Source organism: Manduca sexta, chromosome 17, assembly GCF_014839805.1.
Source record: "Manduca sexta isolate Smith_Timp_Sample1 chromosome 17, JHU_Msex_v1.0, whole genome shotgun sequence".
Taxonomy (NCBI): domain Eukaryota; kingdom Metazoa; phylum Arthropoda; class Insecta; order Lepidoptera; family Sphingidae; genus Manduca; species Manduca sexta.
The window spans coordinates 6,692,678-6,814,573 of record NC_051131.1 but is presented as its reverse complement, the minus strand read 5'-3'; the positions used below and the strand labels follow the sequence as shown (position 1 = coordinate 6,814,573).

Sequence of the window (121,896 nt, the reverse complement as noted above, 5' to 3'; positions counted from 1 at the left end):
AAACGCCCTTTATTTGACCATCACGCAATTCCTAACACGTTACCTGTAACCAGTCCACCTAGTCCAGAATTATAAATGATACATAACTGATATAAGTACAAAACAAGTATGATAAACTAGTCCAGAATCATAAATGATACATAACTGATATACAAAATAAGTATGATACATTAATAGTTATATTTGCTATAATGCAATAACTCGTTCATGTTGTAATTGGTTATTAATTTAAATAAAAAATAATATTTAAATATATTTTTTAGCGTTTACATATCCTAACATTTTATATATGATAGTATCGAGTATACCCTACCTATGTTATTGTAAGACACGTTCTATCTGTTTCCCAAATTTCTACCAAGTTCATTCAACTGTTCTGCATTATTTTATAATTTTAATAAGACATAAGGTAGTATCGTACGAAGTAAGATACCATAAAATCTTTAAAAAATTAGAATGAGGCAGGCTGCAGGTAAATTTTTGTAAAATTCCAACGAGATTACCGTTACTTAAGTTTTGTTGCCAAAATAGTAATGCACAGCGGCGTCCAGACCGCGGGCTGCTCACGGCCGCAGCCGCGCGCCGCGCCGCTCGGGCCGCGCCAGTGGCAGTGACCTCGCGGCGCACCCTGCCACTGCACCGCGCTCCCTCCTTCCCCCAAACCGCCTTGCGAGTCGCGCTTCGCATTATCAACTACTGCCGAATCCACCCCAACACCCTATTAGGCTTTACACTACTATGTATACACTATGTTACGCTTTGTTTAAATATCTCGCCATATATTTTTAATTTCATTAGTTTAAGAAATCTATCGGTTTTAAATAATTTAACGAATTATTTTAATTTCATGCAAGTTCATTGAGTTTACCATCATAGAGCAGAACATTAATTGTTATCTTATGTAGAACTACAGAGCTTTGTACTTCTAATCATGCACGTCATGTAGGTGATAAAAAAATCGTGTATTATCTTATTGCGATAAAATTCAGCTCACTTTTAGGCATAAAGCAGTTTTATTCTTGTCCAGTTGGCGTGCTATCTCGTAGATGTTTATCAGTCATTATCACCGAGCGTGCCCCAACGTGCACACGTCCGTGGCAAATCGATCGAGTTTCCATATTATCTTCCCATGCCTTCGCGGAAGTGATAACGAAATTGTTAATTTGTCTACGTGCTTTAATACTGACCCGAATTAGAAAAAAAAATACTTCAAAAAATATTCCAAGGAAAAACAACATTGGCGCCACTCAAAATCATGCAATCTTTGCTTTATGTTTAGGTTTGACATTGCAAAAAATATAGTAGGTACTGTTTACTTTTATTTAATAATATTATCACTGAATTTGTGATGAATCTGATGAAGATGGTTAAATTGGCTAAATATATCACAGATATACATGATTCTATAGATATTAATGGACAACGGAGATCACTTATCAGTTAAAAATAGGTCGCCTATCTGCCCCATTGCCGCTATATGTATGTTAATACAGCTACAATCGGGATAAATGTGTATGTAGAAATATAAAAACAGACAGCATTTATTTGTGGATGTCGTTTCGCCATCTTACACCATAGGATGTCAGGACAAACCCCAATTACGTAATACATATCTCTATGTCCTAGGGAATACATGGGTGAAGTTATATATAAATAGGTTACACAGCACATTGGTAAAGTAAAATATCAATAATGAGTATACAATGTGGAGATGTAATAATGGCATTGCACGTGTTTCATTTTTCCGAAGGTTATCAGCACTGTTTTGCAATAATATTGCTATTGATTACGCGTTTGATTATAAGTGATAGCTTTATATGCATACAGGTAACATACCATAATCTAATAATATTGTCTTATTTTTATCGCTTCAATGGATAAACAGAGGTGAAACAAGTAGTACCATGGAGATTTTGCACTTTTACGGTTATAAATGCACTTTTATACCTATTGCATGAGCATTATAGTGTTTTGTTATGTAAAAAAAATCATTTAACGTTATTGTATGTTGAATATTTTAAATGATCAAAGATAGGATTGCTCAGACTTTTTTGTTGTTGTAGTGCTTATAGATAGGCAAATGAGTAGAACGGTGCATGATGTTTCCTATTTAAAATAAAAAAAAATAATAATTATGATGTTTTTTAAGGTTTTTTGTTTAATAGCGTTTAAAAATATTAATAGGTATATATTACTTACGCATTGTGTCGAGTAAAGAAATGAGATACATACTTACTGAAATTATAATTAGGCATTATATTATAAAGGTAGTAAATCGTGAGTGCAGTGCACTCAAGTAAAGGTCACAGTTAAGGTTAAAGTTGATGTCGGATGGGCGTTGCATCGGCAGCGCCGGTGGTGGCGGCGGCGGCGCTGGGCGGGCGGTGCAGGGCACCTGAGGGCGGAGAGGGCGAGGGGCGCACGCTGCAGATTCACTTTCGTCCGGCTACAGCCGCCGCCACGCCAGTGAGAGAAAGTTGGCCGCGGCGAGCGAACGAGTCCCGCGAGTCGAGCGCCGCGCCGCGCACGCACCACACGCGCCACGCAGTACGAGCACATATTACGCGCGCTCCGCCGCGACGCCCTGTAGTGCACTGCGCATCCGAACATAAACAATGCACTCATATGCCCATACAGGAAGATTTCCGCATTATATGTGAAATTTTATTAACGTTATGAGTGGAATGTTTGTATAGTTTTTTTTCCTGTAATAAAATTTGTACGTTTTACGAGACTACTGCTGTTATCAGTATTGCAAGGAACGATGCAGTGTTATCCGAAGTTGTCGCCCAAGCGTGAACCCTCGGACACGGGCTATGAGGCCGAGATGCTGCCGGGCATGAGGCGGCTGGAGCTGCCTGCGCCACCGCCGAAGGAGTTTCGCGCGCCCGTGCTCCTGGCGGCCCCGACCCTGGCCCCGACGCACTCGGTGATCCAGTGCATGCGACCGCCGCCTCCGCCGCCGCCACCGCCTGCGCCGCGCCTGCACAAACCTCCATCCTTCGAGGAACCATCCAGCTCCATTCCAGATCTAGGTAAGATTTCTTTTTGTTTATATTATTAGTATATAAATAAACATTATAATTAAGGTCAAAGTGCCTTCTTACATTTATTTCTGGTATTCATTTGCAATTTAGATTGATCTTTGCTTCACTGGTCTAACAGCTACTTGGTTAACGTATAAACTCGTGGGGTCTTACTTTCAATCAAAACGTACAGCAATGAAATTTTTGTTTATCCAAAAAGATACGTGTAAAATGCATGAAATGGACCTGTATTTTCGAAATGGCATTGTCTTGCCTTCTAATCATATAATGGAGCGGAAATAAAATCAGTGAAGGGTACACACTACACTTCTACTAGACTAGGACTAGTTGCATTTCTGTATACTAGTTCAGCTTGATTTGACGTTTATTAAAATTGACTGGGGCGAATGTAAGGCGCGTATTACCGATGGACAATCTTATATGTATATAAGTATATACATATAATTAAACATATTCGCTTTGTTTATTTTAAAAAAGGGAAAATAACTACCTATTTCAAAGAACAATAGGTGGACCTATGGTGATTCCTTTACTTGATCTACTGGCGCGTTTAGCCAAGTTTTAAAGGTTAAAGCATAACCACGCACGTAATGCTAGCTAATACTTAATGAAAAATAATTTGAAGCAAAATGATTGTGAATAATCATTTTGCTTTGCCTTGGCCGCTAGATTTATACTTCCTGCTTTGGAAAATTGTAACAGCGCGTTTACAGCTATACAATGATTTCCGGGTGATGACGGAGTGATGAAGGTCGTGCTTATTAAACGAACGACACGTTACGCTAACTTGCAAACTAATCGCTAATCATAACAATGTGGGCCAATTATTATACTTGAGGTTGCCTTCATTTTGCAGGTGTCGGGGAAGTATGTATTTATTGGCTTGTCTGGTAATAATCAATAGAGCTCGAATATAAAACATGAACTTGCAAATAAAATTTGAATTATGGTTTTCTTTTATGTTTTAAATTAGAAAGTATTTTTTTATTTTGTTTGAAACTCTAAACAATAAGAACGCTATTGCAACATAAGTCAACATTCAAAATTTAAAGATAAGAAGCAATGTAATAAGGTGTAATATTTTTTTTTTGTTATATAATTTACTTACAAGCTAAACTTTTACATAAATATGGGTATTAATGAACGTGTAACAACAATATTAATACATCATCAAATATTTACACCCAAATTATTGAGTACTGCCCGGTTTTGTGATGTATCATGCAACTCAATGACAGTTGACATTTTTTTGCTTAGGTAGCCCATGCAGCAGCTAAGTTTCGGCATTTAAAGATTTTTGATAATAAAAGAAATTATTTATGATATTATCATTTTTTTTTTAAAGTTTAGTTTTATAATAGTTCCAATAATCTTCAAGGACCTGATGAACGGACCATTGAAGCCATTGACGCTACTAATCCTTATGATAAGAGAGTTCCACCTTTATGTGGAATATTAAAAGAATAAGGATATTATTCTTTTATATTTTTTTCAAAACAATTTTTAATTTAACTTTCTTTATCTACCATGCTATGACTCTCGATAAATGGGTTTTTATCTTCCACAATTCTAATATATTTTGTACATTTACGTTCGAGGCATGTAATATCCGTAATATGATAACACCTATGCACTATAATTAAAATGTAAGACATGCTATATAACATATTAAGCAAATTAATCAACTATTTAAATTATATGAGTAATAAAAAATAAATGCGTTTTTTTATTTTGCATTTCTTTGCATCGGTACTAATCTTTTTATTCAAAAGTTGCTACCGCTTGTGTTGGGTGCCAGGTACAATTGACAAAGTCTGTGCGGTGCTTTAGGCCAGGCAGTGCATGATACTTCTAGAACTGAAAGAGTTTGAGGGCGATGGAGAGAAATAAAATTTTGGTGAAAGATATTTATTGACTATATATCATATTATTATGACTGTCATAAAAATACTGCTCGCTTCGGTAAAGTAGTTGTATTACGGTACAACTGCAGTACTGAGCACTCGGTGATAGGCCCGCAACCCATCACATCATGGCACGAAATATGCACGGCAAGAAGTTGGTGCAACAGTTGCGTCTCTAACTACATCTTCAATGGTAAAAGGCGTGAGTGTGTGTGTGGTATTATAAAAAAAAAATTTCAAAGAAAAAAATTCAAGATTATTACATCATGTTGTGTAAATACCTGTGTAATTAGTATTTCAGACAACTCATTAGCTCATACTTGCATCTCTCATCAAAAGAATATAATGAGTTGTACCTACTTGTTCATATCATTGATCTATTGGTATTTTATAAATTATTGGTATTCTTTAGTTACAAGTTAAAAATGTTAACATCTAACTTACTGTATTGTCTATAATGAGAAACACCTGGTATTAATATATTTGGTTGTTCTATTCCTTTTTCGATGAAAAATCGTTAAGTTTCAATTAAATCCGGATGTAAAACATGAATATTAAATCTAAAATGAACACAGCACTCTTGTCATAATATATAGAAATTTAGTTAGTAAGTTTAATTCATTATTTATTACCTTTTATAATAAATATGAGCTAAGTTTGATTTAAACAATATGTACCTTAATAAAAAATGTTCTGTATACATATTTCGCGAAAAGATTAGATAAATATCGCAAGGTCAGTGTGACGAATGCGGGGTGTCGCGTCATTCGGTGTCATTAAGGTCACTGTGACTTTGGGCCGATAGCAGTGACAAAATAATAGCCGTATCTTATCTGGCAATGTCAACGTCGCGGGCGCAGCAGGTGCGCGTGACCCCTGCACCCTGTTTGCGAATCCTCTCACTGGCATATTAATTGACTTTATAATATATGTGCACAATAATGAGTCATCATGCAGGACAGATTCATCAAAACGTATTGTCTGTAGATATCAAATGATAATCACAAACTGACGTGAGAAAATTACAAAAATAAATATTGATTCTAATTTTTTTCACAGTATTATATAATATAAATGTCTCAGGCAAGTTTTCGAGAAAATTAAATGATATTTTACATAAATTATAAATTTGATTTATAAGAATATTAGATTTACGAGTTTTTTAGATTATGATGAACACATTTGTATCTTATTGTTGGAGACTCCCCTATTCTGAAACACCCTGTATAAGACCATACTCTTGATAAATCAAAAGGTTAGCATTCACTCGGGTGAAAAAATTATGAATGTTTAACCCAAATTGACGTAAATATAGTGTAAAAGCATGGATATTGCACAAAAATTATGCAAGCCCAAACATATTCCTTTTTTTAAAGACAATATTAAAAAATAAAGTTTACATAGATAGTGATCGTACTGTGACCAAAAAATCCACTGCATAATCAAGTATTTATACCTTTGGATACAGTGAAAATCAATTAATAACTCATTCATCAGACCAAGGCTCACAGATATTATAGAGAGTCATGCGCAATGTAAAAAAGCAAAGCAAATTCTTAGGGCGTATGCACATGAATGTTTAATACACGACGGATGACGTTTGACTCATCTTTTCCGCGCGTTATTAGCGCGTCTATAACAAATTCTATGCGATAGTAATGATATTAATCTAAATGTAACAATACAAACGCGCGTGCACAGCGCTCCTTGTCGCGTTTGACGCGCATCGTCAGCGCATTCAAAGAACATCATGAGTGTAGTTACTTAAGATTCGTCTATAGAAGTCATTATAAGAATTAAGATTTTTTTACTATAACTTGTTTAGGAAAAAGGTAAAAATGTATTTTTTATTCACATTTAGTGTCTAATGTTTTAAAACAGTATCTCTCACATATGTATAATAAATGATGTACACTTATTATATTTTCCATAAAAATACTATATCGAAAAACCTTCAAATTGCTAATTATACTCTTGATTAACTATATAAGATTTATGTGTTTACCAGATTTAATAGTTTTTGTAGTTCAGGGTTTATTTTATGTTCAAATGCAAAAGGTTTTATTTAAAAACTTGTTGATTTCCTCTATTGGTATTGTGACGTCATAATACCAAGAGTTAGTCGCTGTTCAAGAGGCGTTATCACCATAACCTTCTATTTAGCAAATTACTTCCTAGTGATATTCACATGCGATAATATCTGCTTATCACTTTGGTTTTTTTGCATGCCCTTGAATAAAAATATATAATTATATTGCGAGCGTACAGTCATCTTCATAAGTTGTTTGAAATTATATTGAGTCACCATTTAATATATACTACTTAAAATTAATTCAGTACTAAAATAATAATTTTGCAACGGAAAAAAATCTTTTGCACTGCCATTTTCAACGTCACCAAGTCTGTAATGTTATACGAATTTGTTCTCATCTTGCAAGCACCGTTGGCTTGATTCTAATTTAGCCTATTTATTGGTAGTTATTCTAATGAATAGGTCCATATTATAGGCCGGTGAACAAGAACCATAGAACGTCACCTGAAATTGTTATGTGGACTCTATCATCTGTAAACACAAGTCGAGGCATGCATGCGTCGCGCCCTTAAAGGATAGGATTAGGAGTTAAAGAAGGGAGGAGGGTATTTGAGCCACAGGAAATCACATTCTGAGAGGGATACCTGATCCCTCTCAGTAGTAGAGGAGGCCCGTTCTCAGCAGTGGGCAAGTATATAATACAGGGCTGATATTATTATTATTATTATTATAAATCACATTTCCCACAGTAAATACGACAGCAAACTGTTACGACACGATGATATTATAAAAGATATTGATTTTACCCTCGTGAAGCCGGCCCATTCATTCTGTAGGCAAATGTTATATATATAACATGGCTTTACACTTTTTAAATACTTACTAATATCATGTGCATAATACAAGTAACATTAGTAATTCTCAGAAACAACAAACAATGCATGTACCATGATTAAAAAGTTTGATTGTAGTGTGTACGTTGGTATTTCTTTGCAAAGGTCGCAATTTTCATGCAGTACACGGCATCGACGTAAAAACTCGGTATGTAAACAAATACGTTAGAAAAAAAATTGGTGCGCGATTGAAGCTTTCAAGTCCACGACCTTGCCCCGCAAGGTGAATGCTGGCACAAAAACTATTAAACACGTACGTTATAAAAACATCATCTCTAATACAAAATATTCCGGAAATAATACTTGTGCGATCTGATTACATCGTATTTATTATAAAACGCACATGTGTGTCATATATATGTGCCGAGTAGATTTATGTAAGCATGTACGTTATAAACGGCTGAGTACACAGGGAAGTGTTGGCTCACAACCTTGGCCGAGGTCGCGGAGCGTCACTCGCAACACTTATAAATGGTTTCATAATAACAACTCGTTTACCTAATTGCTTTGAGGAGATGCTCCCTTAGCGGGCGGCATGGAAATTTTAACTGGATTCGGAGTTTTGGTCGGATTCGTGAGTTGGATTCCTCCGCCTAATCATTTCCTCGCTGCGGTCGTCCTTCGGCGAGCTCGGGCCCGCGCGCCCGCCGCCTTCCCTGCTGTGACCGGGGAAGGGTCACGGTCATACATATTTTTAAAGCAAGTGCCCCATTAATTTTCCATTACAAGGTTATTATAACCTTGCTGAAGATCCCATTTTGGATATTTTTTAATTTAATTTCTTGGTAATATTTTAGTAAGCATTATACTATCTGTTTTCGATCGAGCTTAAATGAGTACTTTAATACATAATTATAACTTAATATCCCAACGCTATCTTATTTGTCTATAATTTATTTTATGCGATGCAAGTTTAAAGAACCTATTATATGCGCTGGGACTCTACATCCATGATTTCTTTATTTATTTATTTTATTTAATAAACGTCATCACATTATTAGTTATTACAGATGTGCAGTAAACTAAAAACATTGAGAATGGTTTAAGTATAACGTCAACATATGTTTTATCGCCTAAAATATCGTAGAGAGTATAATAGGATGAAATAGGTACGTTAGTATGCTTTGTGTATGATTGTGCAAGTCCAAGAGTTGTATGAAGGTCATTGATAAGAAATCAGCAATTACAGACGTTGTTTTAGGTGCCTTATGCTTTAAGACGTAATAAAAACGTAATACAATCAATACGACGGACTATTCGATAATTTATATTTATTCGAATCGCGTGACCTTCCAATGTATTTACTTAATCGCCATTAAAGTTTTAATACTAAGCGTTGATTGCGATACATTTTCACGCAATGACTTTAGATATGGTATTAGAAATAACACAAGGATTAACTCAAATTTGAGTATTTTTGTTAAAAGAAACTTATTTTCGCATCGCACTCAAACATCTACATATAACGTATCATTTTCCTCTTAATATTGCGCTGAAAGATGAACAGTTACGTAAACATTGTATTGTTCAGTGCATTGTTAAAATAGTCGGATAGAACGGGTGCGGCTAGTCTGCGCCCCTGACCCACGCACTTCACTCCACGTTGCCATGGTCACGGCCGATCGATGCGAGCGCGGGGATGCACCCGGAACTCGATATAGTTCCTTGTTCAAGGTTTCCAATAGAAGTTTCCAGTTATACTTGTTTTTGTTCAAAATCTTTTATAGATTTTTTATTTAATCTCTAAATACTGTTGATATTAGGTATAATGTGTAGTATGACTACCCTTTCTGCGTGAGCGTTTGTGTACAGTATAAGCTTATAGAAAGAAACAAAATTTTCTAAATATACACTAGTATAGCATTTATTTTACATTGTCTAGTCATAACATGACATTAATATGTCTAGTCATAATATGTCGCACATCTAAAATAATAAAATCATAGTTTGATAAACCTAACTTTACAAAAGCCGTAAAAACGATTGCGTTTAAAATTTCTCATTGTATAATTACTTTTGCTCTTAAGTCCGCTCGAAAAAAAGGTTTCACACAGTTTAAAATTGTGTTTACTAACATTGAAGTTGGATAGCCCTGTTGACTATATGTAAAGTAACAATATACCACTAAGAACATAATAGAAAATATAATATTTTTTCAATATACTTACATCCATATTCGGGTATTCGTTATTCTCCTATCCTCACACGTTTGAAAATTATGACAAGCACAAGTTATTAATTTATTAATGTACTATATAAGGCAATGCTGCCTTTTTACTATGTTTCTGAGACAGCTGTTTATGGTCTTTAGATAATAAAAAGGTATACTATACTAGCTTTTGCTCACGGCGCCGTCCGCGTAAACAAGTATTCTGGGATAAAGTTTTTCGGGATAGTAAGTAGCCTATGTCCTTCTCAAGGTCTCAAACTGTACCCATACAAAATTTCATAGAAATCCGTTGGGAACTTTGAAGTTTCACGCGTTCAGACAAATGGGGCGGGGGACTTTGTTTATAATATATTTTTAGAACTTTTTAAGAGGAACAATTCCGTCGTGCCTTAATGTTGCGTAACTTTTGCCGTTTACACAGCGCACGCCACGGAAGATCTTAAAAGAAAGAAATTTTCCCCGTTTTTGCAACATTTTTCATTAAAGCTCCGCTCCTATCAGACATAGCGCGATGTTAAAAAGCTTGTATATAGCTATCCAGGAAAAATGGGCTATCCAACACTAAAATAATTATTTTGGGTTGTAAAGCCCATTTTCAATTCGAATCAGTAGTTCCTGAAATTAACGTTAGAACAAACAAATAAACTGTTCAACTTTATATAATGGTATAAATAGATGAATGATACCTGAAGCAAAAATTTTGTATACCTTTTTACAAAAATTACGCAGACGGATAAAATTTGGCACAATTAAAGTTATATGGAGAAGCCTACATGCATTAGAAATACATTAAAACAATTTAAAAAATATTACACACATAAATATTTGACATATACGAATACTCTTTTGTTTATGGTTAAATATTAATTGTCTTTAATGTCCATAGGTTTACTGAATGCCAAACACAATCATTATGTTTCAGTAGTATTATAAATTCCTTTAGCATAATGTAAAATATTTATAATATATTAATATGTGTAGAAAAAAACGTTGTTTTTAAGCACATTTTGCGCACGAAGGAGATGAGATTTGGCATAAATAAAGTTCATATAGAGAAGGAATGCAGAAAAATAAAATGTATGTATAAATTGTGTTACAAATGTATTAAATACTTCGGTCGTATTTCTACCACTGGACAAAAACTAGTATTTTTAAATCTGTGAACTTATAGATATATTAAACCCATGCATCGTTAATCAATAAATAATATTTAACGATTATTCATGCACCCGATGCTCCTTTAGTTCACATTATATGTGGATATATTATATAGGTTGAAAATTATAAATTCTGCACTCTAACAAGACTTTAAGTGTCACTCTTAAAATAATATTTTATCTCTTACACGTTTCATGTTTCTGAATGTATCACACATATAATTGGTTAGGTCAACGAACGCCCGGGTAAAAATAAAGTGCTTCCCAAATGAAGTGAGTGTGGACCGAGCTGAAAGCCGCCGGTGAGCCGCCCCCCGTGCTCTGTTGCTATTAACAACACGTGATTTGAACTGTGACGTCCTTGCTTTACACGTCACAATTATTGTAATTTTATAGTCAGACGCGGCGTGCAGTGTCCGGGCGGGCAAGGCTTCGGTTTATTTTGAACAGTGACTGACTATACAACATCAAAACTCTGGTGAAGGACGAGTGATCTCATATATAACATGTAAACCAGTATATTTTTAATAATCGTCTTATTGATTGACGTTTGATTTGTAAGGCAGGTCGGGAAGTCAATTTCCTTAATGGAAATCACTTGGGTTTACCCGAGATATATATGTGTGTGTTACAGTCATATTTACTTTTTTTTAAATATTATAAGCAATCTTTATATTGGTTCTGATTACTCGGTATCGGCTCGGCGCTGCGAGGCGGAACGTGACCAAATATTCTAGTTGATTTCAGACCCCACTATAATAAGTTTACCATTTTACTGTATTGAATATGCCGTTACGTTATGAACGTCAAATGTATACATTTAAATGTGTGCGTTTGAACATTACTTAGTAATTATAAATATAATTAACTCAAGAGCATGATATTTCTAATATTATCATATTCAAGATGTTGAAGGCTAATAAGGTAGTGTGATCGAAAAACCCGGTTCCCAACAAGGCCCGCCACCCATGTAGGTATTTGTTATTTTTTTGTGTTATAGTGTAAAAACATCCTACGATTTTTGACAGTTTTTTAATTACAAAATTTTATAATATATTGTGATCTGTTGCAAATTTAATGAAATGTTTTCTATATATTTTTTCATGAAACGATTTTATTAAGATTTTATAATTAGAGTTCCTTTACCTTTAGATAAAAGTAATGGTAAAAATATGTTTGTACAACTAAGAAATGGGATATTTCAGGAGGTCAACGAGTTAATTATTTTGTCTTGTTACGAGTAAAGAACTCGTCTCTTTTCAGCGACATCAACAACTGACAACGATTGACACGCCGTTATATTCTTTAAATACCTAGATGAAAATAGAAGAGAAAACATTTTTGCCTTCATTACTTACTGGTTAAGATTGGTGACGTATACTTTATTTTTACAAGGTTTTATTTTACTTGCAATATTTGTATGTATGTTCGGATCAAATATTGCAAATAAATTTTAAAACTGTTGGCCAACAATCGATTAAAAATAAATTCTGTACAAACGTTTAGTGTGGTTGACAGGGCATGGTTAGCTAAGTGCCGTCATTCTGAATCCAATATACCGGACGGTTCAAGATGATGGACTAGTAATTTTTATGCACTTCATCATATCAATTAAATACAAATATAAATTAAAGGATTTGGTGAGAAAAAATAATCAAGATTTAAAAGATATTATATTTACATAGTATAAAACAAAGATAGATTTAATTTAATGTTTCTTTTTTCTTTTTAGAACATTTAAAAAAGTTTGTTGTTAAAAATTATTTTGTAATATTAATTTTAAATAATATATAGGTTAAACATTATTGCGTTATAGCGCATGGCGCCGTCTGCTCCCGTGAAGGGGACTTGGTTTGCTTAAATATTATCAATAATTATTGATGCCAGCAAATGTAATACGCATCAGTAATACTGAAGAATCATAAACCCTAGATGATAAAAACCAATATATGTTTAGGTACTTATATTTTATGTAAATCTGGGTGTGGCGCGTAGCTGCGGCCATGTATAACTTGATTAGACTGAAAGCGTAAGTGCGTTAATTAGTTCGCCCGGATATAGAATTTTATTAAAATATCATTAACGTTTCACCTTCATCCCCAATTTTGTTTCATGAAGGTAGATTTTTCAAAAAAAGCTTTATTATTTAGTGAAAAATAAATAAAAATATTTGTTTGATCCTGATTTATAAATATCAAACAAGTGTGTATAAATAACGTGTTTAATATGTGTATAATAAATTAAAAATGTAAATTATATAAGCTTTATCCTATAATTAAACATAATAATAGATAACGTTCCTATGTATAAGTTGCTAAGAAAGTTAAATACTTCGCCTACCAACAATCTTTGTTTCAGTTTTTACAATAAAACGTAAGCGTAATGCGATTTCGAAACAAGTTTCCAAACAAAAACGTTTATTATAAACAACACTTGTCCTTTTCAGCTTTAGGACCAAGGGTTGTGTCGAAAGTGAACCTTTGGTACTAAGAGCGCATAAATACACAGGCGGTGGAACGATTGCGCGACGCCCTTGCGTTGCGTCACGCAACGTACTCAATTGCACTAGGTTATTGTACAAGTTCAGAATCAGCCAATTACTAAAAATATCCACATAAAACAAATAAATTATAGCCAAATACAGAAATATAATAATATGAAGACCGCAATGCCCAGACTTGAGAATTAAGGCCATGCTGACAAATTACGTTTTAACAATCAATTTTAATTGTAACGAAGCAACTAGTAATAATTTAGCAATGAAAGTGGACACTTTGTTGAGTTCTTTAAGCCTATAGTCTTCTTTGTCAAACATTCTTAAACACTAACATGTGCTGTCGACTGCATATCAGTAGGTGTGTCAAAAATATTTACGATTATAACTGTTGATGAAGCGATCTATCTTATAAAGTGTTTCATATTCAAATTTAGATACCATTGTTATCTGAAATGATGTTTATTTAGATTAAGTTTCGTATGGTTTTTTAAAAAAAATAAACTTATTAATGTCAAAATGGTCATATAGTGTTTCTAAATTAAATATAACCATGTATTTAATGGAGAGAGTTCAATTTATTCACAAAAAAATTGGTTATCAGCAATGAACTTATTGTTTATTTGATGAATGTAAATTAAACTCATTTTATGTATTTTATTTGGAATTTTTTTGGATTAAGTATTAAAATATTAATGAATATGCACAATATTGTCAATTTAAAAATAAGATATAAGCCATTGTGGGGTTGCTGATAGATTTAGTCGTGTTAAAAAAATCATTATTTTGTAATAAGACGTTACTTTACATGTGGTTGACGTCAATGTTGCGGTAGTTAACACATGCACATAAAACTACTATCCTTGTCGCACTTATGGCGCCAAATAACTTCGTCCAAGTGCATACAAAATACTAATGCACAGCGCCTGTTCGCAGTTCTGTTCTTAGCCCGCACGATCTCTTCGTTTCTTCAGCTAACCTGGTATAATACAATCAACTACGCAACGACTGTTTGACTTTACGTGCCCATTACTTATTTAAAAATAGTATTTATTATTTTAAAAATCCACCGAAATAAATTTGATCTTTTTTTATTTACAACATTTTAATTTTTGATCCTACTGTTTTCTAAAATTGTACTTTGAATTAATGTCGCCTTATTCAATAGAGGCCTAGGTGCATTGCACAAGTATGGATAAAATTAAGAAAGTGATTTTATCCATAGTGATACAGGAAACGGAGACAACACCTAACCCAATGCCAATAAATGTGCGGTTTTAATTCTTGGTGCAGTTTAGTGCAACAAAGTACTAGGGCGTCATGATATACAAGAGTATGAATGCACTTTTACTACATCCATAAATGCATTCACCGCACACGGCACGTCAGTACGTCACACGCGCACACAAGCGCGTGCTACACATGTAATCATCACCGTTAAATATAAGTAGGTAATACTGGATTTTAATCGGCAAATCATTTCAATATTATTTCTCATAGTGGTAGAACTCTATCAACTCTATACTGACAAAGAAATGCTTGACTTTGTCCTAATATGAAACTGTAAAAACTAAGAAATTATTCAAAATAAAGGCAATGTAACTTCATATAAACATAAAAACATAAATTGAAGGGATTACATTGCTTGTGTTTTTATCATTACCTTTTACCCTTTATAGAGTTCAATATTTTTTGGGTTTGTTGTGGTTTTAGAGCCGCTTTTTTGTTGATTTTTTTTTTTATAAAATACATCTAATTGACCTCAATACAAAAAGAATCATTCGCATCTTATTTTATTTAGTTTCCTGCTGCCTCTACAAACTCCAAGGTGCTATGACAATGCAATTAAAATTGACATATTTGGAGATGATATTCAAAAACGCAAAAAGAACCAATAAAATCAAATCGTGAAGTATAAAAATATCTATGAACAAACATAAAAATAAATACAAAGAATAGATAAACCTCTTTTGGAGTCATTTAAAAATTACGTCATTGCCGGGTGGAATCAGTCCTATCATTATACAACACTGAAGTTTCTTACTTAACCAGAAATTCCACACAAGGTTTTTTTTTCCACCAGAAATGATTGCTTACAATTGAAGGTAATTCGCTGTTCTGCGAATCTACTTCAAGCATCCCACACACCTCATCTTTGCCATCAAAGTCATGTCAGCGCGCCGACTCTCCAAATCGTTATGAGAGAATATAGTCATTTTTTAAATACTATCGTGCATGAACACATTACCTAGCGTACATTTGACTTGTTTGTTATAAATCTACTAGAATTTACTCGCGGTCCGTCCGCACGTAAAAAATTTCGCTATATATTTTCCCGGGATAAAAGTAATAGATGTTCTTCCAGGTTATTACACTATCTCCATATCAAATTTCTTCAAAATCAGCTGATTTCGGTTATGGTTCAGTGGATTAGCTGTAAAAGCGTAACAGACAAACAGACAGATGTTATGTTCGCATGTAGTATACACGTATGGAAGTATGTAATAAGTTAACCACATACCCTACAAGACATCTCACAGCAAATTCAACGTATTAGTGACATGTTTTAAAAAACAGTACTGACATTTGTCATCGTCATCTGTGGCTCTGTCCAAAACAACCCAATTTGCTTGTGAAATCAAAACAATGTTATGTAAATATTTTCATTTATTGTTATCGGGCCGCTCAACATAATGGTTATTAAGATTATTATTTGTATGAGAAAGCGTGTGAACGAAGACTGTTGTCTTCACTAAATAGTAACTTCAGATTATAAATATCCTGTATTTTTAGTTCAGTAGCGCAGTAATGCCACTCACCGCACGCCCACTGATATTGAAAACTTGAATTATAATTAACATATTAGGACAACTATTTGTGGAAAATGATAATGTTATTAATTAAACTTAATCTAACCAGAAATATATAAAAAGTAAAACTCTAAAAGAAACGTAAATACAGCAAATGCGATGGAAACGTGATCCTACATAGGTTACGAAACTGGTCTCGGAAAAGTCCAGTGCTCTCGCTTTTACCCGTGGTGGTGGCGGTGGGGAGGCTCGCCAGTGGCGCGGACGGAGTGGCGCGGCTCGCCAGCGACGCGGTCCTCTTAACTCGCAGCGAGCGTTAGACGTAATAGGTGTTGCTTTCTAAGCAGTGAAGGTGAGGTGCACGGCCGGTGCATTGCTCGCAGTTCAAGTTTAGAGTTGCGCGGGCGCAGCGATAATTGCAGAGATCGTTGCACTTCTAACGCCCTGCGGCAGGGCAACGAACGCGCGCAGCTGCCCGGGAAATATATCCCGTCCAGACTATTTCAGAGCACGCTTGCTCAGCTAGATACCAGTCAGCCGCCGGCTGCTTCTTTTTCTGGCTTTTAACTGCCGCCTTGCCTGTAACGTGAGAAGTACACGTAAAAATTATGCACCTAACACCTACAATTACTAATTAGCTTCCTCTGATTTTCTGTAATAAAATACCGTTTTAAAAGCTGGCGGATTCTTTTACAGGTGTTAACTATAACTTAACATAATTTATGTACTTAAAAAATAAAATGTGTAATAGCAAATAATCGTCGCTATATATAATGAACAGTGAGACCACTTGCACTCTATTTGTTCTGTTCAAGTGCGTGAGACCGTTGGTGGCGCGCATAAATGATGGTATAATTTTAATTCGCATTAATTATATTTACGACGAGATTGTCGTGCGCTATATTTCTATATAGTGTAGTTGATACTACATAGTAGTGGCTGCACGGCCCACTTAGTAGCGCGAAGTTCAAGGGGCCGTTGCACTTTCGATGCGAATTCACTGCTCAGTGGTGCAGCGCTCGTGCCGCGTGCTCGCGGGGCCGCGCTGCGCTCCTCCGCGAAAGTGATTCATAATGCGCTTCGTGCAAACTGCACTATTGCTGACACACATTCTTGTGCCATAACTTTTATTCAATTATTTTACAAACAATTATTTTTATTTCTTATTACTTTCATTCCACACGTAGAGTTTGTGCAAGTAAGACAAATCAAAGTATAGTAAGTAATTTGGTTCCGAATGAGAGAACTTACGTATATTCACACGAATTAAAATAATTAGATATTTTTTATTATCCTAATATTTCGAATAAAATATTTGTTTTATAAAAAAAAAAACAGAAAAAATCTTGAAAGGAATTTTAACCAAAATACTAGAAGTTCTTGATCTGATTGAGAAATTCTTGACGACGCGTGACGTATGCGCACATACATTCGTACATTAACACTACATAGAACGAACCATTTTTTTTAGATAATAAGTTGACAATTTGATATATTTGTCGTTTAAGTCGCACTTATGAACATTACATTGGCATGTAATGCAAAAAGCTCGATAATATGTTAAAAATTCTGTCGAAGAATTGAGCTTGAACCTTATTTTAATTTATAATGTCCCTTTAAATGAAATCATCATTTACATTTAGATTTTAAATGCTTAAAAGTCTATAAAATTCGCTCTACATTGTACTGACACGATGTCAATGACACGAGAATTCATAGTTATGAAAACAAAAGGGCAACCTGGCAATGTTTGTTATTCTTCACTTAGAATCATTTATCGACCGCAGTAAAATTACATACATAAATTATGTATAAAAGTGCTTTGAGCCCAACTCGCTGGGAATGTGAGTAATAGAAAAAAGCTGCAGCGTTAGAAGTATCTAAGCAAGTCGGGTGCAGTGGCCGCTCAGTGCCACTGACCTGCAAGCAGCCGCAGTGTAATGCACTAGACCGCTCGTAGCGCTATGCTACGACATTGCTACGAACTTATTAACCCCGCCCGCTAACTTTGTGTTTCACATTTAATGTGATCATTTTATTTCTTATTAAATGCGTTTATAATTGTTTAGAAAGTATGAAAATCAATTGTTTCATTCGAGAGAGAAAATTATGTTATAATATTGAATCCCGGGAAGACACTAAGCCAAGAAAAGATCCCGTGTGTGAAGTATAGATATAGCCCTAATAAAATATTAATAATAACCATGAACTTGTGTGATGTTTAAATATGAATATGCTGTCCTACTACTAATCATAGATAGATTAAGAAACTTTGTGCTGACTATGCTGTTAGTCAAAGAGGAGTTGATAAAATTCACAAATTCGAAATTTTCACAGAAAACTCTGGAGTAGTGGCGTAGGGTCCATATAACCCTATTCCAGCCGTCGTCCATTTCGCGATTTATATAAAATCTAATTATCATTACAACTATCTGTAGACCGAATCTATGCATATAAGAACTTATATGTCGTGTCGAGTTCCCTTTCAGAAAATTTCACGTTTCGCTAGTATGGAAGATACAATATTTGAATATTTCCTTCCGTCTTGAAAGCGAGTGAAAGTCATTAAGGAATGTACACTGGACTAAAAAAAGTTACGTGCCCTAGCGGGTTCGAACTAGGGATCTCCACCCCATCTCTTCACTTCCGCCCTATGAATTCTATATTTAATTTAATATTCAAACTGAATAATTATTTGAAAGAAAGAGTAGTACGTATTTATTTGAATACGAGTATGAAAATGGTAAATGGAACCAGTAAAGTATTACACATAACAAGCCAATTAACTGAGTCACAGCTAGAAAATGGAAATAGTATCGGGAAATCTAATAACAGTACGCGGAAACAAGCGTATCATGGTATTCGTCTCCCAGCCCATGACGTGTCCTGATCAATACTGGTGCAAATGGAAATCCCTAGCGTCCCTGTACCCATTGTAGTGAGTCATCCTGCGGCGTTCCTTATGCTATGTGGGCTACTTTGGCGCGAACTTCTGAATCATTTTAACCACGTGCTTAAATCTTCATAAACTTTCATGTGTTTTGAGGGATGGAAGTTTATGTGTCATTTATTATACTTCTTCTTATTAAACAAAATGAGAAATCATTACTTTGTTTTTTTTTGTCATATTTATTAGCCATTGTGCAAGAACCGGCACTATTTACGTGCTTTTCAGTATGTGACTCCATATGTTAGCTCTTAAACATTGACTCATTCGGAATTCGAATACATGAATATTTTACGTACACTCTAATTACTCCGCATATTCAAACTTATTCAAGCATCTTTACAAGTTAGTATCCCGAACCTATATAAAGGTTTATGAATTCTGCTTATTCAGTAGATTGATTCAGATTAATTTGCGATGCAGTGACCGGGGCCATTGAGACTTTGAGACCGCTGTGACGCATGGAATATGTCGTGTACTTTAATTATACGTGCATACTGCGTATCATCATAAATATGTTTGTAAGGGGCCGGCAGAAACGTTTGTTTATTAGGTTAGATAAGAATGATAAATATTATCTAAATGTGTTTATGGAAATACACATGTTATTATGCACGGGAGGAGTTATACATTTTGCTTTGAAAAAGAGAAAATTGGAATCAGCAGGTTCAAAACAAAAGTGACCGTAATGTTCATTTTAAGGTAATAAAATGACTTTACAAACTTGTAAATTGACCAAGTTTTTTCGACTACAACTTAATTCAAATAATATACAAAACAGTTTGTAATAGAAGGGTGGAGTAAAGTAGAAAGTTATAGTGAAAATATATAGCAATATAGATACGGTGGTGGGTATCTGGTTATGAACTGCATTGCATAGAATTACGAGCCCGAGATATGTAATTAACTGTTCCGGAAAACTAGAGCTCGCCATTAGTACTTAGACATTATCCACATGCTGACCCTACCGGAATAATTACACGGTTTTCACTTTTATACACCATTTACACTTTCTTTAGAGGGTAACGATCGTTTCTAAATGCAAAGTAAGTTGTATACTTCACTGTAATCATGTGTAATTTATTAATTTCAGAATTAGTTATGGGTTAAAATTAATAGTTTTTAAATCTTATTTTCTAAGGGCGATGATACAAAGTTAATGAATGGTAATGAAGTATGTTGCGATATTAAGTGAATGAAGTTCGAAAGCGATCGTTTTTGCTGGCGACCGCGCGCGCATACTGATGCGGCCCCGCTGACTGCGGCCGACGACCTCAGTATCCTAACTGATGCACCACCCGATCTGACATGCATCAACTAATCATTAATACCCAATCTCCCTTCGATTCTTTAGTCTGTTGGGTATTAATTATAATAATTAATTGGCTTTGTGCTCAATTATCGTTATGTTATTGCAGTTGCAAACTATGAGCTTATATCTAGTTTTTTAAGATCTATTCTTTTCCAACCGCGAAATTGTCTTCTAAATCCATATTGTCGATAAATAAAATATCGCCTTTATCAAAACCGAAATCATCAGCCGCTTAAATAATATTAATAATAAAACGATTAATAAAACGATGACAATAAAAAATTATGAAAAACCAAATTTTGTGACCAATGTTATAGGTAATATTATTCTTCAAATTGTGTTAATTTCAGAAAAAAATACGCTTCATATTTTTTTACAAAACACAGCAACCGCCTGGGAATGGCTAGTTGGGGTGAACGGTCTAAAGTATCCATCTCTCACTTTTGCAAGTTACGAATTTATTGATTGTTAACTAGTTTTAACTGTGAAATTAAACATAAAGAATATCTAACGTTTACTTTATAAAGAGGGTTTTTACTAAATACATAACACCTTTCGTCTTTCAAAATCCGATTTAATATGAGAACGGTAACAATATATTTGCTATTTACTCGTAAGTAGGTCTAGTGTAATTTAAAAATATGATGAACTACGAAACTGGGGTGAGTGACTGCAGTTGCAATCATAACAATATATAGATATAAATTAGGCCGACCCCGAATCGTTGATGGAATAATGAGTCATTATGAGTGGGTTTTCACCGCTGTATTGGTCGCCGTCCAAGAGGGTGCAAGTAACTAACATCAGGTCATCGGTTGTCTGTTACGACCTGTTTTTATACGGTGTATCGGTTAATATTGTTAGGTTTCTGTATAAACGTCTAAAAAGGATTAAAACGTGGAGTAAAATATTGTTTTAGGTTAAGACTTGTGAATGGTGAACATTTGAATGTATTTTATTTATTTATTTTAATCATATAAGTACAACACCGTTTTAGTGCTGTTAGTAACTTATAGGTATATTATATATTGTAAAAATTATAAATATTTTTCTTTACCAATATTGAGGATGCTTAAGTATTTAAAAATAATAGTTAAACGTATGTGGAACTGACTAAACCTTAATTAATATATAACAATGGATATGGAAATTTTTGGGAGAGGCCCACGTTCAGCAGTGGACATCCTGCGGTTGATGATGATGAAATGATATGGAAGAACAATGTCTCTTAACACAAGTATTGCTTATACTTAAAAGGAGACGCTAACAAATGAAAATGATGTCAAATAGTCATCATTTCAATTTTATTTTTGTTTGTTATTTTTTTCACAGGGAAGCAATGGAGTTTATAGGATCTTGAATACTTAGACTTCCTATTAGTCAATACACGATCTTAATTGGATGTTATTTTGAGATAACGCCCTATGCCGGAGGAATTATAAGTACTAAAAAACATATAAATCAACTAGAATCCGCGATTAAACTGCTTACAGAAAAAACACATTCACATTTATTAACGCCATCATCATCAACAGATAAAAAGAACGTTCGCGTAAATATTATTGAAAGTAAATGATTATTCATTTTATGTTTTGCTTATCACGATCTGTGTATATATAGCAAAAGTATACATATCATCGTAAAGTAAAGTACTTATATCTTATGTTTGTAAGAAAAACTCAAAATTAAATGATATAAATATTTAGAAGCTGAATATCTAATAATATAATATCTTAAAAATAATACGTCCAGAATATTTTATGCAGGTTTTTTCAACATCTGATAAGAGTATTATCATAATATGGTCGGTCGCTTATCATTCATTCGTTTAAATCATATCACACGTGGATTCAGTTCCTAATAAATATTTAAGCAAAATATTGACCAATTCATTACTAGAAGAAAAAAAACAATATTTTTACTGAATCTGAGTTTTAAATTACCTATATAATTAGGTCATTGTAATATTTTTTATTACATGTTCATATAGTAACATCTGAAGCCTAATATATATACAACACATAATATGCGAGTTTAGATTTTAATTATGAAATTACAAAATAAATTAAAATTTAATACCCTTGTGAAATAAATACTCTTGTAAGACTTGACTATTTAAGTCTAATTTAAATGAAACTGTCAATAATTGATGTCAAAGTACAATACACAGGCAGGAAAATACGCACGGTCCCAATGATTATTATGTATATAAGGTGATTTAAAATTCGCAAATCATTGTAACTATCCCTCTTTGTCTCTGTCACTCGTTCATGATATGAGTGAGATGAAATACGATTATTCAATGTGTTTATTTAAATCGTACCAAAGTGGTGGTAGAGGCCGCGGCTCGGGCGGCTTGGGCGAGAGTCGACGGCCGCGGCCAAGGCCCGCTCGGTCAGGGACGCGCTATCTAACTCCATTATTCCTATCGCCTTACACTTACAAATTAATTACACACATGGATGACTTTAAAATATAGTCACATAAGGGTAATGCCATCATGTTGTCTTATATTTACTCTGGACAAAATAAGTAAGAACAGAGAAATGAGATTATACAACTCGCGATAAATTACGACGCCCACTTTGACCTTTCACATTTTTTCTAACGCGTTAACACTGTGACAATGTTTGTAACATGCTATTATAGCAATGAATGTCGTATTTATGTACCAACTATGAATTAATATTGTAAAAATACTTATTAGGTCGAAATTCCAAGGTCCCGAGACTTCACTTATCTATAGAAAAACAGAATTTGTGGGATAAAATAGTATTAGCGTGTAACCTTTAGTGTAAGCTTGAATCGAGGGCTTATTTACAAGTATTAGGTGCTAAATTTACCCACAAATTTTAATCATTTTCCTTAAAATCCCAATGCCTATTTTTACGTATATTATTAAAAAATAAAAATAATACTGCGCAATACTTCCCATCAATTGAAAGTTCTGTGTATGATTTAATAACAATCTAACGCTATAGACAAACGATAAAACAATATCTGGATAAAATCGATATCATGTAAGAATCGTTTGTTTTCTCCTATCATGTTTGTTCCTATCCCTTCACAGAGTTAATTATCATAACGGGCTTCTTATTGCAGTCAGAGACCTCACTTAATTTTATTGATTACTAGCCAGATTTTTTATTTGATTATTTGTATGAACTTGTCAAAACTCGTCTTATTAATTTAATTTTTACTTATTAAAAATATTAGGCATTAATTAACTCTGAATGTGACAATAACTAAATTACAAAAACTGTCTAATTATCATTAAAATTAAGTAGGTTTGTCTGAGTGCAGCGATTAATTTGTTCTGAGCATAAATATAATATTAATTAGATTCATACTCAGCAGAACTCTGTGCGTCTGTACATTTATAGAAAATAATTAAAAAAGAAAGGAGGTCATTAAAGAATAGTAATAGAACACAATTTAACGATATTTAAAATTCTTTTCTGTTTGTATGGTTATCTGTTTGTTTGTTAGCGAACATCTCCGAAACTGCTGAACGGATTTCCATCCAGTCTTCATAGACCAACAGAGGAACAGAATATAAGCTTTGTTTTATTAAAAGCGCATATCTAAAAAGTTATTAGTTACATAAAAGTTATTGTTTATCATTTAAAGATATTCGCAATTTACTTTAAAGCTTTGATTAGAATTTTACGCTGACGGACTTCGACGCGAGCGGAGCTGTGGCCCAAAAAGGTAGTTCTAAAATAAATAATATTAATATGTTTGTGCTTAAATGTGTTTTTTCTTGAAATAAAATTATTTTACGGATTTTTAACCGACTTTAAAACAACGCGGAGGTTCTCATTTCAAATTTTGGAGTTGGTGTCTAATGAAAATTAAAAATTAAACATCAGTACATGAACAAATGTATGAAAACAATGTTTATTTTTTACTAGCGGACCCGACAGACTTCGTCCTGTCAAAAAGATTTGTAATAATATGACAGTTTTTTGTTCCTATCTATTTTATTAATCACAATGCGATATCACTTTTGTTGAGTTTCAGAACGCGACATTACATTATTATATTCTGTGCTCCAACGCACACTGCTTTGATGTTAGGAACACACCTACATTGCTTAGACAACAGTGAACTTTATACAATAGCAATAAAGCTCAAATTGACTCTACGTATTAGTTAGAAAACGTTTGTATTGGATAAAGAAAAGGACTGTTTTTAGGGTTTTTCCGGCAATTATTTGATATTTTCTCGCCGTAAAAACCATCGTTGAGCTTCGACGAATATTAAAAAAAAAGAATTCGCCAAATCGGTCCAGGCGTTCTTGAGTTATGCGCTTACCAACACATTTAGCGATTCATTTTTATATTATAGATTAGGCACCGACTCTAAAATACGTAACCAATATACAGGTAATGTTAAACAATTTTTTGGTTTTTAGTGGTTTTTCAATGCGGTATAATGTTTTGTTAAAAAGTTTTTATTTCGCGGTAATTTTTATTTTTATTTTCTTCCAACTTTTCAAAGACTGAGGCTGAGGTGTTGGTCGTCTGAAAAGTCAAAGTTACAATATCTACTTAAATTTTAGAATTACACAAAAATTTAAATTATTTTAGCTATTGTGTTTTTTTTCTTTAATTACGCATGGAATTCGTTTATAATACCTAAACTATATCTTACATATTCCAGTTAACCTTTTCTGGAAATTACAAAAATAGACGTATGTAGAATTCATAACATGCGCAATAAAAATCCTAGAATTTGTTCTTTTATTAACAAAACCTCTTTGAAATATATGAAAAGGCAGTCAGTCGGTAGCGATAGCAGTGATGCAGACGGTCTCGTCGATTGGCGGCTGGCGCGTACTACGATGCATATAGCCTTTGTACAGTTACACTACACTTCGCTGCGGAAACGAGGTGCGTGGTTCTCCCGTCTGGCCCCACACCACCGGCCCACCCTGTCTGCAAGCCCCCCCACGCTCCTGCAGTCTCGCCCCTCGGATGTAATTCACTCTCACTAACCCACTGCAGCACAGTCAATCATGCATATCGTTGATACTGTCTACCTAATTCAAGGTGATGGCTAAAGTTGCCTGCCAGCGTGCTACATTAATTTGTTAATACACACTTAGGTCGTTGACCTCTAGTTTTAATCGCTCAAAGTAATTGGATTCAATGAGCATGTTTCATGGATATACTTGTATTTTAGTTCCAACACCGCACGCAAGTATATGTGTAAAGCCCGATTTTCCGTTATTTATTTTATTATCTAAGTAATATTTCAAAAAAGTTCGTATCGTTTCATTGTTTTATTTAAAGCCTATGATTGAGATAAGCACATTTATTTGTTTTCTAAAATATAATTGACAAACAACAAAATATTTTTTCGATAATTATTCAAGCATAAATTAGTAAATTAAAAGTAGTAAATTAGTAAATTAAAAGCAATACTGGAACACAATAAGGGTTTTAGTGCACCAGAGTACATCATCGTCTAGTCATCGCGACGCCGCGCCGCCGTCGTCACTCGAAACGCTCTCTCTACATGCAAACATCTTTTATAATTTTTCATATCTCCATTTTCTCCAAGTTTTTTGTTTGCATGTCACACAGCGTATCACTCAAAAGCGTAGGAGTTCTCTTTTTATAATGTCTGCAAGTCGGCGGTGAAAGCGTCAGGGTAGCGGGGTGAGGGTGTGCATACGGAGCGGGGTGTGGGGGTCTGTCTGCACCGGGTGCGCGGGTGCGGGGTGCTGCGGACCGGGGCGGGGGGAGGGGGGTGAAGGTGATGAGGTCGAGGGGAAGTGCCCCCATGTCTAGACTGGGTCGGTAGTTTTCCGGGATTCAGTCGGCTTTGCCTGCAGTCTGCTCACCCACTCAATGCACTGTAGTTAGCTAACGATATGTATGTACGACAGCCTGTCTGAGGACCCTCGTCGCGTCTGGCGCCGTTTTTGTACTATTTTCCTATGACGCATTGAGATGTTTCAGGGATGTCGTCGTTCAAAACGAAACAATAGTTGATGACAAATTATAACGTGTATTTAAATTGTAATTGTATCATCGTCTATGATGGTATAACTGTAATTGTAAAATCATATTTAATATTATGAAAGTAACATTTACAGACGGAGAATGAAGAATAAAATCTAGTACTAATCTTTTATAACAAAAATTAAACTTTTATAAATCATTTTTCTCAGGTTAAGTTATTTTAGATAAAATATTAATCATTTTATAGTTGTTTTTTTTCATAACATAAAGTAAACAATTCTAAAATAAAATTATATACGTTTAAGAGTATGAAATAAAACGCGATAAATATAACCGAACTCTCTGACAACAAAGTTAGACTGGGGGAATGCGATGTCAGTAGGGAAGTTGAAACTGAAAATCGATATTGCGATGTCGCAAATACTTCTAATCTTTTGAATAGAATGGGTAAAATAAAATGTCTGCCGTACACTAACTTCGTAATATACAATTTTTATTTTTATTACCTAACTTTATTTACTTTTCTCTCATTTGCAATATTTTTAGTTTTATCCATTACTAGTGTTACAGGGTAACCGACAGAATTTATCCTCCCTAAAGGATGAATATACAAAATAAATTAAAAAAAAAACACTTTTTTATCTTGTAGGCGAACAAAATTTCGCTATGATACATCAAAATAATTTTAAAGAATAGTTAATATTATTTCTAAATAACATTTAAGATCACTTATATAACTACGGACATTTCAAATTAGGCATTAAATTTTTAATTTTTCATAATCCTTATCGTTGCTGTCTTTCTATTAGAAAATATGTTAAGTTCCACCTACCTTGGGCTAAGGTGGTTGTAAGATAATGCCAAGTTATTATGCAATTCTTAAAAATATAAGATTTCATGAAGCTAAAATAACGAAGAAAATATTAATTAATTAACAAATTTCACAACGGGAAAGAGATACGAATGAACTATATTAAATAAGCTATAATATTATAAATAAATGAAATAATTATTAACATCGTAATAGATAAAGAAATGTGCTCGGACGCCTTCCGGTTAAGTTCTCAGGAGTCACAGCCGGTGTCCTGTTGCAAATTAAACAACTCATTCAAAGTTCACAAATAGGTGTGTCTATGAATCTATAACAATAGGCAGTTTCCATGTAACAGGCCTTTGTGATATAGAAGTAGCTAGCATTCAAATAGTGGACTTACATAGCACCTGGACGATTCTTACTAACTATTGATCATGTTATCTATCGATTACTCGGATGTCCTAATTAAAATTTCGTTTTATCTTTATATCGGGTCAGTTAGAAATTGCCTAGATTGGATTAGGCTACTTTAAATTAAATACGTATTGATTAGGCGGGTGATGGTATAGTTAAATGTTACATATATCAAATATTAATAAAAAAAATATCTAGATATTAGATAACTTATATTAGTACATTGAGTTTTCTATAAGCTAGTTGAGAATGTAAGAACTATCGAGAGAAAGATTCGCAGGTTCGAAACCTAAGGCACACACCTCTTACCTTTCGAATTATGTGCGTAGGAAAACATCATGTGGGAAGTTACATACCTACCTTCTCTATTAGACTTTCTGAGTTATTTGAAGACTGTCTACTCGTCCTGTGCTAGCTTGGTGGACTAAGAATTAAACCCTCTCAGTAGTAAAGGACACCCTTACACAGCAATGGGACAGTATGTAATAAGTACATTTTTATTATTATATTCGTACATAAAGGCTATATTTATAAAGTCACATTTATAATCCACAAGGGATAGGCAAAGATGTAATTAGAGAAACCAAGTTTAACTAGCATATCCTCATATTCCAAATAATTTCCAACTTCATAAAATAAATAGGTGTTTACGAAACGAAAAAACGTAATTATTTACTTTCCAACCAGGCAAACAAACTTTAGAATTAATCTAATGTAACACAAATCATTTATAGTTTAGGAATCGTCGATCCTATTAATACATGTACTTATATAAATATGTGCGTACATCAATAATTCTCAACACACTCATGCGGAATGTTATTAATTCCCCGAGGAAATATTCATTTTCCCGTGCTATGGATTACTTTTGTTGCCCCATCATACAGATTATAAATATAAACATAATATGTTGTAGATATATGTAGAAAGACCATTTCGTTATTTCGTGTTTTTATACATTAAGAAATCTACTAAACAGGATATATGAAATGAACAGTGAAAGTGTTATTATACATTTTAATTCGTTTTAGTCAGTTTATACTAAAAGTATTGCACCAAATTTGTGCATTATAAGTAAATTTCTTAAAATGTGGGTCGTCCAGGCCACTCAAAAGCTGCATACTCGTTTTAATTATAGCCGTAATAAGTAACTAAAACATATGATGTGTTATCGTAAGTGGGGTCGAAATACTTGTCTCAAAATAGTGAAGCTAATTGTGTTTCGTAACGTCGTTTGAAGGGTCGTGTCGGAGCGCGGTATATTTAGAGTGGCGAGTGAGGGGTGAGGAGCGCGCGCGGCAGCCGGTTGCCACAGGGGGGCGCCGGCGGTGACGCGGAAGCGTAGGGCGGGCGGAGGGCGTTGACCGTGAACGTGGGGCGGCATCGATCCGGGCAGCCATACCCTCGCGCAACGGGAAAGTGTATGCCACTGCTGCCTTGCTTTTGATACCCGCTATTGGCATTCAATTGCACCATGCGCCGCTCATTTCAACTTACATTCGAACCGATCGATTATTGAATAACATACTTTATGTGCAATAATGTAAAGAGAATGTCAAATACTGAAATGAAAAGTAGTGGGAGAATATTTTAACATGTAACTAGATTATTTTCCTTTTTTGCTTAAGTACGCATAATGTAAAGGAAAACAGACGTATTTTATCGAGGCTTGGCAAAGTTTTATGTATGTTGCAATAGGAATTTTAAGAATACAGACTTAATTACACAATGGTAGTGAAGCGCAATGTGGTAGAGCCAGTAAAATAGAAAATTGCATTTTCATTTTGTGAAGCTAATTTAAAAGAGCTATCTAAGGCAACATTTTAATATGGAAAGTGGATATTATAGAACAATAGCGTGTGTAATATAATTAAATAAGTTATTGCGTGGGCTAGTGAATCGAATAAAGACAGTTTGGAGTCACACGCCGATATCCCTTCGATCTAATAACAGAATAAGAATTAGTAGGGTGCCGGCACGGGGGTAGATCCGTACTACACGCACGTATTGAAGGTAGACATGGGGGCTTGCGCACTCCATTTTTCTATAGATGTTTATAGCGCCTGAAAGGTTTTTGCAATCTCTTGATTCTCCTTATTCAAATGAAAGTTGGGCGCAACTTTTCTAACTTTAGCATCTTTAATTGATTTAACAACAAAACGTTTGTGTTTGTAATTATTACTCTGGTGTGAATTCATTTACCTTATTGTGATATTTTTAATAGGAAATAAGGCAAACTGCAAACGAGAAAGTAAGTCACTTGATGAATACCGGACGAATCATAAAATGAGTTTAATAAATAGGGATTACATTTAGACTAATTCTCTGATTAATTACTGGGATTACTTTCAATTGTACAATACTAGTATTGATTGCCGCAAACTTTTAAGAGGGTTCTGCTGCGTCGTTCTTGGGTCCGTCTAGGGAAAAGGAACGAGCGTGAGTCGTCTTTAAGTTTACTATAGTTTCTAATAACCAACGATAAACATAGATAGCAATGCATTTAACATTTTTATTACAGGAAAGTTACCAAGTGCCAAGTCTGTTTTTATTTCCAATATAATAAATTAAAAGGTTTTCTTTGCTTGATTGAGTCATAGTAGATAACATTATAAGGGCGCCATTGACGACTATAAATTGTCAAATAAATCAAGCACCTGATGTATAAAGTAAGGAAACTCATGATTTATGTAAATATCTTACGAAATTTCAAAGTCAGTGCGTTGTTGCGAACTTCGTCCTTCCGAAAACAAAATTCTAATTGGATGTGAGACAACGCGTGCAGTGGGCCCGGGGGTGAGTGGCGTCGGCGGTGTGGGGCAGTTGAATGTCGGGCAAGGGCGGCGTGAGTCACGGCCGCGACTTGCCTCCTCGCGATCAATACTGCAAGGGAATGCGTAGTTGCATAGTCCGCCGTCGCCGCCACCCCCTCAATTCCTTTAACTGCTGTTAAAATTGAATTTCTGTTACAAATGCGATAATGTAAATTTGTGTATGAGTAGTAAACAATATCGGTTTTGCATGGATGTATTGACGTTACAGTGTAATGTTGCTTGTGAGGTTCCATAATCATTTTTTTAACGTACAATTTAATAAATTATTTTCTAACTAAAAAGTTTTAACCTTAATAAATATAATCAATCTCTCTACAATTTCGTTAATAATGATATAATAGGTCGAGCAAAATAACTATAGTCACTCGAACTTATAATAAAGTTGGTAGTAAAAGCTTTTGAAATATTATAAATGGAAAAGTGAGTTTGTTGTTTATTTTTCTTTCACGCACCAACGGATCGAGTTAATTTTTTGCATAATCTGTTATATCGTAGAGGATGAATGGTTAAATAAGATAAATTTTATATTGAAAACAAGTTCCTATATGAATTTTATTTCTGCCAAATACCTCACTGTCCCGCTTATATTTACTTATACTCTATAAAAATAAATTTTGTATAGTAGAGGAAGAATATGTAGGGTTATTATATGTTCATTGATTTTAATGAACAGAAGAATAAATAGTTTTGATGTTGTAGGGCTAAAAGATTTTGTTATAGCATAGTAAAGCTTTTAGACATTTAAATATCAGAGGTTTTCTTATAAACAGGACTGGCCACTACTTAATTATTTTGCTCGATTTAAAATCTTGTAAACCGCTGAGATTTGTTATACTTTAAAGCTTGTTATTTATTTATATAACAAGGCTAAACGTAAAATAAATCTATTTTATGGACTTTATCGCGGTTTTTATATTATTTTCTTCTGATGTTCAACTTCAAGACATTATCAGCTTATCCTGCGTAGATCCGACCACTAACAGCAAAAAATTTTAAAGTTGTATAATTGTAAAATGTAGGTAGATATTGTAACTTTGACATTTCGGATGACCAACACTTCAGTTTAACAACAAATTACCCTCATATACTTATCCTATTTTTTCAAATAGGCCAAAACCGTTGAAAAGAACGAGACAAATATTATGTTGCTAAGGTCGGCTTGCGTACACTTTAAAATAATCAAATGGTTACCTTTGGTCATCTTTAGGATGCCGAATTAAAAAGCAAATAAAATGTCAAATGTGCCCACTTGCCAACCTCAAAACAATGTCACAAACGCGCCCACACAATTTAGTTACGTTATACTTCAGCGCGTGCTTTTCAAAAGTGGCTACATGTTTTGTAATATTTTTGTTGTTAATTTTAATAAATACACAGTGCTGTTTAAATAAAATATAGCCCTACGAACAAGCAATGGCCTGCGTTATTGTGGGATGTAAATCTCATTCTTCTCCTAAAGAAAATGAAACTGAAATCATCAGCTTCCATCGGTGAGTAAACAAAAACCCAATATATTTGCTTAAACCCTCTACATAAGTGCAAAAGCGTTATTAATTATGCTTTATTATGCTGTAGTCATATTATAATCTGCTGTTGGCCATTCGATACAGTAATTATTAAGTATTTTTCATTTTTTACCAATTTACGTAGTCGAGTTCAATAGTGTTGTGCTGCATATTCTGTCGATAACATAGATGTTAGTATATTGTAGTTTACTATTTTGCATAAATTGCCTTTTACTTACAATATACGGTGGTGTAGTGGTAAAAGCCACTTGGAAACCGTGCGCGAAGGCTGGGGTCGAGGAAACTATCTGATTTTCATAGTGTGTTTCATACAATGTGTTTCATTGCAGATTCCCCAAAGATGATGTTATGAGGAAAAAATTGATCCCAATTGGCATTGGAAACAGCACCGTGTTTGCTCTAAGCATTTCTGCAAAGTTTTATTAACATTGAAATAAGTTATCAAACATATGTGACATGAATGATACCGCTGTGTTTTAATTTTACTGTCCCATTTTAGTAGCTTCTGTCAAATCACTTCTCTTGGGTTTCTTTTAATCCCTAAGACAGTCAGAAAAGAACAGAAGGGGTGCTGGCTTTCTCCTAGACGAAATTCTTGCCGATTTCTTTTTTGTTACTTACAGCGGTTTCCATTCCTTCCGAAATTTCTAACATTTGCTTAATTTAATAATCTAAATGCTAAACCATTTTTGTGTGAATGACATTTCGGAAGGCATGAAAACTGCTGTAAATAGCAAATGAAAATTGGACAAAAGTTAGTTCGAAGAAAGCCGGTAGTTCCATTGTTTATGTAATTTAACAGCTTCTTAACGAGTGCTTTTATATACCCAGACTTCATTCTGGTACTTGAATACCAAATCAGGGTTTTGATATCTTTTTTAGCCTTTATCTAAAATAGCAGCAATTTGCAGCGGTTTGTAGTTGACTGACCGAAAAGTGTTTATTTTAGCAGGTCTGTGAATTTACCATAGCCGATAGATAACGCATCTATCGATATCGATAAGATGTCAGAAGGGATCGCAACACAATTAAATTTCTTGCTGTCTAAGACACAGTACACTCAAATGTCATACTGTTACTTCTATGCTTGTCATTGTTCTGAGGTCCCCCCCGTGACCACGAAAGCTGCAAAATCTTTGTAACATCGGGAGAAAATAACAATATAAAAACCGCGATAAAAACCGTTAAATAGTTTTATTTTAATGTCTAACATTTGCGTAACATAAGAAATCATTAAGGATAATCTTATTAAAAAGTCGATCCATTACGCCATTATATCCTGATTCATTAAATATTTAATGGAAGTAATTTATTAAGTAATTCAGGTTCTGTATTCACTACTTATTTAAAATAGTATGTTAAGAGCCTTAAATGTAAGCAATGATATATGTTGATACGAACAAAACTCACGTGCAGATTATTATAGATAAAAATGTACGACTGATTGTGTTGATTAAAGAACTGTGACGTTAAGTTTATTGTTTATAATTATAAGTTTACAAATAGGGGGCGAGTCTATTGCCATATCAGGCGCAAATTCAAGCAAATACTGCGTAGACAAACCCATTATCAACCTGCCCGACCCGACGATCGAACCCAAGACTCAGCACTGCAGTCGAACCTTAAGGTGGTAGCTCAAGGTCCATTTTCATACATTTTGTTTCGGCTTTAATCTGGGTAACTAAACAAGTATTGGCAAGTAAAGAATTTAAATTCACGTCTAGTTAGTGATTATTAAATTTTAAAGGCCGAAATATCCATGATTATTAATTATTTTACATTTTTCTTCAACTGCGAGAACTAATCACTAACTAGACGTGAATTTAAATTCTTTACTTGCCAATACTTGTTTAGTTACCCAGATTAAAGCCGAAACAAAATGTATGAAAATGGACCTTGAGGTATCGCCTTAATACAATTACGCCGTTGAGGCGTTAATGTCAATATATATTTAATATACAGTAGTAGACATAATGCCACTGATTACTGGCTACTGCTGTTCGTCATCAATGGGTCTATGATAGAGCAATATCATATCATTGGTTGATTACAAGGAAAACTGCGAGACAACTAAAAATAAAATAAACTTATTAGATATATGTAGACGGTTTTGGTAAGTTATTAAATCCCCATTTGCACATGTATAATATGTTTTAAATTTGTATGTTTGCAACGAACCATGTTAAATTATATTATTATACATATATTAGTAGAGTTACGCGTATGCTCAGTTCCTTAGGGTTTGCAACGAACTATATTTACAAATAAAGCATAAACATATGTAAGTGTATTTCCCTGTTCTACTATATTAATAGAGGTTTGGTAGTGACATATCACTTGGCGATAATTTTGGCTGGATTCGTGCCATCTGGCGGGAACACTTGAACTCCTGTTAGTATACTTGCGTGATTTACGTCAGTAGCCGGTAGTGTCGCTAAATTATCATTGTAATTATACAACATTTATATTACGGAAACAATTACGTGCGCATCAGTCTAAACAAGTCGCTGCATGGACCTGGAACGCCCGTTAATTAATATATAAAATATAATTTACTTTTGCAATGGGTTACATTACTAATACTTACAACGAAGTATGCAAAAATATAAAATCTATGTTGTTAATTAAACAAGAAGTTGTTATGGATTATGTTTACATAGGTGCTATAAACTTACTTTAAATTTGCTGTAATTACGCATTTATAATGCGGTATTACACAGCTGAATATACAAAATCAAATTTTTAATAATCATCTATGTATACGTTGCACATGTTAATGAATAAAATTAATATGACTAGGTTCTTAACAACAGCTATAGCAAATACGTTTATAATTATTTATTCTCTGCAATTTGCTAAATATATTTTGCTGCATAGGTTTGAAAATATTTAAATTACCGATTATCATTATTAACGGCATTATCTGTACATTTGTGCGATGTTAAAATATATAATACACGAAGAATAAGTTTTTGTTTACACGAAAAATCAACGATTCACCAAAATTCTGCTGTCAAATATTGGCATCTGGATTCACATATTTTTGTTTACATTTTTGACGTCACGCTGGCGAGTGTCGACACTGTAAATGCCTCAATTTTGTAAATTTAGATTCTGATACACATTATTGATTCAACAGTTTAGTTGTTTTAAAGAGTATTTTCTCATATCTAAATACAGCAACAATCAATCTGCGGTCAATCTTGACGCTACTTTAAATTACTATCTCATGCACGTTGTACTTCACATTTTTCGTGTTATGAAAGCACGTGTTGTGGAAAATTCTTCTCGTGCAATAGGTATATTCTGGCCGCCGCTCCGCCATTATGTTTGCATGTGTTTTGTGGCATTGAGCACTAATAATAATCGGTGAACTTGACATTGAGAGCGAAGGCTCGTCATCGTAACAAGATTTGCTATCTCTTCCGCACAAAGCAGAGGCGCTCAGGTGAGACAAGGATGCATAACATTATCTTTTTGTGTTCGCGAGTGTTTGTAGGTCAGTCGTGTATTTGTTCCGGACGATAGTCCGAAAGTCGGCTGGAGGTTATATTACGTAGTTATTTACGTTATAAAAGTGCATAATGTTAACAGATACGATCATTTCATTTAATTGTACAAAATCCCTCCGAATAGCACGATTGTCACGCAATGTTTACACTCGCAATATTCGTTTTTAGATTTCCATATTTAATATATAAGTATACCTTTATAAGCTTACATGTATAAAGCGTTTTACCTCTATGTACAGAAGATTCACGATTTCAATATTTTTATTATAACTATATAAATATTCTGTAACTATTTATTTACTTCCTTATGTTCACGTGTTATATTATTTATCTTATTTTATAATCAACTACAATAATTGATAGTTGTTACAAGTACAACACGAGAAAAAACACAAAAACTTAATGCAGGTGGCGCCACATTGATAAGATTTTACGTAATTGTAAAGGCCACCAACTGAATAAAGCGTTATCTAGCAGCAGTTCCACAATCTTCTTTCTAACAATTACCCCATAAAGCCTGCGTAGTCTTGGAAAATTCCACTAGATGTCGCTGTACCGCCAGGCTCTGCACGACTTTAAGTTTAGAGTAGCTTGAGTAAGATGGCGTTACTGTGGCATTTATTATATTTTGTTGAATACATGTTTATTTTCCAACTAAACAAAAATTGCGATTGTTTATAATTTGGTTTTGTTGAATTTTGTGTATTTTCAATATTTTTGTTTTACTATTCTTTTTAAATCCCTTTTATTTATTCTTCATTAGTCTTTGTAGATGTTAAATATCATTACTTTTAAAAAAGATAAAAAAAATTATAAATCATCTAAAGTTTATATTTTTCTGTAATACATATAATGTAAAATTACCGCGTCAAACACATAATAGGTTCACAGATACGTGTTGGTGTGTAAATTAACTCGTCGCGGAGGTTGTTATGTGGGCTATAGATCCGGATCGGCAAGACGAGCAGCCGCGACGTCAGCCGCTGATTCTTACAGCCACCACGTCGCGCGCTGCGTCACACGCGCGGTCATCGCTCCCCTTAAACAAATGACGTACTCACTCATTATTTTATTTCATTGCCCATTATTCCGTATGCGGACTTTCACGTCTTTATTTTCTTGTATATCAATAGAACAGTAGCATAATATTATTATGACTATGTATTTAGGCCTTCAAATTGTGCCAATAAACCACAAGCACAGTGACTCAGCTTGCAAAACAAAAGGAAAATGTTTAAAATAATTAATAATATAATAAAGAAAATGTGGTAGCATGCAAATACATTTTAACTGACAAATATATCGTTGTCTATTTTTATCACAATCAATATATTAATTATTAATTGATACTGTAATGTATTTGAAATAAGTTCGTGATGTTCAGTTTATTTCATATTAGTTTTGCTACTGCCTGATAGATGGCGTTGCATTGCAGTCATATTCACATTATTTACACCTTTGGTCCGAGAAAATTTTAATACGGATATGAATCGTAGCATTTTAAAATTCTTCTTTATTTTTAGTATAATGTTAAGCTTATTTTATCCTTTATTATATCAGTATTTAAAAAAATGAAGTAGCAACATTTTATTTTTGTGGAGCGACAATAAAATTCGTTAAAAAGCTAATTAAATGTAATATTTATGTATATATTTTTAAAAACAGTTAACAACACAGGCAAGCTGTACATTAAAGGTGAATGATTGTGTAGCGTAAGAGTCAACAGCATACGTAAGTAATTACGTCGCTCTGTGTTTTTTATTGTAACATCTAGGTACATTAATCCGTAAGACCTTCAGGCATAATATCAATGTGACAGTAGTGTAATAAAATAAAGTAGTTTGTCGGAGAAGGGCGGGCGATATCGTAACTGTAGCCAACGATAGCAGAGTCGGTCGCCGCGCAACCTTGCAGAGTTTGTTGCTCCTGTATGGCGAGTGAGAGGGCGGCGCGCGGGCCGGGGGACGCGGCCGATATAACCTCCAGTGACACGGTCTAACTGCGACATATCACAGTACAAAAACATGCAGCAAATCAACAGCTTACAATTTATTTCATAATACTCTACATTCACGGTTTCAGGTCGATTGACTGGCGAGTTATCTTACTGGTGTCTATGACCTGTGATATCTCTCTATTTATAATTGAATATAATAAAAAGAACTTACGATATAAAAATGCATGTGCACTAGATAGCATTAAGTTTGGTTAAAAATAAACATTTCACAATAGAATGATTGTTATTGAACAGAGTAAAGCGGGCTGTGTCCTTCGCGTGGTACCGAAGGCAACAACATCCAGTGCAACATGAACGTCACTTTTTGTTCTGGCATGCGTGCATTAACATGCAAATTTCAAGATAAATGCCTATCGGTTTGAAAACATAATGAGATAATTACTTAACTATCGTACAAAATTATCGCTTGTTCTTGATGAAGTTTATTGTCCTAGTTATAGGTTGTTTACTTTTGCTTTGCATATATGCATTGTGTATTACTGAATGAATATCCTTCGTGTTTGCGTTCATCAAAATATATTGTGAACAGAGTGTTCGAAACATATCGTGTTTCGTTATTATAAGTCCTCTTTTAGGCAAATTAAAATGATTGAAATAATCCATTTAAAAATGTATAATGACGCTTAATTAAATAAATAATTTGGTAATTATTTCTTAGCTTTATGCGAATGTTAGACATAAACAGATAATTTTATTACATATTGAAATAATGTTGTTTTGGCCATTTTTTGGTATATCAAATATCGTCTTATTGTTATTGTTTATGTTTATTTTATTGTTTGGTGATACTTAAATATGTATAGACATGTTTTTATTTTTAGACACTTATGACTTTTCGCAATAAGCTTATCATTTTTCTCGGTAGATGAAATGAAATGGCATGGTTTTCGTGATGAAGATATATATATATATATATATATATATATATATATATATATATATATATATATATATATATATATATATATATATATGTTTTATATATATATATATATATATATATATATCACATACAGATATGAATTATCACATAGTATGGGAGTGCGTAACAACGTTACAGTAGTCAATTATTTTATTTGAAGTGTTGTCGGGCCGCAACTGGATCCGCTCGATATAAAATGGCTTAAGAGCAAATTATTCTATCGTTTGCCGGAGCCGTCGCCACAGCTATTTACTTATACCTCGACGATTTGACCTATATCTCCACACAATCATGTTATTCATGAACCATGCCACCCAACAGTCTATACGGCGAATAATGAAACACTTTAATTCAATATAATAGATTTTTTATTATTAAATGTTACATTTAATTGTGTTTTTGTTTTAATTGGATATTAATATTTTTTTAATAGACTTGTATTATTTCTATGCTTAGTAGTCTATTATACTATTATTACAATAATTTAAATGTAAATCGTTATTGTTTAACGTACTTGACAACATAACTTGAATTAATTATAAATTACCGTTTAAGAGAATGGTACGACATTAAGAGTACAAAATGAGTGCTTTTCTACATAAGCTGTTCAATACGGTAACTGTCAGATATAATTTACTTGTGAAACAGCCCCTAACAGTGCAATAAAACAATTTCAACTTAACATTGATAAGAGATTACCATCTTGGAAAAGACAAAGTGGGCTTATATTATGCAAGATTAAACGAAAAGATAATGTTATAAGATTAATGAGTACCTTAATAAAACAAAAGAAGTATGTCTGAGGACTGTATTTAAAATTTTATAAAAATCAAACCTTTGGTGTCGTAATTCTAAATTTTAAATATAGCTCTATGTTATTTTGTTTATTTACCTTGATATAATGTTATTTAAATTAGGAATAAAATAAAAAAAAAACATACTAAAGACGCTTTTCCTTACTTAGTGTGAATATTTTAATTTTCATATGCGTTTTGGTGTCCGATAGGTAACAAAAGTACCGCATTATAAACAAATTATAAAAATATTTTATGATGGTTAAATTACCTTCCATGATGATATTGTTTGCTGATTTTATTTTATTTGTAGGCTAAATAGTGCTAATTATAACTTATCAGAATATAACATATATCTTAAAGAGAAACAGATTTTTTCCAATTAAAATGTGTTGTTTTAATTCGAGGTATTCACACTGATAATGCCACATAGAAAATCTAGTGTAATATTATAAAAAATACAGTATTTGATATGAAGCATATTTTAATATGGCATATCTTACAACACGAGTTAATGACTGAAATACGAAAAGTTAGGTCGGTGAATAATTTAAATATTAAATTTGAAATATACGCAATTAAAAAAACAAAACGCAATGTCTCATTCTGGAATTGAACCCACTCTTGTTGCATCAGTTTAAGTTCTAATGTATGTAACGGAGCAGCCGCTTGTAATAGTAATTATCACTATTATGTGATTTTATTTATGTATGTGTGTTGCTTAAGCACCTCGAGACTTCAAGGAAAACTTCTCCAAAATGAAATCCATCAAAACGAAACTTAATGTCTTAACAGCGGCGTGATTCGAATGTTTCAATGTTGAATCAGATTTAAGTTTTCGGAATTATGAGTAATATATTAAAATATAATGGGCCAGTGGGGTACCGAGTAGAGTAGATTGGACTCGGCGATGGCAACAATCGCGAAGGTCACGCGGCAGCTGGCTCTAACATCACACGCCCAGCTCCATGTGGTGTTGCTGGTTAGGTGCTTCGTGACGATATTTGCCACTCATACGAAATCATGTTGTTGTGTTTGAATCACTAGGTTCAATTTTGCGTAAACGCCACATCGGTCGGCGGCCTTACCTCATTAGAGTTCATGCACCCGCGCGAAACTAGGGCATGTACCGCGTGCTCCCCCCACCACGCGCGCTCGCCGCCCCGCCACTCCGCCACTCCGCCTCACCGCCGCGCCGTCCCGTTACCTAAGTACCACTAGTTTTTCATTAATATATTTGTACTCCTGAAATACGTGTGAATATTATATTTTCACTATACTCCATACTTTGTAAAGGGGTCGTTATAAAAATATGAGACTTATCCTGTTTTCTAAAGATGGGTACTTATGTGGCTTATTAACGTTATTAAAATAATAAACTTTATTATTGTCCTTTGTTTGCAACTTGTATTTATAATTTTAAGGACATGTACTTGCGTAATAAAGTAAGGCGACTGCACATTGTGGTAAATTCTTAAGTGGTTATATCATTGTATTGTGGCTGTAAACGGTTAGAATTGAAATTCTTTTGCTTAACTACACAGACGATAATTATGAAAGGGCTAAGAGGAAAAATGGCGTCACCATAGCGAGTTGAGTGAACTAGTACTTATAGCGCTACGGAGTTGCGCAAGCGCACCGCGAGAAAGTGCGAGTAAAAGTTGACGCAACCCACGTCACACGACGTTCGTCGCTACGTCACACATGCACACATCCCCACGTCCCGGCGGAGCAATGTGGGTGCCCGCCGATGTGTGCGTGTATGTGCGTCCGTGCCCGGTGTTATATGCACGTACATAAGTGTCATGCACCGACGACACTTGATTACAATCGAACTCGTTATACAATGCCTTTAATAATAAAGTTACGAAGACGTTACATATAAAACACATTAGGGGTATGTTTTCATAACACTTGCAGAGATTAATGATAGCTACATAGCTTATTGTTACAGTAACACTGTGATAGGTAACGGTTCAAGCACAAGCATAATTGTAAATGTCAACGCATCTTGCGAGTTTACACACAAAACCATATCGCCCATTATATCCAAAATTGTATATAAAATGAAGCGAATAAAGTATTTTTTTATAATTTAAATACACATACATTACACTAATAAAGTGCATAGAAAGTTAACCCCGATAATAACCAGAACATGTCGAGAGATAAAAGAAAACTGGCAGAATTGTTTTGTTGTGTTATCACAATTTGTTTTCAATAATATATGTTTAATGCCATTGTTTTGTTAGCTGCAGTTGTTTGTTTAATGTTTAATAGAACTATAAAGACCGTGTTATAATGCTTGCGTTGTTTCATAAATTAATAGTTATGTCGTAAATACCATCCCTCATATTTATTAGAATAATTACGATATGTTCTCTATTATATACTAAGCTTGGAAGACTGTTTACCTTAAGGAACGGATACAAAGAGCCTACAAGCCATGAAATTGCGATTTGCGATAGAGTTGGTTAACGAATGTACATCTACAACCTCATTATCCACGTATCGGACCCACAGAGATAAAGTATCACTCACGAAATCGAGTATAATTCCGAAAATATTAAGTTACTATGACGGAGAGAATTGCATAATTTAAACTACGGTAAAGTTTTACAAAATATACAAAACTCTAAATATTCAACGAAAACACAGACACACCAAAAATACTTGTTATTCTGGCACGTGTTGTTATAAAGAGCAAATATTTGTCATCAAAATCTCTGCCGATTTATTCTTACTCACACGTTTTCCTAAAACGCATTTTCTATTTTTAAACCGAATTGCATACGTTTATATCTCGGCGCACGGGCTTTGTTCTAAATAATTTAAAAACTGCAGCGCTAGTTTTATGTAAAGCTCTACCAGGTGTTTTGTCGTGGAGTATATCCGTCGTAGTGTAAATTGTAGTAAGTAATTTTTAGTGGAGGGTACTAGAGGGAGCGGAGGCGAGCGGACGACGGTGCGCTGTGGCGACAGAAATAGGGCGCGGAGGACAGAGCAAGGCTGTCCCGGTTGCCGGTCGTCGACCTCGCGCTCTACCTACAAATACGTAGCTCTGTGTGCGTATTCGCCACCTACAACTATACTACGAATTGTATGCGCTGGCTGACGTTTGCGGCGCGGGGATGCACAGGGGTAATGTACACTACGTTGCGGACGCTTACGTCATGCATTCATATCAGTGGATCATTAAAAATTAAAATCTTGTCGAAAAATATTTTTACTCGATTATGCCGCTAAATAAATATTATTATGTTTGGACAAAGCTTCATATTCGAGTTCTGCAAGTGCAATATTGCATTTAGGTGCGAACGCCATCTGTTGCAGAATAGTGGTACTATCAGTAGCTAACGAGAGACGAGGATACGTTCATACCGCTCGCCCCGCGTCTCCCTCCGTGATAAGGGCACGAGTTCGTTGCCCCGATACAGGGTGACCTCAAAAACGAGGACACTGCAAAATTAGGACGATGACAACGTAATGACTCGAGCGCCCGCACACTACACGCGATTTCTGATTCAAACGCCAGCATGTATGGCGTATAATGCCTTAACACAATCCTTTGATCTACATGTATTTCATCAATTAGGCAAATACGCTGACTCCGACGGCTGTGAGCTAGCTCGAACTGTTCGCTCTATGGTTATAATAAGTTAGGATTTATTTCAAGAATTCAGATGTAAATGGATACTATTTGTAATGTCTAGGATCTATTTTGCAGGTGATTTTAAGCTGTATGCAAACAGTTTTCATTTAGCGGAAACTTCACAGAATTAATGCAAACAACGAATTTTAATAAGTAATAAAATGTATTGTTTACCATTAATATAAGAACACAAAAGAAATTGATTTTTCTACTTAGCACTGGAATATTTCCCGTTATTAATTTGAATAATTGATACTAGATCATAATCATCATGGAAATATATCTTGTCTCAATAAAGATAAATATAGCATTCAGTTCAATGCTAATTATTTTTGAGATTACTTGTTTAACTGGCACTACATGGGCTGTATTGTTTCAAAATATTCTAACTCGATCGAGAAAGGAAAAAATATACTATTAAAAACAATGACATTTGAAACTTTTGCATCGACAAACTTATCCTAGTCATTTTCAAAGCAGTCACCTTAATGTAGTATCTATCAGTAGGGAAGGGTTCATGTAACCCGATTCCCGTAATTAATGTAAAATTTAATTATCATTAGAACGATTTGCAGACCACATTTGTGCATATTATTAGTACCTATGAGTTGTGTTAGGATCCCTTTCGGAACATTTCACTCTTTACATTGAGATATTTATGCAAATGTTGATTCCGTAGACTATTTTTAATTGCGTGATGTGTTAACGTGTTTTAGTAAATTTTGATAAGAAGTTAAAGTGACTTTCTTTTGTTTCAGGTAAGTGTAGTATCACCTTTGTGTCGTCGAGATCATACGTGACTTTTCGAACATTCTCCAAAGATAAGGTAATTTATTTGGTATAAGTCATAACTCCATAAATATGGAGTCGGCGTAAGCAAGCCACATGCCCACAAAATTCATACAAGGCTTACTTAATTTATAAATTGATATCAGGTAAACGATCAATTCATGTAAAAACACTGCGTGAGGTATGGACATGAGTAACCATGCATGATGGATGTGCACACTTACTTACGCAGAATATTTATTGTTGCCTTGTAAAACTTATCTATAAGGCATAGTTAATGAACAACGTTAAACCAAATGTTTACATCTTATATTTACATAACAACGTTTGAAAATAAACATTAGAAGGTAAACGAGATTATTCAGAAAATGGATTATGCGCGATGGTCGTTGAGAAATGCAATGGTAATGATGTGTAGGATGCACCGAGCGGGCCGGGAGCCGGTGCTAAATATAGCTCGGTCGTCGACCGGCAAGTGGGTCGCTCCCTCGTGCACTCACCACCGCGCCGGCAGCTCGCCGTACCACCACGCCACCGCCAACGGCTCCGCCGCCACCGCCGCCACCCTGCCCCTTACACACGGTGCACTACTCATACAACTTAGCGTTTTAATTACTATGTGTGTGCGTAATGGTAGTTACTCTTAAAAATAATATTTTTCAATGAGAATTACTTCTTTAAAAGCAGTTTCTCCCTCTTCGTACCCCGATAAAAAATCATTAACCTAATGGCGGAGATATCATCACCACTGAGTGGCTAGTATTAGCAATAATAACCATATTTCATGTGTACAATGAAATAAGTCGAGTAAAATTTAAAAAATAGAAGTTTTATTTTATGTATAAAAATCAAAGGTGTGCAAATTGACGAAAGGTCGTAATTATAAATTTTTACCAACATGCATTCCTTTCGTAGTTAAAATGTTTTCGAGGAGCTCGAAGTTTAAACGCGAAATGAACGTGATTAGAGCGCGAAATGCACGCGAGCAACGTTCCCGCGCTTTACGCACGTCAAGCGCGTTTTGGAACAAAGGTTTTTGAATGCTATTGGTATGCAACAAGCGCCGAATGCGCACAGTTCGCGACTTGCGAACCTCGCTTGCGTTGCGCAAGTGATGCGAACTAAAGGCTTCCGCGCTATCACAATGACAGTTGCAGTAAGCGCGCTTACACCGCGCTTCTGACGCACGTCCGCCAATCTGGACATGTGCCAATGATCTGTAGGGATCACGTGTTTTCCTCTAGTCACATAAAGAGCCTTTCATATTAACGGACGTCACAATTGACATTGTTAAACTTAGCATTGTCCATGTTTCCAATACAGGGTTTTCTTGGGAAAATGTTTCGTTCTAGGATAATAGTTTTGGAAATACCCTGATACTAGGAATGAGATCTTCTGTTTCGAATTTTTAATTATTTTGGTCACAGTTCTTACGAGATTCAGTAGTTAATTATCTAAATATATCCCTGGCAACAAGTACCAATAAATATCTGACTGTAAGTTTATCAATAATTAAGCACCCCTGTAGCCACCAAAGATATTCTAACATTTATGTGTTATTAAACGTATGTGTAAGAATATAACCCGGGAATGTCTTTTATTGACTTATTTCAAAAATAATAATAGTACAGCTTACTCCTTCGTGTACATACCTTCAGAGTGTCTTAATCTTCTTATTATAGACATTATCGTGCATTCAAGTATTATTTTCTTGTTTTCTGTAATTGTACCCTCACACCGACCAGTTACATCCATTGCATTCAATTAAAAACTTTCATTCATTTTCATTCTACATACTTACAGATGATATAGGTATGTGTATGCAATAAAAAATGTATATGCGTATAGTAATGTATATCTTGGATCTTATATCTTCTATATGCGTATAGTAATGTATATCTTGGATTTAGTAAGTATTTTTATTCACATACAGAGACAAACAAAGTTGTTTAGCCGAGACAGTGGCCCCACTTCGGTTAAATCAGTGGAACCATGCTCGATAGAAACGGCCAAATGGTGGTGGTAACTCTACAAATTTGTTGATCTGCGCTCTAGTTAGTTAAAGTCACAGTGACGACTTTACAAAATTTGTTACTTTTATTTGCGATTATCTTACCAGCTCTCGAAGTATTTCCGAAACAAAAATTGCAAATATTATAATTTTAAACGTTTATTTATGCGGTAATTGAAAATCCCAATAACCCCACTTGAAATTGAGGTCATAATGATAAGGTCGTCGTGTCATATACCACAATAAAAAATAATGTAGCAAATATGAATATGCACTGACATCAGTGTGTGTCAGAACTATTGATGACTATATCTCAAGTAGGTTGTTTTGTGACAATAGTTGCATCAGCGTCATGAGTGGTACGATGCAACTCGGTATCCGTATATTAGTGAGGGTAGGTCAGCAAACTAGTTGTTTTCCCCATGGTATTTGTCGGCGGAGTTAGTACAGCGGCTGCAGGGGCTGGGGGCTGCGCGGCGAGCGGCGAGCGGAGAGCGGGGCGGGTGTCGCAAGGCGCGGGTGCATGGCCGGCCGTCGGCACCGCGCCGACCCTGACTGACTTATATTGCGAACGTGCGCCGAGCGCAAATTCTAATGCTGGCAAAAACAACCCGTGGATTATTGTTTCACATCGCCTCAGGCACAGCGATAGTAATATAATAAACGATCTTAAAACGTTGATAACTAATATATATTCTACATAAACAACACAATAGACCGCACGAAAAGACGATGCTTTCGGTTTATGTGCAAAAAAATTCAACAGGTTGAATAAGTATGCTTTTTCCCAAGGGTTCACTCGCGCCACTCTTTAGTATAAAGGAATTAATTGTTTTTTTAGCTAAAATTGTTTGTAGGGTTTCTAATATTTAATTCTAAGTAAAATGGTATCGGTCTGTTCAATCTATAACATAGTGTCTATAGGAAATTGATAGGTAGAGTAATCTGGTTCACTTATAATAATAATGTATTTTTTATATAATTAAGACTCATATTGTCATATGTCATCATACTTGCGTGAATAAACATTTCCAAACGCAAAAAAGAGTTATGAAGTTCCTTAGACTACAAAAAATATACGAAGTACTTGGCTTTAACTATAAGTTTTGTTTAATGTTAAACAATAGACTGGTTTCACATCCAGCTCATCATAGATCATTATTTAAATTATTATATATTTTAACTTCCACTTTCTTTACCAAGTAAGTAATACAATGTTCAGAAATATTCTTCGTAGGTACATTGAAATTACTTATGTGAAAATTCGTTTTTTTTGGGAAGGCACTTGGAAATATATAACCATTTCTGGTTAATATTTACCTACATGCCCAAGGTATTTACAAAATATTTTCACTTACTTATACTTTATAAAGAAATAATAGTTATGTCTGACGGTTGATTTATAAATAAAATTAATTATCAAGCAATAAACTACAAGTTTGCCCTTACCGCGTAACCAGGGCTAACTTGGTTTCACTCTTTCTTACTTTTTATACTGTTACTTCAAACAATAAAATACTCGTAACCAGAGAGTGACAGTTTTCCAGAAAGCAACTAATAATTGTACACAATATTATAGTCGATTCCATGTACGCAACGATAATATTATTTCTGAACATTGTATGAAACGTTCTTCGATTTTTCTTGACATCATGTTGGATATAGTTTTATATACTTGAATAATATTTCTCTTCACAAGAACCACTGTTTGGTAAAATGTGACATTATTAGCGTGGGATTTGTTTGATGAATGTTTTATTATATCCAGTTCCATGGCACCATAATACCTTGCTGCAACTAAAGGCCTCGTAGTATGTTCCTCAATATGTTCTTATTCAATAGCTGCTTGCGGCTCCGCCTTCGTGTATGGTCTATTGCTGAATCAAAGTCCCACTGAATAGTTAGGAATAGGTAGCGGATAATATAAACTAGATCATGGTTTATGCTTTCAACCAAAATCAAAATCCGTGCCTTAGTTTCTACATTTACTGCCACCAAAGATCTAATCATCAAAATTTCACATTTAAACTACAGGCCTGTCAGCCACCTACATTTTAATATGCTTTACAAGGCTTCAGTACACATTCTTTGCAAATTAGTTTGCTAGAATTCGGGTATGACTAATGCAACTGCTCGAATTCAAGTTTTCTTTAAGTAAATATTAATCAAGCGAAATATTACTATGGTATTTTTATAATAAGCATTAAACGCTGGACTACATCCTAGAAGTTCATACTGAAAAGGCAGTTTTAAGACATTAGAAGAACGTTAAAAAATATTGCGGTCTTAAGAAATCATGTAGAGTTATGTTGAGCAAACAATTTGTACATCTTAGGATCAAAAATAGCTAGAAAAGTTGTTTTAAAATCCAATAAAATTCCAGGGGAGCCTTTGTCAGGCACTGGTGCGGGTAAAGCTATTAATACCATGGACAGGAAACTATCAGAGAAATACTCACAGAAAGTTTGGCAGTTACATTTATCTACGAGGAGTACGTGCGCTTAACGTCAATCTGTCCCTTTATTCTAGTCTATTTTTTTTATTTTTAACACACGTTGTATCCATGGATCGTTTTATGTATTTTATCTCTCTCTCATTGTTTTGCCTATATTTACAGCGATATATAAAACTGACCATTCTCCATAAGTAATAGACATAGTTGTTAAAAAACAACTAGAACAAAACTATTATATCGTTATTTCAGTCAATAGTCGAAGGGCCAAGCAGCCACGGCGACGACGAGTGCAGGTCGTATTTTAATAATCTACAGATCAGACGGGCCTTGACTTGAATCTATAGGTAAATTATTCATAGCAAAATCGATATTATACCCCTTTCAAGCTATTACTAGTCGGCATTGCATTTCGATATATGATGAAGTCGATATTACAGAATTAATAATCAATATTTCGCGAATCGTATCTATAATACGAAATAATTATGGACTTATTTAAGATTTTTTCTGGTTAGTATTGCCAGCGCCCATATCAGGTAGATAGGGGCAACGTCTTCAACTCTTAGCTCGCGAAACACAGCATGCACGGTGGACTCTTAAAGGTAATTAGAAGCACAAAAGCGGCTTTTTGTGAAACAGATTAAACTATTGAAAGTGTTTGTTACTTGTTTATAATAATTTACCCCATAGTGTGTATATTTCATGCTTAATCTTTTTAATAATGTTTATACGGAACGTGCATGAACTAAAGATGGCAGCACAAACCAACACAAAAGCCACAGCATGGATAAAAAAGTAACTTTCTCGACCTATTATTTTTTTATATATATTTTTAATATGTGAATAAATAACCTTGGCCGATTATTATTGATAGGGAGCATGCTCAGAATATGTTTTTTTTAGATGGAAGCCAGTTATTTGGATGTTATTGAAGTAAATATATATATAAATTTATGTTATTGTTTTCGTAAGTATTGCATTGAATCAGACAATTCTTTCACTAATAGTAAGCTACGTTGTTCCAAAATGCATTGTATTTTATCAGAGAGTTGACCGCGGGCGGAACCGTGAGCAGAAACTAGTTATATTATATAATTGCTAACCACATCGGTCGCACGGGCCCGCGCGGCAACCTCGCGCGTCAAATGCTCAGCCGAGGTAACGTTGAAATTCTGCATAGGTAGTTCTAATTTGCAGTTTTTTTATTGCAAGGTGTTACACAAATGTAGACATAGAATATAAAATCAATTTAGATTATAATTTAGTAGATAATACTTAATATATTTATTTTGGAAAATAAATGTGGATTTAAAAAAGTGAATTTTTATACAACTAGTTATACTAATGAAAATTGGGTCCCATAAATTATTACTAAAAAGTTGTATTAGCTGACTTACCAATAAATAAACGTATAGAATTTTAAAGAGTTAATAATACTCTAATCTGAACTGTATATCTTTTGAATTGAGTTTTCTTTTGCTTGATAGTTCAACAAGTAATGTAGATGTATCTGGGCTGCAATTTTCGGATTATACAGCTTCTGTTGTCAAAGAATATGATATAAGGGTAATTGTGTAAGGTAATTTTACAATATTTTTTCAAACATTTAAACAATATACACTAAACATTATTTTTCTACATGTTAAATACTGCTTAATTTTTTCTAATAATTGCCTGGTCCTAAAGTAAGTATTCAGTGGTTGATTCCAATTCTTTAATGGTTTAATGTTTTTGGGTTCCCCTAGCCTTGCCATAAGTGTAGATTTTAATAAAAATATATCTTGATACATAATTTTATTTTCTATAGAACACAACGTTTTCCAAATTTCATATTTTAATCGTTAATACTTTGACAATGTATTGTGCAAAATATATGACCTAGGCCTGTTAGATTATCTTAGTTACATGTTTAAACACGTCAATGTACACACAGGTGTTATGAATATTTAACCTGTGTAAAGCAATATAATGCTACAGTTCGCAAATAATAAAGCTCATACAGCCTAGTGGCATAATATTTAAGTACTTAGAATAATATTCAAGTATGAGCACATAAATTATCGTATCTAACAATATAAACAAGTTGCAAGGCTGAATCTGGTTTAATAAAGCTTTGCAAGCTCATTATTTCACCTTGATATAATGAGTTACAAACATAGGTATTGGCGTGCAGTAAGAGGCGAGCCTAGGCTGGATCTCAAAGGCAGAGTGGCAGGGAGCGGCCGCGGTCGACTCGGACTTTGTAATACATTCGGCCTAGTCAGCGTTCGTTGCCCCGCGCCGCTCGAGGTCGCTGCTGCACGCCGCGCCGCGCCGAGCCGCGCTGAGCCGCGTTCTAGAGACGAAGCTCCGAGCATTCTGAGCCGCCAGCGCGCCGATTTGCCACGAATGCTCACGGATATCAACGATCATCGTGTTGGCGCGTAATTTCAAATCATGCCATACACTGGAAATGGGTCAACAATGTATGCTCTAGCAGTAAACCAAGATCAACTTTACTTTGTTTCAGATTAAGTCGACCTTGTGGGGTCTAATATTGCGTATTCTATTGGCTATTGTGGGATTTTACAATGACATTCGTTCTGTATCCTAACTGTAGATATAAATGTAACTAAAACCTTTATAACATACGTACATCAATCCCTTTTGAACAAATACATTTTGAAAAGTTTTTAAAACCATATAATTATATGTAAACGTAAAATTATCTATCTTCAATAATGAACTTCAATCAATGATACTCAGCTTGATAAAGTACTCTTGTTGTCACGTGTTAACTATTATATTATAATTTCTCGCTTGAAAAGCTAAAGTTGCGTTATGTAATCTATCGGAAAGTGTCGCTGGTGTGACACTTTAACCTAGTGGTGCATTCTCCGGAGCCTGGTTGCTAGCTCGCCTCGGCCTCTCGTCCGCTAGTCCAACGCACTCGTTTCGTGCTCATTAGTATGGAGACAGCGGCTCACCACTTTCACTCTCGCCAATAACAAGTCTTACGCAAGCCGCCGTCACTGCGGCAGCTCTCTACCCGCCGGGCCACTATCTCCGCGCCATCGTCAACATGCCATCGTCACTGCGCCACTACGTGGTTACGATCCACTCGCGAGCGCAACAATAAACCATAACTCTCGCAATAATGGTGTAACCGCGCTGTAGCGCAAGCGACAAGACGCATCCTCGTACCTAATGATAGTCTCGGCAGAAATGAAAGTGAATAGTGTTTCGGTTAGTTTATAGTAGGTCAGCGGAGTAGGGCACAGGGGGTCGACGCCCGCGCAGCCTCGCTGGGTGAAAGTGGCCCTCCTCGTCCCCGCTGCCGACCGCCCCCTCCCCCGCCTCCAGTGGCAGTAAGGCGCGACGAGTTACCTACCTGCGCACGCGCCTGCTTTTTGCAACTTGGCCATGGAACCTATTACGATAACTGCGAAACGCTCCAGCAGCAAATGTAAATGAATGGCCTTTATTTGTCCTCGATCAGACACACATGCACCCAATACCCGCTGATACAGTGTTCCAGAAATCACCAGAATTAATTTTGTTCCTACGTAAAATCAGTGGCTTTGTTTATATACAGAATGTAACTTATTTTATCGTTTAGCCGATAGCAATAGGAAAAATCTGCATCGATAGATGAATCATGAAGATATTTTACATATTTACTTGCCTTATTTGTAAAAGACCTGTTTAATAATTATTACAATGCCATTTTATGAATATTAAATATTAATTAATTCATGTTGATGAGTTCTATAAAATTACTTCACTGAAAGCCTATTTGTTAATCAAATTCCTTTAGCATTAGGTTGTAGTGTAGGTACCTTACGGATAAATTTAGTTCATTTGGCTTCGTGACTCACAGTTCTCGTTCATAGCTAAGAATTCATATCGCAATAACCAGTTAAAATATAGTTTTTCCTTGAAGTCAGCTCATCAGGCGGGTCATTGCAGAAATTTCAATGGAAATAACGATAGGTACACGACAAGATGACGTATGTACAGTTGGCTGTGAAGAATAGCACACGGTACTGCAATTGGTTTATGTAACAAGCAGACGGCGGTGCGAGTGCTAGTGATTGAATAGGCCTCATCTTACGTAAATGTAACGCATTTACCCACATAATAAATGATTCTTACGAAATGTTTCAGAACGTATGTTTTACTGATATGAATGTTCACGCGTAAGCTCTTTGCGTTCGACGTAATTTCTGTACAACTGTTAAAGCTCTACCACAATCAGCTTTATTATTACGAGCTACGTGTGTTTCTATTTGAAACAAGTCTCCAGCAAAACGTTCGCCTTTATAACAACGAGTACTTATATTATCAAGTTCTATTTTACAATGAGGTCACTGGGGAGTATACTCATAGACAATGTTTACGAACGATTGTAATTTAGATGAGTGAAGGCTTAATAAAATGATCCGAGGCTGAAGCCAAAGCCCAAAGTTGCGACAGCACGAACAAAGAAAGCGGCAGCGAGCCGGCCTTGCAGAGTTCATCGACCGACTTTTGCAGGTCGCAAGGTTTCGCCAATCGGGCTTCTCGCAGCTCCAGGATATTGCCAATTCAGTGCGATCAAGGCTGCGTACCGCACGGACCGACTGAGCCTCTTACTTTTAGTTGCTTGGTGAGGAAAATGTCCACGTACGGTGTTACCGCACCACACCATCGGGGACATCAAGTGCGGCTGTCTCTGCGCCATGCTGGTCAGCTGCCCGGCATCATGTAGATTCGGACAAAAAATGCTTTTTATATGCATTCAAATAGTTATAACTTCATTATTATTTTCTTACATAAAAAATATAGAAAACGCAATTATAAATTGAATCTTTATAGTTTAGGTACTAACTTTTACCCGCGACTTCAACCGCCTAAAACGTTTCGGGAATAAAAGTCCCGCTATATATTTTCCCGCGGTAAAAAATAGTTTATGGCCTCGTAAGGTATCAAACTATTTCCATTTTATAATAATATTAATAATATCTGGCCATGCATGTAGCAATTATCAAAATTAATTCTGGGTCATAGTCTGAACACTCAATTTATTTCTTAATGCCATAGGAGAATACTTTAATATATTTTATTTGACTCTAGGCGTTTTACAGATTTGATGAATTTCGACTAGCAGACTCCTACAGAAAACTGCATTAAGTGAACCTACTTAATAGCGTATTAAGGGGTTTTATATAAGTGTTCGACTTTGTAACATTAAAGTATACCTTTGTCGCTTGAAAATGTTTGTTTGTTTTCCCTTAAAAATGTAAAGGTGTGTATTTATACGTTCACAATCGAATCGGTTCCGAGGCCAGCCACTGCCCTGGTGCCTGGTACCTGTTCAACACATCTGGCATTACTTTCAGTTCAATAGGTTATTTATCCACACAAGTAGGTGTCTCCGCAGTGGCACATACAGCGCTCATTCCGCGCAAGGTTATGGGAGCGCACGGCCGTGATTGTTTACAGTTTGCTATAAATCCCCTCGTTCCACACGTCATCTGTAACACTCGTGTACTCATGAACGGCCTTCGCAACCGTTTATAAACATGTAACTATTTACGTCCTACACTACAGCGACACCGTAATACGAACCCACTGGTGGCAGCCGCGATGGCCACCGAAAATATTTCACCTCAGCTTATTAGCTTGATAAAAAACAAGGACTGGATTGCGTCGTCGCCCTCTTTACACTTTGACATACTTATACATTTCTGCCAATATTCATGCAGACCTACAAAGTTACGTTCTCAAAACCTAGATCTTCTACGCGGCACGGTTCGCTTTATCTGACGCGATCGAATTCATTGCCTAGGGGCGTACACAACGAACGTTCCTACTTACAAAATATGCTTGTTCTCATTTTTACGACACGAAAGATCTTGAAATTTTTAAATAATCTCATTGGCATTTTAATTTAAATGAGAAGCTTAGACGTGACCTTCCGTGTCTATTAAAATAAACGCTACTGAACACATTCGAAGTTGTAAGTTTTGATGGTTAAGGTAATATACACTAACGTCACTGTAATGCTATTCACCATGAACGCAAGTACGAACAGCGTTTATCGAGGTCGTTGCCTACATAAAATGACAGTCTACATAAAAAAATATCACTTGTTATTCGAAATATGTGTCATCTATATAAATATGTTACATTCAGTAAACGACATTTATCCTACGTAAAATAATCAAGCGTATATACCAAACTATACAAAGAGAATAAAACAGATAAATGAATGTGGAATTTAACATATAGACGAACCTTTGACTCGCAGTGAATTGTTTGTACGACCCTGAATTCTAAATAGCGAGTCCCGTTAGCGCAGACTGTAACGAGTTGTAAACATACTACAGTTTTAAAATCATTTCCTGTGACCCAACAATGTTATCTGTTCAAAGAAACGAGTAATAACAATAGTTTATAAGAACGGGTCGGACATATAATCAAGAAAACAATATCGAACCAAAAGAAAATAGAGCATGTTTCATGAGTAAGACTTTTATAATTTCCTCGACTTATAAAATTAAATTATGTATATTTCAACAGTCTGGTTCATTCCCTTTACCTTGCACTTCTAGGTTATCATTTTTGTGTTTTTGGAACATGAGTCGCTATGGAAAAATGACGATAAATGCTTTCATTTTAGTTCGCTACTCAAAATTATAGATTGAATAAATATATTTTTTTTGCGTACGGTATTTACTTACAATAAAGCAAATACGTTCCATGAAACCAGAAACATTTACATTTGATTTCAATGAAATTGTACGACAGTAGAAAACCTTTTAATTTCCCGAACGAAATGCGTTTACTAATAATCTGAAGAGTTATTAATAAACAATATCGAAATAACTTCGAAGAAAGTCAAGCAATTAAAAATAAAAATGCTTTGTTATGGTTTATCTTAATTAATAAACGTATTAAGAGGCCGCTGCTTTTTCCTTACAAAAATTGTTCATGAATCAGGGTCCAAACAAAATATATGTCATATTGTAATCTTAAAAACAACGACCTTGTAAAAGAATATTGCTCGTAGCCTTATTAACATTTATGCAAATAGACCTTTTCCGTGTTTCGTAATATACTGATCCAGGATTTGAATTAATTGTATGCACAATTTTATCCTGTTTCCATATTCATTAGTCAGTGTGCGTGAGTGATCGGACAACATTCCAACTCGTTTAAATAGTATAACGTCTGAGTTTTTTGTCTCATTATATACCGCTAGTAAGCAAAGACCTCCACACTTGAGGTTAAATGAGATTCTTGTGTCTTTATATTTAATTTTCATTCACTTCGACGCGCCTTGTTGATAATGTGAGAGGCTAGTTACAGTTCAATTTTTAATGTTCGATCTTGATTTATTATGACTAGTCATCAGATGAGATGAACAGTGATTGCGGCTTTAATTCATGGGTCATATTGTTCGTAAATATGTGACTTTTAAGCCGCCATGCAATTAAAAGACTCATTAATGCCTTTTTAATTGTGCAAATAATTAAGCTTGAAACATCACATAACACGTGTTACACACTTCATATATTACATGCATATCTAAGTAATATATATTAAAAGTATATTAAATAACCAGTAAGTTATTTAAAATTGAGGTTCGGTTGACATAGACTGTATTCTTTGGATTTTGTTTAATTCATTTCAGTACAATATGTTAAAAATGTTTCAGTGAAATATTATTTGAATAATCAACTGCTCCCAATATATCAATAATATAACCAGGCATTAATAAAACCATAATGGTTTTATATCTGTATTGTGGATTTCCCCTTACAAATATAGACTTCTGTTTTATGAATGCTAAATAAACATGTTTGTCTGTAAAAATGACGTCATGTCTTTAATAAAAATCCGTGTTCCTGTCCCCATTGCCTTAATTGTTTTATAACTAAGGTTGCGGTGTCAACGACCCCGATGTCACAAAACAATTTACATTTACGTTAAACCCAATCAACGTTAAAATCAATATTTACTCTGACCAGGTAGTACATACAAAACAATCGTTTTACTCGCGTATTATAAATGAGTCGTCTTTTGTTTTTGCGCCATGTCTACTCCATATAGAGAATTCTAATTTGGGAAAAATTGCCGAAATAAAATAATGTTTCAACATGTTTTTCCATTTTCAAAAAGTAATGACCTGTTAAGGGTCAGGTTTTATGATATGTTGTTTCATCCAACAAATTATGTTTGTATGGCATATTCTACACAAATGATTATAATTTAAACTATCAAATAAATATGTATAAGGCAGTTTAGCAGATCGATATCGTGTAATGAAAGTGTGCCAGTGAGATGACGTTTAGCAGTCATCATCAGTCACACTGCGATCACAATGCAATTAGAAAGCGAATTGCACAAGTGGCGTCCGCGCTGCGCTATCAAAAGAAAGCGCGGCAAACATAAGAAAGTTGAATCAAGGGGGGCGTGGGAGTGCGGTGGGGTGGAGGGGACTAGCTGTGCGGGGGGTAGGTGCGCGCACGCAGCCACAAAAGTGGTACACTTTCGATCTCGACTCGCGTCGGTGAGAGTTGTGCGAAAATGAAAGTGGTGGTTTCATTATGGTCCACTTTCCACGGCGGGGTCAAGAACCTCGCGGGCCCAGTTCTATGTTGTTACGAGTTAATTGTACTATTGGAGCCTTACATATGCGCTGTGCGATTCAGACAGTTTTGTTTACTAATCGACCTTACATAACGTTGTATTTGAAAACAACGGGGGAAATAACTATTATTATTTATTTTACTATTGGTATTATAAAATGTTAAATGAACTTTCTTCTTATGTGATTGTTCATTATATTTTTAACACTTGAAAGAAACAATAAACATTTGTTATGTAAATTTACTATTAGTATAAGATTCATTAGAGTTCGATCACTCCATAGTCTATGTATTTGTATCCAATAGCCGTACGGCAATGTATTGAATAAAACAAAACGAATCTTCTGCCATCTCGGGAATACCGTTGGTTGGAATGAAATCATCGCTTTATACATATTGTGTGCATGATCTCGAGGGTTGTGGGGGATGGTTGCGGTATGGCGGGAGGGGCAGAGTTTCTAGGGGTGGACGACCGGCGTTGACGTCAGCGCGACCCGATGCTGCGCAGTTTCAACTTAACCCGAACTATGACCTCATGCACTCCTGGTGCATGTTTTACTTAAACACGGCACGTCTATATACACAAAGCACCTGCATACAGTCCACATTCAAAGCCTTTATTCTGCTGGTTCTGTCTTATTAAAAGTAAAAGAGTTTTTTTTTCTGGCACGCTGGCACTATAAAGTTTTAGTTTCGAAGGTAAAAACGAAATATTGTACACTAATAAAAGTAGTTATATCCCTCGATGACCAGAATATTCTAGTTTACTAGTTTCCAAGACTGATCCAAGAAAGCAACCAATCGAAGCCCCTGTGGCGGTCACACATGCATTTCGTTTTCTATTCAAATGGGTATAAAACGTAATGCCATTAAGGCGTTCTTAAAGCGATATTTAAGTAAACCTGCACTGGCCGAAGTTCTTCTTGTAATCATTTCGAGTAGGTATTTGGTAAGATTGAATTTGGCGCTCATTATATTAATGGAATTGTGTTTTCTTAGAAAATACAGACAGAATATTATCCTTAAAATCGGTCAGAGAGATCATGTTTCATATTAACGTTTTATAGGTTATTTTTTGCTCATTCAGTCCATATTTTCATATCAGAGTTGTGATAAGACGTTTGTAGAGAATTAAATATAACAATTTTGTTATAATTGTAAGCTTGATATTAGATTTTGAACTGATAAACTTGAGTTTCAATTTTTTCATTTCGTAGAACTCAGTTCATGGAAGTTTTAGTAAAAATGTCTTTTCCAAAACTGACTACTACTGGCGAAGGGTCCATATAACGCGATTCATGCCGGCTTCCTTACGTAGAATTTCAATAGAATTTAATTATAATCACAATGATTTGATTTTAGTACGTATATGTTGGGTTCCCATTCGGAAAATTACATCTTTCGCCACCATTGATTACGATTAGAACAAGTCTTTTGTTAGTTTGCAAAAATACCTGCTGTTCTAGATAGATCGATACTTCACTAAACCACCCAGGAAATTCGTGACTCAAACAAAATTTGTTTACGATTATCAAACAGTGTTCCAGACAGGACTGACCGAGATTGATCAAGATCAGGTTAATATATTGATAAGATAAAACGCCGCCGAAACTGACGTAAATATATGATAAGGTTTACGACCATTCATCAAACGAACCACAAACAGAAAGTATTTGTTACAATAACCTGCAACAATGCATTTCTAGAAAGCCGATAAAAGCAATAAATGCTTAATAATGGATATGACTCACGTTGTCCGCGAGAATAGTTCTACGCTAAAAATACAAAAGATCATAAAATATATCGGTCAAGTGACAACCGCGCATACGTTCATTATTGAACGTCATAAAAACGTGCTGTATTCGCGGCGGTTGTCATAAACCATGGTCAGAATGAGCGCTGCGTAGGGTTGTCACTGCATTTCGAAAGATTTTCTAATAAATTGGAGTTTGACTGGTCTTAATTAAGTGCTAACACAAAATGATGATAATAAAGATTCTCATTAAAGATATCACTTCCTTTTAAAGCAAGAACAGATAAAATATATGAGCTGTGATCTTTATTCACGAGTTGAAATATCAATTTTACATGTTAATAAATAATTATATATGAGTTAGCCTGGAGTCGAAAGGTTCTAGAGTGGAGGCCACGTACAGGCAAACGAAAGGTCGGACGCCCACCTACAAGGTGGACGGACGACCTGGCTAGGGTCGCAGGAAGTCGCTGGATGCAGGCCGCTTCCAACAGGTCGACGTGGAGATCCTTGGGGGAGGCCTATGTTCAGCAGTGGACTTCCTGTGGCTGATATGATGATGATGATTATAGCCTGCGCAGAAGGAAGGGCAATTGAGTTCTAGACAAAAGAATAAGCATAACATATAAGCGGGAACGCGCGAGCTGGATGTTAATAAATAGTAAAAACATGCATTGATCATTTATATCGGCTAATGAGAGTGCTTGATATGTGTTGGGTTCTAAACAGATCTTTCTGCAATTCTCTTGGCTATGAAGTATAATATTGTATTTCTTTCTTTAAATTGAACAACATCCGAAATTTTTCGATTATAACAACACAAAATTGACGCACACGTCACTTAAGAAACCGATAGTTCTAAAATCTGAATATTTGTCGAAACATGTTAATATTATTGTGGCATAGAATATGAAACTTATTTTGTAAATATATTCTTATATTATTGCGATATGTAATTCACCGCGCAGCCCTTGTCCTTCGACGTTATCCGGTATTTTTAAAGAATTATCAGGTAACCCTGGCTTCTAGCCGCGTAATTGGCTGCCTTGGCCTATATAAACTCGCATCTCCGCTCTCTAACTGATTCGCCAATTCTAGATTTAGGTTTTCAGTTCACTAGGTGATACTGGACACTTCCAATGAACATACGAATATCTGAGATAACGATGAAATTGTATTAGGTTTACCGTTTACATCGGAAATATAATAATATAACGACGTTTTAATGATAAATAATATGTTAGTAAAATTGAGTTCAATTTCAATCGACCAAATTTGACCTTAATGTGCACGTGCATAGTCTTTAACATTTTTAAACTGAATTATTACCATCAAGCCGGGAGCTCGTAAGGACAAGCGTTCGCTATGTAAACTTTTTCAACGTCAAATCGAATTACAACCATTTGTGTGGCCGTTGTCATTAAAACAAAGCACTGTGTATATGTATGTGAATAAACGAGCTTGCGGCGCTTGTATCCTATTACAGGGAAAACAACCATTAAACAAAAGTATAGAATATAATAATTGTGATTAATGGTGAAGTCGGAATCCCTAAGGTGAAATAAGTAGTAGCATGTATAGTAGGAAAGGTGTTATGTTAGGGGCGGGCGGCTCGTAGCGGCTACGGCGCGGCGGCCGCGGGCGGCGTAGCGAGCGGCGACCGCGTGCCATTCGCGCTGACGCCGCCGCCGGTCGCACGCGCCCCGATCGCGCCGGCTCATGCGTCTCCCGCGCTCGCTGCTCCCGCTCCCGCCGCCGCTCCCGCCGACCGATATGACTGTGACAGAGTGCCATCGACATCCACAACTGGAACCCAGTGAGAGCGCCGAGCCGCCCCAGCAGCCGCCGCACAGTGACTCCGACGTGCTGCTCGGCCGGGTCCTCGCAGGTAAGCCCGCGTCAGCTGATCCTCGCTCTCACCTGTCACCTGTCACCGCGTTACTCCGTCAGCCGACAACAACATCAACAACCACGTTCGCGCCATTGTTCTAGTGTTGTGAATCGGACGATTGTTTTGTGTAAACGCGATGCTTTATCGTTATCGAAATATCAACATTAATTTGTATCGACATTAATGACATCTGTCGCGGTTGCGTCAATGTGTTTGCGTCGTGATATAATCGAACCGAGTTAATATTAATGACCTGTTATATAATTTGTTGAATAAAATAGTAATCCCCGTTACTAAAGAATGTCCTTTTCACTTTCCTACGATACTATTTAATGGTCGTACCGAAGGGGCAGGTGTGAGTCGCGCGGGCGGGTGGGGGGGGGGTCAGTCCGCGTATCTAGGTCAAGCGGAGTTCGTTGCCCTCGGCCTTCCCGGCTATATTCGACGTCGCTAATCACCGCCGCCACCCCGCCGCCCCTGCACCGCTGGTCACACCCCGCGCTCATTGCTCGCTTCGAAATTACAAAGATGTACTTTTATCTATTTTAAGTGCGAAATGCACCTTTCCTATATATTTGCATACAGTTTTAAATTAACTGATTTTATGTTGTATATTATTATTAATTGGTAAGTTTATTTAAACTTTTATACTCCTAATGAAGTCACTCTATTAGCAAAGCATTACGAATATAGGTAAACAGTTAGTGGAACAAAGGTGATTGCATTATTTGCAACGAGGAGGGAGTGAGTCTCTGTTCGTCATCATGGTCGAGTCGAGTTTCGCAAGTAGAGCCCATCGTTGAATGCCATTTTATTTTGGAGGCCGCGCGCGCAGTCGGAGGGCCCGCGGTCAATGGCCTCGCGCGTTATCTAGGTCGCCTCAGAATAACCTAGCGCCAATACTCTAATAATAATCCAAACGAAACCTTGGAATATACTGTCGTCCCACTCTCACTAGCGACAACTCCATGCCCGCGAAAAGTGACAAACAGTATTTCGCAACATCTAGAGTATTCCGTATTTGAAGTCACTAACTGAATTTTACTGTCTCTTTTTCTCATGATTATAAATCTAGGCATATGGTGTAATACAACTTTACAAAACTTTTCTATTAAATATAACATTCAAATTTATGTAACTTCTAATTTATTTATGTTTTAGGCTTTAGCGCAATTTAGCTTTTGATTGAATAAAATCATATCGCACCAACAAATCGTCCACTTCTTAAACACTATTGTCTAGTTGTATATAAAAGTCTCAGGAAAACATTCTCACTACTGTGTAACTACTATGAGCGCACACACAGTTATTTTATTAACAACGTAAACACAATAAAATTGACACGTTTATCAATTAATCATTTACTGAAAATAAATGCACGTGGTGTGACCGTAAAAATGTGAAATTTTTATGAGGCATGAATTGTAAAGAAATAATATTGAAACAATGTGTTGCGTGTACTGTGTAGTATGTGACGTAGCTCGTAGGTTGCACGCGGGGCGAGAGGCGAGGCGCGGGCGGACGGCGACTCGGTATTGCGATCAAGGCCTCGAGTTCGTTCACCCAGCGACAATTGGGTCACGCTCGCCGCCCCGCCGCCGCCCCGCCACCGCCCCGCCACCGCCCCGCCGCCGCTACGAGCACCCCACACACAAATAACTGTTTAAATCACACTAAATCCGTGCCTGTAACGTCACAGTAGCTATGTGGGTAACCTTAATTGTTTAATTTTAAACAAAATGTATGGTACAAAGCGAATTCTAAAATTAATCGCGTCATGTCAGGAAAATTCTATATCAAAACACATTATTGCTGACATTTAGTAATTCCATCATTTGTTATTTATAAAAATCATTATAAAAATATATTTTTGAAGATAGAGCGATAAGAGATTGTGAATGGGGCGAAAAAAGATAGGTACATTGAGAACAGAAATATTTAAAATAGAAGGTACGTACGCGTATTGCAAATGTTTCATCATAGTATTTTTATTATCCTTCACCTATTTATTACATAAGACGTGAGGTGCGCGGCACCTCGTACTCAGTCGTCCGAGTGTTCCATGCGGTGTTATTGAAGCTTAGTAAATTATTAAGATCATGGTTTGAGATGTAGGCGGTAGGTCTTGCACACGACGGAGCGTCATTCATTTACAAGTCAACATACAGAGTGCTATAACAAGGCCCATCTGTGTATATGTACATATCAATTTGAATTTAAAACAATGATCACGTGTATCCCTCGCACAACTACGACTCTACATTATTTCCCGATTATCTCTGCATCAGTTTTATTAACAACTACTTACACGAGTCGCAACAATATTATAATCAATGAAGACTAATTACATTTCTTTAGATGAATAAATATATTTATGAAAAAAGATTTACGTAAGGTATTCGTAGTTAAACTTTTGTAGAGAAAGTTAGTAATACAAAGAAAGAAAACCGGGCCAAAAAATAGGCCGGAATGGGGTAATTTAGATCTTATGCTGGGGTGAACGAAGGCGAGCGCGGGCGCGCGGCGGGTGAGAGGCGCAGGGGGGAGTTGCGAGAGGCTGCGGGTCGACGCCCGCGCCGCCCTGACCCCAATTCGATCTGCGCTCGCGTCATATCGCGCGCAGTGTGAACCTTTCGTCCAGGCACACTCAGCGGAAAATACCCATCATTTCATCATGGCTAACTTATGAAATAAGATACTACAATATCTTTTACTTGCTTTATAAAAATATTAGATGTATTTAAATTACGTGCACTAAGCATTTTATAATGCACAAAGGAATTTACAACAATACAAAACAAACTTCATATGACAAAAATAAATATTCGTCACGAGAGATAATGACCAAATCGAAATGACTGCTATTGACCGAATTTCTGTCATTACATCGCTCCGAATATGTCGACCATAATATTACGAGATGAAGAAATTACTCGCTGCTCTACGATTGGCGTGAAGTTTTTTCTTGCGTCCCGCTGACCCGTTCGCGTTCCTTCGCTACACAGACCTACACTTTATTAAGAATGCCGAACATTGTGTTCATTGCCTCATTTTTTATCGCCAACTCTTGATGTGTAAACATTATTTATAACTGAACATATTTAAAAACATACTGTTCGTACGTTGTACACCTTCGCGGTTATTAAGTTTATAGTTTAGTTCAGTTTCTATATTCTTCACGGACATCTAGTTTTTCATTATTTATTCAATTATCATATTACCTTCTGTTTCAAATGACAGATGAGTAAAAGCTTATGATTACTATGATTGACACTAGCGGCTCTCACACGGCCAATAACGGCATCATGATTTTCCATGTCGTTATAATACTCTTGTTTAAAAGCAACGTTAATTGTTGCGTGTTTGTACCACTTTGGTTAATCACGTTTTATCTCTACGTCACATGAAAAAATAGGTCGAATCCTTCGCAACATAGCCACTAACATGACTACGTAATCGTTACGCTTACTCTATCCGCGTCGATGATTAAGTACAGTGGGTCATGTCATGAGTCAGTGTTGACCCAGATGTAGTAGGCTGTATTGGTAGCGGGAGCCGCGGCCTGTGTGCTCTAAATAATCTCAGAGTAGGTTAGGGAGCGAGGGCAACGACCCCAGCCCTGCTTACCCCTGCCAAAGTTTCCAGGCCATCCGACACTTGTGCCTCCATCACAATTTGCAGGTGGGAATTCCATTTGGTTAATATACAACTGAAAATATATTGTATTTTATTACGTACCTAGTGAGTAATAGGTTTTATTTTGCGGTGACTGATTTTTATTTACAATATTTACTAATATTCATATGATTCAGCCGTGACAGAGAGATAAGATTAGTAAATTTATAATTTATCAGCACGCAATCAATGCCGATATATCTGCTCTTTCTTTGTTCCAACGGGTGTAAACAGAAGCGACAACAAATTTACTAGAATTGCAATACGCAATCAAGAAAATTCCACTTGTACTTTAATAAAATAAAATCTTACGAAAAATGTAAATGCCAAATTAATAATATAATTAATCATTGAATAATTTCAATAATTTTATCCTCTGTATACATAGATAGTTTCACATATTTAAACATTCAGCTGCTGCCAGAATTATTTATCGTAATGCCTAGTTCACTGCCAAAGATCGGCACGTGTATATTGTCTTTACCTTAATTAACAGAGTTTTATTTAATGTTAACAAATTCACGCCGCATATAAATTAGATTTAAATTCGACAATAGATATTTGATCACAGAACGCGATAACACAACGTCACGCCATCTAGCGTCGAGTAGATTGTTCACGGTGGGTCTTCACTAGATGTCGCTTGTTTCCTGAAATGTTAAGACTAAAACTAAGTGTTTCAATTCTAACCATTGCTATTAATACGAACCAAATATATTTATATGTTTGTTTAGATAAATAAAACAAAAAAGTTGTTAACAAAGCAAAATATCGCCTTCATTTAATATTGCAAATAGTCATAATTTTATGACATAATAATCCAAGTGTATTATAAATACACAAAATCAATTTTATGCAAATAATAATTATAATACAAGACATAATGACTTCAATACCTTCTTATTAATCATTGCATGAATAAAGTAAAACGTTTTGCACACATTTTTGTGTAAATACCACTATAGCATTTTGTTACGTCGGAACATAAGAGCGCGGGCATCAAAAATAGAAGTAGCGGGGCTAGATTTGTGTGGGCAGCCGGGGGTGGCGCGGCACAGGGTGGCGCGCCGCGTGGCCGTGAACTCCGCCGACCCGCGCCATCCACCCACCTCGCACTATTCACAATAACATTTTCCTTTTGTATATAACCGCTTTAAATTGTGATTCGTGTTTCAACTGCGATTTTCCTTTTCAAGTGAATCAGTGATGAGTTTAGTGATCTCTGTGATATAAATGTAAACGTCTGAAGAGTTATGTAAAAGATTAATATATTTTTATGTGAGCAGCACGTCTAATTGATATGAATCTAGACAACTCGGCATTCCGACACAATTGAGTGCGTTATACGTAGATAGCATGGCAGTTACAAATATGTATATTGCATATTACCGTAATTAGCAATTTATTATACAAGCTAAAGTATTAATTAACAGTGGGTGGCAGAGGGGGATGCCCATTGACGTCATTGGGGCGCATGCGCGATGTTCGCCCACGCGTTTGCCTGCGTCCTGCGGTTCTACTTTCGCGCCAAAGCGCTGTCGGTCGCGCGCCAGTTATAACCTAACTTTTCAAAACAGTTTTTTTTCGATGTGCAATCATGGAGACTGCAATTAATAACCTGCCTCCACCTGAAATAGCGGGTGAGTGTTTGCTTTTTCGATTTGTTATTGTAACCTCTTGAACTTTATCACGGCGGATTAATGAACTTTGCCCTTTCGCGTTGAAGCTGATATTATTTGAATACTTAATGTTTAATGTGTCAGTCGTCCTTTACGTATAGATTAAAAACAAACTAATCAAGGTTTTTTTTTATTTTATTTTATCTTGGATATTTATTTGGAGTTTAAGGCTCTTCGATCTTAAGGTGATGAATTAAAATATTTTCATATAGAAATAGAAAATACTTTCTTGGTATAAATAATTCTAAAGAAAGTGTCCCAAAATTTAAAACATTTAGTGTAGAACGTTTTTCTTTAACGTAGTACATTTTTAAATTAGTTGTGCTTATTGCTTGTTTGCATGCGATCTCCCTAACCTACTGAATTAAATTTCTTAGGGACCTTTTGATGATTATACATTTTTCGCTTGTTCATGCTGATGTGCTATTATTTATATTTTTTTTATCGAATGTCAAATTACATTACAAATAGAAACATATCTTGAATTGAATATGTAATTTGCGCTGGTCTTTTCAGTACTTTACCATGTACTGTTTAAACATGCTGTTTCCAAACAGAAATACGTCAGTGAGGTATAGTAACCCATTATAGTTTTTCACCTTGAGTAAGGCGATTGGGTCTATGCTGGCATGGCTCTTGTTTTGGTCCCTGAATAGTATGTGTCAGCGGGCTATACTCCAGATTGATTACTATCAACGAATTCATCCGTCTTTCGACAGGCTTCCTAAGGCTTTAATGCAAACGTCCAGTGACGTCAGAGTGCACGATGACTCAGCCGCATTTAGACCGGAACACTAAGCCCGTCACCCCGCCGCGCTCGCACCACGCACGGTCACCCCGCTTCATTGCCTTCATGCATATTCTGTCGTGGTGCATCTATATCCGTTCCACATTTACGGTTCCTTGCCGCCGCTTGAATGCAAACGTCATGGGCATGTTACTTTTGCAACGAGTCAAGTGTAGATAGTAGGTACTTTTGCCCTGTCGTATATTGGTAGGTATGGTTAGGTTATAAAACCGTTCAACATGATTAATTATTCTTATTCGTACTGTAACAGTCTATAAATAATATTTCAGAGTCATTCCCCTCCAAATTACGATAATATCGACTATAGGTAGAAGGTATAGTCGATATTATCGTAATATGAACAAAATAAGTGTGACGATAATATCGTCACGCTTATTTTGTTTAAACCGAAAGACAGGTGGTAAAATTACAGTAGAGTATTTCTGAAGAAAATTGAATAGGCCAAATTGGATTACACTTTTAATGATACAAATCTTAATTAGTTTGTGGCGTAATTCGAAAAATAATTACTGTCCTAAAATTCGGTCGACAATTTCTATAAACATGTACAAACTAATCAATTGAAATTTCTTAAAATACAGCATCAATAACATTACTTTTACTTAATTCACATCAATTAATTCTTTGCGTAGAAATTAATTATTGGTTAATGGTGATTGTCTTTGTGGGTCGCGGTGACAACTTGATTTCAGGTTGAGTACTTATTCCTTACCTCTTATTGGAACTTTTTTGCAATATACAAAAAAAACCTGATGATTCATATTATGTCTGTTGCAACATTCTTAAACTGTTAATACAGAATGTATTAATAGTTTACAAGTTGCGAATGTTGCTATCAAAAACCAAACCAGTTTGCCATTGTGCGCTCTGCTGCGCCTTTTTTTGTCAATCAAGACGTCATTTTTGAACTAAACGCCATAAGCTCAGCGAATTCCTTCGGACTCAAGCCGCATACTTACAGCTTCCTTTAATGTTACGTAAATGTAGAACCGCGTAAATAAAAACAAATATTGACAACATTTTCGTCACCGTGCTAACATGATTAAGGCCGGGGAAAATTTCATAACAAAACAGTACGTTCACATGATTCTACGAAAAATATACAGTATGACTTTACAATTTATGCTTAAAAGGAAGTACATGCTATGTATGTACGTGGTTAGAAGTGTTTCAGTCTCCTTCAGCTTGATGAAAGTATTCCTTTCAAGTAAACTTTTTTGTGTAAAGAGACTCGGCGGCGCCCTACACAGTTGCACGTAGAGAAAAATAGGTGTGTGCTTCAGTGTGCGTCGAGTACGCGGCACCACGAGGTACTTAGAGAGTGCATCGCTCCCGGGCGCCGGTGTCGTCGCACTGCATATAGGCCAGTGCACGCGAATGCCCGGGCTCCCCCCCCCCGCCGCGGTCCCGCTGCGCCCCCTCCATTCCCCCGCCCCCGCTGGCGCACTGCGCCCCATCTCCCCCTGGTGTACTTCGCGATTTTCCATTTCCACCGTATAGTGTCTGCACGCTAATTCTAGCAGTTAAGTTGGACCGATGTTGTAACGCAGGGTATTTCCCAAACCTTTCTCCGCACGAGTTTCACGCAATGAAGTCTTCCGACAAATGCCATTCACAGAACACCTATGTACCATTAAATATTTATTTGAGTGTTTGACGTTGGTTTTACAATAAGTCACCAATTTCCCTCGCATATAGTTGTTGCATCATACTCAATTAGTATTCTGTTATATCATACATTATGTTCCATCGGTACGATTATGCAATCACTTAAAAAAAGCTTTATTAATTTCGAAAAGAATAAGGGGGAAAGTAACGACGTATCGATCCAATTAATATGTAATGCTATTACATTTTATATTTAATGACCGCGTCAATGTGCAACAGATAGTCAGGCAACTTCGTGGCATACGTTTATTTTTCTCGAAGATCAGATAATGAAGCCGTGCAGGCGGCGACAAACCGTCAATTTATATTAAACACGTTATAATGCGGAAGGTCTATCGGTATTGCAAAGAACGCGTGTGCCCTGTCGAGTGTGGGTTCAAAGCGCTCGGTAACAGCGTGGCCGGGCTGAAAGTGTCGTAACCGCGCCGTTCCGACGTGTTGTTAAGTCCTTTTCGACGCGAGCACGTGGATGTAGTTACAAGTTCCCGCGGTCGTTGCCCGCCCGATGCGTGCGCGACTCCCCTATATCGGCTAACTGGCGCGAAAACTAAAGCCCCCGCACACACACATGCTCTGTACTTAACACATCAACATTAACATATTTGATAATGTTCAATGTAATTCACGCATACATAATTGTTACGTCTATTTAGTGATCACTCGTATCACAAGGTCTGCTGCGAAAAATAACGTGTGTTGTGTTTGTTACTTACTTCAAGTTGGAAAATATATTTAGGTGATCGCGGCGATCGGGGCATAGTCTTTGATGTATGGATGGGAAAAAGAAAATATTGAAATGTTAATGTGTAATGTAAAATGTAGATATGATTGCGTGGACACGGAAACGTTCATGTGCCGTTAGGTAGGTAACTGTACGGGTCTAGTCTAGAACAATCCTGTGCGCTGATAGGATCGGGCGACACGTCCTGAATTGATGAGCATTCGGCCAGTGTTTCGGTGATCATGATTCAACGGCTTATCCACTTTTATAGCATATGACTATTTTTAGAGAAGATTATGATCTACGTAGGTCAGCTATGAACGCGTCCGCGACTGACAGACCTGTAATACTAAACAACACTTTGTTTCAATACTTCCAGACGGTGTCAACAAACTGACGGCCTGTTTTTATGAATTATTTACATTTTCTTTTTTGATTAGAATATATGAAAGCCAAATGCATTATTATTTTGGTATAATGTTTGTTTAAAGTATAAACTATATGGCATATTTAAAATAACTTCACTTTTGTAAATAAAAATAAAAATTAAATTTCTATAATTTAAACATAAAATATGCATCAATATCTTTAAAATAAAACTTAAATAAATTCTTTGATTTTTTGATAAATTCTGGAGAGTGAATTATAATCAGTGCCTGTCTACATAGCGTGTTAAGAATTGAATTTAAATAAGCTTAAGTTTGGAAGACGCTAAACAGGAGGGTTGTGTGAGGGCGCGGGTGGTGCGAGGTTAATGACCGCGTTGACATCGCCATGCTGCTCCGCTCTCGAGCTCGTCAGCGTTCTTAACGCGTACATCTTATCCTTTCCCTTTATCCTTATGAAATTAATGTCATACGACGTTATGTCATTGTCCTTTAACTTTAGAATCCTTCGTGAATGAAACCTAATCATTCAATTTCGGAATACGGTGATTATAGAGTACCCATCAAAGATTTGAAACATAATATGGCCGTTGGTGACATGATTATCGCGCTATCAGCCCAAACTTCACCATGAACTGTTTTATCCCAGAAGCGATAACTTGCGAATTTATCATCGTTTGGTAGGCACTTTCTCATATCGGCGATAATATTGTAATATATTCTTATAAATTTCGACTTCCTTGTTATATATATGAGGAATACAAAAAAATATATATATATTCAGTCAATGTTTATGTCCTGGTGCTTAACTGTAACGTTTTATTAAATAAACACCGCTAGCTCAATTTTATTCAACTATGTCGCGTTTGGCACTATCTACAACTATCGAAACAAAATTATATCCGTCTCGGTATTATTGAACTCTAATTCGTAGCTATTATCCAGATATCGAAATTATAAAATCTCCGATAACCTTTTGTGGTATATATTTATCGTGTTTTGTGCAGAAGTTTTCAAAGTGAACTTTATTAGTGGTAAATAAAGCTGAAAATCGTTCAATGGCGTTGAATCCAGCGTAGTACATTACCCTAGCTGACGTAAACCGCGTCCTTGAAGCGAATCTACAAACACAATTGGACAAATATCTGCCGCGAATGGTTCAGTCACCCCGGCTCTAGCTTCATCGCGTTTAAGCTCCATAATAATTATCACGTAGCTGTGCGGCTACAATGTAGAGACAGTAAATTGCTTGTAAAACAATACGCTAGGCTTTCAGTGAAATGGTGTCAGTTAAATAAATCGTTTAGGTGAAGATCTTGAGTTACGTTATTACGTAACGACTTTTTATCGTTCATTAAAGTGTGACGTGTAATCGAATCGTATCTAAATCATATTAATTATTGTATGAACACAATGATACTAAGAATGTGGGAAAGATACAGCTCCACGGCTGTTACGGACAATTTACTGCAACGATTAGCACCCGTGTGATTCCAGTTAATAGTTTGAACCATTTGTAAACCCTTTGTCAATCGGTAAAATCTCATCAGCCGTAATTCGTTCCTCGCAGGGTTTCTAAATCCGTACAAAACATAGAACAATAAATCATGTGGCGTTCGGTTTGTTTGCCTGTTGGTTAACGTCGGCTGTCGATGTGGAATCCGCTACACCGATCACACGTTGGCTGACAGCCACTGACTCATGCTTAAGAAGTGCGTTGACACTAACTTTTCGAAACACATGCCTATTTGACGACCGAGAGGTTCAAGAATCAATTAACGTGTGGATCGTAATTTATTCTGAACATCACAGGTGGAGCTCATGTGTAATCGCATTTATCCACCAGAACTTACTCCGGCTATTTGTAGGTACATACACCAAGTTCTATTCAAACAAACAAAGGAATAGGCTACATTATCAGTGACATACATAGCCGCCTCGATAGCATAGCTGCGATAAGCCGAACAAAACACCGCGTCGGTACATTGACCCAGAATTATATAAAAATGTCCTCGATTTTGATAACGCTGTGACAATGACATTACATGACGGCCCCACGCTATTATTGTTCACTTGATAGGAACATATTTTTATACCAGGGAGTGTAATCTGTTGACACTGTACTACTGCGCCCACATAATTCAGTTCAAGAAAATATTACATAAATATTCTTTCTGCTCACAATAGAGTTAGAAAATAGAAAGTTTTACAATAGATTCCAACACGAAAGTAGTCTGTGGAATTGGATTATACGTAGAGAGTGGAGGAGGTTCTTCTCTTGTGGATAGTGTGATGGCGATAACAAAATATATGACGAACTTGAATTGGTGCTAAACAGGGTGCATCGTACATTGACTTGAGCTGAAAATGTTAGCCGGTACGTTGCACGGGCGGATGTCAACTTTCTCGCGGTTACGTAACTCGACGGAGAGATGTAGTACTAGAACGTTCGGAGTCATCGACCACGGCCGCTTACGAAACACCACTCCACTCTACGCTCTACACTCCACGCTCCACGTTGTATGGCTGTGCGCTGCACATCCGGACGTACGTCATTACACATTGGATTTTACTTTAAGAAGTATTCCACTGTACTGATACCACCCTCTACCAACAACATTCTTTCGTGGTGGAATTTAACACATCGAAAACAAGAGTTAGGGTAGAGTCCATAAGGTGCGTTTAATACATTGCGAATAAATACTTACTGAAGTACCTATATCATTTCCGAAACTTTACTTAAATCTAAAATTTTATACCATCATTTCTTTTTATTTTACGACTTATCGATGGCCTTAAATTGCATTAATGATAGAAATAAACATGTAAAACTCCTGAAAATATATATTTAATTAACTGATACAATTTCTCAATTTCTATAATTAACGAGTGATACGTGTAGTTAAAGAGTAATAGGTGTATCGTGTCTAGTTGGCATCGAAGAACCGTGGGTCGTCGATCGCGCGCGAGGTCAACGCCGCGAGCCCACCGCACGGCGCCTGCTTAGCTTTACAGCTTTCACGACATACTTTAACCCATTTTGGACGGTATTAAGATTTATCGTAAAATATGCTTTGGATGAAATACTATTGCAACTAAATGTTTCGAATAATCTATTACCTATGAACATATGAAATAGCCAGGTACATGTTTTAGCATCGCACAAAAATATTTTCAGTCACTAAATGTATTTGATAGTTAATTTAACAATTTAAAACCTTTTAAATTATATAGCACGATGGTGTTCTCGAAATCTCTTTCGATCGCAACACGATAAGTACAATTGAAAACGTCCAACAGTAATAGAAATCCTAAAATATATTTCCAAGAAAGCGTATGCGTTTCACAAAATCTAAATAAACAAAATGAACTAAATATTGTGAATTGGAGACACCTTTGAATTGGAAATGTTTTTATCGAATGCGTCAAGTTATTATTGTAAATAGGTCAATATCAAAACAATATTAGTATTTATTTCGTACATGAATTATTTATTGAATCTATCTGTTTACTTTCTTCGTTATCTACTTTGTGGGTCAGTAGTTGAGTCAATATTCGGCTATTTGTCTGCCCTCTTCCAGATTACGACATTTTATCTTGGAATAATTAACAATCGTTCGAGCAACAGTAGGCGTAACACATTGCGTGACGAGTTTGTATTTTGAAGATTACCCAGTATTTAGGCACTTTAAAAAGAAAGTTTGAACATGAGGTACATTTAAGTCTAATTTTGGAGAGAATAAAATATAAATTTCACATGATTTGAAAACATAATGAAATAGACGTAGTACATATACATTAGCCACACAAATTTAACATGAAATCCAGACGATAATAATATTATATATAAAATAAATGTTCTTTATTGTGTCGTGACATTCTTAAGTCATTCTAAATTAGTCGCAAGTCGCACATTCGGAATGGCATGGCGTGTTCCCACTCCATGACATTCCATTGAGAGATATTTTCAGGACGAGACAGAGAACAACTCACAAGTGAAGGGGTCGAGAGCACGCTCATGACACGCCAGCAATTATAAGTATGGAGGCGTCATTGAACCCGCGTTATTGCGAAACAACGGAAACCAGTCCAGTGCCCCCCTCCCCGCGCACCCGCAGCCGCGCGACCTCCTCGTGTACACCTGCTGCGAATTTTTAAAATCCTAGATAATAGTTGACATGCGTTCAGTTCCTATACGACGTGATTGGCATGCACTCCTGTTTAATCGTTACATCATTCTATAATACGTTGTGCAGTGAAATGTGCATTTTTTTTCACTATGCTTTATGCAAACAGCCTACATAATTATTTTACAATACATCATTATGATAATGGAATACATGAAATTTTTTGTTTACAAAAAGTTTTTATGTATTTCGATAAAATTATATAGGTAATTGATTTTGAATTTCCTTATAATTTAAATTACAAATTGCATAGCTTATACTCCCCTATTCATTAGTACCAATATGAATGAAGCTTTGTACCTGTCATGATTTCCGGCTGTACGATTGTTTTCCTTATCTTTACATTCAGTAGGTGCATAAAAGTTACACTTGAATTATGGCGTCGGTGTAGAATGTAGAAGCTAGGCGGCTGGGCCGCGGCGACAGGCGCGCGGTGCGCCTAGCAGCGACCTATAAAGATACGTGCTTGATAGTGGCGCAGTCAGGGACAACGGCCGGACTGCCTCATTCGCAAGAATCGCAGGTAGGCTAAAGGGTTAAAGAACTCCAGTGCACTATATCAAATACCATTGAACTCGGTGCGTCTCGCTCGCACGCCGCGCGGCCGCGTACCCGCGATGCATCGGTTGCACTTCGCACCGTGCGAATCCTGTCCGATTACGCGCTACGCATGCGTATCACATTATCTACGAGTAACTATGGAACAGGTAAACCGGTACGTGTACGCTGCATTATGTGCCACGCGAACTGTGTTCTAATGTGACAGGAAAATATCCACTCGATGTATAACATCACTAAAACATATACGAGTACGTGTGTATACACTACTGTCACTGTATACATCAATCACTTTTTTTTTATACATCAACTAAAAACAAACCCATGTAAACTGTTTATAACTTGAAATATTTATTGTAGAGTGTCAACATCTCATACATAACATCAATGTTTCATATATTCTATAATTTTATTATTATCTTCAAAGTAATTTAACCCAATAAAATAGTGATTTGTTTTATTTTAAAAGCTAGTAATGAATGAATTGTCGGTAATTCAATCAACCTGTTACATAATTTCGCGCATAACAAACCTAGGTTCATTATAAGTCGATGATCAAGTTTATGAAGTGGAAAGTTCATAAGGGGCAATGACATCAACCCGGTCTGTCGGTGCTTTGTCGTGCAACCGCCGGAAAATCACATTAAATCTCACGACATTTGATCGCACAATATCGCGTATCACAGGTGAACAACTAGGAAGACATTGCTAAGGATTAAGTTTCATATATCTACGCGCCATCTGTGCCGTTTCTGGCTAGCATTTACACTGCTTCAAATACATTCTAAATTTATAACAGCGTTTCACTACTTTCCATAGCTTTCTTTATTTTCTGTTTGACGTGTGATATAACAAAAAAATATGACTTTTACTATTGTTACACAAAGAACATAACAATTTAATCCAAACGTCTATATTGCCAATATTATAATACTTATCGTCTGATCGATAACTTTCACGCTAGCAACAGATAATAATTGTTTAGAGTGATTGAAGCGTTCCGATACGGCGATAACAATTTATTGTGACTGATAACTCATTTTTCTTTTGTTTGCGCGTAGTGCCCTCACGTTTCATAACACTGTATTGAATTTTATTGGGGTTTTATGTCACGTCAAGAAATATGAAAAAAAAACTCACGCTAAATTACTGCATTATGACTCTATTCGAAAACATGACTACGTTTTATTAAAACAATACGTTGCATATGATATACATATTTTTTAGTTAGAAACCGTACCATAATAATCATTTTACCTTCCATCGGCAACGTTGGCAAAATATGCGGTAAAAAAACTTGTGCCAAAACTAAGAACTTTCATGATGTGCTTTCAGTATTATATTACAGCTAAGCATACTTGTTACCAGTGTTGAGTTTGAAGCGCTGTGTATATGGTAAAAGCAACAAAAACTATGTTTTTTTAATTTCAATGGTCTTGGCCTCATGTAATGTATTAAAATTATGAGATATCAGGTGTTGCTCGGGGCTTCGCCCGCTTGGAGCCTTTCGCGGTATAGAAGTGCCTGAAACACCGCAGCGATCCTTAGGATCATCTGTATGACGACAGCAACATCTATTTTAAATACCATAATTTCCCATGGGACAAAATTACCGGGATAAACTAGCCTATATGTTAATCCAGGGTGTGGTTATCCCTGTGCCAAATGTCATCCAAATCTGTTCAGCTATTTCAGCGATTGTATGCGTAAATTATGCATAATATGTTTTTTTTAAATATACAAAACTTACACAAGCAATTTTGTCAATTAATTACAAAAAATAGTTATTAGCGTGACACATTTTTGAAATCTTCGTAGGTAATAAAAAATCGCCTTGTCGCTTATCGCGTGAAAATTGTTTGAATACGTCAATTATTTGGCAGACAAAGCGATACTTTCAAGGAGAAATGATAAAGTGTCATTGAACTTCTTAGAATTTCTAAATTTGTTCGAGTAGAACGTTCTCGTATGTTTGGTGTACCATTACGTACATCCACGAAAGTAGACAAGTTTCTTTGTTGTTAAGTAAACATGGCATTGAGTTCAGCACACCCAACCGCCGTACACGGCAAACATAACATTTTGAGTACACAACATCTCGACACCTCTTATTAAATTAAATGCTTTACCAATACCTATTGATTTTTGTAAACTAAATAAGCCTCTGATCGCTACTTGTAGCATTTTAATTGCTAGACAACATTGTAATTTATAAGGAAATATTTTAAGTAAGACGAAAGAATTTTGAACTCTTTAAAAAAGCAATCTCCATTCGCGGTAATTCAACGCCATATCAGATAAAGCGAGCCGTGCGCGGCCCCGTGACCGCTGGGCCATTTCCCCAAATCGCTCGATCGCCTATCCCAGAGACCTCGACACGGGCCAGCCTGTGCTACTACACTGGCTCACTGGCACACCTTCCCCATTCGCTATGGCCGCGCCCGCCCTCTACAGTCTACACCGACTACGAGTTTAACTGGACGTTCAAGTAACGTAGCCAAATCGTAGCAATCGTAGCGCTGTTTATTTTTAATTAAAAATACAGGATATATTTTTATCATTGTTTTATGTACGTATTCTTTTATTTTATTCGTTTACAGAATGGTATAGATCACAGAAAGTTATCAAGTATGAAATTGATTGGATCCAGTTAAAATTTATTTATTACATACTTCTGCAATTCTCTAACGTGATTAAGAATTGGGAAGTATCAGTTCGTTCGTTGAAAGTATGCAATTAAAATAGTCTCTACATTACGAATAGGTATGTGTTTGAAGTATTCCTATTGTTTTTTAATATAACTCTACGTTCATGTCTTTGGTTGAATATATCTTTATTCAGCATAACTGGTAAAGAATATATATTAACTTCGCCAATAGTAACATTACTGTTGTATAAAGAACGGAAAATAAAAAAAAATGAAACTGACAACAGAACTGTACGACAAGTATTCATCACTCCTGTTTGTCAAATGACACCATGTAAAAGCATGCGATTTACATGCGGTATCGAACTTGTGGCATTTTGCATAAATGTTTCGTTTCAAGGATATCTCTTGCGTCTTTAACTTCCGACGGTGATATTGGTTTATTTTTATACTTTTGTTGACTACATAATTAAAGCAGTTGCAAATAAAAATACGTTTTAAAATCTATGAAAATAGAATTAAAATTATAATATCCATGATATCGGTGGTTAGATTATTCTTGACTTTTGTACTTGCTAATTATCTAACAAAAAATGGAATCTGCCATTTCACAAATATGTGTGCTATAGTTTATTGCAATAAACAACTTTCATATTAAGCAGAAATGATATAATGCGTTACGACACGTGAACACGTGAGTATGTATCGGTTGTATATACATACAGTAGCCCGGAGCCACATTATGTACGGAGTGGTGCGTCGGCACTTGTTTACCGCGATGCGCAGACCTTGAGTTTCGGCAGCGGGCGGCGAGCGCGGCGGGCGCGGCGCGGCGGTCACTGCCCGAGGCCTCGCGCACATAATATAAATCTTATTATTACCCGACCTCGGTGCCTACTCGCTTGCTGCTCGTTCTATTACGGATCGCCAAATTTACCCGGAAATTAGTCACTCAACGAACGAACTCCGTGTTTATACCTTTTCACATAATCATTGTAGGAAATATTAGTTCCATTTAACATGCTGACCGCCAAAATAATGTTTGGTTGACAGTTTCCTGAACGTTTTAACCGTTAACAATCTCTTTTTTATAATTTAAATTTTTAAATACAAAATATGGTTACGTTTTTTTGTTTTTATAAATGGTAAATATTTTTAAATATATTAACGGAGTGGTCGTTATTTCAATGCTATAAACACAATTAAATATAGTTGAAGAACAAGAATTGGCTCAAGTCGTTGTTAATAAATCAATTTAACACGTTAACTATGATGATATCATAAACATAGGAACTAGTACAACATATTAAATAATGGATCAATGTGATATCATCATGTGACGTCACACGTCTTTTCTCTATATTGAGACCCTACATTGCTTTTTACAGAGAAAATACATTTTACGACCTATCAAATACTTTTAACGCTTATATACTAAGTTCATTGATCAATTTTAATTTCGTTTTCGGTAATTACAACTTGCTTTTTTATATTTTCATGAAAGTATTTGAAGTAAATTACAATTGTCAAATTTTAATAATGCATTCGTAAACAAATTATGTAATCGAAATAGTATATATAAAAAATATATGCGGGGTATACATTTAATTCTATCACCTAAACTAGGATACCCGTAACATTTATTAGCAGATCCATTTAATTTAATCTAATATGTACTATCTTATAAGATTAAGGATTATTTTATTTTGTCATACGTAGGTACTACAATTATATAACATATATACTTTTATTTTATACCTAAATGTTTTGTTCCGTGAGGAATGTCTTTTTCTATATGAGTGGTGTGCTTATTATAACGTCGAAAAACGTGAAATATAACATCTGCATGGAGATTGGCGATTTTCGTGGCTGTCTCAAGGACGGCCAGCTTGAGTTCAGTAGCCACCTTCGACAGTGAATGACACCAATTCGAACGTTGACCCTCCCTACTTCCTGCCAGTTGAAGAAAAGAGTCAATAGATCAGTTAAAAGTCTTATTTAAATTGTAATATATGCGTACCATTAATCGACTTTGACTTAGAAACAATACGCTCATTTGCATTTCAATAGATTATGTGAAGTGTTAACGTCCTCGATAATTATAGAGACTTCGAACATAACACCATCGCGAAACGTTAACAAAATTGACCGCGCATCATTCCCTGCACCAGATTGCATATCCGCGAATGACATGTATTAACGTTTGAAATTTTCCTTGTTACAGGTGAGTGACACGAACAATTCGAACGTGTGTAGAGAACCACTGGTATCGGTAAAGTTATTTGGCTCGTTTGATATGATTACACGTAATACTTGTACTAGTTAGAGCACAATGCACCAGGTTGCAGTGGTAGAGTCAGTCACCTCGTCCTAACGGGGCTCGCCCTATGCCCGCTCGGCTCGCGGCCCGCGAACTGCCGTCATCATGCCGCGATTGTCGTGCAATCGTGCTTACTAATTCGCCGGCAACTGGACTCCGTACATATACATACGCACGCCAGTGTGGGCACTGGACACTTACATTGAGAGCCGCGACCACGCCTTGATCGTTTCGAAGACTATCGACAACAATTTTAACAATGTTCACACAGTGTGACTAATCGGCAAGTACGTTATATTCCTGTAAAAACTACGCGTTTCGACCACCTGCTGAGATTAGACAAAAGGCATTAGCCACAGAAACCGTAACAGTTGCTCATTATTGATGTAATAAAAGTCATTGCGAATAAGGCGTTGCTTAGAATATGCAGTGGACAATGGGTGACCATTTGTTCTATTCACTACACTTTTTTGGGCAACACCATTGTTGAAGTGTTCACATTGAGACGAAATTAGTTTTTCTGTGAACATTAAGAATTCTTTAAATATTATTACATCGATTTCATTTAACTGATTTATTGTAAACTAAATCTGATCGTTGGAGAAAAAATATAAGAATATTATATTGTGAAAATATTGCATAGCGTCCCGCTGATATTTTGTCATTAAGTCGCAAATTTGAAAGGGCATCTTTCGATCGCGATATCGTTTTGCGAGCGCACAATACGTCACCTATATGGGAATGTCGGTTACGAACCCATTTAACAAAAGGAAGTTAAAAAACTTATAATAGATAAAAAGTTCAATCTATAGATTTTTTGCCGTCAGAAAGGTTTAGATTAAACAATAATTCCTCGCATTTTTTCACTGCTTCGCCGACTTGGATATCGCGAACAAAGTTGCACAAAGATTCACATTTAGCAAAAAACTTTACCTGTTTGTGAAATCCGAGATAAAGGAAAGGGTATGTTGAATCGAAATGTTTTTTTTTATAGTAGACGAATTTTTACCTGCTTTTTAAGAAATTTATAAAATTTGTGAATTGAGACAAATATAAAAAAGTTTTCTACTTAAGGGTTAGCATCATATCCCTTCGCACCATTGTTACATATAAGCAGATGGCATTAATTCACTCGTTTTCCTTGAGTATGGTACAATGTGGGTCACGACCGACCGGGCACACGAAAACATTTAACCCACACTTTCGACAAGGGCAGTTTCTTTTATGCAATTTCTATTGTCATTTTAATGTTTGAAATTGTGGCGAGACAAAAACTGCTCGCCCCGTGAAAAAAACTTCAAAAGATATCGCGGAAAGAAATGTCCTTTTGAATGTGTTCTGTGAACTCGTTATGTCTAATGATTTCGTCAATAACTATAATAAGCTTCAAAATTTTGTCTTAAACGCATTGTAATAAATAAAAGTTTTTCCTCTTGGAATAGACCTTTTTTAATTTAGTGGAACGGGCTACAGGATGTATAGCAGAGAAATGGGACGTAAAGGAAGTTTAGGTAGAGTTTTGAGGTCGAGCGCGGAGAGTTGCGAGCCGCGAGTTGCGACCGTGGCCGCGGCTGAGTGCTGTGAGATTGCGGTGCACCGTTACACGCACTCGGCGAGTTGAGTGCACGCGCGTCTGGTCGCTGACACCACCACTAATGACCCACGTCCCCAGTTCTCAGGCCATGGTAAATAGCCACCCGTATATATGGCGAACACTGTACCACCATACAACAGTATCTATTATTTCCTGTAACTAAAGGGGTATTCATAATTCAATCTAATCATCATTTATTTTAGAATTAAGTTTCATAGCTATGTTAGTAACAAAAAGGAATTAAAATATATTGTTAGTAGGTATATTAAGAACAACTAAACTATTTACCTGCACCTATGATTCGTCTCACCTAGATCTTCTGTAAACAACTGCCACGAGGCCCCTCAATCATTTTTAGAATATTGTTAGAGCTGCCACGAAGTCTGGATAAGATTGATGCACCATTATAGTGTATGAGTTTTCAATAAAACGAGTACAAAGTTGTCATAACTCGCTATCATGGACCAATACGTGTAAAAAAAATTATTCAATGAAAAAAATAAAATTGCAATAATTGTTCCTCCGCCCACATTCTCAAAATACATAAAACATTAAAAACCGTATAAACGATACTTTTCAATAATATTTCTTTTACTAATAACAAGGTGTACACTACGCACACGTGCCTCGTTTCACCGTCAGATGGGTATCGAGGAAGTTTCGCCCATATTACGTAAGACAGCGATTATCCAAAACCGAACACAATTATAGATATTACTTGTTTTAAAAATCACCAACGGGTCTCCTTAGAAGTTGAACGACTGTTTTATTTTTATATTTTGTCCGTAAAGTTTATTGCGCGCGCGCACTCGGTTTCCGTTATTTAATTAGAAGGTATTGTATATCAACAATAAATTGTTGTGCGCTATAATGTAATTACATCAGTCTCAAAAATGGTTATAGCGCTTAAACAAGTAGCATCCTACGCACAAAATGTTTACAGTAACCAATTATCAGTTTAATGAACTGTGAGCTATCTTAACGCCAACTGTTATATGATTTATCGAGCGGGTAACGTTATCCGCTGTTTGTTTCATTTATTAAAGCCTTTAAAATTTATAAAAATAATATTAATACACACAACTATTTTGACACATTTTTATCCATAAACACTATTATGAATAAACAAATATTTTATATTATTTAGCTTATAGTTTTCGCACCGTTTTCCCGTGAGATATATTATTTTTGAATATCAATATAATATATATATTTAGTTTTAATTGGTAAAATATTTAATGTCGAACGAAAATCGTAAGAGCTTTTCTAATGTTTAGCAAAGATGGTAGAATAGCGGGCAAACAACTTGAGCACACTGCCGAGCGGTGGGCGGTTTTATACTTCGAACACCGATGAGCAAGTTGGAAAACAATCTCCTTTCATTAAATACTTTAAACTAAAAACTATTCAGAACTATATTTAATTTTATCATTCATATAATTGTAGTCCAACATTTATAGAAATATAATAAAATGACATATAATTATATAACATTGATAGCAATTGTCCTTGCCATTACATATATTTTTGGTAATATTCGGCACGTAGCATCGCGGCACATCTGCGATTAACGTCGCGTGCCACTACACACTACAAATTGTTCACACACAGTTCGCACAGCACACGGTAAATTGCAAACTCTAAAATCTATATTCTGATACATTGGCGGAAGATCATAGACGTAAAATACGTGTAATATGTGATGGACCTAACATTATAATAAAAATATTTCAAATATGTGGATATAGATCAATGATAGGCATTTCAATTCACATTTTCCAACTATAATAGAGGTGATATAAACATCACCTAGTGCCACGGAACCCTAAAAAGTGATTGTAACTAGTCCGTATCTAATCGAAAGTTGCACTTTCTCTGCGTTCTTTTGACACTCTACCGTAGCAAACAACTTACACCAAGAGTTATTATCAAATCAATCATAAAACCATTTGCGATAATTCGATGAAATTTCCATACATTGCTTAGATTACGTATCTATAATTATTTTTTATAAATGAATCACGTGTGGTGTCATGTCTCGCAGCAGAGAGTCTGGGTGATATTAAAATGTACTCACAAAAATCTTCAAACGGAAATATACTAAAAGCCCATCTAGGAACACGGCCTGGGTGGGTGGAGTAGGTGATTTAAATAAAGTCAAGGGAATCATTTGCGTCGCAAACAACAGCGACGGGGTCAGTAGACTCGAGCGCGCAACTGCCGAAATTATCGCGGCCGGTACACGAGTCGCGCGGGCCGCGGCCAACGAACGAGCCAAGGCCATGCCTCCCACCCCCGGCCCGCCAGCCTTCCACTGCTTCCAACAGCCTCCGCGAATCTATTGATCATCCACGCCCTAAATATAAATGTAACATCTCGTTAATTCCATTTTGTTACCTTCGGTATGTTGCTGTTGTCGGATCGCCAAGGTCAAGGTTACAATAGCAGTTTATTGATTGTTTTTGAATTTAGAATAAATATATCCTTCAGCTTTGACATTGTGAGTCATTAACTCGGTATTTAAAAATTTACGTACAACAATGGTTAAATGATAACTTTAAATTCCAATAACGCATTATATTATATTGACATAATTAACATGAATGAATAATAATAATAGCAAAACTGAACTAGGTATGCCTATTTATATATTAATTAATTTATTCATGCAAAGAAAGTCTAATTATATTTATATTCCTGGAAAAGAATTTGTTAGAGACTATTTAGAATATATCTCTCATAATAAGTTAATAAAAATCATGATATATTTAAATTTTATTTAAAATATATCGTATATTGATCTCTCATTACACATGAGAGAAAGAGATAAGTTTGACTCTCCAGAACGATTCGTGAACAGTAAATCCGATTGTTATTGCTGAGACCCGGCCTGGATCGGGCAGTATCACTATAAGTGAAGAGAGCACAGGAAGATTGGCCGGGTGGCGGAAGTATTGCGAGCACCGGCGAGGGCGCGCGGGGCAGAGGCCTCGGCGGCGAGGCGGGCGAGAGGGAGAGCGCGGGGCGCGGCAGGTGGTGGCGTCAACGCGCGGCCGTGAACTTTCTTCGGACACGTTTTCAGGAGCGAATACTACGCAATACCGCGCGGCTTACATCGCCTTACCCATAGAGCCTCCCAAACTCCTTTTATTACATTCCGCGTTATCGTAGAGTCATTCCATGATGGTTTATTTAGTGGCTGATGTGCCAAAAAATACGATTTTTTGTTATTATGATAACATTTCTCAACCGTGAATCAGTAGTAGCATTCGAAAATATTATTGGTTGAGACGTATTTTAAGTTTTCCTTGTTGTTTATTATGCTGTTTGTGACATGAAAAAAGTGTTTTAAATGTATTTAGTTCGAGTTCAAGTGGGCTACTATTCATCGCATATGGATTTAAAAAACGGAACATCTCAGCATCAAAATTCTCTGCTCTTAGATTTCACGCTTTGAAATTCGAATCGGGCCAAGAAATCAATTAGGTATCCAGAGCGAGGAGCAAAGTGCGTCACTTGTATTTCATATTTTAATTTACATAAATGTTAAAATCACGATAGCCTATATAGACAAGAAGTTACATATAACAATATGTAGGACGAGTAAAATGTAACACTAGGAAACGTTCGACACACTTCCTCATTCTTGCACGCAGCTTTGTACTAGGTGAGTAGAGCGACGTAATGCTTGCTGCGCCCGCGCACGCTGCCGCGCCAACACCGGCACCGCCGCCGCCGAAGATTATACAACCGTGGTGCATTATTGCGCGGGAGACGCCGCGACGCTCTGATTACGTGGAATCATACCGCGCAATAACTCTTTCGCGTTAACTGTAACGTTATCTTCAAGCTCTATTAATCCCCACATAAGCCGCAGCCTTGCTCCACGTCCAATATCCGCACTGCCGTCTACCATACGTGTATTCATGATTTAGAATCATTTAAATACGAACTATAATATATGACATTATGTAGGTAGTAATGGTATTTCCGTAAATACGCCTCGATGTAGTTTAGGCAATAAGTGCATCGTGAATGTACATGGTCGTCCTCTGCAGTTACAGGAAGCATGTTGATGTAAATATCAAGGCAAAGTGACCGAAAGTAGAAAGGCGGCCCTTCATCAGCACCATTCATTGTGAGCGCGTAGGTATACGTATACAAGTGCTACACGTCTTTACAATATTCGCGTTATATTGTTTGTGACTTTTAAAAGATTACTAATATTATAACTGCTAATGTTAGTGTAAATATTTCGAAGTCTGTAAGAAGTAATGGCAGAAACCGCTCACTGGGTTTGGATGAAACTTTGTACACATATGAATTAACTTAGTCGGGAACGGAACGGTATGCCGAGGCCAAAATACGCAGGATTAAAAGCACACGGCATGCACCTCCGACTTTTCCCACTTATTTGTGTATTGAATATTAGTAGAAATAGTCTGCCAACTCGCACTATGCCTGTGGTGGACTAAGTCCTCATCTCTCTCGGCAGTAGAGGAGGTTCGTGCTCAGTAGTGGCACAGTATATTATACAAAGCTGGTGTTATACATATAGGCCATACTCTAGATTAGCAAATAAGCTACCTATTATCTTGGTAACTTCGTCCGGTAGGAACTTTTTTTTCTTAGATAGAAAGCGCTAGTACAGTTGACGCTATGGCTCACTGAAGTAATTTGGAAACTTTCGTAGTGCACAGGGCTTTACACGCGGGCCAAGTCGCCACCAACACCGGTGTGACTTCTTTATATAGTTTACTAAAACTTACCAAAATAACTAACAACCTCATGTGATGAAATATTATAGGTATCAAAAAGGGCTCTAAAAATCCATCAATTTACCTTAGGTTAGAATTAAAACTCTATCATAAAATGAAAAGAGGTTTTTAATGTACACTAGGGCAGTTATAGACAAACAAAAACGTTAAAGCTTTGAATAACTTTGCATGTATTAAGATTCAGGTACACATGTGTTGATAAATAAAAAAATATATTAGTCAGAAGGTCACGTCCAACGGCAAAGTTATTTTAGTTTTATGGAATTATCATGGCTGTGATCTTTTTGTGCGCATTCGTGTTGAGAGCGGGTATACTGGTACGTTAAACGGTCTGGTTTCCTTGTGTCTGCATCACCTTGGGCCTGACATTGGCGCTAATTCAGCACAGTTTGACATTGACATGTTCCGATATTCAAACGAGGAAGTGCTCCTAGTTTATTCGGCGGGGTCGTTCGAGCTCTGTAATTTAATATAACAAAACATATTCACTATGGTTTATTACGAAGAAACATATCAAATAGCAAAGTTTGGAATAGCCTTTGTTACTAGTCATTTCGTATTATTCATGTTATTAAATACAATTATACGAATTCCAGTTTTATGGTTCTGATATTCTAAGTATTAAATCACGTCGGGGTCGTTGTAGCGTCCAGTTTGCACGTCTAATAATATTTTATTGCCAAGTTTCGAAGGCCAAGTTGCGTCATGTAGTTTGGCGAACTTTTAAAATAATGTTTTCGTGAATATCTAAAATTACGCGAGTACAGCTTTGTACCTTTCCATCTTCTAAATAATTACGTATTTAAATCTTATTATATTATTTATACCTGGAATAATTTAATACATATCCTGAAAAATTTAATCTACTCTACATCGAATTTAGAGAACTTCACCAAACGTGACTTGTATATTTTTAAACAAATTATTATGAAACACGTGACATAATAAAGATGTAATTATTATAACGATATATGTAACGTATGTCCATAATATTTGTATCGAGTTGAGAGGGGCGCGGGGTGTGGCCGGGTGGCACAGCGCGGGGCCCCAAGCGTCACCGCATTGAGCTATTAATTGAGCACAGCCGACATATCGACCTTGGCCTTGGCACGGGTTGCCGAATCCACCGAGGTCGGCCACGATTGAGAGCGTCCGGATCACACGGCTCTGTCATGCTTGCTTGTTCGCTCTAATCATGTACCTACCTATACGTCATTAAATATTCACTTCCAGGTAATGATAAATTACTATTGTGTTTCTGGTAGTTGTCGAAATGTTTTTGTATCATCCTCGTGGAAATTGTATCCGCGTTACTAATGGAATTAGATAAGTTGCTATGAAAATCATGAAATTACAGCGTCAGCGCGTTACTTACTTATACTGTAGGCAGATATTTAATATGACCCACCGCGTGAAATCATTATACATAAAAATCTTTTTCTAATGATTTATTTTCTCTATCTCTTGAATCTTTTCCTTCTAAAAACTTCATGTAATTCCATTATTTTAATAGGTGTCTATTATTTTACAAATGCTGTCGTTCTTAATTTTCTGGTCTTTCATATTTGTCCACAATGATAAGCAAGTTGAAGAATCAGTTTTTAATCTAATATCAAATTTGAAGAGCAATGCGCTGCGCTGCGCCGGCGCAGTGTCGTCACCAGCGTCGCCGCAACAGCTTGCTCGTGCTCGGGGTAATTGACTCGCACTGACCTCGCGGTGCTTCGGAAAAACTCGTTGCAACTCGGCATTTTTCGCCACCAGGCGGTACTCGCACCCTTGTTAATATTCATATTTGCCATATGTGTATTAATTTTCCTCATAAATAAATTGCAATTATTTACAAACCTATTACAAACAAATTTAACATAAACAATGACAGTTATTTAAGTTTTCCAACTTCAATTAAAATATATATAATCATTGTCTTGTTTCGATATGACATTTCAAAAATTATAGTTACTCTAGATTTACCACAAAATCGCTTGCCGAGCAGTAAGTATTAAGTAATCGGAGTAATGAGTAGCTGTTCGAATACATAATTACAAAATGATGTCGACGGCATGATTGTTAAATAATGTTTTCAAATATGGTTTCAATAACAATCAGTCGGATCGTGTTCCCGATGCGCATTGAGTGTCCGCAAACCGCCGGCTAAGCGAGGCCTTGACCGCAACGGGCGGTGGCGACGCGCAGCGCGGCGGCGCCCACCGATGGCATCAACAATTGCAAACATTCGGGCTAAAGCTCTACAATACTGCCGACGTGGCTCCTCGTGACTTCTCAGAACTTTCCACTGTGTCCAAGACCGATGAACTCCAATTGCAGCGCAACTGCGCACAACTTGCGTTTATAACACGCGGCCATTACAAATTCGTACTTAGATACATACTCGGCAACCTTGACTTACTTCGCACGACTTCAAGCATCATCAGCATAATATGTTATATGAACATGACTCCAGTTTGAACGTCGTTAGCACGTTACGTCAACATTAATTGTGTCATTGTAAATTGTGGTGTAAGTATTTCCCTATACTTGTCAGGCAAATGTAAAGCTGGTTATATATCAATCATGCTCTTTGTGGTGACTGTTTTCAAAAAAGGACCTTGACCACGTTCTTTGGAAGTAAATATCGTTAAATCTATGGACAAGTTAATGGATATGAAATAAATAAAGTGCTAAGTCCCGTTTGTCCGGCACGCTTGCTCTATTGTCCTTTTGTCCTCCGGTCGGCGGGAAGGCCGGGGAGCAAGGCCCCTTCATTATAGCCGTATTTTTATCTTAAATAAAATTATTTTTTTCTTTTACATCAATTCGTTGATTTTTGTTTTTGTGATATATATTCCCATACAAATACTTTTAATTCTATATTCGAATTATGTATAATATTTATCGATTGGATAATAATGTAAGGCGAAAAAATTATCCGGAAGTAAAAAAAAATTAAAGCCATAAATTGCAAACAATTTGTGGCATACGGTCTACTTTTTATTATTAAATAAAAAATGCGTCCGATCGAGATCATCAACAGTGAGCCGATCTCACTGACTGTGGTCACAATGAACAATGCAACCTATACATGTGGCTACCGCCTGACGACGCGCACCCTGCATTTTTTGTTAATCAACGCCAAGTGATTTTTCTTCTTATATGAATACATAAAAGGTTCATAATTGCGTACTATATTTTGTAGTAAAAGCCAGCTTAGTAATGTGATATTCGCACCCTGGCATTAAAAGTGAGGGCAACGGAAGGAACTAAAAAACTGAGTTCCTATTCACTTTCACGTTTTAATCGATATACACATATGTCGCTGTTCGCTGTGCCATTATGAACTTTTACTGTAAGATTTTAAAAGTATTATGAGACTTATTCATGAGGTAAACGATGACTTAAGTATGTTCTTACAGGTCTCATATTATAAATATGTGCATTGTACACATAGTAAGTTAACACTGATTGCAGGGTAATGCATATAGAGAACAATACTGTTTCAATACAGTAATATTTGAATACTAAGTCACTGTTAATAAATACAGGACTTACACTTTATCAATCGTACAAAACAATCAAAGAAATTATAATATGACGTAAATTGTGCCGTAACAACGTATATGAATTTAAAAGATCCAGTAAATGTCCCACTTTTAGACGATCATGCTAAAGTCGTAAGTAGTAAATCAACCAGTTGAAGCTTTAACCCCCTGTAAAATTGTCTCCTGGTGCACAATGCGCACTTTTTATTAAAACAAACTTGCGCACATGCACGTGGGAGGATATTTGCGAAACCTTATAAAAAGCTTCCTTTTGTGCAAAAGGGAAAGTATTGAGGCGAAATAATTGGAACAAAAAAATATAAATAAATAAAACCCTATATCCCCGCGTACACCTTTCAGTCAGATGCCGCGCTGCGCCGGCGCAACCCTTTATAGCTTATAAATATTGCGTTTAATTCGTAAAAAGGTTGAAAATCAGATGGCGTGGACATCTGGCCTGATGACAATACACACGTCTTAAATTTGCTCCTGTTGTCGATCACGTGGCATTCAAGATATTTAAAAAAGATACTCCTGTCATGGTATATTTTTTCCTGTTGAATAAATTATAAATTAATATTTAATTACAGGTACGTAGTTATATACTTATAGATTATAGAACATACTTTACTGTATGTATTATTTTATAAAACGCGACGCGTGTCGTCAACAACCACTATCACAATAACGTGATACCTAATCAAATCAGCCGTTTTTTATCAACCGTAGATGTGTGTTCCGCGAAAGTATGAAATAGAGTGACTATCAATAAAGACCGCTTGCTTTATAACTCGTTTCACATATAAAATTATAATTAATTCAAATATTGTATTCAAGAAATACAAGCAAACCAAAAATACAAATCCTTTGGTCTCCGGTCTTAATCCGTATCTCCTAGCAGTGGCGAAATATTCCGAAAGGGAACAACATATATGTAGTTACTAATATGCATAAATACAGCCTGCAAATGGTTCCAATGATAATTTATGTATACATTTTATATAAAGGGAAGCCCGCAGGAATCGAGTTATATAGACTCTTCGCCACTGTTTACTAGTAAATCCATTTACATAGGTAACTGCTATTGTTTACCACATTATATAGTTGTGATTAGTAACGTAAGTTTGCGGGCAGTGTCATACGCAAACAAAATATTCAAAAACTTAGTTTAAAGGGTAGATAAATCCATACTTTACCTACCCTATAAACAGGATTTATCACAAACAATTAATTAACACAATTGGGAAACACAGTTAAAATATTTGTTTCATAATAATTTATTAATACAAATAGGTATTGTTGATGGTTTGAAAACATTTATTGTACAAGGACAATTATTTATAAATATTTTCAGCCACTATCGGATATTATATAAGTAACATAAACTTTAACTCTGAGTGAACACATATGCATGGACTTTAGTCAAATATTAGTGACAAATTACAAATACTTACATAATATATTATCCATTTTCAAATGCTGTTAGAAAACTTATAGATATCAAATTCTACATTAGGTACATATTTTATTTATTTAATTACACACGGCAAATTCAATGGAATGTTTTGCTATTGTATCTTTTCACTTTGAATATTATTGAAATTCGCTAAATAGTTGGACCCTATTATGTAAGTCATAATATTTATGGATTTTTTTATGTAATCATACCAATATTTATGTGCAAAAAGATAAGAGTCTGTTTCAAATCCTCTGAATAAATGCTGCTCTTTAAATAAATGTGTAAGCCGATCAAATACAAAAGTCACACCCTAATCCCAAATAAATGGTAATTAAATGAGTATTATCTACATTAGGTGTTTAATACGATAACTGCCAAACAAAATATAATTTAAAACTTGTGAAACAGGCCCAAATGTGTCAACTTAATAACAAATATATTATTGCCTATTGCAACGTGTGTTATTCATTTATTTTGTTTGTTCGGGTTTAGTAAAGTCATGATATTAATAAAGAGGTTATGTTTTTGGCAGTTTCTCAATATTTAATTAATTGTTGTTGTTTTTTTAGTGAATTAAATCTTGAATGACCGAACAGTTTGTATCTCAAAGGTGATAAAAATTATTCCATTTAATGGATTAATAATCTACCTACATATATATTTGTATTTTTCATATAGTCAACACTCATGGTGAAACACGTGGTACAAATTTTTATGTATGCACCTATTATTATCTTAGTAGAGTTAAGTATCATTTTGAAACACATGACAATGTAGTGCCGCATGGAAGGTAAAAAAAATGCAATAATATGATCATTTTACGGCAATAGCCAACTAGGAAAACATGACTACTCAAACTCAAATCTTAAACTTACAAAAACACCCACTCACTACTCAGTATCGCGGCAATCACGCAACTGCGCAATGTAAAAATAAATATTCGTTTCTTTGCATTGTTTTTCTATTAGAGACATCGCCAATGATAACTATCGCGAAAAGTCGGTCACGAAGAAACTCAAATTTTTCTTTGTGACTGTAAATATATAACTTTTTCAACCAAAATCTTTAAAATCGGACAAACAAACAACGAAGAATTGGTCAAGAATCGTAATTCATCAAATGTATGTAGGTTCTACGTGGCTGTACATCGCAAAGCGCCTGCGCGCCAGTGGCCTTGACCGGCCTGCGCCAAAATTTCCAGGTCGTTCACCCGGCGCGACGCCCACCGTCATTCGTTTTATCTCGCATAAATAACGCACGTTTCGCGCGAATGTAAGCTTTATCGCTGTACTCTAAGGACGCATTTTTAAAAGCAAAATACTAGGCCGCTGATGTTATATAAAGCCATGTTTATGTATCTATTGTTAAAAGAACTTGTTTATCAATAACAAGTAGGTAAAACGTGTGAAATTACACATAATACCTACCTTATTACATGCGAATGTTGGAAGCATTATGATGCGCCTTGTATTAACAAGAAGTAATTAATTACATGGGTAAACACTTCCCATACACATCTCAATAAGATACATATAAAATAACGAATTCGTGGAACGAAACGTGAGATATTGTTGATATTATTTTGTTTACAGTTTAATGTGTGACTAATCTACAGCCTAGTTGCTGAAATATAAAACAAATGATATAATATTATTAATGTCTTATTAGTTATTACCTACACCTTATGCAATTGGTACATACGCATATAATAATATTATAAAACGTAGAGGAGAGATGAGTAAATAGATTTGTTTGTGAATATCACAAAACTGGTAAGAGTGTGCTAGAAGGGAAGCGAGCAAGCGGGCCGAGGTGGTAGCGGGTCAGTCCGTCACGCGGCCGGGGCGCGACGGCGACCTACACGGCTCCTGCCGCTTGCCATCCATTAGCTTGGGTTCGTGTTCAAGTTCACTCGCGTTCCATCACCAAAAATATTTTCGTAGTGTGACGCAACCGGCAACCGGCAGTGGGCTACGTCCCACTCGAACGTTCGGACGGATTCTCTGTCGGTGCCGCTCTCGCGCGACCTTGGCCGCCGTGAGCCGCAAGGTTCGGGTCTTCGAACTCGCGCTTGAAGCTTGCGGGCCGCGGGGCGCGGAGTCGTCAGTCCTCCAATCGCTCGCCGCGCACGTCTGCGCGTGTTTGTGATTGGTCCGCAAACCGCGCGGCAATGACCTCGGAGACCGGAGTTCGAAGCGCGCCGATCCTCGTTCCAAAGCATAGACGGACAGACTTCTGAGGCCGATAAAGGCGAAATTCGCCCGACGCACTCGGCCCCGTCGTCGAACCGATTGTATCGCACGGAACGCCGATCTTTTTGCAGACTTTCACTCTTAAGGGGAGACTCGAGCGGCGGCGAGCAATAGCGCGCGCGACACTCGCTCAGTTCGTCGATCGAGCTCGAGAGAGACGCACGCGACGCGTGCACGGCACTCCGTAGACGAGCGACCTTCATCCCTCGCGACTCGCGACGTGCTCAGAGCCGGCTGCGCTTCGGCCCATGCACTCCTATCCTATATACAGTGATAAAGCGCGTACAACGTAATTTGTTTAACAATCAGCGCATCAGCGTCTTCAATGTGGTTAACGTGCAGTGCAGTGCGGGGGAGGACAAATAAATAGTTTCAAATACTTGTACATGACTCTAGTGATGTCTCCGGATAGCAGCTACGGGCGTTACGATGCGCCCACGCCGACCGATGTCACGAGTCCGGTGCACAGGGAGCGGGAACCAGAACTGCATATAGGTATACCGCTCCCACTCTTTTCTATATATCCGTAGACAGTAGCCAGGTAGACCTGTCTTCTGTTTTTACATCACATGACCTCTTTTTTGTTTCATTCGTTGGATGTAAAATATTGTTTTTATTATTTACATTATAAACTGTGTTGTTTTCCCGAGGAATCAAAAGTTACCTCGCTCAATAAATTTTGATCCACTATTTATTATTATTGATGTATAATGCATATAGGTTGAAAAAATCATATTTAATATTAACCTCAACTATTAAATTATTATGACGTAATAAATATTGAGTAATGCAATAATTATAATTGTTCATGATTTTTACATCATATTTTGGGATTCTTATTGTTTGATTTCATGCACTTTTATTCTACTTACTATTAGTAAATATTTATTTTACTATTCGAAGTTCAAAAGCGAGTAGTGAATCATTATATAAGATTAAACTCAATTTCAATAAATTAATTTTTAAATCCTAAATTAAGATGACAAATATGATGTTTGGTTAACAATATAAATAAAGACAAAAAAAATTCAACCGTATCAATTATATGTTATCCTTCAATATAAAATGGTAACATCTCAAGGTACGAAGTATTACTATTTCGATCGATTAGTTTACATACTGAGCATAAATTGTTAAATTTTAACGTAAAAAAAAATTATAAATGATCAATAACGTTACTGAAAAATTTTAAACACAAAAGCAAACAATGCTAACAAAATGTCATTTATATTTGATATCAAAAGATTTGATTGATGGATTGTTGAACATTTCCGCACGGAAGGGTTCGGCGAAAAACAATTAAATACAATTGTGCCAAATACGCACGCCACTTGAAGAAATTGGTCAAAATGTTCCCTTGTGCAAATTGAGGGGCAAACTATAAGCATTACGCACCGTGACTGCAGGGAGCCCTAATTGATTTCACTTCGATCGTTAATGATCGTATCGATATTGATGATTTTCTCCCGTGAAATTTTAACTGAAATCAACAAAGAGTTAACCGTTGTAACGTTCGTAATATTAATGATTTATTTTGAACAAACGTCATGAGAAAACAACTTTAGTTATAAATCGTGGTGATGTGTTCCACGTGGCGACAGCTGTTGTCTTACCACACCACTTTTACTTTTCTCTCAACTCGTGCAACAGCGGAGCATTCGCTTTCAGTCGTTAATGCACTTGCATCGATTGACATGTAACAACACATCGCAACCTTAAGCCTTTATATATTTGCCATATTACCTAGGTCGACCAGTTTCCAAAAGAACAATTATTTTTTGATTGCACTCATAAGGTATTGTGTAGGTATGGATTTAATTAAATAGGTAGGAAACATTTCATGCTATTTGACTACTGATTTGATAATACTAATAATAGAACTGCCATCCGTAACGAATCTAGTACGTGCTTTTAAACAAGGAAGTTAATGATGGAACGTGATTTGGCCGATCCCGTGAGTTAATTATTTACAAACAAACGTCGCCGTGACACACATTCCGCGAGGGCGGCGTGACGGCGTCGGCCGGTGCGGCTGACTCAGTGCCGGTGTTGCGAGCCGCTTGCACGCTCGGCCGATGTTCGTGTTACGTGAAGTAGAGACTTTCTCGCGCGCTTTCCTTGCCATTTAATTGACGTAACTAACGACCGACTCTCACACGCGCCACTCAGAAAAACGCGCGTGTTGCATCACACGAAGAGAAATGGCTGCACGCTACTGAATATGCTGCAACTGCACTAGTGACGAGCGACAACGCTTTCCCTGATCCATTGTGTACCCCACTCCCGCTTCTATAAGGTGTTCTCGGCCACGCACTGCCGGTACACGACGGTATTACACGAGATGAGACCGAATTCATTCATCGAATGCGACCGTTCGCCGTCTATAGAAAAAAGAAAGTAACGCTGTAGAAAGCGACTGCGTCGATCGTCGACCCGCCGCGAGTGATGCGCGCCAGAAATAGAAAGTTCCTTCCAAAAGGCCCGCCGCGTTACTCCCTTAACAAATAAACAAACGACTGGAGGAAGAAAGTGAGAGCAGTCGGGGGCGCCGCCCGAACCAGTTTCCTGATCGAGTCGCGAGACCGCGGCTCGAGCCCGCGCGCCCGCTCGCTCTTCCCGAGCCGCCTCGGTGAGCGCCCGTGCACTAATACATCACACCTGTTGGGGGCTTGTGGCCGCCAAGTGCCCATCGGCTCCGACCGTCTCTATCACTGACCTACTCCCAAATTGCTTTGTCCATTACCGATTCTTAGTTTTATATTTGTCAGACGATAAGAATTGTTACTAATTATTTTCCTAATTTATTTTATTATAAGATAATAAAAGTAAACAACTTTGTACTCGGTACCTTTAAATGCTATACCACTGTAAAACTTTTGACAACATTCGTGTCTGTTGCGAGGGGGAGGTCGTTGACTTCGCTAACTAAAGTGGAGAGACTCGGCACTTTCTAAAATAACTATTCAGTGTCACCCTGACGCACGCAACATGATACGGTTGCGTCACAGATTTCATTAGCAACTGTTTTGTTTTGTACACTACGTGAATGTAATTAAGCCGAATGCCGAACTAAATGTTCGCTCTTCGAAAACTATTAGCTTTGGCAAGTATCACCCTACTGATTACTGATTTTGATAGTTTTATTATTATTAATGTAAAATATATTATTTCTAATCACAGGTTATCACTAATTGCTTACCTCATATGAGCACGTGTAACTAATGTGATGCCAATCAACTTTATTTTTACACCACCACTTTCGTTTGTTTGGATTCATTATTGGATCTATTCGCACAGTCTACACGACTCGAGATACATCAATTTTCGCTGTATAACTAAAGCGATTTGGCATATTTTGAGTTTTCTTGAGATGTAAAAAATGTAAACAAAATCTGACTCATAAAAATATTCGATTGTGCCCCAAATTGTAATAAGCCAAACGTTTTGATAGGAAAATGCCTGTCCATCACGTGTCATCGCCAAAAACTTCAACTAATTATAAACGACGTGTGTTTGCGATGCTAGGTTAGAGCAAGGTCGCGATACGGGCGCGGCGAAATCAGAATCACGTGTTCTCTACATAATGTTTGTTATACACATTACAAAACTTTCTGGGGCACAAGTTACAATCCAAGATGTTAGCACGCGTTATCAACCGCAGTAATCTGTATAATGACAATAAACTTAGCGTAGAATGAACAGTAACTAATCTATTTTCTTTGTTTGTTGCAGAGTTCGATGGTACCACGGTGCTATGCCGCGTGTGCGGCGACAAAGCCAGTGGATTCCACTACGGCGTGCATTCCTGTGAGGGCTGCAAGGTAAATATAACTCTAAACGTGTGTTTAAATCGTATATAATTGTTGTTCGAATGTTCACCAGCACCGAATCTAAAGCACCACCACTAGCATTACGTAACCGTGCATACGACAGGAAATGTCTGGATACATTGTTATTATAAATAAGGCATTAATTGAGTCACGCATGCGGGTAGTCTCGACATTCTCAAGCAGGAAGTGTCTGTGGCTGACAGGGTAGTGAGCAGCGAGCAGGCCCCTCTAGCCTCTCTTGCAAACTTTTGTTTTGTACCGTTGGCTGGTATTGCAGTGCCAGTACCAAGGTCGCGATACGCGGAAGACAATCTCTGTGCATTCAGCGACCAGATGACCTTATTTACTTATAAAATGTAAATCTGATTTGTGAGTGCGCCGTACCACTTTACTTAGGCTAATCTATAACAGTCGTATCGTGTGAAATTATAATACTAAAAGCGGTTTGGGGTCGGCGGGTACCTGCTGGCGACCGAGGCCGGGCGGTCAGGGCCTGCGACCCGAACCGACGCGTTTTATCCCTCATACCTGCCGGAACAATCACACGGGAACGGCCCATCATTAACGTGTTCATAACACACCACCACGAAAGGCCAATAGTTTGAATTCATAATACAAAATTCAAACGGATCGAATCGCGAACCTGCATATTTAATTTAGAAACTTATATGTTTTTATTAATTTATCGAAAGGAATTTCATGACCTCGTTGATTGACGATAATTGTATAGGTTCATATAAATCATTGAGCTGATCAACGTCGGCTTAAATAATATTATGTATCGTTGTGCCATTCTGTGTTTCTCGTCGATGCAGGACATCGGGAAATGTATTTTAATTAGTGCGGCCCGCGTCATATAGGACATGGATTGTAAAAGAGAAACAGGTTCTCGATAGTATAAAAATGACATCACACAAGGTCGTTTGCTCAGCCGGACCAATTCCTGACCTGCGTCCCGCCGGACATTAAACTACAAACCGTATTTAAAACTGCACAATGCAACCGTTATTATATTTTATTTTTAAATCTGATCAAGTTACAGAGTAAATTTTAATTCTAGATGATTTGTAGTCATAAATGTGTTCTAAAAATATACTCTGTTAAATTTCATATTATGACAGGGAATTCAAAAAGAGCAATCAGTCAAAAATTACAAAAATTCAAGACCAACACTTAATAATTATTATTATTAATTCCTCATGTCGCATACATAAAACTAAATAGTGTGTTGTCAAATTTAACATTAGTATCGTAGAAGCCCTTTAAGGATATTATTATAGACTAAAAATTATTCAATTAACCGTTCTATTTAAACCGTTTATAGAGTTGTAGCAAAATTGAATTAATAACATGGAAAGCAAATGAATAGACGTGCAAGTGCAGTTTGGTTTGGTATATGAGACCTATTATTTGTTTGGGGTGGGTCGCGAACAAAGCGTGTCCTTCGACCCCGAGCGTGCGGATGTCTGGTGCATTGTGCAGCGGCCATAGGACTTTCATACGATAATAGCTGCCAGATTGACGAGCGACGCTCGCTCCACAAGATTATTATTTTGAATGGTAAACTAGCTTTATACACATAAAATCATATAATATAGACCTACATAATAATTTTTGGTTATCAGTCGGTATAACCAAAAATAACCATCATCGACTTTTTTCCAAAGAAATACTTTCTAAATAATATATAATATTTTGTCATTCATAATTAAATAAACATTTTTTCGTGTCAATACTAATCTGCGTGGAACGTCGAACGCCAGCTAGCGACAAAGATAAGAAACATAAAATACTTGTTCAGCTATCCGACGCTAGATGGCGCCAGTTTTAACACATCGCCACCACAAGTTTGCTTGCTACAAATGAAAAGTGAATGAATGACGAACGGGTGTGTAACTTTATAGCTTGATATTAGGTGTGAGGAGTCCTATCGTACGCATCGATGTCAATGAACTCGTCTTTATTAATTACTACTTCTTGCGAATTATGTTTTGCGAAAGGATCTGAGATTCATTGAATACGTATTTACTGAAAGTAATATTTTAGCTTTATTAATGTTTTGAAATATAAATATATTATAACTAAATTCAAATTTATTTTATGTACGAATTCATGATTCGTGCGTTATTTTTTTTATTATTTTTTTCTTTTCAATTATAAAAGTGGATCAATAGAAATGTAAATTTAGTCTCGTGTTCGTTTTAGTATCTAAGTCGGGCGCAGTATTGATTCCGTCAGTTACATATTTAAATAGTCTCTACAATGTGGTTTCTATTCCAATAATAGTTTTGTTTTGGTAGTGATTGCTATGGCAACGTAAAACTTGAAGACTTCTTTGTTCTCAACAGTAGTTGACATAATTTCTGTGCGTTGTGGGTTGCTTATTTTTTCGGCACCAATTCTGCAGTGCAGGGCGGGCGGCCGTCGACCTCGCGCGCTAGCGGCCGCGCCCGGCGCCTCTCCTCTCCTCGCCGTAAACAACTTTTACGGGTAACGAATGTACGCGCAACGTGAACGTAACCTACATTATTTTTGAACTGTCAGTTTAAAAGTTCGTTGATCCCTGAGCGGTCATATTTATTGAGAACATCGCGCGCTGGCTGTTACGTTTGCGTTTATGATTTCCTGTTCAACACATGAGTTTACCGAACTTGACTCCTCGCCGCTCGCGCCTTCTCAGCCTTAAATTGTTATCCTCCTTACAGTATACGCTATACACTGCACAAGGAAAACGAATTCAATTTAACTAAACGATGACAATTGGCATATGGATATATCCAATTATATGTAAATATTTATGTTAATATTTTTGAAGTAGGAAAATATTTGTAAATATACAATTTAAATATAATTTCAAGGCGATAATTACTAATAGGGATTTACTAATTCAACGAACAAATGATATGATCCAAAAAAATATATAAGTTTTGTTTTATAAACCTATCCGACATCATAATAGATGTGACAGAATTTTCATTGCACCATACATACCTGTACAATTAGTTGAGTATGCATTCATTGACACACGCATTCGTCGACGACAGTAAGTGAATGAATAATGAATGAACGATTACAAATTATCTATTGGGATTACGTTCCTTCTAAAAATAAAATGGCGATACGTGAACGGGAAATGAATCAGAGCCGACATGAGTCAGCGGCTTTGTGTGTTATCATATGAACATCTGTGCACCGGCAGGCGGCAGGCACGTAGAGTGGACTGTTAGCCGGTGTGAGGTCGGTCGCCGATAGCTGTGTCGCTTCCTCGGAAATATAGCGAGGCGGTGCGTCAGCATGTTTGCGGCTTAGCCAGCGTTAGCAATGTCGTTGGCCGCGGCACCGTTAGCCGTCGCCACCACGACCGAGCGCGAGCCACGCCCGCGCCACCGCCGCCGCCACCGCCCGTCAGATCACCAATGCTCTTCGTTTGCTGCTTGCTCAAAAAATCTACACTTTAAAGTTTCAACATATCAAATAAACACCAATACACATTCGTAGCCGCGAAAAATCTATCTGTTTCTATTCCATTGACATCCCAACAAAAAAAATATTACTGTAGTCGCAATCTTGGTATGAGTTGTTTTGTTCTACGAAAGAATGATGAATAATAAATGATAGAGTATCTGGAGCATGCACTTTTCTATAAATAGTGGAATAACAATTGAAAATATTGTATGAATGTAATAATACTGTTTTAATAATATTTTAACAATATACTCAGGTTCAGTGCGAGAGCGTTTTGTGAGAACTTGTCTTAGGGTCGATTCTATGTGTTTATGTACATACTAACTTTAGTTACCTGCTTAAAAATATATCAATTTTATTAATAAACATATTACGTGACTGATCAATGACTCAATAAAATGTATGTACTCATATGTTGGGTTTTCGCTGCCAGACGATTGATACATAAAAATATCATAATGATTTCTTATATTTACGCGAATGTTAGACATTGAAATTAAACTAATTTTCCGGATTCTATCGCGGTATTTTGTTTTTTATTTTTCTCCCGACGTTTCGAAGACTTTGCAGCCTTCATGGTCACGGGGGTGACTGACAGTCACCCCAAAAAATAAAAAACAAAAAACCGCGATAGAATCCGGAAAATTAGTTTAATTTCAACATAAAATTATCATTCATAATGTTTGCTATAAAATAACGTTATTTTTGTATGTTTATTATAAAGTTATTTACAAGAAAGTCGTGACAAACAATAGCCGCTGTAAGTGTGTCAATGTAACGTTAACGACAAAAAGTGTTGGGCGATCGCTTATCGGCGCGCGGGCGCGGGAAGCGGCGGTGGTCGCAGCCGGGGCGCCGAGCTCTGTCGAAAAGTCTAGATAGCCGAACGCGACCTACATCGACACCAACTATCACGCCAAAACCCTCGCGCGCGACCTGCGAACTGTTCTATGTACGTGTATTTATACACCCGTTTATGAATCATAGATAGGTGAGAGCCGGTGGTCGAAGCTGTCATGCAAACACTCAAACCAGTGCGTCATTACTTACTCGCGTAACTATGTATGGCTCGTAGACACTAATTGACGTTCTTATATTACATAAACTATTATATATTAGGTACATAATCGAACGGTCAATATTTTTTTTTGTATGTTAGATATTTTCATGATAAATGGGTCATCACAAGAAATATGTTAATCAAAGTATGTTTGATAAGGTTATTAACCTCTAATAATGTAAACTAGATACTAAATTGTAATGCCAACGTAAAAATGGCATAAATTAAAAACAATAACACAAATAGTAAACAATTCGTGTAAGCGATTAATTTCGTTTCATTTGCCGACGCAAATATTATTGACTCACATAATTATCAAAATGACCTAAAATTAAGTGGGACTACCTACATACGACTCAGCACAATTTTGTAAGTGTCGGACACAAATAGACTAAATATTTTTTAGAACTCGAAAGGAAGTCACCGTGTTAATTACTTAGCGGCCATTGAACCTTCGATACGAGTATTATTCAATTTAGAAGAAGCTTTTATTGAAATTCTTATACTACAAATCCCCTAACTATAACTTGTTACTTTAAATCTCTTAGTTATCTTTATCTAGGGTTAAAAAAAATATTTAGTAAAATTAGTCATAGATAAAGAGTAAGTTTAAGTCAAACATATTTACTTAAGTATAACTAATTGTCCGTAATAGTATTTGTGATCATGCCACGTACTAAAGCGGGACTTTTTCGCGATTGCACTTCAGTATCCCAATATTTTTGTAGAGATATGCATTCTCTGTCCCAGTGCCGACTGCACATACGATAAGTAAGGTACGGTGCAGCGCGGGCGGGGAAGGTTTTGTTTTCGCGGCAGAGGGCAACGACCGCGTGGCCGGTCAGTGCCCGCGCTGCGACCAATTATGGGCCACTCGCACAGCGCACAATGGATCGATGGCAGCGCGAAATTGGGCCACCGACCCGTGTGCTTCTCCCCCGCCGCCGCCCGCGGCCCCGCCACCGCCCCTGCTGCGCACTCTCTTGTAGCACCGTAACGGCGCAGCCTCTGTGTTTGCCAATACTGCTGAAATAATCCCAGGAGTCCATTCCTATTTCAAACAATACATAATGTTACAATAACATCAATTAAACTTTAAGATTTGTATTTTAATACATAGTCCAAAAAATAAATTAAACAACACTCAGCTATTTGAATAATTCACTAATTAAATTAATTAATATCTTGGTACTACAAGTACCAAGATATGTTACAAGTAGCGTCGAGGGCGGGTCACGGTTTAACTAGTCACGCGTTCAATTGCAGTCTCGTAGTAACTGAGTAATTAAATTGGAATGTTGCAACCCCTAGAGGAGCGCGCGCGCATTGAGGTAGGACGTGACGCATACTTGACGTCACCGGGCGTAGAGCTGGTCGACGACCCGAGCGGACTCGTGTCCTAGCTCCCGGGCAAAGGAGTGCGCGAGGGGAGTGACGGCGGTTGTGCAATCGAGCGGTCGTCGACCCGGGGTGAACGACCGCGCGCCGCGACGCCGCCGGGATGCGCCCGGCCTATATCCGGCGCACCGGTGCAGCGGCAGCGGCGCATTCTAGAGCGACGTGGACCGTTAGGAGCGCGAGAGGGAGACGGGCGCGCGGGGGCCGGTGCCACTCTCACTTTCTCGGTTGGGTCGGCGGCCGGCAAGTAGGTCGCGCGGGTAACTGTGCGCCGCGCGGCGCAGCGCCCGCACAGTCCGCTGTCGGCCGCCATCCGTGTCGGTGCAGCGCGCGAGATCCTTATCACCAGAGTCACCGTGCGCTGTGCGTTGTAGTGTGGACGTTGCGGTGGTGCTAGTGGCGAGTGCGTGTGCTAGTGAATGGTGCGTGCCATGTCGTGCGGCGCGGAGTTGCGCGAGCGGCACTCGGTGCTGGTGAGCATGCTGGAGGCGCGCCGCGAGTCAAGCGACTCCGGCTGCTCCAGCGACGACGGCTCCGACGTCGAGAGAGACTGTAAATGCCGATGTGATCCCCAGGGCTTCTTTCGGCGCTCCATACAACAGAAGATCCAGTACAGACCCTGCACGAAAAACCAGCAGTGCTCCATCCTTAGAATCAACAGAAATCGGTGCCAATATTGCCGACTGAAAAAATGCATAGCTGTGGGCATGAGCAGAGATGGTGAGTTCATATTCTTTATTATATTTATTTTTAATATTTTTAATAGCATGAAATTATTTGCTCGAAACAAAAAAGTTATACATGTAATAGTCAAGATTTTTTTCCATTTTGTTTCATAAATTTACCATTTTGGCTATTTTCAATTAATTTCTGATAACTCACAAATTGCATATCTATTTGTTGTAACATCAATGTTTATATCAAATATTGAAATTTTAATCTAATTGGTAAATTAGGTTAAAGATGTTCTATAATATAAAAATGTTGTGTATTAAAATAATTATGATGCGAGACTAGGCGCAATTGTGCGCGTGCAGCGGGTTGCATGCGGGATAGTCTCCGGTGGCCGGCGGGTACGCATACGCAATTAGCGCAGGAAGGTCGTTTGCGCGCCATCTCAGTGCGCCAAATGGGACGCGGCGCGCACGCGTACCGCCGTGCGACCAGATCCTATTTCGCGTAGCGAGTGCACAGGGCTGGCGCAGCGCGGGGCGCGCGGGGGGCGCGCGGGGGCGCGGGGGGGCACGAGTGGTCTCGGTGTAGGAGGTCGGTTATGCAAGCGCGGGTGAGCGCACGCTAAGCGGGTCGATGCCCGCGCCCGCGCCACTCAGCGCCGCTCGGCTCTGCTCGTTGCGACATTCGCTCGAAACCCCACGCTTATACCGCGACCACCGCGTACGCAGTGAAAGCAGAGAAAGGCACATTTCGTAAGCGCGAGAGTGAAATTTCTGTTTTCACTTTCGTAATGCAAGTTCCTTCACCTAATGAATATAGATTTCTAAGATACAAAGTCAACTAATTATCTCATCTCATTGAGTCTAATGTGATTTATATAATATCAATGTACAGTGTACACGCTTGTCTCTCACCGTGTAAAAAGCTTCTTTGAATGACACTATTTAATGCATTACCCATAGAGTTAAAATTAATCCTTGAAACATTGCTCTGTAATAAAAAAAAACAAAAACAATTCATGCCTTGTTATGTTGTTACGAAAACATAAATAAGCAAATATAAATTTATCACAAACCGCGACTTAAAAAGATGACGTTATTCTAAACTTTACTCATTCGTCTACTCGACAACAGATGGCGCTAAAGCGGCAAATAGCGATACTAGCGCTTTTGCGGAAAATTGTGGAACTTGTAAGTTCGTTCAACGAACAAATCTACCTTTGCATAGTTAACGGATAATGATGGTTAATGACGGTTTATTTTAATTGTTTTGTCAATGTTTGTAGCTATATTTTTATTTCCCTATTATAACTAATTATATTTGTTATTAAAATACATTATATTAAGAAGTTTTTTTTTATATATAAAAGGATAATATAATCTTATCTTATTTTATAATATTTATATTGCAACTACGCACATACTACTGTTATATTATTATCATAGTTACAACGTCCGAAATTAATTTTGAATCAGAGGCAAAGACAAATTAATGATTAGTTGACTATGTGTGATAATAATGATTTATCACAATAATATCATGAGTAAAATAATAAATATTAACTGTAGACATTGGACGCGCCAGTGATTTCCTTAATTAGTTTAATTAAGCATTGGATAAATTAAAAAGACATAACGGCCGTGAATCTCTGATCCTTCGATTTTTTTTTACTTTTATTGGTTTTACAGAGAATAGGTATGGTAATAGCAAAAAATCATGAATACCAAAATCTAAATTCAAAATAAGTTCGTAAAATTCGCATGTCACGTCACATAGCCAAGTTAGAGATGTTAGATGACGCGTGTGCTGATTGGGAGGCAGGGTACTGTTGCGGTGTTGTGAGGGACGAGGCGGGTGTCGGTGGAGGGCGGGGCGGGGGGGTCGAGTGTTCGCGGGGGCAGGGGCCTGCGCGGAGTTTATTGACGGCCCCCGTCCCCGCGCGCCGCGCCGCCCCGCGCGTCAAGTTCAAGGTTGGCGCGGCGCGCGCCGCGGCGCAGTGCGAGGGAGTCCGGCCCGCGCACCGGTCGTCAGCCCTCATTGCTATCGCTATGTTATTAAGTCGCTCGCCAGTTGGACTCGAGACCGCGCCACTCTCGCACAGTGACCGCTCCGGCTCCTTGCCTGGTGTACGCCGCTGACTGTAACGCGGTGCGATCAGCTCTCTCACTCATTGGATTGCAACTAATTTCTTTGGGATTACAGTGTTTGTGAATATACTCTAAATAATCTACGTGTGATATGTGACACTCTACTTAGTGAATAAATTACCTTAGTCAATAATTAACATAAAGTTACCAATTATAGTTATCAGTGGCCATTGGCTGTGAACTTAGTTTAGTGAAAAACTCTAATGGTATCCGAAATGGGAGAAGATTTGCCAATTCTTAAGGGGATCCTCAACGGGGTTGTGAAATATCACAATGCACGTATGTATTATTGTTGTGAACATTATTATTTTAAATATTTCAATTATAAGTAACAATTTCTTTAATAAATATAGAACAGTTATCGTATCGTAGCACTGTGCTACGAAAGCTACAACAAGCGTAGCACTAATGTTTTAAAGCTATTATCTGTGTGTGTATATATATAAATATACATGCTTCAGTTCATTTAATAGCAATACCTATAATTCTGATTGGCATTTAATTTAATTTTCAACAATATTGAAATTCTAAGTCAAACTAACTTAGTCCGTCGAATGCAATTAAACCAATGAAGATATTATTATGAAATTAATTCTTACATTTCTCAGTATCTTAATATATAATAATAACATTCATAAAAGACAATGATCAAATATCTATCAAAATAATTTTGATTTCAGTTTAAATCTATTGTTATAAATTCAAATAAATAATGAAATCTATAAACAGGGATCGTAATACAACATGACAAAGTAAATGAAATAAATTATTAAACGTACTAAAAGTATACATATGCCTTCCCTACAATTGTTGAATATCGAAAACAACAATATGTGGGTGCGTTAAAATAGAATAAAATCCGTGAGCGACGAACAATGGGAGCATGCATCTGGTGCGGCCCACATTGCGCAGCGAAAGTCGAGAGAAATGGCGAGAAGGCGCTCTCCGCTTTCGTTTTCAACCGTGAGCTGCGCGCGTAAACACTTTCACCGCGCGGCGCGGCGCGGGCGCAGTGCACAAAACGAACGGCGCAAGCGGCAAGCCCGCCTCGGGCGCATGTTACTTTTCGGTTCGCACCGTGCCTAGCGCGAGAAAGTCGTAACACTTTTTAGTATGACCTCGCGTTCGGCGCTTTGTCGCTCTTCATTCAAACTAGTTCACTTAAACACAACGCGTTCGTCGAACCCCACGGATTTAAACGGCTCGCCAGACAGGGGTGTCTCGCGTGTGTGCCCGACGCCCCGGCCGATGAACTCTACCCTCTCGCCGTCAGCTGCGCGTGCACATGGTTCGCGCGCCCGCATGCATGCACATTTGACGACAGCTGCAACCCGCTGTATGTTTATCCACGACCTTGCACAACAACCCCTTCGTTGATCGTTGACTCTGTCGGTCTATCACTGACCCCTGGTTTTATATTGAATGTTTTTGTCAGTTGTGTAGAATGTCGTTTGTTATTGTTGCAGCGGTGCGATTTGGGCGAGTGCCCAAGCGCGAGAAGGCGCGCATTTTAGCCGCCATGCAGCAATCGTCGACTTCGCGCGCCCATGAGCAAGCCGCCGCTGCGGAGTTGGATGACGCTCCGAGGCTGCTAGCGCGGGTGGTGCGCGCCCATCTCGACACCTGCGAGTTCACGCGCGACCGCGTTGCTGCCATGCGTGCGCGTGCCCGCGACTGTCCCACCTATTCTCAACCTACTCTGGTAAGCTTATGTCCCTAATTATTTATTTTGTTATTATGTTGGATAAATTAGTAGATTCTTTTAAACTTAAACAATATCAGTATTATTAATAAGCATTTTTCTTTTGTTGTAGGCTTGCCCCTTGAACCCGGCACCAGAACTACAATCTGAAAAGGAATTTTCTCAGCGATTTGCGCACGTAATACGTGGTGTGATTGACTTCGCCGGCCTCATCCCCGGGTTCCAACTCCTGACACAGGATGACAAATTCACGCTGCTAAAGAGTGGCCTCTTTGACGCTCTATTTGTTCGCCTAATATGCATGTTTGATGCGCCGCTCAATAGTATAATCTGTTTGAACGGCCAACTCATGAAGAGAGATTCCATTCAAAGCGGTGCCAATGCGAGATTCCTCGTCGATTCTACTTTCAAATTTGCAGAGCGCATGAACTCTATGAATTTGACAGACGCTGAAATTGGTCTGTTTTGCGCAATAGTGCTCATCACGCCAGACAGACCCGGTCTTCGCAACGTTGAGCTTGTAGAAAGAATGCACACGCGACTCAAAGCGTGCCTGCAGACGGTGATCGCACAGAATAGGCCAGACCGACCGGGATTCCTGAGGGAACTGATGGACACTCTTCCCGACTTACGCACTCTTAGCACACTCCACACGGAAAAACTTGTCGTATTCCGCACGGAACATAAAGAATTGTTACGACAACAAATGTGGAGCGAGGAGGAAGCTGTTTCATGGGTTGATTCAGGAGCTGATGAGTTAGCACGCAGCCCCATCGGCTCGGTGTCGAGCAGTGAATCCGGTGAGGCGGTAGGAGATTGCGGCACACCACTGCTGGCCGCCACTCTGGCCGGCCGCCGGCGCCTCGACTCTCGCGGCTCCGTCGATGAGGAAGCTCTCGGCGTCGCACATCTCGCACACAATGGTCTCACGGTGACGCCAGTTCGTCAGCCACCCCGGTACAGGAAGCTTGACTCTCCTACTGATTCAGGTATTGAGTCCGGAAATGAAAAGCATGAAAGGATAGTCGGCACTGGGTCGGGTTGCTCGAGCCCAAGATCTTCGCTAGAAGAACACAACGAAGACAGACGGCCACCCGTCTCCGCTGACGACATGCCGGTACTCAAGCGGGTACTGCAAGCCCCGCCACTGTACGGAGGCACTCCTTCGTTGATGGATGAAGCTTACAGACGGCACAAGAAATTCCGCGCATTGCGACGTGACACTGGGGAGGCAGAGGCGCGCACAGTTCGGCCAACGCCATCGCCGCAACCACAACATCCGCACCCAGCCAACCCGGCGCACCCTGCCCACTCGCCACGGCCGCAGCGCGCGTCTCTCTCGTCCACGCATTCTGTGCTCGCCAAAAGCTTAATGGAGGGCCCGCGTATGACCCCGGAGCAGCTGAAACGCACGGACATCATCCAGCAGTACATGCGGCGCGGCGAGTCGAGCGCGCCGGCGGAGGGCTGCCCGCTGCGCGCGGGTGGACTGCTCACGTGCTACCGCGGCGCGTCCCCGGCGCCGCAGCCCGTCCTGGCCCTGCAAGTGGACGTCACCGACGCGCCGCTGAACCTCTCCAAAAAGTCCCCCTCGCCGCCGCGCACTTACATGCCGCAGATGTTAGAAGCGTGAGGCCGGCCTGCGGAGCCTCAAGTCTCCGCCACCCCACCCCGACCTACTTTAAATTAAATAAACTAGTTAATAGTAATCGTTCGCAGATCGTTTTAATATATTATATGTGATAATTCGTTTAGGACGCGTGCGTGCGCGGCCGGCGCCGAACGAGGAGAGCGCAATAGACTGAAAAATAATTTAAGACTATATAAGTGTAATTTATAATGCAATGCAGCGCCGGTCGCGGTGTGTTTATGTGTGTATTGTATGTGCGTATGTGAGCGTGCTCAGTCATTTGTTTGTTAATATAATGACAGGTTGTCGATTTAAAATAAAACAAACATGTAAAAAATATTTTTGAATTTTATTTCTACGTCCCCATTAAAACTCTACCCGATACAATTTATACACATCAAGCCTTCAACTTAATAATAGTCTAACAGAGCACAAAGCAGAAGGTTTGTAAATCCATCACTTAAATAATCATTTTACACCCAATAATTTGTATACGTTATTGTATTACTCGTATAAAACAAAAGAATAAAATTCACAGGTTACAACAACATGATCAAAATATGATCGAGATAGATAAATGTCCACACGACATCAAGGTATTGGCATTAACAGTTTGCCTTATCTTGTCTCATGTTTGTACACAAAGTTTCCGCATTTGAAATATTCCGTAGTGTATTTAAATATTAGTGGAGGCTGAAGGGCGTTCGGTCGTCGAACCGCGTTGTGCGAAGCCCACCTGTAGTTCCGACCACTTGGCTGTACTTCCTTTTGACACTCCGCTTAACAATACATCACTTATATTATGTACCACCAATATGACAGATACTTATTCCAAATAGACCAAACAATTAAAACTAGTTAAATAAATCCGTATATGCAATACGCATACCTCACTAGCAAACAACTGAAGGCGCAGGGAGCGTTAAAATGATTTCTACCAACTTACCTTTATGAAGTTGTTAAATACAATAATATGAATACTCAGTAGCAGAGACCTAGATAAGTCCACCATGCACCTTTCCAACATTTTTCAATTCATATATTGTGAACAAGCGATAACATAACTGGGAGTGGAACGGACTGCCGAGACCAATGTCCGCAGGTTCAAAACCCAAGGGCATGCACCTCTGACTTTTCTAAAGTTATATTGTTTTCTTAGCGAATTATCGCTGACTTTAGCGGTGGAGGAAAACATCGCTAGGAAATCTGCATACCTAAGGAGTTTTCTACGGGGATTTTGACGATATATGAAGTCCGACATTCGTAGGCCAGCGATATAGAATAAGGCCTAATCCCACTCAGTAGTAAAAGAGACCTTGTCCAGCGATGAGACAATATATAATATATAAGGCTGATATTATTATATTTCCAGTTATAGAACTTAATCACTATTGAGCTAAGTGTAAAAGAAACAAAATACTGTTAATTGAAGCATTACTATAAACCTATACAATATCCATAAATACAATCAAAACACATATTGACAGGTGGCAGAATAAAGAATTAATTAAAATTTATAAAACAAACGTCTAACATTGAAAATCAACCTGTACTGTTATCTGCAAAGAGAATTCTAGAAATAAAATCGGTAAAGATGACGCAGCAGTGACCTTCATAATCACAAAGATAACGATAGACACAATCTGCAAATATGCATAAAACAAACAATCCTTTACACGCGTCCGTGTAAAATAAATCATTTCATGGCATATAAATATAATCTATGCAGAGTTTAACATTTGATAATAGCGTTTGAGTGTAATGCGCAGATATCAGGATGTTTCCATTTGCCCTTTAGAGGATATCGGCGGGGAAGTTATTGACCGGATGTTGGGCGCATGGCACATGGCGGCGTGTGCAACAGCGCACTACGCGTCGCGCTGGCCGTGCACTTGACTCGCTCTGTACCGGTGCATCGGCCGCCCGTGTAATGCCACGCGCAACGACCGCCCCCTCCGGCCGCACACTGCACCCTGCACCCGGCCGCACCGTCTCACCCCTCGATCCGCCACCGCCCCAAACCACGCGCTGCGCCGTACCACCGTCTTTCCGCAGAATCCATCAGCAAATATTCCGTTTAATCCCTTTATAATACCCATAGCTGTATTTCGTTTCCAGATGCAATGCTTATATAATTACTAATTAGGTAAACGTTATGTAGTTACTTTAATCGTTATATTATTACTGACCTCCTATTAAGTAATTTATTACTGATTTTATTTAATTTGCATAGTATGTTTACCTATTAACTGTACCAGCATCTATATTTTACGGTTTTGGCAGATATCGACAAGCACGTGATTATTGTGTGCGATATTACAGTATCGTATTAAGCTATCTATTAAAAAACAATATGATGATATGAGACTATTGTTTAAGGCCGCGATGGTCAAGGTTTCCTTATGTTGTGTGCAGATAAAAATAATGCAAAAAACATTTTTGTTATCTTATCGCATATTTAAAAAATATATTAATTAAGATACAAAATTAATTTGGTTTTCATAATGGTTTTCATAAAGTTAATTGTGACATTTAGCTGTTTACTGAATAATACACCATCGACCGACGACACACTATGACACCTACATTATCTCCTATTTATTTATAATATGCTTACATTGCTAAAATGCCAACATTTTCCAATAAAAAAATATGACCCTCGTCAAATATCTCGTAAGTTATATTCAATTGTTTAGAAAACTTAAGATAGATTCTCTGAGTAGAATCCTTGATTTCCTGTAACAGTGAGACGCGGCCGGTTTCGTGAACTATAAACGCTTATGATCTCATTTTAGTGATTGTATCCATGTCTAGACAAATTCGTCCTCAATGTGCTGACTTAATTATAAGACAGTGCTAAACATCTGTTTATGGTATTTATCATACAAATTTAGAATTGACAATATTAGCAGATTAATAGCAGTTGTGTAGCCTCATAAGGCTGATAATAAGCAATTGGATGCATATTGTTGCAAATTGCAATCGAGATGGTTTATGTGATATAGAACGTTAACAAATTTTCCATAGAGCGTCCAACCGTAACGTCGGTGTTTACTGGATTACTTAGTCATTCCCTCCGCTTTGAATAAACATCAGTTTTTTATTAGCTTGGTAGTCACATCCTTGAAAACATAGCTATTCTGACACTTTTTAAAAGCACATTGTCTTTGCTAAGCCTATTAAACCCGTACATTTTACTGTAAATTGCGCTGTAAATAGTCAATTTCAGAGACCTTCAGGCGACACACGGAAAACCCCGAATAAGGTTACCCGTGGCCTTGTCTCGGCGAGGTCAAACCCTGGCCCCGCTTCGATTCACGGAAACAGGACACTAACACACTTATTTTACAGCTTTAATATTAGCAATATATCTACAAATAACAATTGGAAACCTCATTTAGAATTACCGTTTTTTATAACGATCAATATAAAGCTATTTTATTTGTTATAATATATATTGCGTAATACCCGGTGTGATAAAGTGTCTAATACAAGTTTACATTCTGTTACCTAGAGTGAGCCATACCAGAAAACGTAAAGGTATTGCGATCGGTTAAATCAGAGATATTGTTGCGTCAATTCCGCGATCCTCGCCTACCTCGATATTTGTAGGGATATTAAATTTTGCACGAGGTGTAGGCAGAGCGTGGGCGGTGGAAGATGGAAGCGAGGGGTGAGCGTAGGCGGTTCGGGGTGGCAGCAGGCAGGGGCGCGCGGCGGGTGAGCGGTGCGAGGGGGGCGCGGGCAGTCGGCTCCAAGGTCACAGAGTCACAGCCGGGCAAGGTCACCGTGCCCGCGCGTGCCCGTACTCCCCGCACCGACATCCCTCACACCCGGTATCACCCTAGATTTGCGTGGGACGTGACCTTTATTCACGCTCCACTCTGGAGAAACAATTATATAAGTACTTAATGCTTTTTTCGAGCTTATTACAGCATCTAGTATTGTTGCCGATGGATAAAATAACCAATTGGCATTTTGTGACATGATCTATACTATACTTGTCAATACATAATGTGAAGTATGAAATGTACTATGTTCTTATAATCGTAAATCCATGACCTTGCGAATTGTATAAAAAATTAGGTATAGAAAAGATAAGCTGACTTTCCGAGAGCGATAAGAGGCGCCTGCCTGGAGCCCCCACAACGTCACTGGCTCACGACCTTCAGTACAGATACACGCGTATTCAACACTTACCTACACGCAGCATATACGCGCTACACCTATCGGAAAATACTGATAACGTATATTTACAGATTCGTTTCGAGTTCCAAGAATTGCAAAAGTTTATACTGAGAAAGGTTTACAAATTAAACTGAGCATAAAATATGTAATTATCATAAATAGATACGGAGTATTGCGCCGTCAGATTACGGCGTCAGATTACACTTACATTGTGTAATAATAACGACAACCTATTTTAGCACGATGTTTTAACTAAGACTTAAATACCTTGATCAATTTTAAAAAAATTGATAACTCACGTAGTAGATAAGTATTGTATTGAGATAACCAGACATGCGATCAAATGGCAAATATAGATAAGCCTAATCGGATAAATAGCAGAATTTGCTTCCTGGTGAGTGGTGATAATTAATCGCAAACTCCTCGCTTGAGACCTCGAGTGCGAAACCAACGAATTACCGCTATATACCTCAATATTACTCTTTTTTTCCAAAGGTTTCCGTCTAATCTATACTATTGTATAAAACTGAAAAGCTTTTCTTTTGTTTGAATGTGCTTATATCAGGAAATACTAATTCGAGTTAAAAGTTATTTAAGTGTTAGATAGCCAAATTATCGAGGAAGGCTATAGGCTATATGGCATCACGCTGTAACTAGTAGGAGCGGAGTATTAATGAAAAGTGTTGCAAAAACGGAGAAAAAATATTACTTTCGAGAGCTTCCGTTAGATGCGCGGCAAAAACGGTTAAAGTTAGGCATCAATCATGTATATCGGAATTGTTCCTCTTAAAATGTTCTTTAAAAAAATTATTATAATAGAAGTCCCCCACTGCATCTATCTGCCTGTTTAAACGCGATAAATTAAAAAAGTACCTAACGGATTTCAATAAAATGTATTATTTAGACCCTGGGAAAGACATAGGCAATTTTCTATTGGAGAAAATATATAGCGGGACTTTTATCCAGGAAAATTTTTTCACGAGGTCGAAGTCGCGAGCAAAAGCTAGTATAACGTAAATATATGTCACTGTACTGTATTAACCTGGGAATATAATATTTTCATAAGTGATTAATTTGACTTAGGTGTGTTTATTCTATGAATTTATCAGGAACATATTATACGATCGAAACGCGTTAATGTCCTTAACCTCGTTATTTTTTTCAATAACTTATACAGTCTCAAGGTATCTGAATTTCTTCCCTCAGAATACATCAATACGAAAACAAAAGGCGCGACCCTGTGGGTCTGATTTACGAGATCCTTTGAGTCTATTGTTTTGTAGTTTCCTCGCCGCTGTGTGAGAGGCTCACACGAACTCGTAGCCAAGGTTTTGGCGTAGACGCGTAGACACGTAGCACACCCGAGTCCTTCGTACAATATTAGCGATTTACAATTAATTGTTATTACTATTGGCGGTTCGCTATTGATCTTCTAATTTAACATTTGATATGAAATATAACGTTGCAATGGATACGAATATTTGTATTCCACGAAATATTATTCACAAACATACGACAACAAGACAATAGATGTTGAACATCTGCTGAAAAACAATTAAAAGTAATGTGTCAGAACTATATTTACATGAGATATTTCGCTATGGCCTTAAAATTACAATATTTTTTATTTATCTAGAAATGTCTTATGTTTCGTGAGGAGTTTTTTTTCGTGTAGAGTAGTATACATATTCTATATATTTTCGGATAAGTAAAACGATATTGGGACAATGCAATAAAAATATTCTGTTAAATAGTATACTGAGGAGTCCTCTATCTGAATAAATAAGACTGGTTTTGATTTTAATTAAATGTTTATCAATGAACACTTTAAATATCATGACCAAAAACATCTTAATTTGCAAAAATAAAATAAAGACGTACTAATTCACATTCAATTTGTGAACAATACAAATATACTATACATCAGAATACCACATAGGGTACAATTTATAATGATTTTGTGTAATTTAGTCATAATATAACAATACATATCAAGTAAGTCGGAAATATGGCCAGATAGATGTGAGTCATATTATTAAGTAGCATTTGCAACACGAGCAAGTATAAATTGTTAATTTATTGGCAAAATTTAATATAAAGGCTATTGGCTAATATAGGTTCAGGTAGTACAGGACTGGTAAATTATGTGAGCTTGTTGTTTCTGAGCCTCGGCGTCCTTGATGGCAGACATTTCGGCCTGGAATGTAGGTCGCTCGAAGGCGAAGGGATCGCAGACAGTCCAATTATTAGATAAGTCATATACAACGGATTAACCTAGATTTTTGCTATATTTAATACGTATATATTGGCACAATTTATATGAGTTCTGACCCGACATATTTAAAGATGACTTATAAGGTTATTTTAATAATAATGAAATTTCAAAATATATATTTAGTTAAAATTATGTAATTTGCATGTTATAGTGGATACCTGAGCAAATTTAATAGGACGCTTCCTATTTTTATAAATATAATATTAAATTAATGGTTTATTCGAAAATTAATGTGGTTATTATATAGTAGTTTACGGAACTTGATTGCGAGATAAACTCTGTTTATCCAAACTCTTGGGGAGCTAAGCTGAGCTGAGCTGTATATTACAGCACCTGACAAACAATCAATACTATATTTGTAGTAATTGTTAACAATAACAAATTAATGAAACAATTTATCATAATATTAAAAATAATAATTGTAACAAGTTACATACTGTAAATACAGTACACTTTTACATAATATAATCAAAATGTGATATTATTTCCAGTTATAAGTTTTTTTTTTATAAGTGTATTCACATGTAGTTTTATGATTCGCTATGATTATGTAAATATACCATACCTACGTCATTTGTAATTGAAATGTAAATTGAACGACAGTATTTAAAATGGAAGTTATTCAAGCTTCCCTGATGTTCAAGGTTGCGTAGCTAACACCGTGTCCTGGGTGGGTCGCGAGTCGCGGTGAAGGGTGCCCCTTGCCCCCCGGGAGGGGGTAAGGTCACGGCAAGGTCTCCGCGGTATTGCGCCGACCGGCATTGTCTGCAAAGTGCGCAAACATAATTTTATGAAAGATTCTGCTCATACTACATGAACGGTATTACGCAATTTATCGAAATATCGTTTACATATATGTACTATTAATATAATATCAACGCGAAAAGTTTTCATTTTTAATTCTCAGGTCTTATTTCCCCGGCGACAATAGAAGATTTTTAAATGCAGACCTACAATTGAAGTAAATATGCATTCTGCTACGGCGCATGAGTTTAGGCGGTAATATGAAAATATTTTGAAAAATTTTAACCATCTAAATATTTCTTTTTAAATGATCTGTCTAATAGTATTGTTTGCGCATTATAATGAGTTCCACTCTAGGAAGATATGCACGGAATCTACAATTTTAGTGTCATTTTCATTATGAAATTAATGAAACAATAGCCATATTGTATAAAGAAATAAGCAACCAAACCAAAGAAAACATATTGTAGGCATATACTTAATCTTACCTTTTTCTGTATGTTTTATAAATCTCAAACAGAAAGCTTCTAAAACTACATTAACAAATTCTATTAAAAAAAAATTGATGTCAAATAGATGATTGTTCTAAAGTACACCTGTGAAGGTTGTAAAGGTAGAACGTGATGATATTGGGACCTAGAGGATTTGCCCGCTGAAAATAAACAAACAAAGGTCAGGGGTTAGCGGTTCCGTACGAACTATAGTTCCCAGCGGCTATTGGTCGGCCGGAAGACCTTCCGGCCGACCAAGCGACCGCAAAGAAGACCCAATAAATCATAAGTTTACTTACCTTACCTTGAACAAATTATTATTAAGGCCTTTATCTCAAACAACTTTTGAAAATATGTCTGTTATTTATATTTATGACAAGGTAAATGTACGTACTTTCCCTCTCTTGATTTCGACATATTGATTATGTAGTATGGAAGAATTTGACTTCTATATGAGTATAGGTATAGTAAAGTTATAAGTAAAAATCATTGAACAATTTTAGAAATATCAGTTGTATTTAATGTTTTACGGAATGTCCGTTTTTGTTCTGTATTATTAATGTTATTATTTCAAACATCGCAATAATTACTTTTAAAAGCGGTAAGTAACGTCACGACAATGTCAAATATAAAAGTTAACGAGAATTAGTTACCTGTTGCCACCCTTCACTAAAGTCCTTGGTTGTAAATACATACAAATAATCATGCACGCAGAAATGTGACTAGACTGTGTTAACTTAAACCAAATAGTTTAGTTTCGTAAGTACAAACGAGATTTAGAATAGCGTCGGTGATTTAAATCAGGGTTGGTTTTCACTCGCCTTAAAAAAATTACTCACCTAATAACAAGACTAAGATTAAAGGGATATATTTTATATATAGGATAAAAGAACAACACTTAAAAATTAAAAAGCACAGTTATCGAAATATATATAGTTTTCGGAGTTAATTTTTTTATTTTACCCCCGTCGTTTCGAATACTCCAGCCTTCAGCCTTGTACTTGTACCAGCGACGCTATATCAGTGGCGAAGGGTGAAATTTTTTAAAAGGTAACCCGAAACAAAAAAGCAAATACTTCGGTAAACTTATCGTGGCCAATTTAACAGAAAACAAAAACTAAGACAAACGTAAATAAACCTAAAAGGGAAGCCGGTAGGAATCGGGTTTGTAGACGCTTCGCCACTGCCATATATCCTTTTACGATTTCCTTGCGTTAGTACTAGAGTAAAAAACAGTTCAATTGATATATTATACATATATTTAGTCAGATTATAACTTATAGTTCACCTCTACTTGATAATTGAAAAATCAGTCCTAAAATAAAACTGTTCTTCTCAACGCTACAAGTATGATACAGTGATTGAAAAGATAATCGATTATAGATTTTCACGTGTACTTTTTTAAATTAAAAGAGCAGGCTTTAACGGTTGAGTAGACATATAGAACTAGCAGACTACGCGACCTTGTAAGGGCATATTACTGAGGATGTAGGTCAGTGAGACTCACCGCCCTTGACCTAGGGCGCGGCGTACCCTTACGGCGCCCGGAGCCGTCTCCGCAAAATATCACTACGCAAGGACGTTCCAAACGTTCTGGTTTATTTTATCACCTCTTAATGAATACGTAATACCACCTATTTGGAAGGAGGACGGTGGAGATGAAATGTGTAGACGAGAGTCGTCAGCCTGGAATTGACAATTTCTCCCAATATCATAAAGCTAAAGATCTAGTCTTATTGCATCATTTCACGAAGTAAATCTGTATTCTCTGTATCTCTAATTGCTAAAAGTAAATTAATGTACAAGTAAACAACTTCAAACTCTTCCTTTGGCAAGCATAACTATCTTCCGTCTTTATGTCCAGCCTGAAGTTAGATCCTCACCCCTTCTGTACCTCTTCTGACAGCTCCTGAAAAAAACATAGGTGACACACGGCTCGCGACCATCTTCAGTCTGCATAAAGATTAGTGATTCTCTTGAAGTCAATATCATTAGTGATTCTTCAAGGGTTAATGTGTCAGTTACTAGCCAATTTGCCATTGGAATGTTAGCCGGCTAACATGACAGTTACATGACTTTACGCGTGTCACGGGAATATAACCTAATTATTTCTTGCAAAATAAGGTTATTTTTCCGTGACACGCATAATGTCATGTAGTTGTCATGTTAGCCGGCTAACATGACAACCATTAAGTGGCTAGTAATACATACTAATTGTTAGACATTCCGCTCAACTGCTCGTATAATTACCGTATCATTGTTAGCATGATTGTAGATGACAAAAAATATTACCTTTTTATTTATAAGATCTCTATGTCCCTAAAGTTTACGATTCATACATTTATCATGGGCTCATAAAGTTCAAGCTGTTCTGTCACCGAGTTAGGGGACACGATTCTAATGTTTACGCAAATACTCAATTATTACACTAAAAGCATCACTATCTATCTGACGAAACCCTTTTTATAATTGACTCCACAAACTGACATCTTTGTAAAAGTTTGATTAATTCAAATCAACTAAGAAGGTACGGTACGACTTTCAAAAACTTATTTATTTGGATGCTTATCAAATAATGAGGCTATTACAATTCATCCACAATACGTCATTTAAAGCAAAGAAAACAAAGGCGTACCACGTCTCTATACCCGAAGAGGTAAGCAGATGTGCACCTGTCGTAGGGAGAAAAGTCCCTCGCTGTGCATTCCGTCCTAAGATGTGATGGAGGACTTCTGTAACGGGAAAGGCTAACCACGCGGACGATACCGCACTAATAAGTTCGAAGCTATATGATATCTACAAATCTGCTTTAATTCGGCGTGGTTCTGGGCTGATAAATGATTACTATTATTACAAATTTAAATAACTTCTCATTATCATCATCATCAGCCTATATCTTTGTCCACTGCTGGACATAGGCCTCCTTCAATATGCGCCATTTTACCCTGTCTTCGGCCTGTCGCATCCAGTTCTTACCAGCGACTTTTCGCAGATCGTCCCACCCCACCTAGCTACACACACAGTACGGCACAGTACAGCTGGTCCACCAACTCAAAGTCGCTCAGCGACCTATGGAACGTGCTATGCTCGGAGTTTCTCTGAAGGATAAACTTCGTAACGAGGTCATCTGTCAAAGAACCTATAGCACACAGGATTAGCAAAGTGAAGTGGCAGTGGACAGGGCATACATATCTGTCGAAGAACCGATAATCGATGGGGTAAACGAGTTCTTGAGTGGAGACCACGGCTCGGCAAACTTAGTTTAGGACGCCCTCCAGCTAGGTGGAGTGACGATCTGCGAAAAGTCGCTGGTAAGAAATAACTTCCGCCTAATAAAAATTCGGGTATTATCACTATATGGGAAATATGGATTTATTTCAGGTTTCTATTGGTCCACCGACCATGCTTAATGATACATCTCGTATATTTAAGAACTATCACATAATTATCTATTCTTCTCTTCTTTTTCCTTGTGCTATGTTGTATTGGGGTTTTAAAATCCATTAGAACACAAACATATATAAATTTGTAGCTATCAGTCGCGAGACATGATTTATAGTCTATGCAATGAACACCGACTATGGAGAATTTATCATCTTTATTGAATCACTATAATTAGTACATTTTAATACATTTCAAATTGCTAAAAGAAAATTTGATAGTAAGGAGAAAATGGCCTCGCCTCTCCTTCACATTTGTTACTGTTACACTGTTGAAGTAGATGACAGCTCCAGTGGACTCTAAATATCGAATACCATACGATAAACAGTTTAATATTTTTACCAGTGTGGATATAGTACAATAAATCACTGTTTAAAGAATTCGTACATGAAAAAAACTAAAGTATTTTATTTTATCCTCGTAATTTATTTCATATGATATCCTGTTTGTAATAATACTGACGGGTAACAATTAAAAGTGATACGTCTGCAATGCACTAATAAAATATTTTTATTCAGCAGCTCTTGACGAAAACAAATGCGCAATCTCAATGTTTAGTAGTCTTATAATCGCTTTAATTGTTTGTTAAATTATGGTATGTTCAGGATTAAACAGATTTAATTGCTGTTTTCCACATATTAATTTTCTTAAAGTTTTTTTTTTGTTATATATAGTTTACACTAGCTAAAAACTTTAGACAAGTGATTTTATTACCACTTATAAAAAATTAGACCACTCCAAAATAATTAATCATAATATAAACAAATATAATATTCATATATTAATATTATAGGTATTATAAAAAACTATTGCGTATCACGAACAGTCATGAGGAAAACCCAAAAATTCACACATGTTATCATTAATTTAACCTTCAAATACCACAGACTGAGTGCAATGACGGCCATGCGTTAGGTATTTAATATAATATTACAATAAAATGTATACTTAAACAACTTTATTGTTATACATCTAAACGATGAAACATTCAAATTGCTCGCTTTATATCATAAACGCGAGTTTTAATCATGAATTCTTATTCTTTGCCGAATTTAGAATTATAGTATACTGACATCATTTCATGTCTCCCTCCAGTTAGCCCCTTAGCAATACATTTTAAGTAATGTTAAGTTTCCTTACGAGAGATTGTTAATTAAAAAAAAAAGAGCCTGAACTCTGTAAGGTGTACATGTATATGTAAGTACATTTATATTTAATTTAAATATTTATTGGTCCTGTAAAGCATGTTTCAAAATTCCCAGCCATGAGCACAATCCCATTCATTAGTGATTATATTTTATAGAACTAAAATATTTGAGGAATTTTAAATAATGTATATTAACCGATACAGCCATATTGTCGCATACGCTACGTATTACTCGAAGCTAGCCTGGTAGAGAATACTGGAGTACTGGTTAGTAGCCAGAATCTCATTTTCACAGCCAGGAACTGTCCTGGCTATCGAAGTCTCTGTGAGTTTTATATTTCACAAAATAAATACTTGCTTTCCTAGATATTGTAATTTGTATTCGCCGTAGCGACAGTTCTGTCTGGTCTCACGTAATGAGACGGAAAATAAGAATGATCAATAGTGGATGCACTAGTTGTGCCTCAGTCTACCCCATTAGAGTCTGCAGAGATACGGCGTGACTGTTAATAGAGTAAACAATGACCTTTCTATGGAAATAGCGTCTCGTATTTCCTACCTGTAAGATTTTAATCCACAAATTGGACTCTACATTTGAATTGTTTCAAAGTTTATTTTAGGTTTTAGTTTTTAATAAGATTTTTTCAAATTAACTTTAAATTATATAATATGTATAACTTATGCAAAGTAAAATG

The 121,896-nt window shown here is 36.8% G+C and overlaps 1 protein-coding gene across 4 annotated transcripts; it reads left to right on the top strand.

The window, feature by feature from the left end:
• The first annotated feature begins 2,470 nt into the window (after positions 1–2,470).
• On the top strand, positions 2,471–109,254 carry LOC115454708 (ecdysone-inducible protein E75-like). Of its 4 annotated transcripts, none has more exons than XM_030183429.2 (5): positions 2,471–3,035; positions 96,741–96,829; positions 103,337–103,481; positions 107,050–107,285; positions 107,398–109,254. In XM_030183429.2, exons 1-5 carry the CDS (start codon positions 2,765–2,767, stop codon positions 108,916–108,918), a joined length of 2,262 nt encoding a protein of 753 aa, XP_030039289.1. In that variant the 5' UTR covers positions 2,471–2,764; the 3' UTR covers positions 108,919–109,254. The 4 variants fall into 4 exon arrangements, with proteins under 4 accessions (XP_030039289.1, XP_030039296.1, XP_030039301.1 ...); XM_030183436.2 differs by lacking the exon at positions 2,471–3,035 and adding an exon at positions 60,531–60,734; XM_030183441.2 differs by lacking the exon at positions 2,471–3,035 and adding an exon at positions 93,132–93,503.
• The last annotated feature ends 12,642 nt before the right edge of the window (positions 109,255–121,896 follow it).

What these genes read in the sequence shown, in the direction of transcription:
- LOC115454708 (XM_030183429.2), top strand. Translation starts at nt 2,765, where the DNA reads ATGCAGTGTTATCCGAAGTTGTCGCCCAAGCGTGAACCCTCGGACACG. An exon ending in ATTCCTGTGAGGGCTGCAAG is followed by an intron (nt 96,830 to 103,336) that starts GTAAATATAACT and finishes TGTGATCCCCAG; the next exon opens with GGCTTCTTTCGGCGCTCCAT. An exon ending in TGTGGGCATGAGCAGAGATG is followed by an intron (nt 103,482 to 107,049) that starts GTGAGTTCATAT and finishes TTATTGTTGCAG; the next exon opens with CGGTGCGATTTGGGCGAGTG.